Source organism: Ischnura elegans, chromosome 8, assembly GCF_921293095.1.
Source record: "Ischnura elegans chromosome 8, ioIscEleg1.1, whole genome shotgun sequence".
Classification (NCBI taxonomy): domain Eukaryota; kingdom Metazoa; phylum Arthropoda; class Insecta; order Odonata; family Coenagrionidae; genus Ischnura; species Ischnura elegans.
This window is the reverse complement of record NC_060253.1, coordinates 17,869,470-17,993,863: the sequence shown is the minus strand read 5'-3', so window position 1 is coordinate 17,993,863 and position 124,394 is coordinate 17,869,470. Positions and strand designations below refer to the sequence as shown.

The following is a 124,394-nucleotide window of genomic DNA, read 5'->3' as shown; positions in this document are numbered from 1 at the left end:
TCTCTGCCACTGCCAGGATTTGAACCTGAGCCCACCAGGTTGGAAGCCAACACTATAGCCACCACACCAACACAATCCCCTTATGAAAAGTTTTCAAATTAGTATGAAACCCTCTACTTTGTCTCTTCTTCTTCATCCTAGCGTTTGTCCCACGCTATTGCAGGGTCCGCTTTTCTGCAAAGCCTTCTCCACTTGGCTCGATCCAGGGTGTCTACTGGCGTGGCATTGATGGTCTTCATGTCCGCCATAATTTTGTCGAGCCAGCGCATCTTTGGTCGTCCTCGTGGTCGGCGTCCTTCAGTACTCAGCCACATTGCTATTTTGGCCATGCAGTTCTCATCACTACGCACCACATGCCCATACCACCGCAGTCGAGCCTCCCGCATCTTGTCTGTGATCGATGCAACTTCCATTCTTTTCCGAATGTCTTCATTCCTGATGTGATCCAGGCGGGAGGTGCCTAGGATCCATCGCAGCATCCTCATTTCCATGGCATGCATGGCCTGTTCTTGATTTGCTGTGGCTGGCCAACATTCTGTTCCATATAGGGCCACTGGGCGGACTACGGTCTTGTATACTTTGGCCCTGAATCGTTCGGGCATTCGACGGTCGCACAATACGCCAGTCACTTGGCGCCATTTCAGCCATGTTGCATTGATTCGAGCTCGTGTGTTGGCCCTCTACTTTGTACCATGTTGTTAAAAATTTCCCCCCCCCCCTGATTTTGGACCCCCCGAACAAAATTCCTGGCCACCCCATTGCCATCAACTGAATTCAAATATTCCTCACACACGTTCCCCCTGAATGTTGTCACTTTCTCATCGCATACTGACTTGTGCTTCACCCGAAAATGCTTCAGTTGTGTTGAGGTGGATATAGCACTTCCTCGCGGTAGTTTCACACAAAAGTGCGTGCACATGGTATACATTGGTTCTCCTTATTTCAATTGAAATGTTGCTACACAATGAAAGGCATTTTTATCAGTATATCATTATATTAAATTTCAACTGCGCAATCTGCAACACAATTAATAGTGTTTAAAACAGCATTAACATCACGTGCAACGAGGTGCGGGAGCAACAACACCACAGCTGAGCTAAAGGAAGGGGTGGGCAGCAGAAGCATGTAAAGGAGAGTTGGAGGGAAAGGAGCGCGCTTGTCGTATTTTGCCTTTCTTATTTTCCACGTGCGTCTTTCAAGCAATGAGGCTACGAATGAGGAAGTCAAGGACGAACAAGTCAGATCTTGCTTTAGTGACGCCGTTGCCTTCAAAGCGAAGCCAGGCAAGCTACGTGATATATACAGTTGGCGTTTCCAATCCGTCTGTATTTGTTTGAGGGGTTAATGCTACGCTTGTTTCTTTGAAAATGGTGCTGTTTGGACAATGTTGCATAGTAGTATGTATAGTCTAATTGTAAATAGAAAACTTAGTGGCAATCAATTAGAGCTGAAAAATAAACAGAAATATCATCAGAAATGCATCGCGTTTGGTTTCATTATTTTTTAAATCTCGTGCATTTCTTCCAATTGCCAAAGTTATCGAGGCATCTTCAGGTCCATAAAGTTACTCACCTAACATTTGTCCTCCAGAAACGGAAAATTGAACCAGGTAGGCCAAAAAAGGTCAGTTGGTGAGACAGGGTAGGGATGAAACAAGCTTCAATTGTTCTTGTGTAACTTGACATTTTCCTTAGAAGACAATGGTCTGTGTGATTTCGGCAATGAAAAAAAATAACAGAGGTACGGGCTGATGGACGGCCGAGGGTGGTTTTCTGATATCTGCGACGTAGTTACTTTTGACGTGGCTATTATCTTATGACGCTGAGATCCCCTCGATGATTGTTCAATCTCTTAGGAAGAGTCACAACAGTCACACTATGTGCCTGTTGTATTTTGCCTTTTTTATTTTCCACGGCTGAAATTCTGCTACGTAACCCCTGCAAGAGCTTTCAAACAAAATGGTTCATGAGTAGGACAAGCATCACTGTGCAACGGCGCATTCGAAGAGAGAATCAGAATTCTATCCACCCTAACGAGGAGTTGCATTCACTGAAGCTATTATTTAAAATTTCGGATCCAGATCCAATGTCTTCCGCGACTTTGGATCCAATGTATCCGATGAATGACAATATCCGCAGACATTTGGATCTGAGGTATCCGATCCGACCATCCCTAATATTTAATAAAGTGTACTTATTTCCTAGAATGGATTGACAAAATGGAGAGCAGTTTTGCCCACCCTTTTTACCTCGTGAAAGCATATCGGATACATTGAGGACATACATTGATATATACAAGGACTAAGGAAGCCTTCCAAAGGAGATTAGACATCTGGTGACCATCCTAAGGAAAAACAGCTATAATGACGAGGAAATATACTCCGCCTAAAGAAGGACATTTTAGCACCAAGGCCACTCAAACGAAGAAGTGAGACCTAAACCCATCGCCAGGGCCAAACTTCCTTGTGTATCTACGGTGTCCTGCATAGGCGGATCTAGGGGGGGGGGGCCCAGACCATAAAAAATATGCAAGATTTTTAATACGATCCCATTATCATTGCATTCGTTTTGTATTACGAGGTATCCTTGTGCCCCCCTAGAACAAAATCCTGGATACTTCCTTGCTTGTGCCCCCCCCAGAAAGAAATCCTGGATCCGCCCCTGATGGTGTCCTGGAAAGTTTCCATGATCCTTCAGAAACACTGAATTTTCACCATCTTCAGACCCTCCTCCTCACTCAAGAGACCAATTGGTAAAAGCCAGGGATCCCTGTGTATTTGGAACTCAGTGGGTCCATCATGTGAATGCGGGAAGTTGGGGAAAGGGAAGAACCATCACAAAGAGAATTAAGGTACATAGGAGGCACTTCAGGCTTGGCCAATGAGACAAATGCACAGAGGCAGGACATGCCATCAAACCCAAACATAAAGTTAAGAGGGGCAGGTCAAGATTCTGTGCTGTGAGGTAAAAAATTCTTTGAAAGACTGACAAAAGAATCCACAGCTCGCAAGGAATACCCTCAACTGTGACGCAGGGTATTCACTTAGCAATGTGTGGACACTGGCCCTTAGGAGAATTTGGTTGGCTGACTCCTGACCAATCATGTGACACCTGACAAACAATGTTAAAGCTGACCTACTTCATCCAACCACTATCAGTCCTGACGATGAAACGCAACTTGGATTTCGAAACGTCAGCCGAATTTAGAAAGATAACCTGGCTATAAGTGTCAGTATTTCTTCTTAGTCACATTCCACGCACAAAGGGATCATCAACTTTGCATCGCGTGTGGAGAATGGATGATAAAAGGACAATGTATGAAAGATGATGCATTCAATGAGCCCTTCAATCTCATTCATGGGCGGACAATCATATCCATTATCTGTGGGTGTCATACAGGATATTTTTTGTCTTTATTTACAGAGGAATACAAAGTACAAGTTTCTTGGTATTGGTTTTCCTCAACAACTGACTCAAGCTTTACATCATTAGTTTGCCCACCAAAAATGCATCTCGTAGGGGTGAGTGATGCCATTTTAAGGACTGGATTCATTTTTTGACTCTGCATGTCATTTGCTTGGAATTTTTTAACTCTCTCATGAAAAGAGAATGTAATTAATCAGATAAAGGCTTAACTAAAACTGATAGATAGAATAAGTAGAGTATTATATTAATGATACATCATTAAGAGCTTAAATAAGTACAGGTTCCAGAATATATCATTCTCTCATGTAAAAACAGAAACAGCAAAATCACTACCAAGTGCAAACATTTAAATAATCATATTTCAGTTCATAAAAAATAAGGGAGAAATTTATCAAAAGGATATTTCCTGCAATAATATCATGGCCTACAAAATAATTCATGTGGGCCAGTGTCATGGCTACAACAATGTCAAGATCATAGGCAATACTGTCAGATTTCCCTCCATGGCACTCGTAATTTTTAAGATAACTGATGCTAGATGCTTTTGATGGATCAGGAAAGCAACACAGCCACAGATGTAGATAGAAGGGTAACAACGAGGTATATTATATGTCTGGCACCTAGAATGAAAATTTAAAAAATGGATATGTAATTTTTTTGTGAAAATTCTTGCTCTCATTCCCTTCATTTTATCCTTTTGGTAGTGATATAAGCTGGCCAAATAAAACATAAATCTTCAAGACAGAATTACAGTTTCCTTATAATATCTTTTTTTATTCCCAAGGGTGTCAAGAAGCATCATTACACAGATATCTGATTGCCATTATAGCATTTAGATATTCACCATCCTTTTCCTTATAATTAATGTACAGTAAACTCGTTATTATGAAGTTCACAGGACCGAAAAACCAGAGATTTGTAATAACAATCTTTGTAAGAACATTTATTTTAAGAACCACTGCAAAAAAACATACCTTGCCAAAATTCCTATTCTCTTCAATCTCACGAAGGTACTTAAAGTCGCACTGCGGAATAGTTTAAGAGTCATGTGAATAATATAAGTCATTAAATTATGAAAAAATGCAGTAAATCCTCAATAAAATGAACAAAATGCGTTCCGAGACCTAGCTTGTAAGTTGACAAACCTATGCTAGGCATCGAAAAGTGCTGTTATCCTGCAGAATGCAACACTGCATTACAATGTTGCATTAACTCATGACTGAGACGAAATGATCTCGCTGGCGTGTGACATGGTTGGAGCATTAAAAAATTTGCGGTCCATGGGAAGGAAGAATAGGCAAAACGCTGACCCGTTCCCAACTTCACAACAGATTAATTGATATGTACTTTGTTCAGACAGTGCCCAAAGTGCAAGTTCCTCAATGCCACACCCAATGCCTTCTTAAGGTAACGAGCCCTGATGCTGGAGATTCAACACAGGAGGTAGTACGACACGTTCCAGACCACGCTGTGTGCTGTTATGATTGTTTGTATGAGTTGCCAGCAGTTGTGAGACCTTCATTTTAGAGACATGTTGGTTATTTTCAATTTAAAGCAAAATATCTGACAATAGAGGCTCGGAAGCCCCCTTATTTTGTATTATTCATAATAATAACTAGCTGACCCGGCGAACTTCGTACCGCCTAACATTCAATGAACTTATAGTTTAGTAGCACCATTTATAAATAAAGAGCGGCTGGATCCTTTTAATCATATTTGATTTATTATAAATAAAATGAGAAAATATTGATGAAATAAAAATTATACGCATTCAGTTGTTGGCTATTTGTGTTAATAACCGTAAAAAAATGTTTTTAGGTCTAAGTCCGTAGCGTAAACTTGGCTCGTTCACGGGGTAGGTTAACGCAATGCTAGACCGACGCTTGACTGATGCTCAAAATAGTGTAAGAAAAGCCCCTATGAAGCAGCATTCGTATCAAATGACTTTAGGCGCGCCAGTTATAGTATCTCTGTTCGGAAAAAATGCACTGCGTAAACGTGCTGCATGCGGTGTGCCCTACACATTCGGGTTTAATGTCTTGCGTCAAGCGCCTTCTGATAAACAACAGTTTTTTTTTGTTATCAGGCGCAAGATAAAGCGAATGAAGCTAAATAAAAATAGCGAAGCGAAGCAGGGACGCAGCAAGGGGGGTTATGGGGGTTGAAACCCCCCCAAAAGCTCAGAGAATCTTTTTATAAAACATTTGGTTATTAATATTAGGGGGACGGATGAGTCACAAAATATTTAACTGTTCACACAGCCGCAAAACCTACCATTTTGAACCTTTTATCCTAAAAAGAGTCTGGGGAGGGCCCCCACACCTCTCGCTTACCTTGGCGAGTTTTCTATACCCTACAGACCCGCCAGCATTAGCTGCGCCTATCCTTAATTCCTAGCTGCGCCCTTGAAGCGAAGGAAGAAATACAGCATACAATATACCACATATTATTTACCATGAGAAAATCATGGGTTTTCACTGACACATGAGAACAAAAATCTCAAAAACTGAAAGACTGACCATGCGATTTGTTAAACGTTATCACGAATGCAACACGAATTGGAAATTGAATACGTTTAAGCTCAAAAGGGCATATAAGTTGGGATCATGGAATCTTCGGATTGAGAACTTCCTCATATTTGAATTTTCCTTTGAGTATAGTGGCGTGAATCACTTTCATTATCAGTTTTTTTAATAACCAAACACGTTCCGCTGGATAGTTTTGGTTGGTTTAGGTTTCGAAAGATCATGAACACAGAGCCTACCTTTAGCTGTAAATCGTGCCATGGTAAGCCAGGTGCGTCCAAGGACTTTAAATATTCAGATAGATAGTTGGTGACTTCGTCTTCGTTTATTACAAAGTTAAAAGATTTGAATTCATGCAGAGTACACGGACTTTACTGATAATCAACAATTGCTTGGAGATTTGTTTACACACACGGTAGTTATGTGTTTGTTGACAGCTCAATTCGAGCTGAGCTTGCCTCTAATTCAATTATTTTAATACTATTTTAAAATTACTTTAACGTTTTCAGCATGTTTGAACATTAAAATGTTTTTAATATTGTTTAAAAGATCAGTCAATACATTAGTAAAAATGAAAAAAAATCTTATTCTTTTGACCGTCTTAACAATCAACTCCTAAAAACATATCTCTAAGATAAAGTTGAATTTTTTTTGTGAACTTTTCCTATTTTTTAATGTCCTATACAGTGAAACCTCGATATAACGACACCCCATGGTGCACTAATAAACACTCGCTATAGCGAATTGTCGCTTTACCGGAGGTGGAGCAAACAATAGCCAATATACCTGCTGCGAACAGATATACAGGAACAGGAGTGGTGCGGCGACAGATAAACATCTATCCGATAAACGTAAGCATAAATCCAGACGAAAGGCGATGTTTTTTTGCATCACTAAATTTTCTTACTCAAATAATAACTATTCAAACAATTTATAAGCGCCGCACTGAATAAAAATCACGCAAAGCATTGTTTCGTCAATCATTATATTTATCGAACGACAGTTTACCACATAAATTTGAGACTGAGCACTCCATTAACTTCATTTCTAACAGATCGCTAGCAATTACAGAGGTTAAGGAGTCTTGATGAAAGTCTTCCGGCGGTAAAACCCTCGCTATGGCGAGAGCCAACACCGAAAGGGTCTCGTAAAAACGAATTTTTAACACGCTTATTATAGGGTCAATTGACGGTGCATCGGCTATCTCTCGTAATAGCGGGGGTGTCGCTATAGCCCGTACTCGCTTTAACGAGGTTCCACTGTATGTTATCCGGAGCTCAGACGAATCCAAAGAGCCTAATGTCACTAAAATCGGTGCAGCCGTTCTTGAGTTATAAGTGTTCTAACTAACACGATTTTCGACTTTCTTTTATATACATATATAGATACCTAAGTATGTGCATAAAATATAAAACTGGAGCAGTGAAACAAAAAATTTTATAATACCTAAATAACATCAATGTAGAAGTCTGAGCCTCGGCCGTTGTAGGTTGGATACATTGATTGTAAGTTAATTTTATCGACAACACCTCATTCATTTATGTAATTAGAGCAATTTTGATATTTTCTTATGTCCACTATGCTATAAATTACATATATACATTAACTTCATCCACTTCTTCGTAGTTACCAGAAAATTCATCGCTTAGTGTTGCCTGTGCTTGTATTATGAGGTGAATACCAGCAAATAAAACTTTTGCTCGCTGCTTGGAGATTTCTACGAACATATTTTGTGCCAAAATAGTGTCATTTTCAACGTGGCTGCTCCCGTTAATCTACTGCTGATAATCACAGTGCACATGGCACAGTGCCATCACAGTTGTAATGCACAAAGTTCGACAAGGTTGAAAAATATCGGCCAAGAGTTATAATTATCAGTGATCCAACGTGATTGAATTGTAAACAGTGCTATTTTGCTATCGATAAATGTCTGACAGTATTTGTCAGTGGCGTGTTCACCTCCATTGTTCACCATAGATATAACATATGTCACGATCAAGTTATCAAGATAAAAGCTGAGTGTCAAGTTTGTTTTTCTAGTACATATATCAACAGTATCAACGAGTAACAGTAATTAAAGCCACCTGTGCCACTTGCGTGGGCTAATTTAAGGCTTTAAATCAGTGAATAAATAGTAGTTTTCATCATAACAAGCTCTGTGATTGTAAGTTATATGTGATGAATATAAGAATGGTAGTGACTTCCACTTTTTGATATTTGCATTTGCCTTTTTCCCACTATATTTTTATGGTGTGTGCTAGTATATCGTTTGTGGATTTACCTATATCATTGAAATTCATTGTAGCTTGTTTGTGTGTTGGAAGCGGAACCAATTCGCAATCTCACATGTGAATTGTGTGCAGACTGTTTTGCTGTGAATTCGAATTCGTGAAACCAAAGAAATGGTGAAACTCTGTCACATTATCATGAAATAAAAGTTTCTTTCAACGATTAGTGCATGTCTTATGTTTCTTTAACTGCCTGTTGCTTTTCATAGATAACTGCCTAAAAGTTATTTTTCATTATTTTAGGAAGTACTTTTTTGGTGCTCTCTGATTTGGCATTAGCTTTCCAAACACCGCTACTTACATGAAAGGGATGAAGCGCAACAGATATTTTGATATTTCACAGGACTTAAGTGTTTTTGTCTCTGGTTAAGGCTCTTCAGCAAAGTATTCGTGATGGATTTGCAACATTTTCTGCAGGAAGAGAATCGGACCACCCTAGGATGGATAGGGCTACCTTTTCCGCTAATGCGGTGTTGCCAAATTCAACAGCTCAGTTCGTAATCTTAAAAAGGCATTGCCACATCATGTCGCATTGGCCAACTCCATAGGCGCCAAATTTGAAATTTTGGGCACGCTTGAATCTTTCAAAGTTGTTCGTATGGCTTAAAGTCGAACATTCGTTGGAAGAGGACTTATAACACGGCCAATTTACCATTGGTAATAAGTGGGTCACCATGATTTCACAGTATTGAAGCTTACTATACGATGTTGCACCGATACTGAAGATAGAACCATAATTGACACTGTTGGGCACAGTCCATAGGGAGAACTTAAACGTAGCGCAATGATTATGACGCCAGGAATAGAAATGTGTCAGAACCTGATGATGATGTAATGCTTCTTATGAATTACCGCATTTCTCCGAATATAGTCCCCCTCTGAATGTAGTCCCCCACCCCTCATTTTGAGGCTTAGGTTTGGGGAAAAGTAAAAAAAATGCGTTTGAATATTGTCCCCCCTTTTACTTTTACCATGGGCATTTTTGGAAAAAAAGGGGGGACTATATTCAGACATATAAGGTAATGCATGTCAAAAAACAATTTTTTTTAAATTAATTTTTAATTTATTTCTAAATCAGCATTAGAAAATAACTTGTATATTTCCATAACTCTACTCATATTACTACTCCAAAAGATGCTAACAAAATCAATGTATCAGTAACTGCAAGACAATCGAAATATGTACATGTAGTAGAGATGTGATATAAATTTAAGGGGGCAGTGCGATATCTTTTGTTTATCATTTGATATGCTGTTCCACAATATCTCCTCAGAAAAAGTTGGCTTTAATCATGGTCAAGTCTTACCTCCAGAACACGATTGCTCCATAGGGTTGTAAGTGGTATTCTCCTTGCATAGGCAAATGGTAGAGTACTCAGCTAGCGTGCACTCTGCCAAGGGTACAATGCAGCCATCAGTCGGTGTGCATACACTCTTCAATGCTATTGAAAGAGCAAAGAGGTCAAAATCTATAAATAAAATTACCTAAGTAAAGTACTAAAAAAATGAAACAGCCCAGTAATAGTTACTTCCAAATTTTTCTAAACAGTTACAGTGGAACCCCGATCTATCGTTCCCGCATTGATCGTTTTCCCGCATTCATCGTTCGCCGCTCCTGGTCCCAAATTAGGTAAGTTCCATAAAGACATTGTAATTTTTTTCTGCATCCATCTTTCCCAGAAGTATCGTTTTCCCGCGTTGATCGTTTGACGAAAATGAGACGAAGTGTTTACAACGCGTTATTTGTGGCTAATTATGACAGGCACAGTTTGAATCTTCCCCAGGAGATTGAAATACTAGATGGAGAAGCTCAGAGCCGTGGGATAGTTACATTAGCGCATTTCCCAAGATCCTATCCCCCTCCATTCAGCACTCGCCTCCCCCCCTATGTTTTACCCTCTGCAGTAAGCTCTGCTTACGCCCTACGCTATAGCATTGGTGCCGAACTTCATCTCATACGAGTGGTTCAGTACTTTCCAGGGTGAGTTGAGTTAAAACCGGCGAGTGTTTTCCGTGTGGGTTCAATAAAGTCCAGTTTCATTTTTATTAGTTTTATTTTTATTCGTCTTCGGACCATGGCCCTTCCGAAGAAACAAGTGAGAACTTTAAAATATGGACTTAAAATAATTGAAGACAAAGAAAAGAATCCGGGCTAGAAGCACGTGAATATTGCAGAGAGCCTCGGGTTGTCCGTTAGCAGAGGATGGCAGGGGTGGGGGTAGAGCAAGATACCTGGTGAAAATAAAAGTGGGATGAAGGGCGTGCCGCTGATGATTAACGCAACATTGTTAACGCTTTGCACATTACCTCAAACATATTAAATTTAATTGCTAGAAAGGAACATTTCAAATAATAAAATATTTTTGGCCTTTTTGATCCATCTCACAACCAATCACTGCATCGGCGAAAGCGGCTGTTTTAGGCATAACATGCATATTGCTCTCGTAAATACATGTACTTTAAATGGCGTTTGATAGTGAAGAATTTTTAAATCAGACAGAAATCCATAATAGCAGTGAAAATGCCGAGTGGGTGGAAACATTTTTTAGCAAGGTGGCGTGTTCCTTTAGGATATTTGAAAGAGATATAAGTCAAATCAATAATATGGCCAAAGTGGTTTGATAAAGTATTAATAATCCTTTAATCAGCTAAAATATTGTTTGAATTCATTAACCCTTCAGCAGGCGCACCATATTCTCTGACACTAGCGGGCGCGCGTGGCACTCAGTGCAACACTTAGTTTTCCACTGATATTAATAAGAAAAACTTGAATTAAGAAGCGTACATTCATGACCTTGTTGGAATAATTGGTGCGTTTGTTTCACTGACCAACTACTATTAATAACATGAGGCCGAAGCGGCACAATGTTGCACTTCGTGCCACAGCGCGCCCGCTGGAGAGTTAATAAAATCCATAATTCGCAAAAAAAAATCCAGCGTTTCCTGGCACATAGGCAACCTGGTCAAACATTCCCACATTGGTTTTTTTTTCATCCATCCCCCTGAAAAACGATAGATCAAGGTTCCACTGTACAAGAACCAGTTACAATTTTAAAAAGTACACAACTACAAGTGTAAGCTACAAGATGCATTGGTGTTACTTTTTGGATTTTTTTTAAGGAGACACAAGGTTTACGCAGCACAATTGAATGAGTTTTATTCCACTGAAATTAAAAACTATGTGCATATTTACTTAGTACTGAAAAATAATGTATTTCACTAACAATCCACAATTTAATGGGGAGTAGAGAAAAATATCATCAGGGGTCTTTTGTAGGAGCGAAGAGAAGGAATGGGGTAAGTAAGATATCTAGCATATTCCTACATGGTTGGAGGGAGGAGTCAAGAATGGTATACCACATCATTTTTCATTATATGTACTCGAATGGCATCTATGATAACAATTCCAGTTTCTCATTTCCTTCAACCATTTGGACTGTGACTGCAGCCCTCATTATTGACACTTGGTGAAGTTGTGCACGTGGGGACACTTGCTCACACTGTGCCTTTTGACTATATATGCACTTTAGGTAGGTTTGAGCCAAACAACAATGATTACTTTCAGAAAGTGAAGAGTAGATGACAAGCAAAGTGAAAGCTTGGTAAGATGAGTGCTCATAATTCCCAGAAAATTGCTTATTAGGCACACATTATATCAGAAAGTGAAGGATGAAGGTCATCAATTTCCATCTTTGCATTCATTACCTATCATTAGTCTTTTGTATCTGAGCTATTTCACAGAGAAATAAGATTGCATTGGCAAGAGTGAGTGATGCATTAAGATTTCTGAGTCACTGATGCAATCTACACCAAAAAAATAGAAAACCTGAATCTGAAAATGCTTCTTGTGAATTAATGCCATCATGTAAAAACGCAATTTTAAATTTATTTCTGACTCAAGAGTTAGAAAATGACCTGTATATCTCAATAACTCTACACATATTACTACTCGATAAGATGCTAAATCCAGATCCCACTAGTGGCATAAACTAAGAAAGCAACCTTCATCTTCAATGAGTATGTATTGACAAAATTCATATATGTATACCACAAGGAAACTGCCCAACATGCTGCACCACAGAAGCACCATTGAGTGAATGAAATTCTACTTAAAGAAAATAATCTACCCTGTTTACACACCTACATTGCAAGCTCAGTTTCTCTACTTACGGGCTTTGCAAGTCCAGTCATCTTTGTCCAGCACGTAACCTTCTCTACAATGGCATAGCGAGTCATTACCACACTCAGCAAGTCTGTTGATGCACTGTCCAAGTTTTGTACACATTTTATTCAATGCTGTGGAAAAGAATAATACATACAGAGGACATACAGAATTGACTAAATAAAACGTTCTCATACATCATGTTTACCCGTACGTACATCCCTAGCAAACGTTATACTCTCCAGCATTCAAGTGTGAATACACATTAGTTTTGGCTGGTTGCTACATAACCCCTTTACCTCTATTTCTCAAAGGTACTTTTTAGCAATAGATATGGAGGTCAATTTTAGAAAATATATAAGGCCTCAGAAATCTTATCTCTTAAACTTGTGTCTTTGTAAAATGTAGTTTTAATAGCACTTTCTTTATTAACAATTATTTTCTTTATCATTCTTATTTCACAGAAAAATGACTAACTACTTCCATGAAATGCAGTTAATTCTCAAGTTTTAGGCAGCCAACATATGTAAATATTACATTCCCACATTTACTTCATGACATAACGATTAATTTCACACAAGTTAATGGTAAACTGCATTTAATAATACAGTAAATAGTTCCTCCACTACCTATCCTAATAGAGCAGAGCCAATTGGCTCTTTTAAAAGAGATAATTAAAAGAGACAGAATCCATTCATGACACGTAGACCTCCTAGATTGTAGTCAATAAAATCTTCACAAAGCCGTAAAAAAGGGCTGAAATCATATAAAAAGTCTGTATAAATTTCCAGTCAATAAATAAAATAATCAAATAAATCCTTTTCCACAAGTGAACTGAAAATTTTGATGATCCAAATACACAAGGTAGAGGCAAAATCTGAAGAAGTAGAGGTAAATGTGTGAGTCATTAGAGTGGTCCTTATTTTAAAGTTTTCAAATTTCTTTTGGGATGCCCCCCACTTTTGTTCCATTTGGTGAGAAAATAAATCTTGTAAACTATCCATTGGATAATGGGAAAATGTGCCGCATCGCACTTTGAAGTTTTGACATTTGGGTATTTTTGGGTGTTTTTCGGACATAACTGAAGATGATGTCAGTCTTGGATTATTCTATCACTCTTTTGTTTTTAACAACCCACTTGTTAGACATTTGTAGCATGTCACCTCAAATATCTTTCATTTCTGCCCTTCGGTTTCTGGGATACTACACCAAGAGTGAGCATGTGCCACCCCAGGCAGACATATTGGGTGGCACGTGGGTTGCATATGCTCAATATTTGTTGGTCATCCTCACCCATCAGAAAACAATAAAATTACTTACAATTAGATAAAATTTTAACTTCTTCAATACAACCTTAATAGATATATTTATCACTGTTTATTGTGAAAACGGTCTTGGTAGCAGTGATTTATTCTCCTCAGCTGTGTCTCTATGTAAATTCAACCTGAATGTTTGCAAAATCTTTAACTTTGGGATCTGGCTGGTGGGATGTACTTACAGGGTAGACCTGATTGTGGAGGACCATACTTCAAAAACACATAGGCAGGTCAAAACAATTAAAAATCATGTCTTCAAGGACATTTATTTCATGTTTTTCATAGACATAATAATTTTTTAGTACCAAGAACCTCAATTCTGAGCCCTTATTTTGCAGTGCTGTTTCAGTTCCCTAACCAAATTTTAGCTTGTGAATGAAGTAGATCTTATTTAGTATGTTTCTGAAGAAACCACAAAAAATGAATGAGCTAACTAGGGTAGTAAATATGTAATAGAAATTGGAGTAATTGTGATCCATGGAAAAGTTGTCATATTCACAATTACTTTCAGAAGTCCTCGTAGGATTGCCTTCCTGAACTTTTTCCACATTTCAAATCAAGGAAATGAGCACTACATTGCCACAATACCATACAAATGAAAATCACAATGGCTAATAGATTTCCATCAAACAACTGCATAAAAGCAGCGTCATTCTCCCGCGATTTGTCATAAGTATATAAAAAGGAAAATTTAAGCTAAGTCATTTCTTCTTTCACACAGCTTACTCGTTGAATATGAGAATAACCCCGTGTATGCCAATTGGTAGTTTTAAATCATCATAAAAATTGGGCAATGTTTTACCATAGATACCAACAACAGCTGTACACATTCATTCTTGGAAAGAAACTATATCCATTGTTATATCGACTAATACTCTGAGAGCAAACATCCCACGTCCACTTGCGTCCACGTAACGTGGCACGTGTTGAATCTAAAGTTCTGCACTTGAGGTGCAACATTTGAAAAAATTGAAACTGCATACAGAGCAGTTAAATTATGATATAAAAGAAGCCCTTATTGGAACCACTTGAAAAATAAAAGCTATGAAGCCTTATTATATATGTATTCATGATCTCAAATATTTTTCAAATCTTAAATGATAAATGATCTCAAACATTTCTCATGTAGTTCTCAAATATTCATGATCTATTCAAGGTCAGCTATTATTTTGCAGATTAGGGAAAAGTTGTAGACATAAAAGGTACATTTGCAGCCATTTTGGGTGAGTTCTCATTCAATTTACTTCCTCTAGTAAATTGACCGATCTGCAGAAGTACCTACATTTTCTGCCCACAGTTGGGGTAATTAGAAAAAGGATTTGATGCAGAAGAATACCAGCCTGAAATTTGTTTCATATTCTTTGTGAAATGAGATTTCGAGACAGAAAAATAAATATTTCTGCGGATAACAAAATAAATTTTTCATTACACAAATTTCGTAGCAACAGCAGTGGAATTAATTCACCAAAGTGGAAAAGAAAATTTTCTTCCCACCACTTTGTGCCTTTGAAAATTTATTCCCTGACACAGATTCAAAGCACCAGTCACATTACTGCAGTGGTAAATTTACTGCTTTAACTCTGTGCCAACCCACTCCCTGATTCCATTGGCGTCTTGTGACAAGTTTTCTTAAGTCAGGCACGGCAACAAACCAGCCAGTTCTAGTGTCACTAAATCAAAATTAATTTTAGCATGTAGTGGCATTATTTGCAGTGATATTGAGGCAGATCTTTCATATAATTTATGTTCCTTATCTCTCATCAAAAGGCTATTGCGTTAATCGTAAGAAATTATACTTCAGCGGATTGGTCTATTTGTGGGAGAAAGTAAATTTAAATTCTGGAGGTGAATTTATTATCTAGCATGAGCTGCACAATTCATGTGGAATGAAACACTGAAAAAAATATCCCCCATACATTTACCTTCAATGATGAAATAACAACAATATTTCGAGAAATGGAAATGTGATTCAAATTTTCAACCTACAGGTATTATAGAAAATACCGAAACTCCATTTCCAAACTGTGGCAAAAGTGGCATCGCTCCAATTATTGCCATACTTTTGAATCCGACTGTATATATATGCTTTCTTATGTATTAAATAAAACGTACGTGCTTTGCAATACTGGCCCTCAACTTGGTAGCCATTGGGGCAGTGGCATCTCATATCTTCTGGGCTGCAGACTGCCACTTCATCAGTACAACCAGCACTAATAGAGCAATCCGATCCCAGAGCTGCAGAAAATCAATCGGACACAGTTAATTCCAAATGATGAATGAAAAATGATAAAGTGTGTCAGAATTAATAATTCTCATTGTTTTCGTCAATATTTGAACTATGCACCTATATTCATTTGAGTATGAGAAATCCTTTTGTTGTGTAAGTTAATTTTTATAATTTAAATTAAATGTGAGTTATATTTTTTGTTTCTTCTTTATTTTTTCAATAATGTTCACGATCGATAAAATTCAGTCAAAGAGCTTTTACTTTGGACTTTAGTGAGCTGCATCTTGATGTACTGAGATAGTATTTGAGTTGAGATGAAAACAATCCAAAATCATAAGCGATTATTTTAAGTCTTCCCAATGGACATATATGACCACAAAAATGTTTCCACAAGATATGTACATATTAGGTAAATCAAAATGATAGAAGTTACTACTAACGTGCTTGACAGTCATTTTTCTTGGTATTCACATAATCTTCTTTGCACGTGCATACGAATCCACTGCCTCCAGCTCTCATTGTGCACCTTGCTAGTCTGTAGAGACACCCTTCTTCTGGTGAGCATTCCACTCCCATTTCTGAAACAACATGAATGATAGAAACACATTATGAGAAACTCTGATAAACGAGAAAAGGTGAAAGGCACATATAATCCCAGTCAACACAGATTTCTTAAAGAGGTCTCAAATGAACTCATTGATAAGACTCCTTTAAGACTCCACATTAATAGATATAAGAGATGTCTTTAAACCTCAGCCTTCATGAGTTCACATGATTGAGGTCTTAAAGACCTTGCTTTTCATGATGTCTTGAAGACCTCACACTGCATGAGGTCTTGAAGACCTCTACTCTAGGAGGTGTTTATGACTCCAAATTAGCTCACACACATCAGGCCTGATATATCGCACGCCATGTATATTTTAATGAATTATAATTTCCATCATAAATGTATATTTCTTCGTTTACAATATTCTTTCAATCTTCAGTTAACTTTTTAAATTTAGAGACAAGTTCGTAAAATTCTCCCGCTGATTCTATTTAAATAATCGGACAATTCCACTTTCTGCTGGTTCCACCATTGTGTTGTTCTTTGTTCCACTGCCTTGCGCTCAAACGTCTAGTTTATGATTAATACCATGTATTTCCAATGGCCTAATTCTTGCCTCGTGCTTTTCCTTGTGCCTGCAAACGTGAATCTTGTGCTGCTTGTGCCTGAATCCTAAGGATTCCATCTGATCTGAGATCTGCACGAACCTTGTAGACATCACAGAGACTTGAAAGGTAATGTTGGTGGTGGTTTTCGGGAATTGCTGCGTAGGTAACATTTTCACAATCTACGTTTCACTCCTCCTAATAGGAGCGTTTTCAAGAGAATGGGAGGGAAACCGTTCTCATCCCGAGCTTATATATGTTTCGTTCACCCATTCTTGACCCAATTTTGAATTTTTGCGGAAGGCGGTAGCCGTTGGTCATTATATCGGGCCAGGAACCCTCTCCATATGCGGCGGAGGTTATATCCATCCTTCCTATTAAAGTTGTTAGGCCTTTTCCCTATCTCGATGGATTCACATATAAGACGCGGATGATATTCTTCTGTCTTCACCAATACCCGTGTAGCATTAAACATTATTTTATGCCCAGGGCTGGAGGCATAATGTTCAGCGACAGCCGATGCGTCCCACTGATGTAGTTTTAACGTTCTTTCGTGCTCTTTAAGCCTTCGGGAGATAACACGCTTGCTCTGTCCCACGTAGCTTCTGCTGCAGCTGCAGGGAACCTCATACACTCCCATAGATTGAAGGGGAGGATGGCTATCCTTCAGTGACGGTAGGATATTTTGAATTTTCTTCACCGTGCAGAAGCGAGTCTTAATGTTGCCTTCTTGAAGGATTCTTGCGATTCTATCGGTGACCCCGGAGATGTATGGAAGTTTAGCGGCTTTAATGTTAATGTTTAATTAATGGCTTCTTCCCCTTGTGGGCGTCATCTTGAGACGGGTGTCTTTCTTTCATCGCTCTTTTTATAGAGAGACACTGTAACCATTACCTTTCAGTGCCCGGATAAGGTGTTGCATTTCACCACTGATATACTCCGCATCACACACGATTTTGGCTCGGTGGGTTAGCGTTTTAATGACGCAGGCCTTTTGTTGTGGGTGGTGATGCGATGTTGAATTCAAATACCTGTCGGTGTGGGTCTTCTATCTGTACACTGAATGGCCTAGGCTTTCATCCATTTTTCTTTTAACCAGGACATCTAGGAAAGGGAGACAACCTCCTTCTTCAAGTTCTTTTGTGAATTTTATGTCTGGATGTACTGTATTTAGATGTACATGGAATGCCTCAAGTTTTTCTTTCCCATGTGGGCAGATCACAAAAGTATCATCTACATATCTCAACCAGCATGATGGTTTCTCTTCACTCGTCTCAAGTGCCTTCTTCTCAAAAAACTCCATATATAAATTGGCTATCACGGGAGAAAGTGGGGAACCCATTGCCGTGCCACTTTTTTGTTCATATATTTCCCCGTTGTATAGGAAATAATTCTTTCAAAGGCAGAATTCAACCAATTTTGGGTAGTCCTCTGGTGGTCCATCACCTGTAAGAGTTTTTAAAATTGCCACTGAATCAGGGACAGGAACTTTAGTGAACAGCGACTTGACATCAAAGCTGACTAAAATGTCTCTTTCAGTCACTCAAAGGTCTTTCAGGATCTTTATAAAATGCGCCGAGTTTTTTATGAAGGAGTCTATTCTGCCGACGAAGTCCTGGTTGCCTCTTGAGAGATATCGAGCTAACTTATAGGTCAGCGAACCAATCGTATTTACAATAGGTCTCAAAGGTGTACCTTCCTCATGGACTTTTGGTAGACCATATAAGCGTGAAGCTCTGGATGCGGAGGGCATTAATTTCCAATGATTTTCCTTGGGAATTGAAGACCTCTTGATCAATTCTCTCACATTGCGCTCGATTCTGGCTGTCAGGTCTTTATTTAGTTTCTCGTAAGTATCGTCATCCAGAAGGGAGAGAACTTTCTTGCCATATTCTTCCTTATCGATGATGACCGTTGCATTGCCTTTGTCAGCTGGAAGTACGAGGATGTTGTTATCGCACTTTAATTCATTCAAGTAACGTAGTTCGGCAGCTGGTAAATTTAATTTAGGCATTTTTGAACGTTGAAGCACTCGCACAATTTCATGTCTCATGCTGTCAGCCTTGTCTGGAGGAAGTAGACGTATTGCAGCCTCTGCTCCCGTAATGATGTCTTCCGCTGGTAAGTATTTAGGCGCAATTGCGAAGTTCAACCCTTTTGAAAGAACTAAGTCTGTCTCTTGGGCCAAATTCTTCTTCGTTAGATTATAAACCGCACTTGGTAGTTCAGTCTGAGGCTTCTCCTGCCTCAATGCGAAATTTTCAAATTTGCGCTTCTGCTTGAGGGTAGTATCTTTGAGAGTATTAACGGATGAACTATTACTAATCCTATCTACGATGTCCCAGTACTCACGATTCAATATCCCAGAAAACTCCAAATGAAGCTGATATAATTCCTCCGCCACCACAAAAGGTGACATACGCGTAGCACGAACACGTTCACGTAGGAGAGCTAGACTGGTTCGCTTGAGAATATTCTTGGCCTTTGGAGTTTTCAGGTGGTATTTCACTCTCATACAAGTTGGAATTATTTCTTTATCGCGGCACCATTGCAGGAAGGCAAGGGATGAAAGAAGTTTACTCTTCTTATTTCGAATGGGTAAAGAAACATATATAAGCTCAATGGGTAAGTTTCAATGATTTTCTGTGCAAATTTATTTTTCCACTTGCTCAGGTGACAATTCATTAATTATACTATTGTGCAAGCTGCTTAAGTTCATGGTTATCATTGTGTATTGTATCGGCACAGTCTAAACACGTTTAGACTGTGGTATAGGTAAATATTCATGTAAAATATTTAGGTGGTACAAGTATTGTAACGCGCCTCGGTCATCCTTCATGTTTCATTTCATTCAATTCGTTCGCCATACCCTTACAAATTTCCTGTATCCACGTTTTAAATTACCTCCATTAAAATTATTATCTCGGTAATTTTTCGTTTGCGTTCAAGCACTTTTCTTATTACCTCGGTTTCCCTGAGATAATTGAAGTTGGTAAATTTCTCATAATCCTGACGTCAACAAACAAAAGAGCAAACCAATTTGTAATTTGCATGATTTAACTCCGTACAGTAACTAATGGAACAATGAAGCACAGAATACATATTCACAATATATCAAAGTTAGTTTCTAAGTGCGGTCTGATACAAAAGTAATGTACATAATTAAGTGTAAGAGTAAATCAAAAGTAGTTCACTATCTCGCTTACTCTTAAATTTAACCAAGACTATCTTCGGTGGTGAAACCAGCCCTAATAGTATTTAGGTTATGAGATAAATATTATGTATCTGATTTATTTGATGCTTTCAATTATTACTCATACCAAACTTAAGTTCAATGTTTTTTTTCAGCCTCTGTTATAGAATGGATCCCAACTTAAGCAAGTACATATTGTTGCCTTGGAGAGTGGGGAAGCAGTGACTGCAACATACAGGAGACCCCATAAAATATGCAGAGAGGAAAAATTCCAAAGAAAGGTAAGGTGTGATGTTTGTTTAAATTGACTTAATATTGTGAACTAAGCACTGCTGAAGAAAAAAGTGTTTCTCTCTAGAGTTCCACTGATAGTTATTTGAGTTCTACCCAGGTTTCACTTAATTCTAGATCTATCGAGATACTATGCGAGTCAATTTATATCAGTGCGCCACATAAGCAATGTTACTTTTCCTCACCCCAATTCATCCCACAGAGGTGAGGCACAAGCCACAGGTCAAGTTATGAGGGTGGGGAGTGGTAATTTGTGGAAAAATTGAAAAGATGCTTGTCTTCAAGGTGGTTTTTCAATTAAAGTTTTTCATTCACCAGCTCAAAAAATGTGTTACTTCTGATCATCTAACAATTGTCTGCGCATACCAATCCTCGCCAAGAGGTATTGCATACCACCAAGGCAGAGCATTAACCCTTCAGCTGAGCATCCCGCGATTTCCACGTGCATGCACCACCAGTAAATTTTGAGCATCCCGCGATTTTTGCATGCAGCCTGCTTTTTGAGCTTATGTCTATGCTCATCCTGCTATTTTACCGTGTAGTGTTTTCCTGTACATAGGAGGTAATCGTGAGCACATAGTTTTTTATTTCGGCACTAGGTGGCATATGTGATCACTTTTTCTCAATTTGATTTCATGGCAGTTTTCCATGCCGCCTACTCGCAATTGGACTCGCTGTGTTTTGATAACTTTTTCCTGAGTTTATCATATTTCACATAAATTTTTATTCGTTTTCTAACTTTACCAATCATCGTATTTTTCAGCAAGAGTATAATTTACATATTAGCTTATACTGACTCAAATGAAATTTTATTTGTTGAAAATTAAGCTTTCCACGTGTCCTTTAGACAGTACCTATTGTTATTTCTCTTTTGCCTAGTTTCTGTATTCCACTTTGAATAATGTCTTCGGAATCTGAAGATGAAGACTAATCTCCAGGAATGCAGATAGTGGATTCAGATGAGGAATCACTTGATCTGGAAAGCGTAAGTGAAGATGATTTTACTAGTTTGGACGAAGAGGATGAAGACAGTGATGACGAAGATGTTCCTTGCAGGGAATGGTGTAAATTGGATATGAAAAGGGTTCCGCCAGCACCTCAAAGGTTTCCCCTCTGTGAAAAATCAGGAATTATAGCAAATATTTCCCCTGATGCTAAGCCTTTGCAGTGCTTTGAGTTATTGTTTGATGATGTTTTACTAGAGATAGTTGTTAGGGAGAACAATTCATATGCTAATCAGTGCATCATGAATAGTAGAGCCAAGAAAAGGTCTCGACATAAGAAATGGACTTCAGTCACAGTGAAGGAGATGAGATTGTTCTTTGCCATTATGATGCTGCAAGGCATTATCAAAATGCCACGCCAGGAATGGTCTTGGTCCAAACAAAAAATATGTATTGCGTATTCCAGTTTTTTTCTGAGTTGATGACTGTGGATAGATATATCTTGCTTCAGAGGTATAATCATTTTACCAATAATGAAAGCTTCAACAAGGACCAGCATCCAAATCCAAAACTCTGGAAGTTTTACGAGGTCATGGAGTACATATTTGAGGAAACTTTTCCATAAATTATATATTCCAGATCAGACTCTCAGCATAGATGAGAGTTTAGTCCTATATAAGGGTCAGCTAGGTTGGAAAATGTTCAATGCAAAGAAGAGGGCGCATTTTCGACTGAAATTTTTTGTGCTGTGTGAGTCAGATTCAGGATACATATACAATTTTCTGCTCTATACTGGAAAAGATACAGTTTATAACGAAAAGTACGATTGGCTACCAGTGAGCAGCAAGAGTGTTCAACACCTAATGGACCGCTATTTAAACAAAGGATACTGCGTCACGGTGGACAATTGGTATATGTCTCCTGAACTTGCAGATATGTTAGTAAAACATAAAACTGAAATATTTGGCACCATGAACAGCAGCAGAAAGGGTCTCCCAATAGGGTTCAAAGAAATTAAATTGAAGAAGGGCGAAATTCAGGCTTTTCAGCAGGGAAAGGTTATGGCACTGAAATGGCAGGATAAGAAAACCGTACGTAAAAAAAAGAATACAATCCATGATGCTGGTACGAGTGTTGTTAGGTTGAAAAGAGGTGCAGATGTGCCAAAGCCTAGTGTGGTTTGTGATTATAACAATACGATGGGTGGAGTTGATCGTTGCGATCAAGGACTCTCTTATTATCCTACTACAAGAAAGCAACAAAAAAGATTACAAGAAGATATTTAGATATTTTTTGGACCAGTCAGTGTGGAATTCATTCATTTTATTTAAAAAAGCATCAAAAACAAAAAATATGGACTTTGTAGAGTACAGACTTTTACTAATTGAACAATCTACTGAGGAATATGCAGATCCCAATTTCAAGTCGCCAAAAGGGAGGCCCAGCAATACCCCATCACCTCTTTGGCTTACTGGCAGACATTTTGCCAGTCATATTCCTCCCAACCCCATCACAAAGGAACCCAGAAGGCAGTGCGCAGTGTGCTGCTCCAAAAGAAATGAAAATGGAATGAGAAAATGGAAAGAAACAAGAATCTGGTGCAAAGAGAGTGAAGTTGGGCTATGCCTGGAGCCATGTTTCAAAATATATCATACACAGAGAGAATATTGAATTTTTTTGTTTTTTTTTTAAATCATTGTAAATCTTGTTACCTATATAAAGCCAATTACTATACCCACAATCAGTATAAAACTATTTAAAAAATGTAAATGCCCTCAAGAAGTGTTGAAATATGTTGTAGTTGAGGTAATTGGTTGCTATTGAGTTGTATCAGGACAATTATAAAATTTTCATTGCTTCAAATTTTATGGTATAATCACTACATAAATAGTTTATATAGTAATATACTGAATTTCAATATTTTATCTAAACAATAGAAGATTTAAGAAAAGTTCATGTAATATGGATGCAACCCGCATTACAAACATACACAATTTTTTACCTTTCAAAAATTGTTTAAAACTAATTTCAGAATTAATTTTTTTATTTTTAAATAACTTATGAAATAATTTGACTTAAGTATATGCAAAGACAAAAAAATACATTTTTTTGATCAGAAATTAGAAAATAATTCCACAGCTGGAGGGTTAAGTAAAGCTCATAGTGGAGTGGTTAAGATTCAGTAACCTCCTCTCTAGTTTACGTCAATATCGACGGAAAAAAATACCTTCAAATGCAAAATACTACATAATTTTACGTTAAATTGGCTCCCAGATGGCACAGGAGTTTTACGTATCTGGATACATGGGTTGACCATCAAGATACTAGAAATCGCACTTAAGAAGTTAGTGAAAAGGTTTTGTTTATTTTTTTCTTTGATGATGCTATATAAATATACTTAAATGACACAAAGGGACTGGAAAATTCATATTTATTGACAAAATTGTATCGTATACGCCCTAAGTTCGTAAAAACTCATGAATTAACATATGACACACAGGTATCCAGTTCGTATTTGGATTCTAATATACCCTTCGTACAAGATTTGTACCCAGCCTGGGAATATATTCTTTCTTGGATGGTGTCATAGCCACCTACAAAGAAGGCCACATCGCAAGTGATGGCATTGGCTCTGATGTCAGCACAAGTAGTACTGCATTGTGCCGGTTAGCATTGGAGACCACATTGTTTACGAGTGAACTTATATTACATTTAACCACATTTTAGGGATTTCTGTAGTTATGTTGGTGAAAATTGGAGTTCATGAAGATAGTGATGTTTCCATTATTCATGAATTTCATTATAAATGGATGCAGCAAGCAGTGCGATCTACAGAGGCAGGGAAGGCTACTAGAATAGCTTGCTATGGAGTACAGAGAAAGGGGGCCCGCATCATCTCCAGATTTTGATTTTTAAATTAATTTTGTTGCTTACTATGTGAATAAATTCTCATGCATAGATCACAACCTCTTATTCTCCTCTTGCTTTTTAATTTCCGCCGCTATTCAGTCTCAGGAAATCAGATGCAGATGCTAATTGAAACTAGGCTGACATACCCTTCAAAGTTTGCCAAGTAAGTACCTACTTAAGAATGCTGCATGCTGGGGATACGTGAATTAACCTTGAGAATCTCATTTTTCGCAAAGTAATTTAAGTGGTCATGTAAGTTTGAGTTTTTCGTAGTAATTAGGATTCATGATAGGGTATTATTTTACTCTCAAAACTTCCAATTCCTAACGTCCTTTGCAGACATCATGGCGTAACTACTGGCGATAGCTATCAATTGCGTTTGATATATTTTTTCGATTGTGCAGGTTACAATATATATTGCATTTCAACCTAATGTATATCGATAGCAACCAATCTGAGCACTGTATTCTTGTGCACTTCGTATCCCTTTGCATGCACTTCATAGCAGACATTGACATGCTTCGTACGTACGTGCTTTGTCAACAGGTGGTGAGTGGAACATATTCGTTGACAAAATGCTACGCAGCAGGAAAGTACCCCCTTGGTCATTGGATACTATCTAGATACGAATTAGATACAGAGGGTGCTGTGCCATCTGGGTTATAGAGACACACTTTTCCTGTTTTGCAGACTTCGCAGCATGCAGTTTTCGTACTTAGAGAAAATCCTTAAGGGAGGTTTTGTGACAGGCATGTTAGGAGGGTGGGAGACTTCTAGATGGGGTGTGGTTTGCCTAAAATTTCTATGCATGGAAGTTTGTCATACAGAGGTCTTGTTAATAAAGATGAATTCAAATTCAGACACTTTTCCACATTCAAATCCACTGATCATGCACTCAACTGTTCAAGTTTTTATTAAAAAACAAAATGCTTTTGATCCTCCCGGGATAAAAACAAGTACATGTATGGGAGGAATGATTTCCCATTGAAGTTTGCTGATAAACCAGATAGAGGGTAAGAGCATGTTCTCTTAGTACCCGGAAATTATAATCACATACTGTCTTGGTTGGTGTGACATACAGTTGTTTTTATATTTAACTTTCTATATGTATTATTTAGTGTTTAATTTGTCTTGGTGCCACACAATAAATGGGATGCCATGCCTTAATGTCACTTGCACGGCAACCAATGAGGTGTTAAGTCATTATAGTTGGTTTTTTTGCCTCCAGAATCAAATGAAGGCTTTGATACCACAAAGAATTGGTGGAATTGAGAATTGGGAATCAGAATATCCCCTTCCAAAACTCTGGAAACAGCCTGGCTACCCCCCAGAGAATGCTGCAAAGGTCAGCTGAGAACATTTTTTTTAAATTTGATACATATCTATTTATTCCAATGGGGTAGTTTCTTTCATCAAAGAAAACGAAAGGCATTGATTGTGATTCGTTACTCACCATTAGTGTATTCATAATATACAAATTATTTGGTTTTTGAAATACCGGTTTTGACGAATGGCAAGGGTCAATTTTATCCTCATTTGAAAAAGACCAGATTGGTGCCCATGCGATTCCACTCCTCGTGACGTCACAGGGACCTAATTTCTATACGAGTAGATAGGAGTTTTACATCGTCTGAGATTACCAAAGCATACATGAGGCACAGAGCTCAGGGAAACATGTCTTAATAATCACCTATTAAAACTGGCTAAGGTCAGAAAGTTTTCTACATTTGATAGGGTATTAATAATCCTTATAAAGCCAAGTGCTACCAGCTAGCAGGGTACTCTGCTACCTGCTAGCATCCTGCGTCGTATCAGCACTCAAAGCCTTGCCCCAAGGTCACCTCACTTTCAGTAGCGGTTACCAGAAAGACATCACACAGAATTTTCCCAGCATTCATATTTAGCCGTAGTGTTTTCGTGCGCTTGAACATTTTTCACTTTTCATTTAATCGTAAAAAATAGATATCGTCATTTAAAAATCTAAATGCGTGAAATACATACTCCAGGAGTAATAATCTTTCGATTTAGGCAATAAAAAAATAAAAGGAAACCACCCTAATATCAATTAACTTGAGTATTAGACACCCATATGGTATAAAACACTGTGCTTTAGTTTTTGTGGATAAAATTATCTGTATAACTCTTCTTATTATTTTCATTTTATCCACATTATAATTTAATTTCATATTATTTTAATCAAAAAATTCCAACATCACATTATGAAAGCATGGTAACATCTTGTAGTGCCCAAGGTGATTGAAGAGGAATTGTGCAAATTAAAGAGTTTACCAATAAATCTAATAACATTCACCAAGGTGGAAATAGTGCACTCACCAGCTTTACACTTGAACCCTTCTCTTTGGTGCCCTGCTTTACATTGGCATGTATTGTTCACGCACTCGGCTGTTACTGAACTGTAGCAATCTCCATCAATATCACACCGCTGCCCCAGCTCTGATTAAATAACAATATTTTACATACATTTAATATTGAACATCAGATATCACCAAGTATTCATCTGCATATAATGTCCCAAAAGAATAAATTACTATGATTTCTATATATTGATTCATGATTGACATAACATTTTAGACATAATCTTAACCTAGAGTAAGCTCTGCCTTCACCAATCCAAACTAGGTCGAAAAATTGAGTGAGTGCAAGTTTTTTAAATTTAATACTTCATTCTGGAATTGCTCAAGATATAGCTTGAAGACTGCACCAATTAATGCCTTGCAGCTCACAAGTATTTGAATTCCAAGTGATGAAAATTCATGACCTGATATAATGAAAGTTGTAATGTGTGACTAAACGAAGTCAAACAAGCAATTGAAGTACATTAGACTCTGATCATTAATACAAACAACCTTATTACAAAGTTCTCGTTATTACAAAGCAAAGCAATGGTCCCAACGAAAAGGCTTATGAAATCTATAGTAAAAGAAACGTTATTTAATGTAATTACGAAATTACGAAGCTCAGTCCCAGTCCCGGCGGTTACAAAATGATCTTTACAACAAAGTTCCACAAATAAGCAATGGCAATTAGTTGGTTAAACACTACACTACATCATAATCATTGCGCTGCATTTAAGTTCTCCACGTGTACTGTGCCCAAGAGCATAGGCGGATCCAGGGGGGGGCACGGGGGCACGTGCCCCCCCCAGACCCTTAAAAATATGATAGATTTTTAATACGGTCCCAATATAATTTCATTCGTTTTGTATAACAAGGTATCTTTGTGCCCCCCCTGAACAAAATCCTGGATACGGTCTTGCTTGTGCCCCTCCCAGAAAGAAATCCTGGATCCGCCCCTGCCCAAGAGCATCAATTATGGTTCTTTCTCCAGTAGGAGATACTTCAGTACGCACCCAACATCACACAATAAGCTTCATTCCCATGGAATCATTGTAACCCACTCATTACCGCTCGTAAATTGGACATACAGTTAATCATCTTCCCACACACATTCGATTTATGAGCTTCTTTCAGGGATACAAACATTTAAAAAATTCAACTGTGCCAGAAATTTCAAATTTGGCACCTTTTGAGTTGGCCGATGCGACACGGTGCAGCATAAAGGAACTCGCACTTTGGGCATAATCAGAACAAAAGTATTATTGAATTTGGTGTGATGGCAGGAACTGTTAAGCGTTTCGCCCGTTCTTCCTTCCTGCAGACAGTGATTTTTTGGCTTCGGCCACGTCACACGCACTACATCAGTTCGTCGCAATCGTGAGTTAACGCAAAATTGTGATGTTGTTACAGAATAGCCGCACTCCTTTATGCCTTGCATAGGTTTTACAACTTATGAGCAAGGTCTCAAAATGTATCTTGTTCGTATATTGAGGAATTACTGTATTCAGGGAGATATCAACCCTCAATTGCGTCATGCCACTTTCTTCTATTGAGAAAATGAAACAAAAGTGCGTGTTGTTACATAATTGCACGTAATTTAATCACGTGTATTATACACTTGACACTGAAGTTATTTCCCAGAGCGCCTTCTACTCTGGGTGATTGAAGAGACAAGAAATGTTGACAAGCTATGTTTTTTCGATGATTCCTAAAAGAAATGTTCATACAAACTATGTCAGCATGAACCTCCGGTTTCTCTATTCCATGAACTTCGTATTTGCAAGAGTCTATTGTATCAGGGTCTCAGGCATGAAATTTTCTCAAAATAGTACAATAATAACTATCTGTGCCAGAGCTCTAAAGTTTAAAAATTTTTCAAATGTACATTTAGGAAACAAATGCCAATGGAGCCCAAGCCATTATAACTATGGCTGGTTTGGTGAAAATAACTGATGACTTCCAACGTCAGCATCATGCAAAAGAAACACATGGCTCATTTAATGAAATTTATGGTTTTCTGATGCGTGAGAATTGACAGTAAATAATCAGTATAGGCAATCGGCACACTACACACACCCTCCCCAATGCAACTTCTGACTACATGCCTGGTAGCGACACCAATTTGCTATATCCTGCTTTTCTGCCATGAAACGTGAATTACAGCAGACGATTCCGATTTTCCGGCTGCGGTTTATCAAGGTTGTGGATTATCCGTGCATGATTTTCACTCTCGCTCAATTTTTTTTGAGATTTCGTTAAAAAAATCGGACGGAAACTCATCGGAATTGCGACATTAATTCTAGGGTACACCAGGCTCATGGTAGCACTGTGTTCCTGTTTCCCAAGCCTCGCAGTCACGGCCGCAGTCCTTGATCACGGATACACGTCGTGCAGCAGTTGCAACCCAGCAACTTGAGCAAGACGGGACTACATGGCTTGGTGTCTGACAGTGTAGTTTCCGATGTCAAGCAGTGGTTTTGATGCATTCGTGCAAACTACTTTTCTATATCAGTGATCACACAGCCACGAATGTGTAGTTTTCAAGACTAGGCCTTACATGGAGCATTAATAATATGAGTAAAACCATGTTATTGCCGCTAAAAAGATTGCAAACTAGCAAAGAATGCTCTCAATGAGTCCAGGAGACTCTTAAATAACAGAATAATTGCATAAATAATAATATATTGTTTGATTTACGTAAATTATGAACATTACAAGACATTTAAGAGAAAGTTTGGGTTATCCGTGTTTTCCAATTAATTGTGCTGTATCTCCCCATCGTTACCCCGGGTAATCGGGAGTGTGCCGTACAAGGTGTTTCAGGAGGAATCTGCAGTACTTTAGGAGGTGAGGCAATTTTAAGAATTTACTTTTCCATACCCATCTTCTAAGGTGCACAAAATACCAGTTTTAGAGATGACTTTTCTAGTCAATGCAACATCCTTCTTCAATAGGTATATTGTGCGAAGGAAGACAGACTGCCATCAAATCAAGTTTCTTTAAAATGAGGGCATTTTAGACAGGAATTTCTTATTTTTACATAATTTCTTTCCCAAAAAATTGAAAAACTACCAAGGTACCTAACTCTCTCTAACCTGGGCCTATGCGAAAGAAAGCTGTGACACTTTTTCTACATTACCTATGTAGTTTCGGAAAATAACATCGGCATTCAGATCCCGAACATCACTCTTGCGATGTCTCCTCTTGCTGTGATTCAACCGGACTGTTGATTTGGATAGGTGAGGGTAGATCTCATACCAGATATGTAAAATTCTCACAATCATAGTAGAAGTTTCATCACCTGGACCACCTCACACTTCTATAAAATTTGTTTGCTGGTGTCCGAAGGCTAAATTGATTTGATGCCAGTATCCTGCAATCAACAGCCCAACACTTAACTCACTAGGCTTCCATGCTCCCCCACACATGCACTCTTAAAAATTATTAATCTCTATCTCACTCAGTTTCTTCATATGTCTCACTTTATTCTGTCATATGGCTAATCCGATAACAATCAAAACATCGTTATAAACAAATAAACACACAAGCAACAACCAATGCCCGGCACACACATTTTAAATTTAACTTCTAACATGTACTACTTACGTGAAACTGGAATACATTGATGTCCATCAGTCTGCTCATAGTTATCCAAACACTTGCAGGTGTTGTTTCCCTCGGAGTCTTTATGACAATAAGCGTTTTCAATGCATGTTTCATTGGAAGAGCAGTTGGATCCCACACCTGCAGTCAAATGAGATTGCCAAATAATCTTGGAATGACAAGAAAACTAACATGGGTGATACTAAGTTAATACATATATGTACACATATATGCTAATTTGAATGAATAACTTAAACTTGTTTTTCCACAGAATTTTTCATTAAATCACGACCATGGTTTCGATGGTTAAAATCAACCTCCGGTCAAGATTTATTTATTTATTTTCATTAAATCCAAAAAGAGTATATTAGACCTTATACACTGGATCTGTGAAAAAATGGTTAAATAATAAAAGGGTAAAAAGAAACAACAACAACAAAAAAAACATGAATTAAATACACTCCGATATCACATAATACTTCACTTGTATGAACGCCTCATCCGCTCATTTGTAATTTAGGAAGGGGGAAGAAAGAAAGAGGGATTTAAAGAGGAAGTTTCCTCATGGTGGATGTAAATGATGAAATACCAACAGAAGGAGTTTTGATGGGATTATAGGTAAGTGGTAGTCGGTAGGTAAGGGCATCTCTGAGTCACAGATAAAGAGATATCAGTGGAGAGGTAGATGGAAAAGATATGAGTTACGTGTTTTACAGGAAGGGACATGAAGAGAGAACATTGGGAGAATGTCATTAGACCTGAAGAGGCCATTCATGATTCGGTGGAAAAACCTGAGGTCACTGAGTGTGCGTCATTGTTGTACATTGGGAACTATGGCAAGTTGAGAGAGGAGACCATCAGAAGTGAGATAACGGAGGGAGGGGTTACGATTTTTCACGCCGTTAATGAAGAATTAATAGGCCTATTAAGAGTTTTGAGGGACAGGCTTAGGACCATATGGTTGAACAATAATCAATGAGTGGAAGAACACAACCGGAAAAGACAGATTTCAGAGCTAAATGACCCTGTATTTCTGCATATCTGTATAAATGTTCAACTAGAGTCGTTGCTTTGGTAGATATGTAGTTAATGTGATGGGTGAATGTAAGCTTGGAGTCAAAAAGGACTCCCAGATCACTGTGGCATGTAACTTTTGGAATTGGCTCACCAGAGAAACTTTAGGATGAATTTACAGGATTAGCAGGCAGAGAAAAGGTCATGCTTTTGGACTTCAGGGGATTTATCTGTAACTTCCAGGAAAGACATTTTGAAAAGGAATTGAGGGCATCCTGTAGGATTGAGCTGTCGGCGTAGCTGTTAACTCTTCTGAAAACATTGCAGTCATCAACGTACAGGAGAATTACACAGTCGCATGACGAAATGGATGGGGCTTTATCATCTATGTAAAGTGTGAATAAAAGGGGGCCAAGCACACTGCCCTGGGGGACACCTGAGGTTACTCTGTGCTTTCCATTCATGCAACTCACGTGTCGACTAGTGTCCACTCACGGAAACTGGTTATAACTCTCCAATTCTGGCATGCAATTGGTTTTTAATATATGTCACAACACTCGGCGACACACACAGAATGGAGCACAAAAACCGCGACACAAGTCGACTTGTGTCGACATGTGTTGATGAATGGAGAGCACCCTCTGAGGGATTCAGGAGACACTGTCAAGAATTACTCTCTGTGTTCTATTGGATAAGAAGTTGACGAGAAGATGAAGACAGGTGCCATAAACATTGAAGCGGTTTTTTAGCTTGTGTGGAAGGAGGTTATGGTCAACTGTATCCGATGTTTTTGAAAAATTAATACAGTAGAATCCTGATTTAAGGTTTTTCAGGGGGGGACAGAATTTAAAACACTAAATGCGGAAAAACACTAAATGAGGACCTGCCATTTTTTTCAGGTTTTAGGGTCTGTAATGATTTGAATGGCTTTTTATGAATAAATAATCGTATTTTAAGTAACTAAAAGGTGCTGAATGCAGCAAAAAATTCTTTAATGAAATCTTCTCTGCCCTATGAAGGTTGGATAATACTTTTCAGGAATCAGCTAAAAAGATGGGTAGTAAAAATAAGTAATGAGAGGATGACAATTGTTTTAATGAAATATTTTAAGAAAATTCTAATAAACATCAACTTAAAAGCATTCCCACACAGATTATTATTATGGACATTTGTGATTCCATTTTTATGCATATTTCAGTGGCCTCGATGAAATTTAGAATTTTTTCTGTAAAAGTGACATGTAGGTGATTATAGCATTTCTAATATAATAAGAAAAGATGTAAGTAGGTACTCGAAAAATCATGAGGAATGAGTGAAATAAAGGGACAGCAGAAGATCGCTAATCCCCAATTCTCAACTACGGAATATCTAGTAAAAGGGAGGTTTTCTGGAATTTTGCCAACCTAACGTTTTCTGTTGCCTCGGCGAAACAAGGGATTTATGAGCCTTTAAAAAGCCTCCTTTGCGCACATTTTGGATTTCGAGGTCATCCAAAAAAGTAAAATCTTATTTTAGTATGCGTACAAGTCGATGGTGATTCAACTCGATGATAACACCAGATTCGTTGTCATATATCCGCGGCCTAATGCAGGTCGAATGGAGCCGGGAGAAGTTGCTTACGCGGCGCGCTGATCACCTTGACTCCGACTCGCCTTGTTTCTCGGCAGCTTTTAATAAAATTTGGTTGGACCTTGAATAACGATTAGCTAAACTCTGTTACGTGAAAAGGTTTAATCTTCAACAGAACTGGATTTCATCCGAAAAATTGTCAGTGCCTCTGGAGTTTGGCAATTTCGTCAGGGTTATGATGTCGAAGTCAACCACCAAGGGATACCTGCCGGATTTTCGTATTTTTCCGCGCTCATCTATTCTACCGTAAGTATGCGGTAATTTTTTTCCAGCATGAGCGATTTATTTAGAGTCATGGACCGTGATAGTTCGTCAAAACTCCGATTGTCATTCTCTTTTGACATTAATTAGCACCAGATAAATATTTTTGAATCGACAGCGATATCAACCAGCCGCATGTCGATAAATTGGCTCCGGGATATCTAAATTACGATGTAAAATAATGTTGTTCCGTAGGGAAAGAATGCTCTCACTCACGGTCATGACAGGGGAAACACTTCCTCTGTTCTTTCGCTGTTCCTCCGTGGAAACTGACCTTGGAATGGATTATAGAAAGAATCTTCTAGTGAACTGCGCAATTTATATTGGGCCTCCTCTTTTGAAAAGAGAAAGTAGCCGACTGAAAAAATATTGGGCTAATAATCGACTGCCCGTAGGAAGTAGAGTAAAAGGGGCATAAGCCATCAATTGAAAACATAACGAGAAAACCATTATTGTAGCGGCCCTCGGAGGATAACTCGTGTCATCAGTCGTCACGTATCATCGAAGTCAAGTTCAAGAAGTGAAGGATAAGGTAGTTCGAGGTTATTAAGGGATGACTTTGCTCCATTAGATCGGATCTGATACAAAAAGTGCCTGGTGTTTGGATCAGAAGGGGAGCGAAACGTTACGAGAAGACAAATCACCCAACTTGCGAGTTGAAGGTCGCAGCGCTGCGCTCGCGGAAGAAAGCAGTTGAAGAAGCGTTCCCCGATAGATTCTATTGACTCTTGGTAAAATTTCATGAGACTGTTCTTGTTGATGAGCATAAATTCGAAGATTTGGATGAACCGTCATGAAAAAACGTTAAATCGGGCAAAAAAATCTTGAGCGGGACAAATTTTTACGACCATAAATGCGTAAAAACGCAAAATGCAGAAACACTAAATACGGATAATTTTTACATTGTCCTAATAGGGAATGAATCGGGACCCAAAAAAATAAACGCTAAATGCGGAAAAACGTTAAATGCGAAGACGTTAAATCCGGATCCGACTGTATTGCAGAGGTCAAGTAGGGAAGATTGCTCAAATGCTTCATTTATGTGGCTGCTGATGACTGTGAGATTGCTGAGGCATGATCCACCAGGAAGGAACCCATGCTGGGGGGGAGATAAATAGGGAAGAGTGAGTGAAAGGAGGCGGTTGTGGATGATTTTTTCGAAAAGAATAGATAGGAGAGGTAAGATGGAGATTGGTCGATAATTATCAATGGAAATTTTCATTTCGATTTTAATATCAGAGTGACATTGGCCATTTTCCGCTGAAGAAGGAAAACACCAGCTGGAAATTCTTTGTTGAATATCATAGAAATGGAAGCAAGTAAGGCGTTGTCAGTGTGCTTGAGAAAAAGGGAACCGATGCCATCATGGCCAGTATCTTTGTTTGCAGGTAAGGAGGAAAGAAGACTGAGGACTTCATTCCATGAGGTGGAAACGGCTGATGTTGAATGGGAACAAAGAGGAGAGGTGGTTGGAAAATTTTGGTTGAGAGACAGCAGAGTGAAGTTGTTGGCAAATGAGTTGTAGAGTTACGCGTTTAAATCTTGGAGTTTCATAACATAAGCCCAGACACAGGGAACACCATTTGTCTGTCACTAACTGGATGAGGGAAAGACTACACAAAGCAAGAATAATCCGCAGTCAGAGAAACAACTGTGAAAAAAATACCTTCAACTGATTGTCACCACATCTGGTGACAATCAGATAATTCTCACACTGGGGTATAGCCTCTAATATCACCGCAATGAGCACAGTGGCAAAAACATGAGCGCACACACTATCCGCCATTTTGGCAAAATGACAATAACCAACCACACCATGGTCATGATTTAATAAAAAATCCTGTGGAATAACAAAGTTTAAGATATTCACTCAAAATTTTCAGCAAATTCCACAAATTATCGCCGGATACAACCAGCATATGGCTATTTAATTTGTGATAATTCTACTCATAAACTTATTTTTTTGTCGGGCAAGTAGTTTGATGTTAAAAGGTCTACGTATTATTACCACAAAGTGACAATGATGATCAGTAAAAACCATAGCTGCATTTGAGGAAGGTTCAAAAAATATCTTGAGATAAAGACAAATATGCGAAGCGTGAAATAGAAGTACAACAATCTACTGCAAATGTAGCCACAAGAACTGACCTAAGGATACATGAAAAGAGACAGTTGCCCATTCAACAGTCTGCAAATATGAAATCAATAAGACCTACAATGCCAATTGAATAACTTATAAGGAACATTAATTAAGTGTAACACCTTGGTCCTTTTCACACTTCACAGACGCATGCTGTCAACATTGAAAAGATAAATTATACGAAAATTATAAACTAATTAACTAAGGATGGGTTGGGGTCCCACTCTCTTTTTACTGCTCTAAGTTTGCTTCCCAGCATTGGTTCTCATTTCTGGTTCTTGAATCCAGTTCTTAATTAAGTGTTTAATTTTCATTTCTTTATTGTCAAAAGCTATTTATGAAATTCTTCATGATATTATTGAAACTACCCAAAATAGTACATAAAGTAATTTCACGAGTGATTCACTTCATAAAATTATTCTATTTCAAGTAAGTAATGTAAATTATACTCGAGAAGAGTTTTCAAAGGTCTTGGTCAAATCATTTTGGTGCAGATACTTTCGGCTTTGGATTGGATTCTGGTTTCAAGCTGAGTACTGGGGGAACTGAGGATCCAGACTGAACCATCCCTATTGGTTACCTTACCTGACAACAAGAAGCATTGTCCTCCATCCACTGTAGATCGATATCCTTTGCGACACTGGCACTTGTCATCCCCAAAAAGAGTGAGACAAAATGCGTGATCAATGCAAGATTCATCATCAGTGCAATTTACTCCGATCTCTGAAATAAATTAAACAAAAAAGTTTTGATCAATCAGAACTAAGGGAAGTTAAAGAGAGATGTTTCAGGCTTTATGAGGTGGAATTATGTAATATTAGCGATAACTTAACCAGGTATTTTTCACAAATACTTTCATTTTCCTCCTACAACTGGTTTAATTACGTTTTGTATTACCAATGGTTACTCCTCCGCCAAATATTTTGTTAAAACACCCTAGGAAATCAAGTAGGAGAAGGGGGAGGTATAGAGGGAACAGACAACCAATGTGTCCACTGAAAAAAGAAGAAGTAGGTCTGGTGGAAACATCTGTCAAAACAAACATGGCATAAACGAACACCAGAAAATTTCGGCTACAAGGATGAGGTGTCATTGAGTGTCCCTGCAAAGTCAGACCAGACATGATATTTAATCCCCCCCCCCCAAGTTAAGAAGATTCCGTACGAGCGTCGTCTACAAACCCCAAAACTGAAGCCCCAAAATTGTCCCCCCCCCCCATTCAGTGCAGAAGAGCCGTTTCCCCCCCCCCCCCCCCCCGATCTTTATCTTGTTCTGATTCCCCCTATTCCCCCCCTACACCCCGGTTTGCAAGTGTGTATGTGTGTATTAGTTTGAAGGACAGGGTATGTTTTTCCTTTGATTATATTGTCAAATGCGATGGTGGTTGGCGTAACATGGTGAAACTCCTTCATGATGCACAAAGGTTAAGAAAAGACTTAGCTGTTTCACAAAATAAAATATATTTGCGACCGGTTTCGATACAGCGTATCATCATCTGGCCGCATGATGATACGCTGTATCGAAACCGGTCGCAAATATATTTTATTTTGTGGAACAGCAAAGTCTTTTCTTAACCTTTGTGATTATATTGTCATTTAACTTTGTGATCAGATGGTGCAAGATGAACTGATGAAATCAATCGGGCAAGAATTAGTTGTTTCACTTGTGTTTGCTCAGTTTTCTTTTGATATTACATTCAGTCAATTCTCGCATATGCCCGCAAGGAAGCGGCAATCTGATGTATGATTATGTACTTACGATTATTTGCTGTTTTCATGAAATTTGTGTTAAACGAAGGATTTGTAGAAGGCTCTCGTTCTTTCAAGTGCACCGATCACCAAGAGGTCACTCATACGTTCCCTTCCCTTCTCATGCACCCCGTCCCCTTTCTCTCCCAAAAAAATATCCCTTCCCCTTTTTTCCTCCACCCCCAATCCCTCCCACTCTCCCCTTGACCCGTGACTAGAGGTCACAATATAAAAGTCACCGTAAAGGAAATATCCTGAATTTGAAGAACTTTGATGAGGAAACTACTCTTGTACCTGTCCTCAGAATATAAGACCGCCTCAGACACACAAAAGGCTGGAACAAATAACAGGCTGAGGAAGTTTACCATGTCAAATGTAAAACTTGTATCCACAGTGCAATAGGAAAAACCATCAAAGCCCGAATTGGAGAACATATGTAGGTTATTAGACTTCATTATGTTGATTGCTCCATGATTGCTGAAAATGCTGCTTGAAACTCATCAGTTTGACATGGACACCACTAAAGTTTTAGCAATAGAAAAAAATCTATCTCGCCAGGGAGGCAAATTAAATTTGAAAACACTGACATAATTGAAACCAAGACCAGGAGTTGATGCTCAGCAAAACATGGAGAGCCTTGATTTCAAAATGTAAACCCCTAAAGAACCATCCCTGTATCCCAGGCCTGGAACTAGAGCGGGGCAGAGGGGGGTACGTGCCGTGGGCAGCAGATTTCAGGGGGCGGCAAAATTTGAAATGTTTACAATAAAAATTTATAAAATTTTCTAATTATATCAGTAAAAAGTAAATATTAATTTATATATTATTAAACAATATTATTAATAAATTCTTAATAGCAAACATACCATGTTTAATTTCAACTACTGCATCTGAAAAAATAGCCTACAAATGTGCTATATTTTAGTGGAGAAGAAGGGAGGGAGCGAGGAACAGAAAACTCCCAATAAAGAAGTTTAATCATAGAAAATAATTGTACAGATCAGCAGCATGCACATGTTTGAAGCCAGCTCCATGGCCATTTCTTGTAAATTCAACACTGTTCTAGAGCATTTCAATGAATTGAAAATCTAACCATGATTTGGAATCAAAATGGAATTAATGACTGCCAGATGCAATGACATAATTATCATCAAATTTGTAAAATTTATGCTTTGTTGAACAGGTTTTGTTGGGCAATGGTTGGCAGGCTTGGAAACAGCCAACACTACTGCGCTGGGGACTGGTTAGCTATTAGGGAAAAATTAGGCCCGATAACATTGCTCTATTTGTCCAACGTTGGTGAATCGCTATTTGGGCTTTTATTGGCAAGGTGACTAAATCACACCATGGACCAACCGCTTTGCCCCACCATCTGCAAACACTGAACCGACCAAAGATAATTGTTGGGCATAATGAAAAACATTTCATAAAGAGAGAGCTGTATGATTGGAAAAGGATGTGATAGCCTGTTTATATGCCACTAAATGAGGGATAAAACTCTATTTTCTTTTATTATGGTAGGTAGAAACTCACTTGAGAGGCACTTTCCTCCGTTCTTTGAAGGCTGGAATCCATCATTGCATTCACAGTTGAAGTTGTCTAAATCACAGTGGGCATTAGGCACACAGTTGCTATCATTAGAGCAGTTCATTCCAATACCTAGAAGGTAATAATAATACATAATAATATATTATTTGCCTAGAGATCAGATATACATGACAAGAAAAGTATATTCAATGATATGTATAAGGCTAGTCAATATGGAAAATATGGAACAAATACTGCCATGCTCAGGTGTAATGAGATACACATGAGCTATTTGGCTGATGAATCATCAATTATGATTCATGACAAGTCTTTCTGCCACCATACAAAATATACTTGATTCATTCAACCTCCTTTGACCTGTAGGCTACAGATGTAAACCCTTATGCACCAAATATTGGGCCTTGGCCAATGCAAGTTTTCCTTTACAAATGATCAAATGTCTGCCATAGCCAATGGAAGACATGGGAAGTGATCACTGCCCAAAGAATGGACTCTGGTATGCTTTTAACCCACGAGACGCAGTCTAAGTGGGGATTAGGCCCTCTCCCAGTAGCGGATACAGAAAAAACCTCAAAGGGGGGGGGGGGTGCAAAATATATGTTGAGCTACCTTAACTTTTATTGTAATGAAAAATAATCAACTTACATGCAAATTTTAAGAAAGTTATATTTAAACTGATTATACGTATATACAACATGCCATCTTATGATATAAAAGAGTTACAATTGTGGTTCCGTACTGTTAGGCTATGCGGGCGGCCCTGCAAGGGGGGGGGGCACACCCTCTGTGGCCCCCCTCTGTATCCGCCACTGCCCTGTCCTAGGGAATTGAAGTCAATACTCTGACTCACTCTCTACATTGCTAGCACAATACATACATAATTGTGACATGACGAGCAATTACATGACGAGCACCCGCGAAAGTTTTAACGAAGAATTGCATACATAATTAATTAACAGTAAAAGCAGTGTTTCTATGAACACATCTTTTATGCATTGTAGAAAAATTCAAACATGGAACACACAAGTTTGTTTGCTGCTGACTTCAAGTAATTTATATCTAACCAAAATTCTTGAGTGTTAACTAACTGAATTATTACAACTACATTCTTAAAGAAATTCCAAGCAATTCAAATTTTAGTTCAGTGTTATTTCTCACTTTCTCATTTGCCATTAGTTATCATTAGAGGTGCACGAATAGTATCCATGAATATTTGAATACCTTGAATACTTTGAATTTCGCACCATACACTGTCGCATGCATGTCGTCTTGTTGGTAGTTGACTTGGAAACAACACAGAGAACTCTAGTCACTTGCATGCATGCAGTGCCGTTTTAGGCAAGTTGACGAACTACATCATATTTGCGGATTAAAGTGGTGAAAAGATATTGTTCGACATGGCGAACCGAAAATGATAGGGGGAAAAAATCCAAAAATCCCAGATTTCCCCCACGAAATCCCTCAAAAAAATTTAAAATGGCGGAAAAAATATCAACTTTTGGGGTAGCTTCCGTTACGCATTGAGCTACTGCTCCCGAACCGTTCCTCTCATCGGAAAGATCATCATGAATGCAAAGACTGCAAGGATGCGGACTTCCCCTGACGTCAGTTTTGTTTCTCTATACCAAACGACGGCTCTGCAATGACGTGTCAAAGTTGATAAAAGATCAAAATTTTCATAAAAATAATAGTAAAAAATGGCAGATGCGTGGGTCCTAGGCTGAATGCATCAATACACCACCATTCAAAAAATTATTTTCACCACTTCTCATTCTATGCTCATCCAGGATAAAACCACAAGATGGAACTTTCTTTTTCAAATGATAATTTCAAAATCTTCCAGAACAGAAGCAAGCCATAAAATTTGCTGCCTCTATTCTAAATTTTAATGCAGACATGACTCCACCACAGTGCAATGCTATCAAGCAATTGATTGATGTGCTGGATGTTTTTGAAGGAGCAACATTTCTTGCCAGTGGAAGTGCAATCACAGTTTCTTAAGTTATCCCCCTTAGTGAATAACATTATGTATTAATTTCTTAGAAACTAAGAAGTTTTTGCATAGTCATCTACGAGGTTTCGTTAATGATTTTCTGTTTTCTAGTAAAAGTTGGTATGAATTTTTGGAAAAAGAACAGTTATTCACTTTTGCCACAATTCTTAATGTACAATTAAAAATCAGTGATTTCCAAGATTCAAATAAAGTTGAGATGATAAAAATTCAGTAGGCTTGGAGATGACAAGTCTGTCTATACTAAGTCATCCAATAAAAACAGATACCTTAGGAAAAGTGCAACTGAAAATAGCTGATGTAAAGCATCAACAATCAATGTGGGGACTTTATTCAACATAAAAAAGTTGATTTTAAAAATGTATTTGATATATACCTTTTTATTTATACATTCATCAAGTGAAATAGAAGAAAAAAACGTACGTTTGATATGCTTTGCGCAATTCTAGTATTCGAAGTATTTGAATATTCAAGCAATGATTAAAAATTCGAATTCAATATTCGAGTTCGAGAAATCTGCTATTTGACCCATCTCTAGCGATCATGTTTACTAATTTTTCTCCAACCTTGATGGTAATACTTGTTAGCACACGCAGGAAAAACCTTTTATTTATAAGAGGTTATAACGTACACATCCACTGCGAACAAGAGAAACAGTTACATCCAAACATAAACATAACCTTAGCAACGCCTTTTCAAATTCCACCCAGGCGCTGCTTATTTTGTTAATAACGTACTCCAACACCTCCCCTCGGGATTGACAAAATAAGAATTTGAAATATAAATCTCTAAGCACTCCTCAAGATTTAACATCTTACAAAATTCTTTTGTCTTAGTTCCTGACAGTGGACATTATCATTTTATCTGACATACTGGAATGAAACCTCCCCTGTTTTTACCATCTCCCTGATATAATGATACTTGATAACCACTTCTCCGCATCTGGTCCACTCAGTGCCTCCACTGCATCCTCCAGGATGTTGCTATCTGGACCTTCTGCAGCAGGTACAGGTCTTGGGATTCCTCTGTCTCTCAGACCTATGTGGTAGACCACCTTCCGCTACTCCTTCATAGGCAGGCTCATTTTTCACAGGCGATGATTACCTCCCCTGGCCCCTGGATGGGTGTCACCTCCTCTGGCTCTCCACCTCTCGCCTCGAGCTCCTCCCAAGTCATCGTCTTCTCCTGCTTTCGTTTTTCCATCTCCAGTTGTTTCAAGGCATGGTCTGTCTGTGATTGCTCTTCCTTCAGTCGTTTATTCAATACAGCCACCAATTCCATTAATCTGAGCTTTTCAGCCTCAGCAGCCTGCATCATGGCTCTTAAAGCATACTCCGAGGACTTGAAATTTCCGGATCTCATTGCGGCAATTACCAGTGAGTTATCATTTGAGCCTGGAGAAACATTCATGCTATGGAGGGCTTCTTGTAACTTTTCTACCATCATATTTTTCTTCTCCAGTGTATCTTCCAAATGATTGACTTTTGCCTGCTCTTTCATCAGCTGCATCGTTAAATTTTTCTTTTCTTTCCTATGTTCTTCTGCCATTGCCTTCATTTCTAATTCTTTCTCCTTAATAGTACTATCTTTGTTCTTCAAGCACTCATTGAGGAATAGTATTAGCTGGTCACCATGCTTTCCCTTGGCCATTACTGTGGACAAACGACTTTTGAAGGCATCCATTTCAGCCTGGTTAGCCGCTGATATTGCCCTACTAACTTCTGCTTTCCTTTTCCAATCGCTGGCCTCTTTCTCTGCCACCTGAAGCGATGTCTCCAGCTTTTCTACTTCAGCCAACTTCTTCTCCCGGTCCATTGATTCAAGGTGTGCGTGCCTCTGTGCAAAAGAAACTCTGGAAGCCTTCTTCCCCATATTGTTAAATTCTTCACTAATCTCCAGTATACTGATGCCTCCCACTGTCGACACATAGTAAAGTCGAGCGACTCTTACTGCCCTGAGAATTAGTTTCTCCCTAAGATAGATATTTGCTACGCCGTTGAAGGTCTCTATCTAGCAACCTTTCTCCTCGATTTGCCCTAGCGAAATTAGGCTATCTTGTAGTGCTGGTATATAGAGAACTTCCTTAAGTTCCACATCTTTACCTCCGCATTCATCCGATATGTTCAGCATCACACTTCCCTTGCCTTCAATTCTTAAAGGGGCGCCGTCACCAACCTCTACTTCTCCTTCCATTGGTTCAAGGTGGTGAAAAAGTTCTCTTCGCGGGCACATGTGATCTGAAGCACCACAGTCCAATAACCACACTCCCTGGCCATCAGGTACTTTCCTTTTCGCGCAGAGCGACACGAATTCCCTGGACACGATGGCTGTTGACGCTTTTGTTGATGGGTGTGCTCAATAGTTTCTTAATGTCTGTCTGCTATGATCCTGTATCGATTGTTCGATACTATCGATTGTATTGGATGTTTGTCGATTGTGTGCGCGCGCACTTCCGGTGCACGCTAGTGGTCTCTCTGTGTGTGTTCGCGCCTAATGTACCATTGAGTTGTATCCGTTTATATCCGAATATATCTTGTTGAACTAACGCTGTGTGAATCTTATTACCACTGCCATAACTCCTTATAACAGGTTATGGGCCCAGGGATCGTGCTGTGTGGTGATAGACGTTAGTGATTCGGTAAATTGGACATAATAGAAAAGGCGAGACCATGGCGGATCAAGATGAGTTGCTGGATTCGGATAGGCAAATGAATCCAATCCTGAGCAAGGATAATTACGAATATTGGAGGACCATGTCGGAGGCGTCGATGATTTTTCTGAACTGCTGGGACGCAATCAACCCCGGGCTGAGTGCTGACGAGTTGAAGAGACCAGAAAATATGCGCAAGGACAACAAGGCTCGCGCATACATTTTCCGGCATGTGCGCCCGGAGTACCTCACAGACATCAGCCATTTGAGGTCAGCCAAGGAGTGTTGGGACACCTTAGAAGAGATTCATGGGAGGGCTACATCCATGGATATAGCTATGTGTCTCCGAGAGCTGGGTAGCATTGAGAAGACAGAGGCGATGGACATCTCAGCGTACACTGGGAGGATACAGGAGCTCTGCGGTAAATTAACCAAAAACGGCATCGTATTCCAAGACCACGTTGTGGCCTCCTTTATATTGGCGGGACTCGTGAAGGATCCACAGTATTCTACGTATGTGAGAATAACAAAGATCAATGAGAAACTGACGTCTAGGGCGGTGAAGGCAGACCTTCTGCTTGAGGAGAGAAGGATTAATGCTGCGGAGTCCTCTGAGCATGGCAGTGCGTTGGCAGCGCGGAAGTTCAGCAGGACGAGAGCAGCCAACAACGGAAAGCAGAGGAGCACTGCTGATCAGAAATGCTATAAGTGTGGTAAGTGGGGCCACATTTCTTACCAGTGTGGTGCGCCGAGGGGAGACAAGTCGGAGGAAAGAAAAGGAAAAGGCGAGGAGTCACGGGAGAGACACGAGAAAGGAGGGGACAAGCCGAAGTTTAAAGGACTCATATCGGCGTTTGCTTTGGCTTGCTCCCAAAGAAAGTGTGTTAGTTACCTAGACTCATGTGCTTCGAACCACATGACGCCAGACCGTCACCGATTTTTCGATTTCCAACCTGCCACCGGAGAAGTAAAGATTGGAAAGGGACGTCTGGCCGTGAAGGGGAAGGGAACTATTGTCATCAAGTTAGCAAACTCTTGTGGGGGCTGGACCTTGTCACTATCAAATGCTCTGTGGGTACCTGAGTTGGACGTGAATCTTGTGTCTGTCAGACAGCTGGCGAAGAAAGGTGTACAGACCGTGTTCAGATTAAATGAAGCTATTGGAGAGCATGATGACGGTGATGTGTTGTTCAATGCCTTAGTGGAAAATGGTGTATATTATTTAGAGACTGAGCCAGATGAGAGCTACGTCGCAAATGTTTCTGTCAACGATGAGTGCAATGGTGGTACAGAAATCGAAGTATTTCAGGCCAAAGCCTTCAAGAGTACGTTGTGGCACGAGAGATTAGGACATCTCCATGAAGGTGCTATGAACAGAATCCCAGGTCTTGATCTCAAGAAAGAGGATTCCAAAAGGGACGATGAATTATGTGAAGTCTGTGTGAAGGGTAAAATGACTAAGTTGCCATTTCCGAAAGTTGCTCATCACAATTGTGAACGCCCTTTAGAAATTGTCCACAGTGACGTAAGTGGCAGGGCACAGTGTCAATCGTTGGGGGGAGGTCATTATTTTGTGACTTTCATTGATGATTTCTCTCGATTCAAAAATGTCAGGATAATCAAGAAAAAAAGTGAAGTATTTAAATGCTTTAGAGAATACCAGAGAGAGGTTGAGGCTCAGCATCAGGTGAAAATAAGTGCTTTTCAATCAGACAATGGTGGCGAATACACAAGTGTTGAGTTTGAGAATTATTTGAAGGCTGAGGGTATTCTGCATCGGAAAAGTGTGCCTAGAAACCCCGAGCAAAATGGTGTGTCTGAACGTGCCAATAGAACACTAGTGGAAATGGCAAGGTGTTTGCTTATTCAAGCAGGGCTTCCTGTTTTCTTGTGGGCTGAAGCAATAAGTTCAGCATGTCATATCAGAAATTTGTGTCCATCGTCTGCAATTGAGAACAAAATTCCCTTGGAATTATGGAAAGGAGAGAAGGCTGACATCCAAGGGGAGCTTTCTAGATTGCGGGTGTTTGGTTGTAAGGTCTGGTATCTGGTGAGTCCAACTGGAAATAAGTTTGACTGTAGGGCAGATGAAGGTATTTTTGTGGGATATGATAGAGAAGTGAAGGGGTACAGAATCTATTTGCCAAAAAGTAGGAGTGTCATTATATCATGTCATGTACGTTTTGAGGAGAGGGTGTTCCCGTGTAAAGAGATGTGTGAAATCACTCACATTCCAAGGAGATGTAATGATTGGATATGGCATGTGGATGATGAAGGGACCTTTGACCCGGATGAGCCTGAAGTCCAGAGTGATGGTGAGTATGAGGAAGGAGATGATGATTTTTTCTTGGAGAACTTGATGAATGGAGATGAAAATCATGAGGGGGTACTTGACGATGGGGTTAACTTGGGAGTTGAAAATGTACTTGCTCCTAGGAGGTCTTCCAGACTTCGAAAAGAAAAGACTCATTCTTGTTGTGGGAACATTGCAATGATTTGTAGGGCTCAAGATCTGTGTGTGTCCATTTCTGTAAATGATGCCTTAAGGGGAAATGAATCTGGAAAATGGAGATTAGCTATGGAGGCTGAATTAGAGAACCTTTACAAAAAGGATGTCTGGGACATTGTCAAGAGACCGTTAAATACAAATGTGATTGATTGTAAGTGGGTTCTAAGTATTAAAAGGGACTCAAACAGACCTAAGGCTAGACTTGTAGCAAGGGGATTCTGGCAGAGACCTGGGGTGGACTTCACTGAAACCTTCAGTCCAATTGTAAAACGCAGAACATTGAGGATTTTACTTGCTCTCTGTGCTGAGAATGAATGGTGTTATGAACACATTGATGTTGAGTGCGCTTACCTGAACAGTGTCTTAGATGAGGACATATATATGGAGCAACCTGAATTTTTCGAAATTAAGGGAAAGAATAGGAACCAATATGTGTGCAAACTAAAGAAAAGTCTCTATGGGTTGAAGCAAGCAGGGAGAATGTGGTTCAAACACATAAACAATATTTTGAAGGGTATGGACTTGAAACCTTGTTTGAGTGATTCATGTGTATATGTAAATGAAACTAAGGATCTCATTGTGGCTGTGTATGTTGACGATTTTTTGATTGTTGGGAAAAGGTCTATGATTGAAGGTTTTAAGGGCAAGATTAAAGAAAAGTTGGATGTCAAAATGTTGGGCTCTGACACCCAATTTCTTTCTGTTCATCTACATATGCCTGACAGTGAGACAGTTGTGTTCGACCAATCTGCCCAAGTGAGTCCAATGTTAGAGTTATTTGATATTATGAATGAGACTGGGGTGTCAACACCTTTAGCTAAGGAGTGTGAAGCTGGTTTTGATATTGATTGTGATGAACCCTTTGATAAAAAATTGTATGAACAAGCTATTGGTCATATAATGTATGTTGCCACGGTAAGCCGTCCAGATGTTGCATGTGCCATAGGTAAACTAAGTCAAAAGTGTGTAAATCCTACTTTGTCTGATTGGAGAGCTGTGAAGCGTGTGTTTAAGTATTTGCTCAAAACGAAAGAGTTGAAACTTGTTTATTGAAAGAATTGGGGCTGCAACTATGAGCAAAGGGGAGTGTTGAAGGGTGTGCTCAATAGTTTCTTAATGTCTGTCTGCTATGATCCTGTATCGATTGTTCGATACTATCGATTGTATTGGATGTTTGTCGATTGTGTGCGCGCGCACTTCCGGTGCACGCTAGTGGTCTCTCTGTGTGTGTTCGCGCCTAATGTACCATTGAGTTGTATCCGTTTATATCCGAATATATCTTGTTGAACTAACGCTGTGTGAATCTTATTACCACTGCCATAACTCCTTATAACAGCTTTCTTCTGCTCGAATACGATTCTTTCCCCTTCATGTTCCTTCTTCCTAGGGCAATTCTTTGAAATATGTCCCTCCTTCCCTCAGGCAAAGCACCAAAACCTTTTATCGTTCGAGTAACTTCTGAATCTGTTTGTTTCATCTCCCTTTCTATTCTTCACCTTACTTCCCTCCTTCTTCTGAACAGTTCGGAATGCGTGATGATTATTTTCCCCGATTTCTCCCATTAACTGCAATTTCTTCTCCGCCGTAATAAGCTTTGATTTTAGTAAAGTTGTGGACAACTTACTTGAATCTATCTCCCAGGACTGAATAAAGCCTTGGTATTCATCCGGTAAATTTCCGAGAATAATTCCCGCGACTTGCTTATCGGACAATTCAAATCCACCTTTTGCTGCTCTCTTCTGCAAATTGTGCATTTTTGCGTAGTATTCCTGAATGGGCATCTCAGGTGTTTTGGTGCAGTGTGTAAGCTCCTTCAGTACCATTGCGCCATTAACTAGCCCTTCGCTATTGCACAAATCGTCTAAAATCCTCCATGCTTCTCTTGCGGTCGTACAGTCAGCAATATCTCCCAAAAATTCATCACCTACCATTTTATAAAGAATGGATAGTGCGATGGTATTGCTTTTGGCTCGCCTCCGAACTTCGCCTTGAGTGAGTGATGCGTCCAATGCGTCTTCGTAACCGACGATAGCCTCCCATGCATCACGTAAAAGTAACTCCGCCTTTACTCGTAATGACCATGCGAAATGATTATTTGAGTTCAGCACTGGAACCTTCGTAGTTGCTTCGTCCTGATTGTATAATGATGCCATTTCGCCCGACTGCACCTACGCACGTTTTATAAACTCCGTAACCTCTTTTATAGGCTCGTAATACGCCCTGGGCCCATAACCTGTTAGCACACGCAGGAAAAACCTCTTATAAATAAAAGGTTTTTCCTGCGTGTGCTAACAATACTGTGGCTTTTTTAGGTTAATAATCCACAATATATTGACTCAAGTTTATTGACAATTGTTCAGATGCTCCCATTGGAGAAACATATTTTGTATGACAAGAAGCTATATTAAGGATTATGTGCATATCCACCTTTCATAATTAAACAGACACCTAAAAAATTTAAGGTGTCAGAAAATAGGGTGGTTTTCTTTTTTGTTTATTGCCTAAATCGAAAGATTATTACTCCTGGAGTACGCATTTCACGCTTTTATATTTTTAAATGACGATATCTATTTTTTTGCGATTAAATGAAAAGTGAAAATTTTCAAGCGTGCGAAAACACAACAGCTAAGTATGAATGCCGGGAAAAGCCCGTTTGACATCATTCTGGTCCCCACCTCCGCCCTGTAGTGTGACCTTGGGGCGAGGATGTGTGCACCACTGCGATGCAGGCTGCTAGCAGGTAGCCCTTGGCTTAAATAAGGATTATTAATACCTTATCAAACGAAGGAAACTTTCCGACCACAGCCAGTTTTAATAGGTGATTATTAAGAGATGTTTCCCTGAGCTCTGTGCCTCATGCATGCACTGGTAATCTCAGACGATGTAAAATTCCTATCTACTCGTATAGAAACTAGGTCCCTGTGACGTCACGTGGAGTGGCATCGCATGGGCGCCAATCTGGCCTTTTTCAAATGAGGTTTAAAATTGACCATTGCCATTCGTCTAAACCGGTATTTCTAAAACCAAATAATTTGTTAATTATGAATACACTGATGGTGGGTAACGAATCGCAGTCAATGCCTTTCGTTTTCTTTGATGAAGGAAACCACCCTATTGAGAACCCTTGAAAAAATTTAAAATTCATAAAGCACAAAATATATAAGGCTTATAAATAAAAAATACACAATTTTAAGTATCAATGCATGTCCAAAGCCCAGATGAATACAAATCTTGGGAAATATGGTTTAATTGCTCAACCAAGGAAAATAATTAAATATCAATAAAATCACTCTATACAGTAATAAATTTTGAGAATAAATTTTGTTTAAAAAACTCCATTGCCTAACAAAACTCAAGGACCAAAGGCAAAAACCATTAGTGTTGGAAAATACAATAAGTTTCTGTTTAAAAAAAAGCTCTTACTTCATTACATTTATCATCTACTCATGCTGCAAAAAAACACTAATCTGTCAGACGATATAACGGACCAGTATCCCACTGACTTGGGTTCCATAATGGCCAATGAGCATACCTACATTCTTCTATGACGACGAAGATGAAGACATCCTTTCTCTATCAAAAAAATGGCCCAGTGAGTGATTAAATAAGGTACCCACATATAATGGTCTGTATGTTTATGATAAATCAATAGATATTTAAGCATTTCACTGTTGGGGAGGATTTTTAGATAGCGTACTGTAGATGGAATTTCCATATCCAATGGACTAACTGCAGGATATTCATGCAAGTAACCAGGAAAAGATTGTGGAGCAATACCAGCAGGCTAGTTACATTTTTTACAGGAAATTACAGGGCTTGCGTTGCCCTATTTTTGCAACGACCACTCAAAATCAATTTTCAAATCTACGAAAAATTTTAATAAAAAGAGTGTTATGAACAAGAATTAAGCCATTAAAAAATTGACACCAGTTTTCGAAAATTATGTAGGAATTGAAAAGAGATAGATAATGCTTCAATTTCAATTTGGGGAATTCTCTCCATTCGCCTAAAGGTAACTTAAAATTATCCCAGTTATAACTTGCTGGAAATAAAATTACCAGGAAGAAAGAAAAATAGCAAAGGTTGCAAAGCAGTAAACAACATCTTTTAGGCAATAGGATAATTAGATGTAACAGGCTCCATTCTGCTTTCTTTAATTACATCTCTAACAGGGAAAAACCATCAGAAACCTAATTGTTCTGCTTAGAAAACAATTTTGCATTACATTTCTTATTTTCCAATGTATTTACTTACTCCCCAAACATATTGCGCCATCATGTGCTGGTGCGAGGCCATCAATGCACTGACATGTGCCATTTTTTTTGTGCTTGGCAACCTGGCAGTACGCATTGTCAATACAAGTACTATTTTCTGAGCAATTGAGTCCAATTCCTGAAGAAGAAAAAGATTAAAATTTAATCATAAACTGCAAGAGATTGATACAGGAATAGGTAAGGGATGATCTGGGGTAAGTACATAATTGAAATTGTCAAGGGAGGTTTATTATTTTACCATGGTAAATTATGGTAATTACAAAAAATTTTTTTCAAAGGAATTAAGCTAAAATATCACACTGAAATCCCCAGGATTTTCAAGGCATTATTCTATAGAATATTTTTTAAATTCTCAATGCACATTGCAAACAAACTAGTACAGTAGAACCCCGATCTATCGTTCCCGCATTGATCGTTTTCCTGCATTCATCGTTCGCCGTTCCTGGTCCCTAATAAAGTTCCATAAAGACAATGTACTTTTTCGCCGCATCCATTGTTCCCTGAAGTAACGTTTTCCTGCATTGATTGCTTGAAGATCGCGGACCTGTTGTATAACTTTCCCGCATCCATCATTTGACGAAAATGAGACGAAGTGTTTACAACGAGTTACTTGTGTCTAATAACGACAGGAACCCTCGATTAACTATTATAGGGAGAAGCTGAGTGCCGTGGGATAGTTAAATTAGCGCATTTCCCAAGATCCACTATCCCCCTCCATTCAGCACTCGCCACCCCCTTGAAGCTTTCCTCTTCTCCAAAATAAAAAAAAGGTCCCAGCTCGCACAGGGATCGTATTACGAAGACCTTAGCTTCGAAAAAAATATCAAGTCACATGAGAACAATAGAAACGTGTTTTTGCCCTCCCCCCTTTTCTCACCCACTGACCGTTTTCAGCCTACCTGCTTCAAAGTTCCCAGTTTCTGGAGGTCAACTGCTGCATGAATCACCTATTAGCCCAACAGGTGTCTAACAATGAATTTCGTCAATTGGCATTATACTTTTATTAGATTGAAATATTTGTAAAGTGCACGTAATTCAAAAAAGAATGAGACCAAACACAACATATTTCTAACATTATTTAAGCATTTAAAGTAAGGAAATAATTGGAAAAATACAATGGTGATTTCTGGCAAAACTCGACATGCTCATAGCTGAGCTTTTCGACAGTTAATGTGGCATGTTTTTGAAAACAGGATATCACATTATTATCAGTTATAAATTTACGAGTTATACTATAGTTCTCACTTGTAAGAGTTACTGAGGAATGAGTATCTTCTCAGGATATTTTATTTCTCCCTACTAACAATCCGAATTCATCTACTCATCTGGCGCCATGCTAATTAGAAAAGAATGTGTAAGTTGCCTTCTCTTTAGGACAAAAGATTTCATGGTGCAGTCATATGTTTATGTTTCCCCCTCTGCAGTATGTTCTGCATAAGACGTACGCAATAGCATCAGTTCCGAACTTCACCTCGCATGAGTGGTTCCGTACTTTCAAGGGTGGGTTCACTTCAAACTAGCGAGTGTTTTCCGTGTGGGTTTAATAAAGTAAGGTTTCATTTTCATTGGTTTTACTTTTATCCGTATTCGGACCATCGCCCACCCGAAGAAACAAGTGAGTACTTTAAATGTTTGACTGAAAATAATAGAATATGAAGAAAAGCATCAGGGAGAGAAGTGCGTGAATATTCGAGAATGCCTCGGGCTGTCCACGAGCACATGACTGTAGGGGTGGGGTAGAGCAAGCTACGTGGTGAAAACAAGAAGTGGAATGAAGCCGAGGCTCAGGTGGGCGTGTAGCTGACGATTAACGCAACATTGTTCACGCTTTACGCATTGCCTAAGTTACATGAAAAATATATTTATTAGACAGTAGCATTACAAATAATTGACTATTTTTGCCTATATGATCCATCTCACAACCAATCACTGCATCGGTGAAAGCGGTTGTTTTATGCATAACATGCACATTGCTCTCGTAAATACGTGTACTTGAAATGGCATTTGATGGATAAGAAGTTTTATGTCAGAGAGAAATCGGTAATATGTAGTAGGGTAAATGCCAAGTGGAGAGCAAACATTTTTTAGCGAGGTGGCGTTTTCCTTTATGATATTTGAAAGAGATATTATTTGAATCAATAATATGACCTAAGTGGTTCGATAAAGTAATAATAATCCTGTAATCAGCTAAAATCTTGTTTGAATCCTTTAACGAATATCATAACTACGCGCCAAAATCCTGCGTTTCCTGGGACATAGGCAACCTAGCCAAACATTCCGTCATCGATCGTTTTCCTGCATTCATTGTTTTCTCGTCCATCCCCTTGAAAAACAATAGATTGAGGTTCCACTGTAATAACTAATTGTGAACTTGTTAAATTTGAAAAAGAATGAAAATACTGACTTAAGAGACACTTATCCATGTCCAAACTTGGCGCATACCCCTCTATGCACATGCATCTGTTGCTTTCTTTGGTGCAAAAGGCATTGTCGATGCAAGGTTGACTATCAGAGCAGTTATTGTAGACATCTGAAATATAGTAGAAAAATAACATCAGTTCAGTCATATCAAATGCGAAAAGTTTTCAGCATTAAAACTACTTTAGGTCATAAAAACACACACACATGAGAACAGACACAAAACAATTAGTTGCTGGAGGCTGTTGGTGAATGCATAGGTTGCACAGTATAGCTCGGTCTTAAAATGCAGAGGGACATCTAAGATTTACTTATGACCTGTTTTACTGATTCAGGCGTTTCACCAATGGAAATAATCGGATCATATACTACATATCAATGGCTAAGTTCTAACAACACGTATCTCAAAATTTGGCCGGTTTGAGACTGATATCTTGAACAAAATGTAATGAAATTTAAAAAAACAAAATTCAAGCACAAAGCAACTCTTTGTTTGCAAATGAATGCTTCTTTTTCAGTTTTATGAATTTTTGGTTTTTAATTTCAGTGAGCAAATAAAAATATAGATACATAGTTTCTTTTGCTCTCCTGAGAAGTTGCTATTTTTGAGATATGTGTTGTTAGATCTTAGCCATCATTATTGCTCAGTATTTCAACCACACATCCCCACTTTTGCACTCCTGACAAAATGGCCCACCCATGGATGAGCTGGCCATGGCATCAACTACATATGCAGGTAATTCTAAGAAATGAAATTCTATGCTTACTCCACAGTATTTGCAGTTTCGGATTGTTTTAAGAACTGCGGATCAATTTCATTCCACTTATTCACATCAATGTCAATGTGTCATTAATGTGGTTAAGTTTTGTTCTTTCTTAAAGATAATTTTCTGCGGGAACAATTTTTTATACCTTAACATGGCTGCCAGGTGCAAGTGCAAAGTTAGGTGAATGGATCTGTTGAAGCCATGTAAAAAGTCAAGTTGAATTTCATGGTTTTAAGCGTGATCCAGCAGTAAAGCTACAACACCTAATTGGAAGTTTAGTAATCTCACTTCTTATCACATTCATTATCAAACAAAGCAATTACTTTTATATTAAAGATTGTATACAATGACTTAACTACCAATTCTCAAGTCCATGGGTGTACCACTCGCCTTTTATTTGGGAGGGAGAAAGCACAAGGTTGAGCACCTCTCCACTGTAATGTATTTCGCTGAATAATTGTTATTATTATTATTATTATTATTATTATTATTATTATAAGTATTAGTATTCTACCGATTAAGGTAGGTTTCCGTGGAGTATTCAAGAAGCGATCTGGGAGCCTCCCTTCCCTTCCAGCACTGCCTTCTTTAATTCACTGTAAGGCCTACTCTCTTTCAATCTATCTAAAAATCCTATTCTTTTCCTTCCCCTCCCTCGTTTACCTAACATTCTACCCTCCAACACCATTTTCAGCATCCCCTCACCACTAAGCACTAACTCCATCCATACCTTCTGTCTCCTGCGTATCTCATCTAAAAGCTGCCTCTCCTCGCCAACCATATCCAGCACTTCGTCGTTCCTTTTCCTCTCCGTCCATTTCACCCTCTCCATTCTCCTCCATATCTACATCTCAAATGCCTCCAATCTTCTCTCGTCTTCTTTCCTCAGTGTCCACGTTTCCGCACCGTAGAGAGCTACACTCCAAATCAAACTCTTCACCAGCCTTTTCTTTAAACTCTTACACAACGATCCTCTCAGAAGCTCCTTCCTGTTCATGAACGCCTCCTTCGCTAATGCTATTCTCTTCCTGATGTCCTTACTACTGTATTCGTTTTCCTCTAACGTACTGCCTAAATAGTTGAATTGCTCAACCTGCTCAAGTTTTTCACCACCCACCTTTATCTTGAGTCTCACATTCCTCGCTTGTGATGCTTTACAAAACCGCGTAACCTTAGTTTTCTTGTGATTAATCCTCATCCCATACTCCTTGCAACGTTCGTATAACGCATCCACTAGAGCCTGAAGCCCCCTCGCTGACTGGCTGATCAACACTTGGTCATCCGCGAATCCTCGGCCAATGCTTGCCCACCCAGATTCTCCATCCGCTATCCTCACTTGCACAGTCTGGGCCATATACAGATTACGAATCAGTTGTCTATCCCTCCAATCTACACCCATTCTCTTGAGAATATCCATTAACTTCACCCAGTTCACCCTATCAAACGCTTTTTCAAAATCCACGAAACACGCATATACGTCCTGGTCATATTCTAGCCTCCTCTCCACGAGGGACCTCATTATTGCTATTGCATCACGAGTTGACTTCCCTTTTCTGAAACCAAACTGATCTTCGCCCAAATATTTGTTTGCCCTCGCCTCCATTCGTCTGTTCAATATCCTCAGTACCACTTTCGCCACATGCGATATTAGGCTGATGGTCCTATAATCTCCGCATTCCACAGCTTTCTTCTTTTTCGGAAGCGGAATTAAAACCGTCTTCACGAAATCTTCCGGCCAACATCCCTCCTCGTAGATCCTGCGCACTAGTTCGAAAAACCTTTTCTTACCTTCCTTCCCTAGATTCTTCAGAAGCTCACACGGGATATTGTCCACGCCTACTGCTTTCCTAGCCTTCATATCACGAAGTGCTCTCTCTATTTCCGAATCTAATATCTCCGGTCCAAGATTATCCTCCTCCACTGCACTTTCCTCCTCTAGAGTCAATCTCTCTGGTCTGTTCGTTCCGTCATACAGGTCCCCCACGTATTCCTTCCACCTACCCTGTACCTCTGCTCGCTCGGTTAGCATCCTCCCATCCTTAGCCTTAATTTTAGACATGGCTTGTCCTCTTTTGCCGCCCGATAGTGACTTAACTTTGGCGTACAACGTGCCTACTTCTCCATCCTTCTGGAACTTTTCCATTTCCTCACATTGTGTTTTCCACCAAGCCTCCCTTGCCCTCTTAGTTTCATGTCGTAATCGATTATTCAATTCCCTATACATTCTTTTGCCCTGTTCTGTGTCCACGTTCTTCCACTTCCTTCTCTCCTCCATTTCTTTTACCATTGCCTCCGTTATCCACGGCTTCTTTATCCTTCCACTGTCCACGTAGCCAATTGACTTCTCCGCCGCTTTGACTATTCCCGTTTTAATATTATCCCATCTTTCCTCAAGAGTCTTGGTGCTGTCAATGTCCCGCGTACTAATGTCCACAAGTTCCTGATATTCTCTCCTCATACTCCCTTTCAGGGCTTCTACGTTCCATTTCTTCGTCTTCCTAACTCTTATAAGTCTTTTGAATCTTACCTTGCATTTCATGAGCACTAGATTGTGTCCGAATCCGCTGCAGGGAAGCTGCGCGAGTTTTTCACACTATTCCTAAACCTCTGTCTTACCATAATGTAGTCTATTTGATATCTCCCCACATCCCCTGGACTTTTCCACGTGTACCTTCACCCTTTATGATGATTGAACCACGTGTTTGTGATGAATAATTTGTTTCTCCTACAAAATTCTGTTGCTTTCTCTCCCCTGTCGTTCCGTTTTCCTAGACCAAAATCTCCTATTTCGTTTCCATCCCTACCTTCCCCGACTGAGGCGTTCCAGTCCCCCATTACTACCAGATTTTTCTTACCCGGTGTGTCTCTAATTATTTCCTCGAGCTGTTCATACACCTCATCTACTTTTTCCTCCCTATGATTGCTAGTGGGCATGTAAACTTGGACCACCACAAGGTTGGTGGGCCGCGCCTTAATTTCTACCACCATAATCCTATCGCTATCCTGGTCTATACCTACCACACGCTTACCCATCTTCCCGTTTAGTACTAAAACTACCCCCCGCTGGCTTTCTTCCCCTCCACTATATATAACCCTATACCCATCACTCCAATAGTCCCCCCCATCCCTCCACCTCACCTCGCATAATCCTAAGATGTCTATCCTCCCTTTATCCATTTCCCTTTTGATATTTTCTAATTTCCCCGCCCTCATCATAGTCCTCACATTCCACGTCCCTACATTTACAGCCGACTTCTTCTTCTCCATCTTCTTGGTCTTCTTTTCTTCTTTCTTCATTGCTGCTGCTGCTGATGGTGATGATGATAAGTCTCTGCAAGGATTTCGCATGTTGGCGACCCAGAGGACCTTGCCGACCTTGCTGCCGTGCCCGACGCCCGCCCGATGAGATTCCGAGGCTCATTTGGTTGTACTCCATGTGTTCAGGGAAGAGATAGTTGGTAGGGTTTCCCACTTCCATTCCAACAGTGTTTTTTACGTGACACCATCACGTCGACTACCTTTTGTCTGGCTCCTACCCTTCGACCTATCTGGCATGGGTGGCCCTACCGGGAATAATTAGGAATTAATCCCGCCAGTGCAGCTCTAGGGGTCATAGGAACGCGCAAGCCTTTCCACCGCGACAAGGTTGTAGCCCAAGGGAAAGGAATTGTTATTTTCATTTCGCATTTCGTTTGTAGAATTGCATCGAGTGAGAGATTAAAAATACATATCCAACATGGTTTCCCTTGAACTGCACGTGTATTCATTTTTATGGTGTTCCTGACTACTTTAACCGACTAGCAAACATAACATCCACCTTTGGGTTTCTGTTAAGACAGCCCCTCTCCTTGGTGTGGTAACAGGACACCCTCTCCAAGTGTGCCAACCCAGTAACCCCATTACTTGGCCAACAACTCATTTTTTCTCCTACTGGAAAATAAATTTAAGGGATTACCAGAACAGTGTAAAGGTTTTTGCTGTTTTAGGCCTTGTTACAAGAAAATTTAGTGTTCACAAGTGGTAGGGATTTGTCACAGTCATGCAGTCATTCTCACTCTTAGAATCTTCACTTGAGGCTTTGAAGGCAATGATGCCTGCCAACTAGACCCACTTATAGTTACGTTAATCTCAAGTTTATCATCATTGAAAGTCAACAATCCTAAGATTTGTTCGATGCAGCTCTGCATTCTGCTCTCTTATGCAATAGCCTTTCCATAGTGATGCATCACTTCTCTCCTACATCCTTTTAAACCTGTCCTACATGACTCATGCAGGGCCGTCCCATGCCCTTCTTCCCGTCTCTTTGCCTCTCATCCTATGATTCTTCTTATCCGGCCTCATAATGTGGCCGACTAAGTTACGACTGAGCACTAAGACTAAGTCTTAGGCCTAAGGTCTTTAGAAAATTTCTCTTTCCTCCCGCTCTTCTTAGCACTCCCAAGGTACCAGTCTTTTTTGTCCCGAAGTGTAATAACTGTTGATTTAAATGATTAATTCAAGTTTCCAGTACACTACACAAATGAGTTACAAAATTAAGACAAGCGAGTTTAGCCTGCATATTGGTGTCATTAAAAATGCATTTATCTACCTTGGATGCAATCATCATTGTGATGCTTGTGAAACAACTTACAAATGATAACATGTCATTATTGATGCACTGGAAAACATACAAGGATTGGCTAGCGACATGAATATTAATTTAGGGCTTATTCTAACCTAACATGGCTTGGATACTTGCATATGCAATAACAACTGAGCGTTAAGGCTAGTATATAGAAAAAAAATAGACATAATTTATCGCTATGGAGCACAAGGTGTGAACTTTTAATACCCATACACCACTGTTCATAGAAATTAGCATGGAACCAATGGGAATTCACTATCGGTGCAAAAAAGGTATAACGCAGAAGTTTTAGCATTTGTATAAAATCCTGCCAAAGCTCTATAGCAGGAGTGTCAAACACGCAGCCCGCGGGCCGCATGTGGCCTGCTCCCTTACAATCTGCGGCCCGCGGTGCCATGACTTCTTCAATCGCAATCGACACTTCCTTTGCTCCTTTAAGATTTACAGCTCTTGCAGTTGGAAGAAAAAAACTTAGTGGCACTTCATCCATATTACCCACATGCATTCATTCATGCACTTGTACAGGCAAAGAGGTGTCAAGTATCTGGGAGTATTAGTACCAGGGATTAAAGTAAGTAAACTCTTTCTTCTCTTTCAGTTGCCTTTTTAAATAATAATAATTATAATATATTTGCGGTAGTATTTTAAATAATTCTCCTGTTATCGGTCCTGAAATACATATGCGGCCCTAGCACTGTATGAGTTGGCTAATGTGGCCCGCCGAGGTGAATGAGTTTGACACCCCTTCTCTATAGGGTTGTGTCAGATATCGTTATACTCATTGTTTATTTGACAACAATGAATCATCATCATCAATGAACCACAGCAATGCACTCTACCAAAATGACGATTTTTGTCTTTTAGGCCTATTTTGAGTAAGAGGAACAATGTCTATTTTTTTCATACAGCATAGGTAATTTCGATATTCATTTTCTTTTCTACACTTTGGAAATTGAAATCTACCTTTTGGCCATTTAAAAAATCATAGAATGGGAAAAATTTAATTTTAAAAAGCTATTTGTAATCCAAAGATGCTGTTTTCTTGATAAAGAATAGAATAAAACGCACCAATCAAATACTTTGCCGGTGATGAGATGAAGGAGACGATCATTTTGCCGTTCTCATTGTTTTTCACGTGTTCTTCTACACTCCTTCAACCACAGAAGCTAAACAATTACGTTTAACACTTTGCGTGCCATGGACGTAATATTATGTCTTTCTATTTAATTGGCTTTGTATGCGTGAATGCTGTAATATTTCGCCTGTGGTACTTTTCCAGTTTACTGCTTAGTGGTTCTGTTATTTCAAAAATCAACTGCTCGATGGAAAAAGAGTTCACTTTATGTCTTGAGGATGAAAAGTCCTCTGTAGCTACCGGCACCCTTATCTTAGGCCACTTTGTGTGAAAATTCTTTGGAGGAAAGAACCGTTCGTTGAGGGTGCAGTGACCATTTTAGTCACCAAGGATTTTGAATGATTTGCTTGGAACAATGCTTTTTTATGATTTCCATGCTTTAAATAGTTCAAATTGAGCGTAATAAAAAATTATTTTGCATGTTATGGTGGTACATCATATGCTGCAACTTTTTTTATTTTTCAAAAACAGTAGGTTTTCATTGTTAAATTATATATTTAAAAATTAGCAATAAATGTTATTCAACTCATTCATAAAGAAAAGTCCATTTTTACTGAAATACACATCGTTATAAATGTATTTTTGATGCTATTGTTTTAAAAAATGTACGAATTTAGTAAACATGGCTGGATTTTTCAGTAGGGCATAGAAATTAGCGGCCGGCACTCACAGTGTTAAAGAACGGTCAATGACTCATTGTTGTACACAAATAACCAATGAGTAAAACTATATACTATGTCAAAACCCTATGGAGCTTCAGCAGGATTCTTAACAAATGCTCCAAGTTCAGCGTTCCACCTTTTTTGTGCCGATATTAATGCAAAAATTAGCATGGGTTGGATCAATTTTTCTATTAACCAGAAAATTAACGTGAAATTCTGCAGCATGCAGTGTTGTAGTCATTATTTTCATGTGCTTTGCATCAGTGTTTTGTCAGTTCTGATCAGCATTAAGAATGGACTCAGCATTGTCTGAATTTCCACTCTCAATAATAAGGACAAAAGACAAACTTACTTGCCAGGCAATCTCCACCATCATATGAAGACGTGAATCCCTCGTCACACTGGCATGTGTCATTACCACCGCAGTTGGCTCTCTCGATGCAATTAACATCAAATTCACAAACCGTCCCTATTCCTAAGGAAAAATAAACAACAATTATTAGCTGTGTAAGAGTCACACGTCAAAATTTCCCATACACGCAATCAATGTAATCTCCAGTTGAGTATCTAATTCCACAGGAGATCATCATTTCATATGGCTTGATGCAGTGGCGTAGCCAGGAATTTCGTTCGGGGGGGGGGGGGGGGGGGGGGGTCCAAAACCAGAGGGGAAAGTTTTTGAAAAACAGTGTAATCAGTAATAGGTTTTAAACTAATTGTAACACTTTTCATAATCAAAAAACTTCATATGTGATAGAAACATTTTTTTAAATTCATTATTTTTCAATATTTTGTTTTCTTTTATGAAGGAAAATAATTGTTTTTATAATTGGGGGGGGGGGTTCGGACCCCCCTGACCTACCCCTGGCTACGCCACTGGCTTGATGAGGAATCAAGCTCATGTCCTCTGAATCTGTGGACGGTGCAACAACAACTTCAGCTTCTCCCCATGTTATCTGGTGGCTTTAGAGGATAAAAAAGGACCAAGAATACAAATACATAAAGACATTTCTTCATTTGTCACTCCTACCACTTAATATCTCAATGGAATGAAAAACTTATGTCCCAGGTGGGCAACTCACACAACTCAAAAGATTTTTGCCTGTACTCACTGATTTCACTGAGCTATGCAGGTGACACTATGCTTACCTAGACTGATAGATACCTGTTACAGTATCCAGTACCTACAGTAAAACCTCAACCTATTGAACATCTTTATTTCATAAACCTATTGACGGACAAATGACAGTCAAGCCCCAACAATACACAATGTATTGTAACAGGAGAAACCTCTTTACTTAGTTTGTGTGCATCTTTTTTTCCCTAATCCTTCATTTGTACATAACTTGGTTTTAAGGAATATGTGAAAATACACATTAAAATAAAAATAGGAATATGGAAAATATGAGCTTCAATATCTTGGCACACTCACTGGCCAGGCAAATGTCTCCATCCAACCGAGGCCGATAGCCTTCATCACATTGACAGGTGGTCCATTCCCCATCCTGGACACAGCTTGAATGTTCAATGCACTGGTCCTTATCCAAGCAGTCTGTGCCAATAACTGCAATGTTACAATACAAATTAATCAAAGTAAAACGTACATTCTATGCAGAGAGAACAAGCAAAATAAGGGCTATGGATAATTGAAAGAGCATCAAATCAAGAGTAAGAGAAGATGCCACCACAAACATGTTGTGTAGTTATTTACAATATCAATCAAACTAATCCATATTTGTTCAACTTGGTTCAATTGCTTTGAAATAAGGAGATTAAACACAAAGAATTTTTTTCTGCCGTTTCTGATAATGGAGTTCAAAATCCTATATCATGTCAGGTTTTCCCATATATGTATGCATTAACCCTCATATGGATTCACAAATTTAGTTACGTTTGAAAAATTACGGCGCCGCAGCGGCGCTGCATCATTTGTTGTTATTATCTTCCAAAGTTAGCCTGAATTTACAAGTTTTCTGTTTGATAATGGGAAATACATCTATTATCTTTATTTCTCATCATGTTTTGCTAGATTTAACCCAATATTATGGAAGTTATAACAAAAAACCTTGAACGCTGCATTCTTTTCTATTTTTTGACGTAATGCTCTCTATTTCTGTTCCATTTGTCAGTTACTTTCAAATGAAAGTTTTAATTTCGTATGTAATGGTTGTTTGAAATATTTTTCCTGATATGCAGTGCTGGAAAAGCTCTGCTTTTTAATGTTTATATTGTTTATATTTTTATCTATCTAAATACTAAAAATGAGGACCGAATAAAATTCTTTTATGCCCCATATGACATAATTTTGCTTCGCTGCGTTCACCCATATGTTATATCTTTGCTGTGTTTATAGAAGGATAAGTTATTGAACTTTAATAATCGAGCAGCTGTAGGTGAAGTGAGAGGAGACGAGTGGTACTTTCGTGATTTTTACAGGATTCTGGCGATCAAGACAAATCTTAGGAATATTCTGGGAGCTTATATCCTGTTATAAAAAAATCAAGTCTTATGGGTTTTGAAATATAAAGGATATGGGATAATAAGTGACGTGTCAAAGAACCCAACGCCGCTTTGGAGGTATAGCTAGAAGTATCAGTATTTTTTTCCTACCGCGGAGCCCCATTCCCTCGCTAAGGACGTTTCCTTTGAGATGGACGGTTAGATGTGATTTTTTTATAAAGTTTAGAAAATTAATTAATATTAGTATAAATAGATTATAGCATTTCATGTGAAACATAATTGCTTGACATTAGCGTTGAGATTGCAGTCCCCGACGTAGCGACAAGGAAATTCTCGGCCCAAGCTAAACTAAGTCGGAGACCATGGAAAAAAACAACTTTGGCTAGCCATGAGTGTCTATGAATAATTCTTGCAAAAAGATGAAGTTTTGTCAATGAACATTATATCGAGGGAAACATTATGATTCTTAGCTAAAAGAGAAAGCAAATTGGTATAGTAATATTTTCCTTTTGTTTAACCATTTCATTTTGTGTATAAAGTTTAAAATATTAAATAATATAATTATAAGTAGATTATAGCATTTAATACGAAACATAAATGCTTTGACATTAACATTGAGAGTGCAGTCACCGACGTAGCGATGAGGAAATAATGAGCGCCGCAGCGGTGCCGCAAATCCAACGACATAACTTTTTTCATTAGAGGCCAATAAAATGTAAACTATCAACACTATGTAAACAAAATTTTATATGTAGACGAAGAAAGCAGGAAAAATCGACTACTGAAAATTTCAAAATGATCCATTGGAATAGAACATTTTTACACCACTTTTAAAACCACGAGCGCCGCTAAGGCGCAGCAAATCCATATGAGGGTTAAGAAGACATATGTAATATTTTTTTAAGTTAATTTTCAATGAAATGTTTGCACGCAAGGCAATGTTTTCACCATAGGAAACTAAAATCCCAAGGACATGACTGAGTGTATAAAATACAGATATATGAACTTAAATATATATACATATGTGAGGTAGAGGTTTATTAACAGAGGTAGCAAGGATTATTACAGCACTCGAGTGGTACTCCCTTAACAAAACTCGCACCGTCTCCCTACACACATTCCGCGCGACTGACTGCGCGTCACCCTCCTTACTGGCTCGACCGTCCGAGTTCTTTGGCGTCCCCCAGAGGGGCAGCACCTGCCGGACCATTTCGAACAGCCAGTTGATGACAGTCGGCCTTTCCTGATTTCAGGGCCGTCCTCGGCCCGCTCTTGCGGTTGGCTGACCTCTTCTTCTACAGCATCGGATTCCTCTTGAATCGGCTCGTTGGCTCCCTGGTCTCCGAGGCTGCATGGGGGTGGGTTGTCATCTTCTTCTACAGCATCGGGGTCCTCTTGGATCTGCTCGTGGGCTCCCTGGTCTCCGGGGCTGCATGGGGGTGGGTTGTCATCTTCTTCTACAGCATCGGGGTCCTCTTGAATCTGCTCGTGGGCTCCCTGGTCTCCGGGGCTGCATGGGGGTGGGTTGTCATCTTCTTCTACAGCATCGGGGTCCTCTTGGATCTGCTCGTGGGCTCCCTGGTCTCCGGGGCTGCATGGGGGTGGGTTGTCATCTTCTTCTACAGCATCGGGGTTGTAGTCTGGTGGGGGTTGGCACCATGGTTTCATTCGATCTGCACAAAAGACCGAATGAAACCTCCTCTGGGTTCTGGCTGCTCCTGGGATGTCTGTCAGCAAATATCTATCCCTGGGGAATACCTTCTCCACCCTGTATGGTCCCTTAAATTTGGGTGTTAGCTTTCGAGACGTTCCCGTAGCCTGGGCTTCTCGCTCGACTAACACTAACTCTCCCCGCACGTATTTTCTTGGCTCCTTGTGAGCTTCGTCAAACCTTTTCTTCTGCCTCTCCTGACATGTTACCATCCTGCCTAAAGCTTCCTTCCTAACCTCCTCTATCACTTCTTTGCTCAATTCAGGTTCATCTTCCTGCAATGTCACTACAACTCGGTTCCTTAACGCATTCCGCGGGCGGTACGCGAACAACAGTTCATGTGGACTGGCTCCCACCGTCTTGTTCTTCATCGAGTTCATGGCAAATTGAATGTCTTTCAAGCGCCCATCCCAATCACTTCCCTCCTTCGTTGAATTCATCGTAGTGATAGCTCGAGTAATTATGGCGTTTGATCTCTCTACTTGTCCATTTGCCCTAGGCGTCGCAGTGGCGTTCTTGACGTGTTTTATCTGATGCCCCTCGCAAAATTCCTCAAATTCTCTCGACGTATATGCCGTTCCTCTATCCGAAATGATACGGTCCGGGCAACCAAACAAACTAACTATCTCACTCAATGCCTCACAGACTGGTTTTGACCTCGTGTTTTTCACAGCTCGTAGTACTATGAACTTCGTAAAATTGTCTTGGTACGCGAGGACGTATTCACTGCCTCTTTTGCTACGAGGGAATGGTCCTAGGTGATCTATGTTAACGGTATGAAAAGGCGTACCCTCGCGCTTAGTTGGGTACAGTATTCCTTCCCTTTTCCCGCCTGGTCTCTTGTGGTACGCGCATTCGATACAGGCTGCGATATATCTCTTTATCCTTTGTCTCATCCTCGGGAACCAGAAATATCTTCTCAGGTGTTCCAGAGTCTTTTCTTCTCCGTAATGTCCCATGTCATCATGGCTCCCCTTTATGATTCTCCAAATCGCATCTCTTGGGACCACCCAACGACTTCCCCCCTCCACTCTTCGACATATTCGATGGTCTCTTACTACATAATCAGTGTGCACTTGCTTATCCTCGTTTGTCTGTGCTGGCTTTTTCAATGTCGCATGTATTTCCTGGAGACTCGGATCTTGCAGCTGCATGGTCAACAGCCAATCCTCCTGCTGAATTCTGGTGGTGAATATTTTTGAGTCCACCATCTCAGGTTCTACCGCCTTTCCCACCGGGTTTCTGCTGAGGGCGTCTACGTGGCTCATGCTCCTGCCTGGTCGGTATTCGATTTCGAAGTCGTACTCCTGTAGTCTCAACCACCACCTGGCGATTCTTGGCAACAGCTCCCTCTTAGTCATCGCCGTCTTTAATGCATTACAGTCCGTTACTACCTTGAACATTCGATCCAACAAGTACATCCTGAATTTGTCAACTGACTCTACTACCGCTAAGGCTTCGAGTTCGTAGCTGTGATAGGATTTCTCTGCATCCGTTGTTTGTCGGCTGTAGTACGCCACAGGTCTCAATGGTCCCTTATTTTTCGATTGCATAAGAATGCCTGCTAATCCATGTTTGCTGGCGTCTGTGTGAACCTCATGCTTTGCACTCACATCAAAAAGCGTCAGCATAGGTCTTTCGACCAGTCTTGCCTTAAGTTCTTGGAATGCCACCTCTTGTTCCTCATTCCACTTGAACTCCACTCCATTCTTCGTCAATTTTGTCAACGGTTGGCTAATCGCAGCAAATCTTGGCACAAACCTTCTAAAGAACCCGGCCAATCCAATGAATTGCCTGATTTCGTGGACATTTTCCGGTCGCTTGAACTCTCTCACGGCTCGAATCTTTCGTTCGCCTGGTTTTATTCCATCTGCGTTTATCTCGAAACCCAAATAGTCTACGCGCTCCTTGAAGAATTCGCATTTTGCCAACTTCAATGTTAGTCCTGTCTCTTTGAGTGCTTCTAGAAATCTTTCCAGCTTCTCAAGTCCTTCCTTCACGGTTCTGCTCGGTATCAGAACATCATCCATATATATCAACACATCCCCTGGTTTTGTGTTCCTGATAACTTGTCTCATCGCCCGATTAAACACGGCTGGTGCGTTTACCAGACCAAAGGGCATACTGTTGAACTCAAACAACCCTCCCGGCGTCACAAACGCTGTAAGATGCCTTGACTGAGGCGCCACTGGTATCTGATGGTAACCCGACGCGAAGTCTAAAGTGGAAAAATAACGGTTTCCCGCGAGGCTATCCAACTGCTCATCAATCGCCGGCATGGGAAACTTCTCCTTCCGGGTCTTCTGGTTCAGCCCTCTGTAGTCGATGCATAATCTGTCCTCTCCATTTGCCTTTTTCACCAACAGAGCCGGGCTAGCATATTCTGATGTAGAAGCTTGGACTATTCCAATCCTCATCAGCTCCTCCACCGCTTTTTGCATGCTCTCTCTTTTTGCGTAAGGCAGACGATACGGACGTGACGTCACGGGTTTGTCGTCATTCAAGTCAATGCTGATGCTGGTGAAGTTCGCCTTGCCTAACTCGCTTAAGTTTTTAGCAAAACATCCCCTGAATTTATTTACGAGGTCGCATAGTGCCCCTTCGTCTTGCGTCGTCAGGTTCTCGTTCATGTGTATCTCGTCTTTCTGGATCCGTGACTCCTCTTCCACCTTCCGCACTTGAGAATTCTTTCTTTCACTAAGGTCGGCGTTTTCTCTGGAAATGGTGAGTCTCCCAAACTCCTTTTCGACCTGAATTCCTGGTTGGTCTAAGGCACTCCGCCCTACAATGATAGCATCCTCCTGAGAATTTTCTGGGACAATTAAAACCTCTACTTCCACATTCACATCGTCTACTTTCAAGATCATTCGTTTCGTGCCAATAGCTTCACAACCCCCTGATCCAAACCCAACTAAACGCTTTTGGCTCGCCTCATATTCGACTCCTAGTTCTTGTGCAACGTCTCTTCTCAGGGTGACAACATCGCTTCCTAAATCAACGAAGCCAACCACCCTGTCGTCGTTTATCTCTATCCACTTGTGGTACTCGTCCTTTATGATGCAATTGGGTCGTGTGATTTTCCTAACGTTCCACTTTTTCTCATTCTGGGTCGTTCTCGGTGTTGCCTGCAAACAATCCTTCTGCATATGTCCCGTCTGCTTGCACCGGTAACAAATTCTCTCACGGGCAGCTACTCGGCACTCCCTAGCGAGGTGCCCCTCTTTTCCACAATTGAAACAAACGCCCTGGGTAGGCGTCCTTTCGCCCCTCACTTCCTTGACCTCAGCCCTCTTGTCAATGGTCACAGGAGGTCGATTGTGAAAGTTTGCCCTATCTCCCAATTTGGCCCTATCAGTGACACTCTCGTATCGTCTTATCTTGCGTAATAGTCCTTCTACATCTTCAAAGTCGCACATAGTCAGCAGCTTCACCAGTTCCTTATCCCACATGCCATTTAGAATGTACTTGATAAGGGAGGCTTCATTTACTTCACCACGCCTAGCGATAGTCTTCATCGCGTAAACATATGACTCATGCGTCTCGCCACGCTGCATTCTTCTCTTTGTAAGACTCAAGTGCACGTCGGCTTGGTCCTCCACTGATGGGAAACAATATAATAGTCCTTTTTTGAACGCCTCCCAAGAGTGTACTTCCTCGGCTACGCTATTCAGCCATAGTTTCGCCGCTCCGCGTAACTTACTAACGGATTGGGCTAACAACATCGACTCGTCCCATCCGTAGGCTGATGCAATGCTCTCTACTCGCCTGACCCACTGTACCGCCGTGAACCCCAGGGTCAGCGAAGGTTCAAACTCCGGCAATAATTGCTCTGCTATTTCTCGATAACCCACCATACTTTTCTCAAGAACTAACGATTGCCCATTTAAAAGCTCTCGTTCACGTTCTAGAAGTTTCCTTTCTCTCTCTAGCAATTCTCTCTCGTGTTGCAAGAGCGCTTGTTCCCTCTCCGCTGCGCTTCTAAGGACGCTACTCTCTCCGACAGGATACCGCCAATTTCCCAACGACGGTTCTCTGCCCTTAGTAGGCCACACGACAGTAGCCTCGCGCGGTTGCTCACCGGGTCCTCTTGCCTGTATATCCTCCTTAGCCTTGTCTCTCGCGGCAAACGGCGTCGACGCAGGCAGAACCCACTTGGCGGTAGCCTCTCGGTGCATCTCACTACGCTCCCTGGCCACGCCAGCCTCGCTCTCCTGCTCTCGACATGTTCCCGCCAATTCAGTCGCGTCCCTTCCTTCCGCAGAATGGACCCCGTTGAAGCTACCTACGCGACACTCGCCATCCCACGACGCATTCGTCGGACTGGTCATTGCTACAACTAGAACCACACTCTCTCACCTTACTCAGTCCGCACTGGGGTTTTTGATGTTCTATCTATTGATGGCTGGATGTGCACGAACAACTCCACCGCAGCTCGCTGGTCAATCCCACTTCTGAACTGTGAGGTAGAGGTTTATTAACAGAGGTAGCAAGGATTATTACAGCACTCGAGTGGTACTCCCTTAACAAAACTCGCAACGTCTCCCTACACACATTCCGCGCGACTGACTGCGCGTCACCCTCCTTACTGGCTCGACCGTCCGAGTTCTTTGGCGTCCCCCAGAGGGGCAGCACCTGCCGGACCATTTCGAACAGCCAGTTGATGACACATATAAATCTTTAGTAAAATAAACATTATTGTTACTGATTAAATTTCAACGCTTCACTTACTTTGCAAACACTTGTCAAGGGTGACAGAAGGAACATATTTCTCTTCATCGCAGTGACATGTGTGATCCTTGTGATAACAGTAAGCGTGTTCAATGCAGGATTCATTCCTGGAGCAGGAGGTGTGGGCATCTGAAAGGAGGGTACAATTATTTAGATGATTTTAGTAACACACTCAGAGGTGGGTATATTACCACCATTTTTACTTGAGAAAAATTTTTACGGCAAATTGTGGTCACATATAAGAAACAAGCTGTAACCTTCAATTAACTATGCATTCATTACTTTTGACATAAACAATGAAGTAGGACTATACAAAAAAGTATGGAAATAGGAACAATAGACTCATTAATACGAAGAAACTTATTACGAAGTTCTCGTTTTTACGAAGCAAATCAATTGCTGGTCCCGAAGAAATGGCTAATCCAATCTATAGTAAAAGAAATGGTATTATGGAATTTTCATTATTACAAAATTATGAGCCTCAGTCCCGGTTACCACAAGAACTTTATTATTAAGGTCCACAGATAAGCTGTGGCATTTAGGAGGATGAACACTATGCTTAGTAATAATCATTGCGATACATTCAAGTTCTCCTCATGCACTGCAGCCAAGAGTATCAATTACAGTTCTTTCTTCAGTAGGCTATACCACAGTATCCATGTAACATTACTTACAGTAAACTCTCGATAATATAAAGTAGGATATTACGAAGTTTTTGATAATATGTGGTGATATTGTGGTCCCGGCAAAAAGCCTATGGTAAATACATGGTGGGATTCGATTATGCACCCATGCCTCGCTTAGAGCTAGGGATGCATTCCTTGGCATCTTTGCCCCACACGAATTTGAGTTATATAAGAGCAGTTTAATGCCCTACTAGTATTATTTTGAGATTATCTTTATGTCATATGCTCAATACCTATGCTGCAAATATTAGTATCTTCATGTGAAACCTTAAATGAATGTAGTTGATGTTAAATGAATGGAGTTGGATGATGTGATGCACTGGCATAAAGGAACTCGCACTTTGGCACTGTCTCAACAGAGAATCAATTAATCTGTTGTGAAGTCAGTGACTGTTCAGCCTTTGGCCCATTCTTCCTTCGCCCAGACAGTGAATTATTTTCGGTTCAAGCAGTTCATCACAATTGTGAGATACGTATGCCAATAATTGTAATGCAGAGTATCTAAACAATTAAATAAACTAAATACAGAGAATAACTAAAATAATAGAATTATCACATTAATGCACTAATTAAGTTCATAGAAAAATGGCTTCATCGGTTGTGGATTGGCATAGTGATTGACAAAGAAATGCTTTGCATGATTTTTACTCAGTTCAGCGCTCATAAATTGTTTGAGTAGTTGTTGTTAAAGTAAGGAAATTTAGTGAAATTTCGATGCCTTGTACAGATTCATCAACATTATTTAATTCAACTGCCAAAGTCTAGAAATGCATGTCATTCGTATGTCGAGGGCTTACTTTATTCGAGAAGATGTTAACCCTCTATTGCATCATGCAGCAAACAAGGAGTTTGTGTTTCACACACATGGATGTGCTTGACACAGTATGATCATGACATTGGGAGGACGACAAGGAACAGCCGAATTAATACAAAGAGCAAGAGCTAGGCATTCAAAATTATTTTTTCCCTTGGATCACTTTTCAAGCATGTGATTTCAGAGCCTAACGAGACCAGTTAAATTATTTTGTAAGAAATTTACGTATTTAGTCAAAAAAATTCTAGAGCGTGCCATTACATTTTGTTAAAATGATAAGAAGTTATTGTCATTTCATATCCATCTTTCGTCCATTGGATTTCCATTGAACCATCACTGGAAGAAGCAGTTGCTCTACAGCTTAATTACAGCTACATTTTATTTAGTTTTCCTAGGGACGGTCAGATCAGATACTTCGGATCCAAATATCCGCAGAAGACATCTGATCTGGATCCAAAATTTTAAATAATGGCTTCAGTGAATGCAATGCCCCATAAGGGTGGAAAGAATTCAGATTCTATCTTCGATTGCGCCGTCGCATGCGCTTCTTTTCCTACTCATGAACCGTTTTGTTTGAAAGCTCTTGCAGAGGTTATGTAAGAGAATTTCAGCCATGGAAAATAAAAATAGCAAAATACGACTGGCACATAGTGTGACTCTTCCCAAGAGATTGAACAATCATTGAGGGAATCTCAGAGTCAGGTATTTGAAAATGCATTTGGATCCGAAAATATCCAATCCGAAAGATCCGGCTCCGAAAATCAGGGATCCGATCTGAATCCAAATCCGAAAAAAATCCTGGATTCGTCCATCCCTAGTTTTTTCAAAATTATATATGTTTATGATTGAGGGCGTGCTGAGATTAATGAATTTCAGCTGCATTCTTCTGTTGATAAAATCAAATGAATGTTCTTGTTTTTTACCTATTCTGCAGACTGGCTATAAGTATGGGATATTGAAGAGACAAGAAATTTTTGCAAGGTATCTATTTTTGCAATGACTCCTAAAAAAACGTTCTTAAAAATTTCATTTTTACAAGCCTCCAGTTTTCCAGTCCCGTGAACTTTGTAATAACGAGAGTCTACCATATTACCATGAATTTATTTGAGGTAAAACACCATGGGATAATACAGTCCTTTTTGAAAATTATGGTAATCCTCAAGGAATTAGGTACATACAGTAAAAACTCTATGTAGTGAACTTCTTTTCATCATAAACCTCCATACTTCATACCACACCTACGGTCCCATCAGATTTACATGTAAATTTATAGGCAAACCTCTATGTAGTGAACCTCTTTACCTTGTAAAAACTCCATACTTCATACCAAGGATACACGCCCGAGACAGCCTAACTACCTCCGCAAATCGTACCGAGATAACTAGAGACCATTAATGCAGCCACGATTATGTATATGGACTGACATATTCAGCGATAAATTTTTCACCCTTTTTTTTCTTATACACCTTTATTATGTTGTAATTTTCACGTTAACCATTAGTTATGGCCATTTTGTTCCATATGAGAGCATACCTAACAGTAAATAAGAAAAAAGATATCTAACTATCCTAATCATTTTAAGTGACTGTTGAATTAAGAGAGATCACATCGTTTTCTCCTGAATCATGGTAAAAATCACGTGATGGCGCTCACTTTGTGTTATCATTAAATAATAAATATACGTTCACTTATGCATGCATGTTTATTTAAAAGCATAAATTTAATGGTTTAAAAGACAGTAGTGCCTTTCATTTCCAAAGGATATGAAAAAATGGTGCCTATCACAGAAACCTCTCCATAGGGAACCTCCATAAATCAAATTGCCTAAATTTTGTCCACTACTATGTAAAGAGGTTTTGCTGTATATGTTTTGAACTCTTAACCATCCAGATGGTTACATCAATAATGCCCAAGGTCCGGTTCACTGCCTTTGAAAAGCATTATGATCATATCCACGTGCATGAGTATTCTTTTGCTGCTGTCATTAAAAGAAAAACTGAATATTGTACAGATGACCCTAATTCAGCTATCTCTTCAACTGAAGATATTATTTTTATATGAAAGCAAGCTAGAATATCCACTTTTGTTTGTTTTGCTTTTCCACTAGTTGATTCTCTCACTCATTATCAGATGAGGCTGAATGGAATAGTACTTTCAAAAAAAATATAATACCACTCGTATCACTTAAACATGGGATACTTATCCAGTAAAAAATTTGGAGATGAGACTTATCCATTAATGTGGATAAGTAAAATTTAGCATTTCCATATAAGAAAAGTTTGAAAAACAATTTTGAATTTTTTCTTAAGAATACTTACGAGCCAGACAAAGATCATCCTCAGCAGATGGTGAATGATCAGGAGTACACTGGCATGTGTCTCCGTTCATAGGGGAGCAATATGCCTGCGCAATGCAGGAGCTGTTATCTGCACAGCCAACGCCAACCTCTGAAAATTAGAATGAGACAAGTTTTCAAAAATTCAAGAGGATATTAAAATGAAATGGCGCTGTTTGAGTGATCCCCACACTACAATGGAATGCAATAGACTTGGATAATACATTCATGGGAGTATCAGCATAAATCAACTTATAATTTGGGGTAGAATAATACCTGGCCATTACTGTTGGCTGCACCCATAGAGCTACCTCCGGGAAAAAAAACTTGGGGGTTAAGTCCGAAATGTAAAGCTAATGCCTGGTCGACAATGAGATGTAATAAATACACAGTCAGGGAGGCAAAATGCCATTCCACAATGAACATGGGGAGCAAGGCACCTTAGTGGATAGAGTGCAGGCCAGCTGATCAGAGGGTCCTGAGTTCAAAGCCTCGACGAACCCTTCAAACACACTCAAATAAAATCCTTGAAGTACAAGATGGCCCACAGAAAGAAAGTCCACCCTAGCCAGAATGTGTGACACAGTAGACTCTCATTAATAATAACAACCTTGTTACGAATCCCTGTTGCCAAACCTCGCAGTGCAACCCTGTTTTCCAAGCCTCGCAGTGCGCGACCACACTCCTTGATCACGGATACATGTCGCGCAGCAGCTGCAACCAGGGCAACTTGTGCAAGATACGACTATGTGGCAAGGTGACTGACAGTTTAGTTTACGATGTCGAGCAGTGGTTATGAAGCATTCGTTCAAAAAATCATGCACGGATAATCTGCAACCCAGATAAACCGCAGCCGGGCAACCGGGAGACTGCTGTATGTTGTAAATAATGCATCTAATAAAAACGTAGGATTTCAGCGTTGCAAAAAAACTTTGGTTCAAGTATTCTGAGTTTTTTTATTACACCTTTCCACGCGCTTCACGATAGACGCGAGCATTGTGGAGGGCCCCCTATATTCGCGGCCCTAAGTGATTGCTGACCTGGCCAGACTGCCTCTGGTTACAGTTTCACTGATTCTCAAGCTTAGAAAGCCAGAATCAGAACCGAAGCCTAAAAGCATTAGAACCAAAATACTTGGGAGTAAAACCCTGTTTTAAAACTTTACTCAAGCGTAACATCATAAAATAAAATTAGTAAAAGTGATATTTTGAAACCAATCACTAAAAAACTTGTATGCTTTTTTACATGCCAGAAAAATTGAATCTATTCTTGCTTTTGTTAGAACGTAGGTTTCCGTGGTCTGCTCTCTGCATTTCTTCAGGCAGGATAGCCAGCATAACTGTTGTCTATAAACAAGCTGACATGGAAGAAAACCCTGAAGAAATGCGGAGATCACTCTTGCTTTTGTTGGATGCTGGTGACATATTAATCAGTTGGTAGTCAGTGTCTAAGCATGCGTGGGTCAAGTAGCTACTTGTTGGCATTGCTCCCTTTTTCTCACCAACCTCATAATCTACACCAAATATCAACTATCAGCAGCAAGGAATTTCGCATGTCAAAATAATTTTTGAAAAAAATGATAAATCGTTAAACGCATAATAACATAATAAGCCTTATTGGCAATATTTAGATAACAAGCGTGCTGTGCTCGCTCCCAGCGGGCTTCCCCCGCTTTTTTCAATGCAGGTCCACAGAGGGATAGGTGCGTTTCTAATTTTGTAAATGTAGAAAAAAAAGGCAGGGTCTTATGTACAAATTTAATTGGAATGTTCATGTACAAATTGAGGTCAGAGGACCTCTTTAAACACAACATTGGAAGTAATTACACTATCCTCTGTTAAACGCACATGATGACTCATACTTACGTATCAACAGGAGACTTGAATGTGGAATCAGCCGCATTTTGATAAAAGTTATTTAAAGAATGCAAGATATTGTTGCAGATGAACAAATGTATCAGTTTGTGCGCTGTTTACGTCAGGAATATTTACAGTTTTTTTTTATTATTTAAAAACTGATTTTAGGAAACAATAGCAATATTTAGGAAGATATGCCGTCACACGTTCTGTGCATTTTGGTACCTCATTTGTAGAGTTTGGTTGCGTATAAGTTAAGAAAAAGGTATCTATACAGTAGAAATAATACAGAAGATATCTGACGATAAAGCAATACAAGGAGATGGTGCATGCTGTTGATAGTTTCATGCTCATTGTGCAAAGATAAATCATTCAGAGTACATTTAGTATCAGCTTGATAATTTGTGTAAAAGTGAATCCATCGGTGAAAGAATAGATAAATAAATAAAAAATGTAATCTTCTTTGAATTTCCTAATGTAAATTATGGAGTTTAGAAAGCCCACCTATAAGATGGATAAATAGTACAAGCCCTCAGCCAGCCATGCTGTTAGCTTATGACATACATTTTCTCTGATGCCATGTCAGTATTCTCTGACTTTTCCCTGATTTCACTTTCCCATTTCAAATTTCCTCAACTTTTATTGATTTCCCTGACTTGTGACAACCCTGTCTTAGGGTACCTCCTCCAAATGAATCCCCGCAAAATGCATTATCCTACCCCAAATAAGCATTCCAAAACAAATTTCTGGCATTAGCCCAGTTACAACCTTTCTGTGGCAGGCTTCATCAAATAAAACAAAAAATACTTACGTGCCAAGCATTTTTCTCTTCCACTTGATGCAGTGTAGTGATCCTTGCATTTGCAAATTTTTTCAAGGGTACAAAAGGCATTGTCTATGCATGAATCATCTCCTTTGCACGGTTCATCAATATCTGGAAAAAAAACAGATGGTTAAAAGAACATTAACTACTGCAGTGTGTAAAAATGTACATAGATAAAGCACAGAAACATTCCATATGGAAATTTTTGAGTCAGCTGACATTATTTGGCATCATGTAATTGCCTCTTTATGTAAAAAATAGAAGCATTCACTCAGAGCGAGTGAGTGGAAGAAAGCCCTTACTTATAAATAGTGACTAAAATTTCCTGTGATACATAGATTAAATTCCATTTCTATAAAGCTTTGACAATATCTAGTATAAACATTTTTAATCCTTTCAAGTCCATGAGACTATCCATCAAAATTAGGATACACAATATGATAAAAAATGTTTTCAAAGATGATAAAACAAAAATGAACATCTTACTATAAGTTGGCATAACCCCAGCAAAATCACACCAGGATTTTCACAAAGATAGTACCTACATCAAGTCTATTACATCATATGTATTAAAATTTGGTTAGAAAATTTCTTATAATGATAAAATATTCACATCAGTGAGTACAGTGAAACCTCAATCTATCGTTTTTCAGGGGGATTGACGAAAAAAACTATGGACGCAGGAAAATTATCAATGCGGGAATGTTTGGCTAGGTTGCCTATGTCCCAGGAAACACTGAATTTTTGCAAGTAATTATGATATTAATTAAGGGATCCAAACAAGATTTGAGCTGATTACAGGAATATTAGTGCTTTATTGAAACACTAAGGTCATATTGTTGAAAGCAGCAAGGAATATAAGCGACTTATATCCCTTTCAAATATCCTAAAGGAACACGCCACCTTGCTAAAAAACTGTTTTCACTCCACTCAGCATTTGCGCTGCTGTTGTGGATTTCTATCTGATATAAAACTTCTTATCCATGAAATGCCATTTGAAGTACACGTATTTACGAGAGCAATGTGCAAGTTATGCATAAAACAACCGCTTTCGCCGACGCAGTGATTGGTTGTGAGATGGATCACAAAGGTCAAAAATAGTTTATCATTTGAAATGTTCCTTTCTAATAAATATATTTTTCATATGATTTAGGCAATGTGTAAATCGTGAACAATGTTGCGTTAATTGTCAGCGGCATGCCTGCCTGATCCTCAGCTTCATCCCACTTCTTGTTGACACCAGGTATCTCGCTCTACCCCTACTCCTGCCGTCACGTGCTAGCGGACAAACCCGAGGTGTTGAATTACTCACAGGCACCCTACTAGCCCGGATTCTTTTCTTCATCTTCAATTATTTTCAGTCCATCTTTATAGTTCTCACTTGTTTCTTTGGAAGGGCCATGGTCCAAAGACAAATAAAAATAAAACTAATAAATATGAAACCAGACCTTATTGAACCCACATGGAAAACACTCGCTGGTTTGAAGTCAACCCACCCTGGGAAGTACAGAACCACTCGCAATGAAATTTTTTTCCTATGGAAAAGGCAGCTTAACCACTCATTTCTAACAATAAGTAGCGTAGCTCTATATGAGCAGATGAATTCAGATTGCTAGTAGGGAGAAACAAAATATTCTGAGAAGATATCGCTTCGTTAGCAACTCTGACAAGTGAACCTTGTAGCATAACTCGTAAATTGTAACCTGATGTCCCATTTTCGAAAAAAATGCCGCATCAACTGCAGAGAAGCTCAGCTGCTAGGATATTGATTGATATTCACCAGAAATCACCATCGTTATATTCCAACTATTTCCTTGCTTAAACTGCTTAAATGACGTTAGAAATATGTCATGTTTGGTATCATTCTAATTTGAATTACGTGCACATTACTAATATTTAAATCTAATAAAAGTATAATACCAATTGCCAAAAATCATGTTTAGACACCTTTTGGGCTAATTGGTGATTCATGCAGCAGTTGACCTCCAGAAAAGGGGAACTTTGAAGCGAGTCGGCTAACAAAAGTCAGCAGGCAAGAAAGGGGGAGGCACGAAGCATGTTTCTATTGTTCTCATGTAACTTAATATTTTCTTTTGAAGCTAAGGTCTTCGTAACACGATCCCGGCACGAGCTGGGACCTTTTGTTTGATTTTGGAAGAGAGGAAAGCTTCAGTGGGGGGGGGGGGGGGTGAGGGGGGGGAGTGCTGAATGGAGGGAGATAGCGGATCTTGGGAAATGCGCTAATGTTATTATCCCACGGCACTCAGCTTCTCCCTATGGTAGTTCAATCTCCTGGGGAAGATCCAAACTATGTGTCTGTCATTATTAGCCGCAAATAACATGTTGTAAACACTTTATGTCTTATTTTCGTCAAACGATGGATGCAGGAAAATTATACGACAGGAACGCGATCTTCAAACAATCAATGCGGGAAAACGATACTTAGGGGAGCGATAGATACGTGGAAAAAAATTACTATTTCTTCATGGAACTTTATTTGGGGCCAGGAACGATGGTTCCACTGTATAAATATCAGCCTTTTGACATGTACGCTCATTTGAAAATGATTTATCTATCACTCTGTGAAAGAATAAAGCTTTAATCAACAGAGCCAAATCAACCTTGATAGGTGGAGAGAAGTACGGTTGAATTAGCCTTGTTTCAAGCTTAGAGACTTAATATGGCAGGCTTTTTTCAAGCCTGCAGGTTCCAGCTTACTTTGCTATGTAGGAAGTGATTTGACTCTCCCCCATCCCACACATTTTATCCTCTAACTCAAGAGCAGGGAAGGGCTTCCTCATTTACTACACCAGCTATCCACTTCCTTTTCTAGCCAATGGTGGTGATTTTGCCATGTGTCGTAATGCAATAGAGGAGGAGTAAACAACCTTTCCTCATTAGCACTCAATTAGGAACTTTTCTCTGAGCAGAAGAGCATGTGAAGGTAAAAAGTAACTCATTTTCAGTACTCACACATCAATGTGCTTTAGAATAAACTGACCTCCCTCTGTCTCAAGTCAAATGGACAAAATGCACGGCAGTAGTACTTCACTGCCTGCCATAGTTTATTCTCAAGTAGGTGACAGATTCGCAGAGGTCTCTTTATTTTACAGTCTATCACAATCTAGTGGGAAGTGGGTCGTGGATCGAGCATGCAACCAGGTGGGTACAGCATTAGGCTACTGGTCATAGGGTCCTCGCTTGAAATCCTGGATGAAGTCTCCAGACATTCCCAAACAAAGTACTACAATTGCTAGGTGGCACAGGGAAAAAAACTGGCCCCTACACTGGTGGCTAAGTGATGATGGAGCTCAAGCCTCACCTATCCAAATCAATCATCATTAATAAAATACATATATTAAGCATTATCATAATATATATTATACAAAAATAATTCTTACGTGACAAACAACTCTCCCTATTTTCTGCCTCCGTGTATCCACTTTTACAATGACAGGTCTTTCTTCCATCTTCCAAGGTACAAACAGCATTCAAAACACACATATCATCTTCCGTGCACCTTCCTCCCACATCTTTAAGAATATAAAAACATAAAACATGTATGAGCAATCAAAGGTTCAATACAATGAGAATATTCCTGAACCACATCTGTAAGCCCAATAGAGATTTGAACACAAGATGAGGTAGTTCTATTTATTCAAATTTTTGATTAATATTTTTAGGATCGTAAGCCAAATAAAATTCTAATTGAGCTGTAACTTCATTTCCAATCATTTAAAATAATGGAGACAATTGATCAATCAAATAGAGTAGAGATTATCTGGAAATGAAATCTGCCCCCGATAGATGGATTGAAACAAGCCTGTTTTTTATTGCAAATGTTACGCCATATTTCATGCACAATAGGTTTCTGCTTCACCATTATGTGCATACCTGCATTTTATTAAAAGAAAGCACACCCACAGAACCACATAGATAAAAGCTGGAATATGTACCTACAGGGTATATTTATAGTTTTATCAGTGAGCTGTTAGATTTGGTTCTTAGATAAGTTTGTTTATTTTAAAACATGGGTTGCTTTGAATTTATAATAACATATGTAGTATAAATTTTAATGAGTGTATCTGTAAAGTCTCCATCCAAATCATGAAATTGAGATTATAACAAAATGGTAGTGTGCTTAATTCTATGATAATGAGTCATTAATACTGGCAATTAATTCATATTTATTACATTTTTCCAGTCAAAGTCATTACAGAATTACAAACATCATAGTAAAGCAGACATGGGTAAGAGGGGCACTTTTATAAATAGCTGCCAAATTGTTATTTTTTGCATTGACTAAGCATTTGAAGTGTTTTTATGCAGTTAAAATCTTGCAAAGAGAACTTGGGAGCTCAAGGGGAAAATATTTCAGAGAGCATTCAAAACTTTTCAATTTTCTGCAATTAGGGTACCTGGGTATGCACACAAGAGTTCAAAATCTACCACCATACTTACAGGTTGAACATCTTCCATTGTAGTCACTCGGAAATAGTCCACTGTTGCACACACAAGTTTCATTTCGTTCGTAGCAATATGCATATTTAAAACAAAGGCTATTATTTGGGCAGTGAGTTCCAATTCCTAGACACAAAAGAGATTAATTGAACAAAGAAATTAGGATTCTACACTAATCATTGACATTGCATTCTTTACTACTTTTTAGCATCATATTATGAGTTTGTGGCATTAGCCAAGAACACCATATTTTCAGAGAGGAAAATTGTGGCATAGAAAAAGCTATTACAAACACCAGAATTTGATTTCATAGACAAACCCCATTGGAAAATTCTTATAAGAAAATTTCCTATCAGAAATTGGGCATTTTTGGGCAAATTTCTGATAAGAATTTTTCTATAAGAAAATTTCTTGTCAGAAATAGGACGTTTTTCTTATAAGAATATTTGTTGTACGATTTTTCTTATAAGAAAATTTCTTATATCTATTACAAAATGTTATTTATAAGATATTTTCTCATGGAAATATTTATGATAAATGTCATATCATCATGCTTAAATCACTTTCGCAAACTTCTATAAAAAGCTACATGAGATTTACATCCCTCCTGAGAGTACAAAGTTACCATTATACCTAATTTTTTCCAATGGTGTAATGGTGTTTCCAATTTTTTCCAAAATGTAGGTGCCTATATCTGGTACACAGCAAACCTAATGATTTCCCATGTACCAAATGTAGATGTCTATCATTAGTGTGCATCAAGCAAGGACATTCAAGCTCTGTAAAGTTCACCTGACGGGCCAGACAATGCGAGATACCATAGAGGTCCTTCAGGTAATAGGTTCTGCAAAGGGTTAATGTCCCCACATGCTAAAAGAAACTTAAAGCAATGAAACCTACGATATCCTAGAATAATGGACTGATAATAGAATATATGACTTTGGCAATCACTACACTAATGAAATATAAAGGAATTACAATATGGAATATGATTTAACCTGGAAAATTGAAGAAGCAAATGAAATAAAATTCAAGTTTGACTTGGGATACTTCAAGAAATTATATGGGAAGGAAAAGGAAAAATTGATAAATCAAATACATACGAGCAATGTTTATTTAAGATACCGGAGAGAATGACCACATGAAGATTCTACATGAAGATTTGGATAGATAATGAAAGAAATAGACAAAGTAAAATGGAATTTGATGCCATTTGGAGGAAAGGACATGTAAAATATAGCTAAAAATAAGTGCAAGATTTAGGGAAATTAATAGGAATCCCAGAAACACCGATTGAGAATAATAGTTGATTTATTTTCCATAAAATAATAACAGTGCAGATGTTATTTAGGTTTACTCATACAAATTCATTCTCATTCTCTTCAGAGAGGACTAAATCACTCACATTTTCCATTGAAACACTGTTTTCATTAAAACTCCCACTTATATTAGATATGCCACAATCTGAAAAATATACGTGTATATCTAAATTAATGATGAAAAGTTTAAAATTCCACAAAACTGTCTGTTTAAGGTAACATGATTTTAGGAATGCCAGTTTTGTAAGACTTACCAAATGAGGTCAATGCCATATTTTTGTTAGGAGCACACGACTTATTTTATTAAACTGCTATCACAAAAACATGGTGAATGATTAACATATAAAAGCAATACCTAGCAACCTAACAACCAAACAAGGTTTCCATGGGAACCGTATCCTGCAACGTATACAATCGTAGTATACATTGTGCATATTTATGGCCCATATCGAACTTCCATCCGTTAAGTAATCTATAGACTCGAAACAGACAGATTTTATAAGTCTATAATTTTTTGTGTGCTCTCAGGGATATATATTAACAAGTCTCATAAGAAGAATCCTCCACTTCTTGGAACCATTTATGTCAAATACATACCATGCTGAAAACACCAGAAAATTAGCAGAACATTACTTAAAAAAGAGTTATACATAATTTCCAAAAATTATCTTATGTAGAATTCCTTAAATAATTATCAGTTGCCAGCATAAGTTATGATGACATGCCTGCTGGATAAAAACTTGAAAGGTATGCGACGCGTACAACATTCTTATAGAATTTTAAGAAATGCAGAGTTCTTATACGAATTTCTGTAAGACTTATAGAATCCTATAAGAATTTGTGTAAAACTTATAAGAATTTTCCAATAGGGCCTAGCCTTAATTCTTAGCTGCGCCCCTGCCGGCGGCTATATTCTTATTTTGAAATTTAATCCAAGTAGACTGGATATTCTAGTGAAAGAAAAAATGTATACGGCTCCCTTAGAAAGTCAATTATGGAAATTTTTTCATAAAAACTAGGGAAAAACTGCGACATGTCGTTATTGCAGTAAATTTATCATTACGTGTAGGAATACCACTAATTTACAAAGCCACGTGAATCGGACGCATTATGATATGATGAGAGATGAGGTAAAGCTTACCATTTGTTTGGCATTATCTTCATTTGATTGTATCAACTTGGAGTATAATTGGATACTTCAAAGGTAAAATAATTATTCTGCCTGCACATAGTCCGTAGCACTGACTGTCAAAGCAATCAATTATGCCATCCCTATTTTTTGATGAATAGATGCTACCAATCAGATAACCATTTGATACGATAAATCAATTACAATGGAATTTCGCCCATCTCTACGTTGAAGATCTTGTCGGAATTTTGTTTGCAGCGCTCATGGCGGAAATTGAGGTAATGGTATGATGTCCTAACGGTGGCCCAATGATATTCCATTTTGCAGGGCCATCGTTGGGGATTTCCGTTGGGCCAACAGCATAAACCGTTTCGTTGGGCCGACGAACAATATCTGCGTTGGGCCAACAGTGGAATTTGGTAGGCATATCTACCCACAATGAGCCAACCATGACAACGGTTCCCCAACCGAAGCCCAACAGTCAATGTTACTTGGGTATGGCTATGGGTCAAAACCATTATGGTGCCATAATGGCAATCCAAAATGGCCACAATGGCTAGCCACAATACGGCCACATGGTGGCCTTAATTGTTGTGTTGACTGGGAAGTGCTCGCATGGATGCCTCGACCTAGAACACCTGCTCACCCAGTATCCCGGCAAAATAAATTTGCCATGTGTGAAGCCAAACTGCTCATCTCTGATATTGCACAACAAACATGCTTCTGTGGACAGCAAATTTTCAAACACGCTAAAATAAGCTCTCCACTAGAATTTCATGAATTGGAGCTGTAAGAGGGCTCGTGATGGTGTGGTGGCTAGAATGTTGACTTGCCACACCATGGGCCTGGGTTCAAATACCAGTAATGCCAGAGAATTTTTTAGAGACTGCCTGATCCCTGCTTGATGCTTTGTGGAGGGCACTTCAAATACAGCACTCTGTCCATCTCATGAGAGGTTGAGCACGGTTGCTATAGCACCTTTCATTAAGAGCATGATAATGTCTATACGTCCAGTGGCGCCGACTCCATGGTGCTTGAGGGGGCCCAAGCCCCCTCAAAAATTCGTTATGGTTGTGAGGAAAAATGTGTAAGGCTTGTTGATTTTCCCCGGAGTGTCCAGATATCGAGATTCGAGTTATAAGGGTTCTAATTTTGATCATACGACTCTTCTAAAATGCTTCAAAAACTTAAAACTCACTACTTAAAAATTTTCCGGGGCAAGATCCCCGGTTTGGGCCCCCCCAAAATGTTTTGTAAGTCGGCGTCCCTGGTCTATACCAGGTTTCTCTGAGCCCTTCTCTCCCTATACCCTATTCTGCAGCGCAAATGACCTTAGCTGTTCGTTGCCTCTTCTAAATTCCATACCATACCATATGGAGTAGTAAATGACATGTCGCCATGCCATCTAGTAATAAGTATGCATTCTAATGTTAGCTCACCGCATTCGCTGAGCAGCCAGAACAAGTGCTCTAAACCAATTGGGCACACATAAGACGAGAGAACTCCACCATCTCGAAAGGGTTGATTAACAGAATGATTTAAGCCATTGTCGCATTCGCCAGAACTGCCCATGGTGGATACAATGTACATAATCAAATTGAAGTTTTCTCAAGAACTCCAGTAAGGCACCGCAGTGCTAGCTATACCACTGCTATGTATGGCTGACGATGAACTTGGCAATTTGGATACCAATGGCGGTACAGGCAATCAGTTTCAATGTTTTTATTTGCTTGCTTTCATACACATATGGCTTTGTTGATGAAGGAGATTATCTATGCTTGATATCAAAATAAGATCTTTTTCTTACATCAGGTCATTAATCAAACTGGCATTCCCAGTGCATGCGAAAATGGCCTAACAGTTTTATTCATCCTTTATGAAAAAGTGAATCTGGGTAGTAATGACGGAGTAATTGTCTGAGTGGCTTGAGTAATTTTATCGCAAGTATGTAGCTTTCTTTGAGGTACTCTGATGGCACATTAAAGCATAATGATTTGGCCTTCATTCCAAATGATCCAAATGTCCACTTTTATTCATTGCATCTGCTTGTTTACTTAATTTTAATGAAGAAAACCTGTATGCAAGGAAGAGTGACTCTGAATTTGTACCTGACGATACCCACTGTTGGTCAAAATTGATGGTCAATTAAAAATAAATAAACTGCAGTGTTACTTGGCAACACATCCCATACTCACTTGCAAGGCAGATATCACCATTAGGAGAGGATACGTACTTATCAGTACACTCACAGGTCTTATTCTTTCCTCTGCAATCTGCATTTTCAATGCATTCATTACTTTCATTGCAAGGCATACCAGAATCTGAAAAATTAAAACGTCAATGACCAATTATCCAGCCACTAATTACCCTGTTTGCAGATTATCCATTTTTTTTCTCCTTCCTTAACAGCTATAAAATTATTTCACAGTTTAAATTGTGCTGCTCAAAATGAAGAGGAAACAAAAAAATATGCTCAATATTTAGAGTAATTAGAATTCTACTAGTCTTTCTCAGGACAAGAAGAAGATAGTGTGATGTATAGTAGATACAAATATTAAAGTGAGGACCTATTTGTTCTAAGGCAAAAAAAATCTTCCTTTCGTTAGCTGATTATACCAATGATACAGGTCATTGTCACAACTGATGAAAATGAAAGAAATGGAGCATTTAAAAAAATTCAATGGAAGTTTGCGTCTGAAATATATTTCCTCACATCCATACCAGAATCCATACTTACATGCCTGGCATATGGTACTGTCTTCTGATGGGCGGTAATTTTCATCACATTCACAAAATCTATTTCCATTACAATGAGAATGGTCCAAGCAAACATCATCATCATCACATGGAGCACCAATTACTGGAAAAAATATGGCATAGTTTCATTCACAATATAGGTAACTCACAAGAGTTCAAAATGGCATCAATCAAAAAATGTTTCAGTGTAAAGCCTAATATGACAATCAGCTCAGCAATCAGCAACTCATTTTCTTAATTGCCTTCAAATCTGAGGTTCTCTACCTTGAAAATATAAGGGGCACAACCAGACTTTTCAAATATGTTCTGATAAAGATAGCTTATGCTAAGACAAACATCCCCATGAAACCTAAGAAAAATTTTGTTTTTCAATTCCAATATCGAGAACACACAGCACGTTAGGCCTAATTTTTCTAAATGTCAGTGAAGGAAATACAACCAGAAGAGCATACACAAACTATTTGCATTTCGGAAGTTTCACAAAAAATATCGTGAGTTTGCTTATGCTTCTCGTTGGGAACTCTTACATATATAGGCTAATCCTCCATGACGGCACAAGAGCTGGCAACTCACTTTTTCCAACAGAGCATCATCAGAGATAATTAGCCTTAATAAATACATTATGTAGATATACCTAATTCTTTCACATCAATACAAACGAAAGCTTGTGTTATAGAAAAGCATGAGATGTATGCTGCACATCTTAACAGTTAATTTTAAACAAGAAAAAGGTACTTCTTAATGGTAATTAGGGAAACATTAGAGATCATCCAATCAAGTAATTCAAAAAAAAGTAAGACAAGCACCAACTGGAAGGACCATTTAGGAGGATTGCCAAAAATTTGGACCAATTATGGCCCTCTAAAGAGATTAGACTTCTATAAAAAATGGTGAAATTTGTAATCCAGGTAATTTGAGCTGAAGATGCCAGAAGCAGGGCCGGATTTACCGTAAGGCAAAATAGACACATGCCTAGGGGCTTCGCAGTCCAAGTTGCAAGGTCCCAGTCAGTCAGTCGCAATCAGCAATGATCTGTACTGAAGGCACCTCAAAGGGCACCGCCGTCATCAGGCTTATTATGTGGGTTGCGTCTGCCTGCAGGTGCCCTCTTTGCTAGGGCTTTAAATGTGCTAAGTTAGGATTATAGCAGAACTTGAACTTCAATTCCGTAATTAATGAATTTGCCGAAAAGAAACAAGAAGGAAACTTTAGAAGTAGTTCCTATTGTGCTTGAGGCAGGCCCTGTTATGTCTTCATTCATGTTTTTAATCTGCACTTTAATTTCTCTAGAAGATAATGCAGGCAGATATGCATTTGGCCACATTCGTATTGTAGAGGCTTTGTTCAATTGAAAATGTAGTTCGCACCAATGCTGTTCATGCGTTTTAAAATTAGTTAATTTATATTATATTTCGTGCTACCCCAGACGGCACAGAATCCTCCGTATCTTATTCGTATGCAGATAGTATCCATTGATAAAAAGCGACGGAGCGGTAGTCAATGGATACTATCTGCATACGAATTAGATACGGAGGATTCTGTGCCGTCTGGGACCGCAGTTCATTCAGTTACAGCAGTACATAATGTTTTTATTTTTGAAGGTACTCTTCTTTTTTGTTGCATAAATTAAGGCTAGACAATATTTTTGTGAAGGGTATTCTTAAAGTTTTTAGTTGCATAAAAGTTAAACTGTTTCACATAGTTTTACTCCAAGCTGTTTATTAAATTGAATGTTCTTATTTAATTGATTATTGAATTTAAGTTGAATTTTCTCTGTGTAAAATTTCTAGCATGAACTTATGCTGTCAGCCATGTAAATATCTGTGTATTCATTTTTTTCCGAACTTTACCTCATCCGAGTGGCTATGCCTTATCATAAAAATCGGGGAAGGGAGGCTCAAGTGAGGAGGGGCGCTCAATGGAGAGGTACCTATGGCTTAACTTTGGGTAAATCCAGCCCTGGCTAGGAGAACTGAGTTTCACTCAGGATCTTTATATACAACATGTTGCCATTATAGGGCATGAATGAAGTGGGAAGCCAAAAGATGGTCAACTTTCCACCCACACATTTACATTCAATAATTGCCATTATGTTTCCACATTATCTTACATCCTGAGCACCTGGTGTCATCTTCACTGGGCATAAAACCTTTATTGCAGTGACAGACGTACTTGTCATTCTCAGTCAAGCAATATGAGTTCTCTATACATTCGTCATTCACTTTGCAGTGGGTTCCAATCCCTGTAAAAAGAAAGAAGACTTCAACATCTGTGCCACAGTTGGATGAACAGTGGAAATGGAGTATGTATTTGTAATGGTCAAATTTGGGCGATGAGTGATTTATCAGCACAAGTTTTTATCTTGAGTGAGTCAATCCCAGCAAGAAACTATTTTTTATGCACATTGTACACAATGTCTGAAAATAAAGTAGCAATTTTTTTGAATGACCATTGAATAAGCCAAATTGTTTTCAGATGTCAGAGGCTGTGTTTGCGTTGGCTACTTTTAAGTCTGCTATCAACAGAATGACAATGGCAATAACAAAGCTGTGATGACAAACTGTTTTTGGCACTTACTCTATTTTTAATGATATTCCATACAATTGCACAATGCAGTTTTCCTTCAAGACCGTTTTAATTATTTTTATTCGGTATTGTAGGTGGCCATGGCTTTCCATATTGCATGTAAAAATATGATTGCTAAACTTTGCATTCATTACTCGAGGCGCCAAAGTCCTACGGATGGTCATTCTTAAAGGCCGTTTTATACGGGGCACGGAATTGCGCAGGTTAGGCCTACATTAATTTCTAAAATGGCTTGGAATTGTGCGAATGCATGAATGAAATTAGAACAGGGGCTATTTTGCCATCTCACGTCCATGCATTCTCGCATGTGTTCTAGCAATTCACCGCTTTACACGATGCAATTTTGACTGAGCCTTCGTACACACGTCAGATTATGCACGTACGAGCCCCGTGTATAACGGCCTTAACACTACCCCCTCACCAAGGCTTCAAGGTATGGATATGGCAATCTACACTTGCTGTGAGTACCAGAATGTATTCCCTCCCTTGTGCTCTGCGGTGATTGGGACTGATCACACTGTTTCTTTGATTACTAAAATATGTAATGGTGATTGCTCAGTAACATATGATGTCACTCTTCTCAATCCCAAGGCGTCAGAGCGCTCACTTGCTCAGTGAGCAATGTTGTGTGCTCAGTGAGGCCAAATGCACCCATTCTCACTAGCTACACATTATAGTTATCTTGAGTACAGTGAAACTGACCAGCAAGGCACTTGTCTCCATCTGGGGATGAAGTGTATCCCCTCCCACATTCACAAGTTTTGTTGCTGCCCTGACCTTCACAGTAAGCATGCTCCACACAGTCATCTCCCGATGTGCAATTTTCTCCTACATCTGAAAGAAGAGGGACAGTAAAGTATAAAATAACATTAGGACCATTGCATGTCACTACTTTTGGATACATAATCTCAATTTTAGATCTCAAAAAGTTCAATACCTCTCACGCAGGGGCACAGCGAGGAATTAAGGCTGGCGGGGTTTAGGTGCAACTAATACCGTGGTGTTTGGGGGTATGGAATACCCACCAGGATAAGCGGTAGGTGCGAGATTAATAAATTGCGGAATTTTAAGATAAACGGTTCAAAATGGTGAGTTTTACGGCTTTCTGAGGGATATTTTATTAATCCTTACACTATTCTATTAGTAATATCAATCCAATTAAGTAAAATGAGCGTGATGTGTCCGCTCCCAGCGGGCTTCCCCTGCTCTTTTCAATGCAGGTCCACAGAGGGATAGGCGCGTTTCTAATTTTAAAATGTAGAAAAAAAGGCAGTCTTATGTACAAATTTAATTGGAATGTTCATGCACAAATTGAGGTCAGAGGACCTCTTTAAACACAACATTGGAAGTAATTACACTATCCTCTGTTAAACGCACATGATGATTCATACTTACCTATCAACAGGAGACTTGAATGTGGAATCAGCCGAATTTTGATAAAAGTTATTTAAAGAATGTGAGATATTGTTGCAAATGAACAAATGTATCAGTTTGTGCGCAGTTAATGCCAGGAATATTTACCGTTTTTTTAAATTATTTAAAACCCAATTTTAGGAAACAATAGCAATATTTAGGAAGTAAGATATACCGTCGCATGTTCTCTGATAAATTCTGTGCATTTTGGTACCTCATTTGTAAAGTTTGGTTGCGTATAAGTAGAGAAAAAGGTATCTATACAGTAGAAATAATATAGAAGATGGATTAAACTTAAATTGCTATTTTTTATTAACTTTTATCGTAAAAACAAGATAAAAGTTAATAAAAAATAGCAATTTCGTAAGAAAAACTATGTACAATGAAAAGTGAGAATTACACAGCTTATATTGTTTAATGTATCATGGTTATATCACCCAGGGGCGCAGCTAGGAATTGAGGCTAGGGGGTTTTTTTAGGCAAAACTAATACTGGGGAGTTAAGGGGTACGGAATACCCACCAGGGGAAGCAGGAGTTGCGGGGGCCCTCCACCAGAAAAAATTAAGATAAATGGTTCAAAATGGTGAGTTTTACAGCTTTCTGAGGGATATTTTATTAATCCTCACACTATTCTATTAGTAATATCAATCCAATCAAGTAAAATGGATTAAAATTAAAAATTTCTCTGAGCTCTGGGGGGGGTTTTATCCCCCAAAAACCCCAAAACTCGCTGTGCCACTGCTCTCACGGAGCCTATGTGATATGCAAAACCTCTCAGTGTTCTTGCATAAGAGGTCTGATGTGGCTTTTAGAAATTTGTCAGTTATAAACATTGTTGAATGAGTTGGCGAAATAAAAACTTTCATGGGATAGCCACCTTAAATATATTTTTCAAGAAATTACGGGCCTGAACAAGGAATTTCGTCAGGGGGGGCAAAGACCAGATCGCGGCCCCCCGTCCCTCCCTCCCATCTTCCCCCACCCCCACCACTAAAATGTAATATGTATATCCGTGAGCTATTTTCTTTGAAATTACTCACCATATGTTAGCTATTAAGAAGTTTTATTCATATTATTTTTTTAATAGTTTATAAATTGTTAAGTATTGCTAAATAATTTTGATAGAAAATTAAATATCTTTTTAAATAAGCTTTTCAAATTTTGCCGCCCCCTGAGATCTGCCGCCTGGACTACCAGGCTGGAAATCCTGAATCATCTTGAGCATCGTAGTTAGCATGTGTAGCCAATATACTCAAGGGCGGATCCACAATTTTTTTCTGGCGGGGGGGGTGGTAAGTTTTACGGCCTTCTGAGGGATATTTTCATAATTCTTACATTATTCTATAAGTAATATTAGTCCAATTAAGTAAAATTGATTAAACTTTAAAAATTCTTTAGCTCTTGGGGAGGGGGGGGGGTTTATATGCCAAACCCCCCCCCCCTCGCTGCGCCACTGATATCAACTATTATTTAGTGAATTTGTTCCTTGAAACTGCACTGAAATCTAAAAAAAACCTCAAAAATAACCTTTTTCGAATAACCCTTTCAGAAAAGAATCAGGTTCTGTCTTATATTGTGACACCTTTATTTTATTTATCTTTTATATCATCTTTTTACACTTAGCATGTTGTGAATAAAGCAACTAATGAAAGCGTATTATTATTTAATTGTAAAAAAACTTTGGTTCAGGTAATTAATTTGAGTCTTTTTATATTACACCTTTAATATAAGCTTCACGATTGACGCAATTGTGATGGGGGCCGGGGTACTCCGAGATCGCCGACCAGTACACTTGGCCAGACCGTTCCTTCTAGGTAGGCAACAGTACACATCACCGCCAAGATATTCATTAGCGCATGGTGGACGTAATTATTTGCTATTCTGTCATTTTCGAAGATTAATTAAGATTTGATTATTGTTCATTGGAAACAGAGGCTATATCTGTTTTTTTCTCCAATTAATCCATCTAGTCAGAAAGAAGGCTTTCAACAATTCGAAGCGCGCGCATTGAGATCACGACTGTTATTTCGCTTCAGTAAATAAAAATTTATATACTAGCCAAGAACTTTTACAAATTTTCGAACCTCTGACACACACGAATTGTGAAATTCATTCTGACAGTGGTATTCAGAAAGTCATTTCCATTTAAGGTCTACTTTTAATCTGTCGTATTACCCAGCGCGAGTCACTGCAGTAGACGACATTTGAAATTCACGCAGTTAAAGTTTTTGTTTCCTTTCGCAATAGTAATTCCGAAACTTAGGGTGACTTCCTTCTTATCCTAAATTTTTATGGGGAAAAAATACTAAAATTTCTGGTTCGATCGCTTAGCTTAGAGGATCAACCCCTGTTTGTATTGACGTGCCTCGCATTACTGCACACACTGTTCTCATTATGTATTTCTGATCTCTAGGCGAATAAAAATATCATTATTATTTTTGCTTGACCGATTAGTTCACAATTCAATACGCAATGTCTGCTTTTTCTCGTGTCCTATTTTGTTTGGCAGCAGAATAAATAACTGTGGGTATAAACTCGCACTATTATTGATGCTAACTTGAAATGTATATAAAATAGCTTATTTTTTACGCAAGTTTCTAGCGTCATGCAGGCATGCCGACTCACAAAAAATATTGGGGGGGCCCAAACCGGGGATCTTGCCCCAGGAAATTTTATTAGTAGTGAGTTTTAAGTTTTTTAAGCATTTTAGAATAGTCATATGATCAACATTAAAACCCTAATAACTCAAATCTCGATATCTGGACACTCCGGGGAAAATCGACAAGCCGGACACAGTTTTTCCTCTCACCCATAACGAATTTTTGAGGGGCCTCGGGCCCCCTCAGGTCCCATGGAGTCGGCGCCGTTGGCGTCAAGATCACGGCGAGAAGATGACGCTGCGGCGGTCTGGCCAGGTCGGCTGGTCGCCGAGGGCCCCGTGATTAGGGTGCCCACACAACGCTCGCGTATATCTTGAAGCGTATAGGAAATGTGTAATAAAAAAAAGGACTCGGACTACTTGAACCAAAGTATTCATGCCTTTGTGAAATTCTACGCTTTCTTAGTTGGTTTACACTGCATGCATACTCAGTGTATAAGATAATATAAAAAATAAATCAAATAAAAGTGTCATCAGATTAAAGAGAGCCCGATGCTTTTTTGACAAGGTAATTCGAAAAGGTTATTTTAGAGCTAATTTGGTTTTCAGTGCAGTTTCAAGGAACAAATTCACTAAATAATTGATAATAGAACCATAATACATTATTAAATTTTATAAGCCGTGAAATTCTCCCTCTTCATTGTATTGTTTTTTATGTAATTTTTATTTTTTATCAACTTTTATCTAGTTCATAAGAGCCAGAATAGCCTCAAAATCCATTTCCGGGAATGCAATTTCCTAAAATTTTCCGGGAGAGGGCCCCGAAATCCCCGGTAAGGGAGGCCCCATTATGAGCCCCAGCCGAGGGCCCCTAATCGCCCTAGATTTTTGAACCATTTATTTTTAAAATTCCGTGATTCATTAATCTCGCACCTACCGCTTATCCTGGTGGGTATTTGGAACAGAATAGTGTAAGGATGAATGAAATATCCCTCAGAAAGCCGTAAAATCACCATTTTGAAACATTTATCTTTGAAATTCCGCAATTCATTAACCTCGCACCTACCGCTTATCCTGGTGGGTAGTCCACACACCCACACACCCCGGTATTATTCCATCCCATCAGACACACCGGTATTAGTTGCACCTAAACCCCCCCACCCCCCTTAATTCCTAGCTGCGCCCCTGACCAGACAGACTGGGAGTGAAAGCAAACCTGTGAAATATTTTAACTGCAAGAAGAAATAAGTGGGTTGGTCATTTACTGAGACATGATGGATTGGTAAAGACAATTTTGGAAGGCACCGTGGAAGGAAAGAACAGCGTTGGAAGACCGTGGTTGAATTACATTACCCAAGTAATGAAAGACAAAGGCTGCAACAATTACCTGGAGCTGAAAACGCTGGCGGAAGACAGACAACGATGGAAGACTACTGCAAACCAACCCAACGGTTGACTACTTAGAAAAATCTAGCCACATGAAGTAGCGCGGAGTAGTATTGAAAAGCGGGCTCTTTTCTAACCTTCGTCCACGATGGAGGATTTACGTCAATAAAATATGTTATTCCTTGAGAAAATCGCCATAAGTATGTTTTTTATGCCCCTCTATTTTCTTCCGATGTCTTGCTCACTATTTAAGAAAATATTAAGTGATAAAAATAAGAAAAAAATAAAGAAAATTAAGTGCCGATTAAGTGAAAAATCAATGGCGGCTCCTAGGAATTTACTACGGTGACTGTCGTAGTGTTATAAATATTTAGCTCATTCTTTACGTCGTCGCGGAGGTCTCCAGAGAAGAATTGAACTTAAATGAATGGGGTTGGGTTAAAACAGTGTTTCTTTCAAAAATTAGAAAGAAAAAAAATGACTTCACTGGGATTCGAACCTAGGATGCTCTTGGCAAAACTGGCAGGCCACGCCCCTCAAGACGCACTCGCTTTGCCAGATTGCAAAACACCCTTTCGCGCCAAATATTTCCCTGCATTTATCTCTCGAACCCGGGCTCAATGGCTGGGTTAGGTACTAAACCTACCATGATAACTCTGCGCGTTTACACGACGTTTTGAGACTACGAGGGTACGAATCGAGGTCGGTACGTGCGTATTGTGAGCGGGATATTAAATTAAGGCCCAAGAACATGGCGTTTAAGCGTTATATCTGCTGCCGTTTCGCTCGAATTTTATTCGACGGCGCCACTAGGCAGCTGTATCTCGTTCAGTGTGACTTTCGCCATTAACAATGATGGAAGCAGTAGCGAATACAGAAAAATCTCGAAGGGGGCGCAAGAGATATCTTGAGTTACCTTTTCTTTTATCCTAATAAAAAATAATCAAGTCACATGCAGAGTTTAAGAAAATTTTAGTTAAATTTATTACACACATATACAAGAAAATGCCATCTTATGAAATAAAAAAGTTATAATTCTGCTTCTGCAATGTTTGGCAAAACGGGCGGGCCCGCAATGGGGGGGGGGCTCCCCCTTCGCCCCCATCTGTATCCGCCACGGGATGGAAGTGGTGTTTTTTAAGTTTACAATCGTCTGACATGCGTTGAATGAGTGAGTTACATTATTTATTAGCTCGAATACGTATTAATGCCGTGTATACTGCCGGTATTTCTGAATGAAAAGTGGATATTAATGATAGGTAGCGACGCGAGTGGCGATTTCGAAATCTTATTATAATGCGCGGAGCGACAACAATCCTGGCGGCGGACTTGAGATTCCTCTAATGTAATATTCGAGCCCGAGAGTATGGGAAAAAAGGCCGTGTTAGTTTTCCTACATTTCCAGAATTTCCTTGTATAAAAAATAATATAATATATAATTTCCTTGTATAATTTCCTTGAAAAATAACATTGTCAATCAGATCCCTAACATCACTCTCGCGATGTCTCCTTGTCTAGGCCAAACCCGGGCAGCTCACGGATGGCATTGCACCGAGCAATTTAGAGGTGCTAGCCAGTGGCGTGGGTGGGAAATTCATTCGGGGGGGGGGGGGAGTGCAAAACTAGGGGAGGGAATAAAAAAAAACGGGGAAAAAAACTAAGGGGTTTTAAATTAATTTTAACACTCTTCACAATCGCAAAACTTCATTTTTTAAAGAAATATTTTGTACATTTGGGATATTTCAATATTTTGTTTTCTTTGATGAAGGAAAATAATTGTATTTTTATATTTCGTGGGGGGGGGGGGGGGAGAGGATCGGGTCCGGACCCATCGGTCCAACCCCCCCCCCCCCCCCCCCCCGTCCACACCACTGGCGCCAGCCGAATCTCTGCCAGCTGATAATGAATGGAAGATATTTTTTTTCATTTCATTCGCGAACGTAAAACTAAATAAACTGAATCATAATAAAGCTAATTTTGACGTCGACTTTCCGTTGTAAATGTGCTAGGCAAACTCAGACATTTAAATTTAGACTCTGCGACCCGAAACGGAAGTACCCATAATTGAAGCCGAGAATTTTGAATCCGATTGTAAGACAGTATATTTTCTGCAGATTTTTGGAGGAAAAAAAATACCTGTCTCATATTCATGCAAGTACGATATCTGTGGGAAACCCAATTTTCTTACCCTTTAGCATGACCAAGTATGTATATTAAATCTGAAATGTATGGAATATTTAATTTTATCGGTGAATTATTTGATTTTGTTCTTAGATGCTCAGTGATTTTTAACAAATCACTCCATTGCATTTTTACAATGTCAATATTGTTTAAAATTGCTATTACATGATTTTCATTGCATGATAATATTTATCCATTTTTCGATTGAGTTTTCGTTTCAAACATCCTTCCGTAAAGATTGAAATTAGGATAGTAATTCAAATAATTGTTTCATTTATTGCATCCTATGAAAATGAGAATAACCTAATGAAATATTTTACTGCTGGAAAACGTATTGAGTGATTCCCAGGACGAACTTTTTTTGATACTGGAATCATCAACCCTGATATCATTAAGTAGTCCGTAACACTTCAAAAAAGTTAGCTTTTAAAAATCATGGTGTTCCAATAAATTCATTACTTATTATTTTTTAGTGTTTAAATTCATATTATGTTATCATAATGAAAAAAATATATAGTAATTATTTTATCTGTGAATGTTCCATCCAGACTTATAACTTTCTGATGACGACTGACTAAACTGCAAATATTATTCTTTACTCTATGGCTTAGTACGTGCATAAATAAAAATATAAATAATACAAAAGATTAGCGACTTGAAGTGAAGCAAATCCTCTTGGTGTGGCTGGGTAAGACACTTTATAAAAAGTGAAAATTTTTAATTTTTTATCTTCACTATCAGCTCAAAGTGTTTTCATGCATACGTTTAGATCGTAAATAGATGGAATCCGGGAGCTTGAGGCGAAATATTTTTTAGTGGATTAAAATACTTCCATTTTCCGCAACTTGGGTACCCGCGGGTACACATGGCTTAAATACACTAAGGTGCTAGAGATTTTGGAAAGAAAGAGTATCATTGAGAGATGGCTGCATATATTAGCACAAACAATGTTTGCCACTAAATTTGAGTGAATTGCCAAAAATATAAAATAATAAATATTTATATAATAAGTCAAAATTGATTAGATAACTATGAAATGGATTTGCTTAGGCAAAATCCATAAATAAATCATATTAATTGCAAAAAAGGCATGTCAAAATTCTTGTGTCTTCTTTTTAACCCATTATAACTCAATGTTGCTTCTAAGCAACACCAAAAATGTATAAATTTTCTGCTATACTTCGGAAATACGTATACTGTGCTTTATCTTATGGTGTAAATTGTAATGACGAAATATTTAGCTGCCACATACATTACGATTGAGTGAAAAAATTTCAAGTTTTCAAATTTAAAAATCTTGAAATTTGATTTCTCCCAGGAACTGCTCTGGGTTTGAAAGGGTTAATTAACTTAAAATTGAAATATGTATTGAATTGAATACTGTGAAAACATTGCAATAATCTCTCATGCCTTTATGTAACAAATTTATGTAATCTTATTCATTCACACACATGAAGAAGGTACAAAAATATTCCGAAACTTTGGCCAAAAATTTTTAATTCAATTCTCGAAGACCAACACTCCAAGATACTAATCAAAGTTAAAAATTGATGCCACGAGGTAGGAAAAAAATCAATTCATCAAAACTATAAAGTAACTAATATACACGTCATAGCTCATGTTTCTTCCCACATAATACTCACAAGATAGGCACCTGCTTAAATCCTGGGAAGGAGAGAATAGATCATCACATTGACAAGTACCACGACGGCAATGGGCATTTACAATGCATCCAGACCCTGTATGGCAAGTTCCATTAATTACTGGAATAAATGAATTCAAATAAGCATGTAAATAACGTGAAAAAATTTAACTTAATCTAACATAGATTTTATTCCTATCAACATCTCAAGTTACAATCTCCTAAAAATGCTAAGTTCATTCACTGGAATCAGAATCAGTGTAAATTTATTATTTTGTAAGAAGCACACTTTGAAAAATCTAAGCCTATTGCTTAGAGAGCAAGACAATTAGTAATACCAGAAGCAACGTTGACAATTTTTTTTAGTATAAATAAGGCCATTTTTGAAACATAAGGAGAATAAAATGAAATACTTAAGCGTTACATACTTGCCAAGCACTTATCTGATGCTTCGGATGGAACATAGCCATCATTACACTGACATGTGTTGTTACTATTAGCCAAATAGCAATAAGCATTTTCCGTACAATTTTCATTTCCAATGCACCCCCAACCAATTTCTGGAAGTAGTAATAAAAAAATTAAAGATTCATGCACATATGGTTTCTGCCGCATTTGAAATATATTTCACAAACAATAAAATTAATTGATAAGTCATTTTCATCAAAAAATTTCAGTAAAACATGATTTAGAATATATAATCATTCATAGTATGCGTAAGCTTGGGATTTAATTGGAGGGCACAAAATCTCCTCTGTTTTAATGCGCTAGAAAATTATTTTCCAAACGCCCTTCGTATATATCGCGCCACTCTTCGCTACTTCTGCTATTGGGGTGAAATGGAAGCTCCACTATCGTGACTGCCGGAATTGAGATAGTACATAGAACACCATTCGTGCAGAATTGCTTATTGTTAGATTGGAATTAATCTTGATTTAGTATTAGTTTTTTGCCAACTTCGATATGATGCATTTGCTTAATGTAATAAAACGAAAAAAAAAAAAAAAAGTTTTCGATTACGTGAGCGACGGAAAGCTGCTTTAAAACCACCGTGTTTTCTGCATTTTGCGGGATTAAAAACAGAAGCGTTGCCAGTGGCGATAATATGAACTATTTAGGTAGTTGGAAATAGACGAAACAGGCAAAATGTTTGACTCGCAATTTTTTTACCTCGTAAAGTCTGTATTCAACATGAAAAAATCTTTTCTGCACTAAGTCCACCAATAATTCTTTACACTATGTGTCATCTTATCGAGCAGAAGAGCATTAAAAATGAGTCATTTGCGCGTGTTATTTTATTTGGATACACTGAATTTCCCTTGGCTCATTATGAATCCTTCAGACGAGCTTATGAGTTTCCATACGACACGAATTTGATTTATTTACCCTAACTTTAAAAAAATATAAGAGTTGTGTAAAAATTTTATGTCTTTAGCAACGACAGGACAAAGTTCATTCGGGAGCGACCGTTTTTTATTGTCAACGACTAGAAACCTTTCATCGATCACGGACGACCGATTTCGGTCACGAATGATTGTCGGCAGACCTACCCTACCCAAATCGATCGCATAGTGAACGACGACCGCCATATTTCGCGAATGATCGATGAACGAATTGATCGCGAACGGCCGCAAAGATTGTGTCGTTCGTTGAAAATAATCCCGTTCATCAATAGATTATACTATCCTCTATATTATTTCTACTGTATAGATACCTTTTTCTCAAATTATACGCAACCAAACTCTACAAATAAGGTACCAAAATGCACAGAATTTATCAGAGAACATGCGACGCCATATTTTACTTCCTAAATATTGCTATTGTTTCCTATAACTGGTTTTTAAAAATTAAAAAAATAATCGATTCCGGCAAGATTGTCCTCATCCCAAGAATACAGTTAACGCCGTCGGATCCCACCATGCCTTTTACTTTGACTCGCAGAGAATTTCCCATTAAGGTTTCCTATGCGATGACTATTAACAAGGCTCAGACTTTGCAAAGAGCTGGATTATTCCTGTCTGACCCTTTATTCTCTCGTGGCCAACTTTATGTAGCATTCTCTAGGGTAATATTTTTCAAAATATTTTTGTAAATATTAAGGAAATGGCTAAACAAGTATTAACAGAGGATAGTGTAATTACTTCCAATGTTGTGTTTAAAGAGGTCCTATGACCTCAATTTGTACATGAACATTCCAATTAAATTTGTACATAAGACCCTGCCTTTTTTTCTACATTTTAAAATTAGAAACGCGCCTATCCCTCCGTGGACCTGCATTGAAAAGAGCGGGGGAAGCCCGCTGGAAGCGGGCGCATCACGCTCGTATAAATAAATCGTACATGTCGGTCGTTAACGTCCGAACAATCACTACTGTCCGTATCACAAGTATAGATACTCGAGTTTGAACGCTTATAATAACCATACTATTTAAGCTATATTTGTGATTTTGGTACGATCACTTTTCTTGCTATTTGCGCGTTGATTAATAAAGCGATAGGCACGCGATTCACTGGAAAACAGCACGGCGCGCCGCGACGCCGACAGCCGCAGTTTTTACCGATCGGCGCATTTCGCTATAAAAATCGTTATAAAATCGACGCATGATTGTAAACAGTCGATAAGGCAAGTACAAAGATACAGAAGACTAGAAATTGATAGCAACGTCAAAATTCACTCCGTACGGGCAACGGTTAATTAGAAAATGTTGTTTCATAAAAAATACAATAGAAATTGTTCTAACAGTTGGAGAAGTATGAAACTTAAGATTAACGCCAAAAGAGTATTATTCTATAATGTATATAAATTTAGAAAAGGTAGTAATTTGTGTTTAACTTTGGTCAATGTTTAAAGTTAAGATTTACTTGGAAAGGCTTAAAAAACCTTTTAAGTTTATGCACTATTGTACAAGTGCACCAGTTTATGTATAATTATCTATCAGGTTAAAAATTTTCAACCTTGTTTATCAACTCGCATTATAAAAAGAAAAGTAATAGTGCCAAAATCATAAAATAATTTGAAGGGTACGGTTTGTATTAGCATTCAAACTCGAGTCTCTATACTTATGGTACGGACAGTAGTTGGAAGACCGAATAGCCGGACCGAATGGCCGGAAAGTTTCCTTCATCAAAGAAAACGAAAGGCATTGATTGCGATTCGTTACCCACCATTAGTGTATTCATAATATGTATGCAAATTATTTTGATTTAGAAATCCCAGTTTAGACGAATGCTAATGGTCAATTTTAACCTCATTTGAAACAGGCCAGATTGGCGCCCATGCGATGCCACTCCACGTGACGTCACAAGGACCTAGTTTCTATGCGAGTAGGTAGGAGTTTTACATCATATGAGATTACCAATGCATGCATGAGGCACAGATTTCAGGGAAACCACCCAATTATGTGTAAATGTATTGTTGTTTAAATTATAAATTAAGTCAGATGAAATGAGTTGTGAAGTCAGTCGACGACAGAGTTATGTGCCTCTGTCAAACGGATTTTCGCTATCAGGTCGCTCATCTTCAGTAATTGGCGTTTATCGATTATGCGTCAATTACAGGAAAATTTCGTTTGTGCCGAAGATAACACCGCTCATTGTTCATACCCCTCAAGACAAATATAATCGGATGAAGATAAGAAACAAAAAGCTGGGAACTTGGCAAAAAAGTAAAATATACCAATCTCAGCAGAATCGCTTTGTAATAATAACTCCAGGCCCTCATCAAAATGATAGTAGTTAATCCAGCGATACTGAAAATGGTGGTTTCCTATTATTTTTTTATTGCCTAAATCGAAAGTACTCGTAAGTACTGAAAGCGTGAAATACGTACTCCTGGAGTACGTATTTCACGCTTTTAGATGTTTAAATTACGATATCCATTTTTCGCAATTAAATGAAAAGTGAAAATTTTCAAGCGCGTGAACACGCGACGGCTAAGTATGAATGCTGGGAAAACCCCGTGTGACGTCATTCTGGTTCCCGCTACCTCAAATGAGGTGAACTTGGGGCGAGGCTTTAAGCGCTGATACGACGCAGGATGCTAGCAGGTAGCAGAGTACTCTGCTAGGAGGCTGCGCTTGGCTTAAATGAGGATTATTAATACCTTATCAAACGAAGGAAACTTTCCGACCACAGACAGTTTAATAGGTGATTATTAAGACATGTTTCCCTGAGCTCTTTGCCTCATGCATGCATTGGTAACCTCAGACGATGTAAAACTCCTATCTACTCATATAGAAACTAGGTCCCTGTGACGTCACGTGGAGCGGAATCGCATTGGCGCCAATCTGGCCTTTTTCAAATGCGGTTAAAACTGACCATTGCCATTCGTCTGAACTGGGATTTCTAAAACTAAATAATTTGTATATTATGAATACACTAATGGTGGGTAACGAATCGCAATCAATGCCTTTCATTTTTTTTGATGAAGGAAACTACCCTATTATGTTGAAGCACGCGCTCATCAAGCAGGAGTCGTATTAAATCTTATTAACGCCGCGGGGAGAAATGAATTACATAGCTGGCAGCAATTAGGATGTATTTATCACGGGACTCGAAAGAGACTTGTTACACTGTCAAGCGCCTGCCAACGGCCTAGAAATTAGGGACTTTGTGTGACGTTAAAGTTTTCATCACATGCATAAAATACTTTAGGTTACTCTTCCATGTGTCTTTCCTATGCCTTTCCATTTCTTCTAGTTTAAATAATGCCATTTGTTGAATACGCGAAAAATCCTCAGAGAAAAATATCATTCGAACCCGGAGACCCCGATTTCCGTTAGAGTTCTTTAGCCAGTTAAGACGCAAATGCGTCATTTTCCTCTGTGACTAAAGCACTCGACCGGAAATCGGGAGATCCGGGTTCGAATCTCGGTCAAGGCGATTGATTCTTTCTCTGTGAATATTTCTCCCTATTTGTGCATTCCGGTTGACTCCGTAAATTTATCACCGCTGCTAGTCCCGGTATACCATATTTTGTTGAATATAATTATTCTATTTGAAATACATAAAAAACGCTTTAATAATTGTGTAAAACTATAATTGCTAATTGGAAGCAAGCTATTGTGTAAAACTATAATTGTTAATTGCAAAAAAGCAAGGAGTAAGGAGAGATAAAATAATACTTTAAAAAATATCCCTCTTTTAAAAAACATTTATGCAATTTCCACAAAGATGTTTTCAATCATTATACTCTTTAATTTTTAATCTTCTGCTAAGACAAACAATACTCTACTCGCACAACGCTGACAAACGCTCATCAAAAGCTATTGTACTGTCAACTGGCTGGTTGGGATGAACATGGCTCACCGGACAGTTTCTTAACGCGCCTGCGAAGCGACAGATGTTGCGATGGAAAAATCGATTTAGATTAAAATCGATAATCGAGTTTCCAATGCCAAAGATCTAGAGAATCGAGATCGAGCCTCGATATTCGATCCTAAATCGATTTTTCAACCTCCATCTTGACCATTTCGTTTTTATCTCAGGAGCTACACTGCCAGCATATGATATCGTCATCCGTCCAATGCGAAAGAGTTTTAATTAGGGCCGGTTAAATTTGAAATCACGCCCTAGATTATCATCAAAGCATTTCATTTCATCATCAAATTATCATCAAAGCATCTCGTGCGTTATTTGTAAATTATTGCTACTAATAATTCAAGCAGATTTTTTTGGATATTTATCCCAAATCTTAAATGTGCATTTTGATTTTTTTCGAATATATAAAGAACATGTTTTGGTACCGTATATTTTTGAAGAACTATCGATTTTTTCGATCAATCGATCCTTCGGTTCAAATTTCGATTATTGAAAAGCCTACCTTTCCATGTCGATTGAAAATCGATTCATAGAAAAATAGAGACTTGACAGATAGTGAGAAAGAAGCTACAGTATTAAGGAGACAAACAATGGAGGATATGGTATGCGAAGGATTTATGGAGATGAAGAGGCTGGCAGAAGATTGAGACGCAAGGCTGTCGTCAACCTATTCTGAGGGATAGAAAACGGCGGAAGAAGAGCTTAGTGGCTTCAACAAACCCATCAGGGAATTATGATGCAATAATATCAAGTCCACTTACTTGAAACGCAAGTTCCCTCCCGAGTCGACGGCGTGTAGTGATCCTGGCACTGACAGGTGAAAGGCACACTCTGATAATCACAGTAACCATGCTCGGGACAATCTTTATTCTCCGAGCAATTTCCTCCAACCTCTGCAATGAGAAAATCATTTTAAGCTAAAATAACGCTGCTCAAATAATTGATCTTGGGGGTTTTCAGCGAGAAAAACTATAGATTGGCAAAAGCAGTGGCGCAACGAGGGGGGGGGGTGGGGGGTTTTAGGGATAAAATAATGGATGAGAGCTCAGAGAAATATTTAAGTTTAATCCATTTTATATAATTGGATTGATATTCCTAATAGAATATTGTAAGGATTAATAAAGTATCCCTCACAAAGTATATCTCTGTAAATAAAGTATCCCTCTGCAATGAGAAAATCATTTTAAGCTAAAATAACGCTGCTCAAATAATTGATCTTGGGGGTTTTCAGCGAGAAAAACTATAGATTGGCAAAAGCAGTGGCGCAACGAGGGGGGGGGGTGGGGGGTTTTAGGGATAAAATAATGGATGAGAGCTCAGAGAAATATTTAAGTTTAATCCATTTTATATAATTGGATTGATATTCCTAATAGAATATTGTAAGGATTAATAAAGTATCCCTCACAAAGTCGTAAAACTCGCCCTTTTGAACCATTTATCTTTAAAATTCCGCAATTTATTTATCTCGCACCTACCGCTTATCCTGGTGGGTATTCCGTATCCCCACACACCCCGGTATTAGTTACACCTAAACCCACCCCCCAGCCTTAATTCCTAGCTGCGCCCCTGGGCTAAAGCAAATGGTTTGCATGATTTTATTTTTGAAGTGCATCAACATCAAAGATCACACAGAACCAAGGAAAATTAACTACAGGTGCACGGAAAAAAAAAGATTTGATTAAAACTATCGAACTGGTGTGATAGGGAGTATTTTTGTTAAATATACTTAAACTTAGATGCAAATTATTAAGCACTTGATTTATTTTACCAAACGCTAGCGTGAGCTCTTGATATATTTCATCAAACATTTTGGTATTGCATAATTTGGTCAATTGTACGGAAGAGTTTCGTAAAAATAACCGAATTAATTCAATACGATTCTGAGTTTGGTAACTTTTATCGAAGTTATGATTAATTTTACGAAGGTGATTGCTTGTTTGGTAAAAATTATCAAACTCTACATTGCTATGCAAATTTGGTTTGATAGAATTTACCAAGTGTTTCGTAATCTATCGAACGGTCGATCGTTCCTCTTATGTTTATACCAACCCTACAAACACAAAAAGGATCAAATCTGTATTTTAGGGAGATTTCATAATACATCAAATCTAGATTTCCAAATCCTTTTTAAATACGGATTAAATCTGTTTCCGAAGTTTCTGCGCCACTAGCGGCGCTAGCGTCGGTGACGTAATTTTTCAAAATGGCCGAAACATTAGTGATGAAGTGTGAAAGTGTGTTTTGTTATTGTTACTAAACGACTAGATTTGACCGATACGAGCTGCATATATATGGTTTATTTGCTCCATTATCTGTTATATTTTTCCTTTATATCCATCGATTGTATAAGTATCGTATTTGCACCTCACAGTAACCCGGATCTTCCCTATGTAGTGAACTTTATCATTCAATATACATGCATAGTTTTTTTTTTAAACCATATTCCATTACGTTGGTGCACATTTATGTATTACGTTGGTTCATTATGAGCTTCATTTTATGAATGTATCGTAATGTTTCAATTTGTAAAGTGCCTCTGAAAATAGTAACGAGGGATGGTCTTGGCAACAAAAACGACGACGAGGAGAAATTTTTCGTTGCTCAATGTTATTCGGTGGGCTTATTGAACTCTGAACTCCGTTTCCATAATTCCCTTCAGATTCCTTCTTTTGTACCTGGTTTCTCCATTAACTTTTTTCTTACTAAGCCCATGGTTGAACTGTGCTTTTAGTGTCCTCAGGTATGTCAACTTCAATGGCTTTGTTATTATGAACCTGTTTTCTAACTGAGCCTTGCAATATAAAAATGTTATCATTTCTCTCCCTAAAAATTCACTAGAGTGACCGTTATTGGGCCCATGGTTGAACTGTGACTTCAATGGGCTCACTTATATTGACTTAAATGGCTTTGTTTTTATGAATCTGCTTTCTATCTTAACCTTGTATTATAAGCATTTAACTCTGCCGTGAGTGTCGTCATGTTTGTTGATTTCAATGCCTTTGTTTTTATTGATCTGATTTCTCCCTGAACTAGTACTTTAAAAATTTATTTTATATTGACTGCAAAGCCTTTCACTTTATCCACCTGCCACTTTTCTATGTAGTATATTGTGTTTATCTTTCCTCCCTTTCTGGCTGCGGCAGGCCAGTGCAAGGGGCAGGAGGAGGCAAATGATGCACAACATCAATTAGATTCATATTAATTTGGAATTCTATATAATGATAATAAAAAATACTTGTGATTTTTTAATAAAGCATCAATTACTCTATCTCATGTTTTTTAATCCATGTTATTAACCTTTTTCCTCAAGTCAGTGTATTATTGTGAAGTGGCTACTTAATGCATTTTTCCACCTAAAAATCTATGACATTGATAAGGGCACATTAAAAGCTAGTTGAATTAATAAATTATTAATTTCATTGTAATTTGAAATGCTTGGAATTTGTATGTGATATAAATAGATGTTTGTACCTTTTTAATAAAATATCAATTATTATGAGTCATGTTTTCTCAATCCAAATAAACAATCTTTTTCCTTCAAGTCAGTTTATTATTGCATAGTGGTTAGTTATAATTTTTAAAGATTTTGCTTATTGGGTGCTTGATAATATAATTCTTGTTGGAGCTTAGGGGTGAATAGGTAGAGATCTTATTGTGGTGGTCAGAGGGTTTTCCCTTCAGGGAAGCTTCCTCAATATATATCATTAATTGTAACGCAAAGGTTCCTTGATAAAAGTTCAAATGAAAAGCAGTACTACAATGTATCCCAGGAAAATCTATATACTGAAATCTGTATTTAATCCCTGAAAAATCTGTATCGTGGGGCGAGATATTACATGTATTAAATCTAGATATAATATGAGAAAAAGAGGACATAGCAACACCTTTGCAACAGATTAAATCTAGATATTATTGAGATTTCGCGGATTTCAAAATACGTGTTTAATCCAGATTTAATCCTTTCTGCGTTTGTAGGGAATACACATTTGCAGTTGAAAGATTCTTAAGCAGGCCTTACATAAAAGATAGTTTGGTAGAAATGGTTTTGTGTTCATTATTTGTGATGGCGATAACGTTTTAATTTTGTTTACGTTCATTTTTCTGTTTTTTCCTGCTTTAAATTGCAATACTACCCGTTAGCTGGTGCATCAAAGACATTGATTGAATAGCATATTATCATAGATATTTAAGCTGTAAGGAGATGTTTGTGTGTTTCGACACATTAAAACTTTAATTAGAGGTATGCCTGAGGTATAATTACTCGCGATCATGTTTAATAACATGTGATAAAAGCCGTGATACTAGACCCAATCCATGCTAAGGATATCACCCAGCACGTTAAAGCTATCTCTATATCAATGTATAAAGCCTGCAAATAAAGTTTTCTTGCGCATCTGCACTAGATATTCATAAGGAGTAACTACGTAATGCAATTGTGTGCATCAAGTATTCCTCTTAAGCATACAAAAGGAAACTGTAGTCACACCTTATTCACATTTCAAAACAAAGGTTAAATACTTACAATGATAATATATTATAGCGTTCAAATAAATATTTATTATGGCAACCGATTTAGTCTAGTTGTTAGAGTACGTTCCTATCACGCGGGGGGCCCACGTTCAATGCTTCATGCAGGCTTGTTATTTTTCCACTTTTTTTTGTATTTCTTTTACAGAAACTTACGTCAAACTCCTAATTTTATGATTTTCAATCAGAATAGTGTTTTCTGGGTTGAAAATCTTTCACATGTGCACGCTACGTCGGTTTTATTACCCTTTCGATTTTGATAGTATTTATCGAACTGCTGTAGCCATTTCGGTAACAATTACCAAATCAGTTTGATAGAATTTATCAAACTGGTTTGGTAATAATTACTGAATTTTTCAATGTGCCATATGAACCCAAAAGTTTGATAAATTTTATCAGAATTTGATAGTTCTAACTAAACTTTTTTTTCCGTGTGGGATAAAGCTGTTAAGGAACAGATTTAACAAAACATTAGGCGAATTTATGACCAACGAGTGAGCATTTAGTGAATCTTAAGCATACTGGTCATTCGTTACCTAATGTTAAACACCCCAGTGTTAACACAACAAACTACCTAAGGTAAAGTCTTAACGGGATTTCCATCGATTTAATTTGTCGCATATTACCAACGTACCAAGGGACGACTCGCCTATTGTCATCAGGGGGAATGAATAATTTTGGTCGAACGATAAACTTTGAGAAATAATCAGCTAAATATATCTGCCGTTGTAGCAAATCGTGCGGCAAATAGGCCATTGAGATCAGGCTAGATAAAAACACTTGCTAAATTAAAATTTAAACAAATTCGGAATGTAAACTCAGCAATGCGGGGAATCCCATTTTAAATAAATAAAAAAATGTTAGAACTACTCCTTATTATACGAATTACATAGATGTTTCCGGAGGAACAGGAGTCATATTATTGTTGTAATTGTTTGTAGTTACATCTATATTCATTGCATAGAAATATTTTTGTCCAGTCAAACTTATTCGTTCACCCTGATGGCGATGGGCGAGTCTTCCGTTGAAACGTCGGCGATGTGCTTACAAGGAAAGGCCGCTGGTGGAGATCCCGGGACAAATTCACGCCAATAATTCGCCGGGAAAGAATTACAACATGCCCTAGGGTACATCGCAGAGCATTGTGTAGACGTAGAAAGCTATTCTAGAAATTTCGTTGTTTCGGGCGTGAGTGCTCTGGGGAACAGGGGCGCAGCTAGGAATTAAGCCTTAGGTTGGTGTAACCGGTGTACCGGGGTGTGTGGGTGTGTGGACTACCCACCAGGATAAGCGGTAAGTACGAGATTAATAAATTGCGGAATTTTAAGATAAACGGTTCAAAATGGTGAGTTTTTCGGCTTTCTGAGGGATATTTCATTAATCCTTACACTATTCTATTAGTGATAACTATCTAATTAAGTAGAATGGATTAAATTTAAAAATTTCTCTGAGCTCTGGGGGTTTTAACCCCCTCTCCCCTCGCTGCGCCACTGTTGGGGAATTCCACTGATAATGGATGATTATGCAATAAAAAATATCATTTGTGCTGAAAATTAAAGTGAAAGCAGTTCTTCTCTAACCTGCGTAGAAATTTTTCGTAAAATTCCACTTTGAAAATTGTTTAGTAATCTTGCGCTCCAAATGACCCATCGCCATGTTGGCTGACCATGACGTCAGAGTCCAGTAAACAATATCTTTACGAGGTGCCAGTAGACTATTTGTCTCAGTTTTAGAAAAACCTATGTATCTCTCGGAACAATTTATTTATTTCATATCATTATATGTTAATTTCATCATCAATCATGTGAAATATATATCCTGAATAATTGATAGATTTAAAGAATGTTTACATGCTGGAAGATACATCACAGTTTTGACAAATAGCGCCTATTACTTTTTCATCCTCCTCATCCACAGCGATTTCCACGTTATGAGATTATTGTTCTCACTTAATTTTCTGGTGTCACCTTAGCCCCAACAGTTCAGATTAAGCAGATGCAGTTATTATTTGTCAAAACTAGACAATATCTTTGAATATTTTTTTTATTTCTCTGAGGCTGTGGGCGGGGGGTTCTACCCCCTTCTCCCCCCCCCCCATAGTTACGCTGCTACACCAGGCGATAGCCTACTTGTAGTAATATGCATAAACGAATAAAATTTCCAAAAATCTTGCCAACTTCATCGCACATCAGGTCAATCCAGATGTTACAGCAATTGCTGAAAGGTATGGCTTCATTTGAGTAATTATGTAAACAAAAAGGCATCCCATACTTACTGAGAGCGCAGACTTGACCCTTGACAATGTATCCATGTTTGCAGCCGCACTTATTATCCACGCATGCCACGTGTGGCGTGAAGGTGCAGTTGGAACTCGTTTGGCAAGGCTCTCCCATGGAAGCTGAAATGAACATGAAATTTTCAGCACGTGATTTCCTTAGTCACGGTATCCAGTCAATTCGAGAATGGATTGCATGACGGGCCCTTATTAGACGAGGTAGCCAGGCGACGTCGACAGCACCAGCAGCTGGCGACGCACTGACTACCGAACCTAGTAGCCAGTTCAGTAGCCAGAATTTTTCAGAAGCAGCAACAACACCAGCAAAAACATCTACACAGCTCAGGGACAAGTTCTGCGATTACTTCGTCAGTGAAGCACGAGCTGTATCATGGCAAATGGGGAATATTTAAACAAAGGCACTAGCGCGTAACAGTTGGTAAATAGTAACAGTACCTACGTGAATGTTGAGAAATGGTTTGATTTTCTTGATTTTGTATTTTTTTCATTTGAATATACGTGTACTACTTCTAAAAATTTCAATGATATTTTGTCACACTAACATTTGGGGAAATTTTTAAAGTGACATGATTAGTATCACTGGATAAATATTTAGCTTAGTGCGATATCAAAAATAAAAATTAAAATCAAATCATTTCAAGGTTGTACATTTATAACTGTAAATTATTTAGGCAATAACCAAACCTATTTAATCCTTACTTTTCAATTGTCGTTTTGCAAAATAAGTTTATTACCCAGAAAATAATACTTTTTAAAGTATTTATCCACATTTTCAGCTGCTGACCAATTTTTAATGTGTGCCTTGAAATATATTTTTTCCGTCAACATTCTGTGGTGCTTCTTATTTATACTGTTTAAGAACTGTCTTAAATTCACCATATTTGAAACTGAGCTATTTAATATTACCAAAAATGCCATATTTTCATTTAAAATTAAATTGCTTTCAGTGGACATATACAATGATCAGATATTTTTATAAGTTAGGCCTACAAGTTGTAACCTCACAATACCTACAGAGGGTATTTTTTTCAGCCAGCTCCCGTTCTTCAAAATCATGTATGAAGGTGCACAAAATTTCATTCCACGCACTCAATTTAACGTGTTTGTTATTGTACTCCTCTACACCACAGTTCCAAATACCTACAAGGGTGTTTTTCGATTTCATTAATCAATTCTTCAGTGTTTAATTTTGTGTCGGCCAACTTCTGGCACTTTTTCATGAGTTCTTCATGCTTTTTCTTTTGATTGTCTTTCGGCGGCTCTTCTTTTTCCTTCTTCTCTCCGCGTATCCCTTCGACTGAATCAGAAGATGTAGAAATTTTCTCAACTGGCGTGGACATACTGAACAACTCACCCACTCACAACAGAACACAACACAACAGTGAGCAGTACCAAGCAAGGTGTACTGACCGAGTGGCCTGGCGACCTAGTGTAATAAGTTACGTCTACAACGCAGCGTCGCCAGTATGGGTAGTCGGTGGCCACCGGAGTAGCGACGGGGCTCGGTAGCCAGTCAGTCCGTGGTTCGATTCACGGCCCAGGGGAAATTTTCTCTCGTTACAATAGAGTATGTGCACATTTTTGGGAAGTGATCTTAAAAAAGAATATACACCTCAATTAGGCTAAATTCCGAGTCTGAGAATAGAGAGGTACTTTTTAAGCGAGATATTAATTATTAAAATTTGCAAAATTAATGATGCGCTGAAACACTAGTCGGCCATATTCTCAAGGCTGTGACGTCATTTTGTTCGACGTGTTCTCAGACATTCCTTGTTCTTTAGGGTGAGCCCCTCTACAGCGTATACTGAGTTTGGAAAGAAGCCATGGAATGCCTTATGAACTAGATTTAAAGTGTGTACATGCCATCATCTACATCTTTTAATTAATTTGTTTCTCGGTTACGCTGACGACGAGACTCTATCAACTTTTCTACCTCGAACTACCTAATCGTATTTCTTACTCCTCGGTTCTCGCATTTGCGTTCGTTTGCAGATTTATAGTGACATTAAAATTAAGAGACACTTAAACAGTGATGATCCTTGAAAATAGTACGACTTAATTCGTGAAAACTAAGTCACTAATTAGTAACTAACTTAGTAACTGTACCCGTACTACTAACTAAAAAACGGAAAATTAATTTTCGATAAAAAGTGATAGTTTGGGTATTCAAAATGTTTGTAATTTAATTCCAAACACAGTGATGCTAATATTTTCCAAATCGGATGTGAAATAAGCTCATTATTACGTATCACAAGTCGGGACTACTTTTTGGAAATGCACCGCGCGCAGGGATTCCTCGCTTAATGGATAGTCATAACAAGACACTTGTACCTTGATAACCAATAAACTTATGCTGTGAAGAAATATAAAATGAACCAATTAATAAATTGTGCTAACAAATGCTTCGAGAAGCATATTGAAACCGAATGAATGAAAAGTAATCGTCTGATCTAACTATCAAACATTTGATTTCCAGCCCGAGAGATTTCCGTCATTCATCCGGACCAAGTTTTCAATAACCAATTTTTAGATATACCTCTTAAATGCTATTCATAAACCTCAACCAAGCAACTGTACATCTGACTGACATATCTATGTTAGCGAACTGAAAATAACTTGTAGAAACATTGAGATAATCAGAACTCTGCTTTTGAATACATTAATTCTACGAAAGAACAAATACGTCGACTAAAAGTGCGTTTTTTTTAAGAAATTAAGATCAGATTACTGCTTAAACTGGACCAAAATGTAACTTCAGTTATTTGTGCTTACGTTTAAAACCTTAAATAGCCCAGAAGAAGAACCCAGCTCAGTAACGGCAATTTAATAATTAACTATCGATATTCATCCAGTCACCACGGGCCATAACTGAATATGAAAAATTATTTTTCGCGAGTCAGTAGGTTAAATAATAATAGAATAGAAAATAGTTAAATAGATAAATTAAATTATGATCGGTAATTGAAATGACAATAATACAAATATCGATATTTATCTACCTACCGGCACTTTTACTTCCGTAAACCTTCGAATCGTGCTAACAAACTTTTGGCCAATTACCTACTGTAAACAATCTTACTTAATTCACTTATGTTAGACCTAATTTCCGATGAGGTTTCCCGTCCATTTCTCTTTATTATGAATGAGACAAGACAACAAAAAAGCTCCACTTCAACATTAAAACTTCGTGCCGAGGCATGTAGGTATAGTCCAACATAATCAGCACGGTCAATCATTGAAGCATCCACCTTCGGGATATTATTTGAAGAAACCCTCACGAAACCTGATTCCATGATAAGCACTTAAACGTATTTCCCTTTACACAGATCAGATCCACCAACTTTTTCCAATGCACACGTAGTTTATTGAATCATAAACACGATAATAACACGATACACACCTTGCACGCTGATGAGATAGACCAGAATGACGTCACATACCGAGGAGCCAATAGATGAGCGTTTTCGTCTGCCTAATATCGTTGCGAAAACAATGCATATTAAATAGTAATTATTAAACAAACTAAGCAACAATTAATGCTGTTAATCGAAAGTAATTATATTTACGATACACTTTATCGAATAAACTGCATTTCATTCGTATTCCTCCCGAGTGCACATACTCTATTCATGTATAATTCACCGCCGCTCACGCGGCAGGTTTAAAATATAACTAGAAAAGCCTTAGTTTGAGTCCCTTACGCCCTCACAAAGGATCTTGTTTCAGTTGCTTGTATACTGTGCATGTTTGTAGATGAGTTTTGCTCTTACAATGGAGAGGTCCCACTTTGGTCCCTGCGGTGAAACTCTCTCCTTACCGCACACCAACAAAGCGATTCAGTTTTGCAAGGTGGACGGCAGTTGGAAGATATTACATAGCCATTTATAATATCATCGGTTCATCATCATCATCACTGGTCAACAATCCTAGGATTGGTTTGACGCAGCTCTCCACTCAGTTCTCCTATCAGCTAATTTTTCCACACCTACATATTTCTTCTCTTTCACATCCTTCTTTACTTGCTCCATATATTTTGCTCGACGTCTTCCTTTTCCGTTCTTGCCTTCCACTTGTCCCTCGACGATTGTCTCCATCAGGCCATCATGTCTCAAGATGTGGCCTATAAGGTTGTTCCTTCTTCTTGTTAAGGTTTTCATGAGGCTTCTCTTCTCTCCTACCCTTCTTAGGACATCTTCGTTACTAACTCGGTCGATCCATTTGATTTTCATCATTCTTCTGTAGCACCACATTTCGAAGGCCTCTATCCTTGCTTTCTCCACTGCGGTCATTGTCCATGCCTCACTTCCGTATAGGAGCATACTCCAGATGTAGGTTCTTATAAATTGTTTCTTTACTTCCATATTTAAGGTTCCCGCTGTAAGCAGGTCTCTCTTTTGGTGGAATGCTCTCTTCGCCTGGGCTATTCTGCTGATAATTTCTTTCTTGCTTCTCCCGTATATATGCTATGCTATATCTATCAATTGAAAACATGGTAATGCAAAATATTAGCGGTGGGTCGCAATGCGATCATCGCGACTCCGCGGACATTTTTGAAAACCGATTAAAATGCGACCGTAGCGGCAACAGAAATCAGCCTTCCATGGGATGGAATTAGGCCTCTTTTGCATTCACCTTGGTATTTACACGAAAAATTCGCACATAACCGATCATCATGGAGAAGAAGGGAGGAAGACAAGTGATAGTCGCTGCGTACCGTTGCATTCGGTGCAATCTCGCCGAATGTTCATGAAGTGATCTGTGAATCGAGTGATCTCTGGGCCAAGGTTAGCTGAATCGGGACCGGAACTAGGAGTATTATTGGGGGGGGGGTGTCAAAGATCCGTTTACCGAACTCCCCCCTGATCCCTTGCTCCCCCTTCTCCCTTAATAACATGAAATATCTTCGTAAAGGCCGCTATACACGGTGAATGATCATACGAATGATCATGCTGAATGATCACGTGATCATTCACAGGATCATGCGAGCAAAACAGAACATGTTCTAATTTTCACTGAATGATCATGAGCATGAAGGTTCATTCGCGAATAGTTCCGTCATACACGGTGAATGATCATGCGAATGAAATCATTCGCCGTGTGTAGCGGCCTTAAGCTATTTTTTTAGACGCACTAGATGAAATTACACACAGTTTATTTGCTATTAACAAGTTTTGTAGGCATTAATGTTTTAAAATTTACAATTTAATAATGATTGTTAAATAATTGAATTTGAAAATTTAATTACCTTTTCTATAATAAACTTTTCAAAATTTTCTGCCCCCCTGGGCACGTGCGACCCTCGCCCCGCCTTAGTTCCGTGCTTGAGCTGAATGCAGCGCTTATTTTTACTTCATTAAAATATATATTTACCCAAGGGCGTACTCAGCATAAAAACTAGGGGGGGGGGCAAGACGTTGTTGTTCAAGTTGTGACATTTTAGCACCGAAAAGGGTAGTGAAACCAAAATTTAAAAATAACGAGACAGCGGTCTGTTAGTTTTTAAAAGTATTTGCTTAAAAAAGTTGTGATTATTATTTTAATTTCATATCGTATACGAATATGCTTATTCTTCAAGAGAAATTTTGTTTAAAACTTTCGTTTTGAATTAAATTTATCTATGCTTCTATGAGAAGGGGGGGGGGGTGGCAGCTGCTCCCTCCTGCCGACCACCCCCCCCCCGTGGAGTACGCCCATACCTGAACCAAATTGATATCCATCCAATGCAGACGTGTATTCTTCCATCAGATCGTCATAGTCGACTTCGTCTTGTCCGAGGATCGGCAATGCTAGAGCCAACGACACAATCAGAACAGGGATGAGAGCGCCTTCGTGCCTCCACTTCATCATCGCGTCTTCTTCAGAGAAAACCTTGCCTGGCGAAGAAGTAATAGGGTAGTTTCCTTAACACTTTGCGTGCCATGGACGTAATATTACGACCTGTTAATCTTTCTGAAGATTGCCATGGACGTAATATTACGTCTTTCTATTAAATTGGCTTTTTATGCGAGAAGATCTAATATTTCGCTCGTGGTACTTTTCCAGTTTACTGCTTTGTGGTTCTGTTCTTCAAAAATCAACTGCTCGATTGAAAAAGAGTTCACTTTATATCTTGAGGAAGAAAAGTCCTCTGTAGCACCGGCATCCTTATCTAAGGCCACTTTGTGTGAAAATTCTTTTGCGGAAAGAACCGTTTGTTAAGGGTACAGTGACCCTTTTGTCATCCAGGATTTATGACGCTTTGCTTCGAACAATACTTTCTTATGATTTCCATGCTTTACAGAGTTCAAATTGAGCGTAATAAAAATTATTATGCATGTTATGGCGGTACATCATATGTTGCAACTTTTTTATTTTTCAGAAACTGTAGGTTTTCATTGTTAAATTATGTATTTAAAACTAGCAATACATGTTATGAAACTCATTCATAAAGAAGAGAAAAGTCCATTTTTACTGAAATACACATCGATATAAATATATTTTTGATGCTAATATTTTTTTAAAAAATTGCGAATTTAGTAAAAATGGCTGGATTTTTCAGTGGGGCTTTAAAGTTAGCGGCCGGCACTCAAAGTGTTAATCAAAGAAAACGAAAGGCATTGATTGCGATTCGTTACCCACCATCAGTGTATTCATTATATACATACAAATTATTTGGTTTTAGAAATACCGGTTCAGACGAATGGTAATGGTCGATTTTAACCGCATTTGAAAAAGGCCAAATTAGCCCCCATGCGATGCCACTCCACGTGACGTCACAGGGACCTAGTTCATATACGAGTAGATAGGAGTTTTACATCGTATGAGATTACCAATGCATGCATGAGGAACAGAGCTCAGGGGAACATCTCTTAAAAATCACCAATTAAAATTGCCTATGGTCGAAAAGTTTCCTTCGTTTGATAAGGTATTAATAATCCTTATTTAAGCCAAGCGCTACCTGCTAGAAGGGTACTCTGCTACCTGCTAGCAGCCTGCATCGCAGCGGAATACATATCCTCGCCCTAAGGTCGCCTCGCACGGCGACAGCGGGAATCAGAATGACGTCACACGGGCTTTTCCCAGCATTCATACTTAGCCGTCGCGTTTTCTCGCGTTTGAAAATTTTCACTGTTCATTTAATCGCGAAAAATAGATATCTTCACTTAAAAATCTAAAATCGTGAAATGCCTACTCCAGGAGTAATAATCTTTCGATTTAGGCAATAAAAAATAATAGGAAACCACCCTATTGTTGAGTTTCGTCGACGAATGTTACACAAAATTTAATTTAAAAGCCTACGTTTTTAATTCGAAATAGAAAATTTATATAAACCACCCTGCCTTTGATCAAGGTCCTTTGTTAAAATTTCACCGAAAAGAGACAACAAGTTCAAAATTAAAAACTTGGTGCGCATCTGCTATACACTTGACACTGAAGTTGGCATAAATTTACAATCGTTTATTTGAGATTCTCGCTATAACATAGTAATGAATAATTACAGTGAAAGAATTTGATTTAAGATGGCGAAATTGATACTCACCACGTTTTTGGGTTTGCAAATATAGTCTCTAAAATTTAAATATGGGATCATGGACCAAGATATAGTTCTTTGTTAAATTCTTTTTAGTCCTAATAAAAACGTGGGTTTCTATATTAACTTTTTAATTTCAATTATGTTTTCTTTATTTTAGTTTAAATGTAAATGTTGCTTTAGGTTAATTTATAATGCATTGTAAAGTTACTTCTTACTCAATTATTTACATTCGTGTATCGCCGAATAGTAGAAATGAATCTGAATCATCACAATCCGTTAAAATGTATGTTACAGCCGAGCGATATTAATAAAATATCAAGTTAATGCGCATGTTGACTGCCGAAAATATCAGCGCATGTTGCCTCTGAAGAACTAGAAATAGTGCTTTTGGATTAGCATCTCATTCCGATCCTTTATGAAATTTTTAAGTTGGCAGTCAATCAGGAAGTTGGTAAAACATTAGTCGCAAGATTGTACTCCTAAGGTAAAAAAAGAACAAACAAACATACAAGGGACTAAATAAGAACGTGGTAAAACAGGGCATCACTAAAGTCGAGTCGAATAGGGCCCATCTCCATTCTACCCAAGGAGGTTGCAAATATCTGGAGGGGGCACCACTGGTTTCGAGCGTGGAGCGAAGTGTGGCCGGAATGGGGGTGCTTGGGTAGGACGACAAGCCACGCCCACTTTGAATACCAAAACATTGACAATCCCATAAGGGTCCATGCGTACTATTTGGTGAAATTTTTTGCCATAACTCGTTAGAATGTAAACTCGCACAATGCAAACCTTTTTTTCTTACTTCATTGGCAAGCTTCGCTAAGTTATGACTCAAACATGTTTTCCCAGGGAAAAATTATTATCAATCACCACGGTTACGTTCTACAGCCAGATCAGATGAAAATAAAATTTTAAGAGGGTAAACTAGTCATTTATATCTGGAGTTATATTGTTATTTAATTTTACTATTGCTAACGGAAATCTAACAAAAGCAGTAATAAATCATATTTACAAGGATATCCTCTCCAGTACAGTGGCTAATAGTGATGGGCAAAGTCGATCATTTTAGTGATTCAATCATTTTGAATCGAGTCACATAAATGATTCAATCAATTGATTCAATCATTATGATCGAAAAGACTCAAATGAATCAAGATCGAAAAGACTTAAAGGAGTCATGATTGAAAAGACTCAAAGGAATCAAGATCGGAAAGACTCAAAGGAATCAAGATCGAAAAGACTCAATCAATGGATGTAATAAATCACTTTGAATAATCGAATAAATACTACCTCATCTGCGAAGAGCATTGGTGACGCTGATTGCTGTCCATATCATTTCCTATACTATTTTGATTGTGAATTCCTAGATGAGTAAATTAGATTGCAAAAATTAAGGAAGTAGTGTCATGAAAATATTTGGGAAGGCAAAACTGCTACAGTTTCTTAACACTAATAGAATAATTTCTAACTATATATCTCAAAATATAACACAAAATACACCACACACTATGCGTATATCTGATCTGCAGGATAATTTTATGAACGGTACAATAAAATGTTAACAGCTTTAACTTCTACTTCTTAACGTTCTCCTACAAGAGTCATCTTAATACTTTCCTTTACGTGCATTTGTGTTATTAATACTGATAACTGCTGGAAAACATATAAGAAAAAGATTGCACAAGTATTCAATTCTTTATAGCATAGTATTTAATTTTCTTACAACTATTCCTGCCTGTCGAAAAGAGATCAAGCATCGATCGTTCCAAATTTTGAAATAAATCGGAAACCGGGATGATTGACATGAAACCGGAAGTCGGAGTGATTGATGATTAATAGTCGACTTGTTTAACGACATGAATCATGAGTCATTTGATTCACCTGGTGATTCAATCTTTTTGATCGAATCGTTCATGATCGACCCATCACTAGTGGCTAACAGACACAGAGTTTGTACATCAATAGAAGTATCGCGAATTATGAGAAAAATCCGATGACAATCACCGGCGAAATACTAGTAGTTATGGTAGCATTTTTCACTTAATGTAGTTCATTTTCAGAACAAAACCTAGCCACCACAAAATATCAGTCGGTGACGTAAGCCCAAAAATTGTCAAACCAAGATGGCGGAACTTTTGACTACGCTAAAAACTCGGAAACAGCGCCTCCAGATATTTACAACCAAGGCCGGAACTTATAATTAAGGCTAGGGGGGGTTTTAGGCGCAACTAATACTTACAGTTGCGGGGGCCCTCCTCAAGAAAAATTTCAATAATGGTTCAAAATGGCGGCTTTTACGGCTTTATGAGGGATATTTGATTAATCCTAACACTATTCTATAAGTACTACTGATCCAAATATGCAAAATGGATGAAACAAAAAAATTCCTCTGGGCTCTGGGGGGGGGGGTTCTATTCCCCAAAATCCCCCTCACTGCGCTACAGTTTACAACCTCCTTGATTCTACCTCTGCCCCCGACGCGAACAACCACGGATTATTTGTTTTCGATGAGGACCACGAATATGTGGATTAAACTTTCCATTTTAGGCATTTCTGGAAGCTCTACCGAATATAATTTAGGGTGCCTTGACAGCTCGCCCCCCCCCCTAAGATCCGCCAATTTTCGTATCTAATCTTATATGTGCGAAGGACGCGAGTATTTCGGAAGAACTACGCGGAATTAACTTCATAAACAACCTTCGATGAGTCCGCATGGCGTACACGGAGAGAGAGGCCCTTCAGGCGGGGAGCTTCGCGGCGGGAGTTGCCCGCCTTACGATTGATTCGAGACTGTAATGCAGGGTGGCCTGCTTTCACTCCTCTCATTGAACTACTTATCTCAATGCTAGTTTTCAAACACTAAGAAGGGTTAAAAATGTTTTGAGAACGTCTACTTGTAAAATGGGAGAGCCGTATCCAATTCTAAAACCACTGCAAAGCTCCCTCGCTTGAAGAAACTAGCTATTACAGTCGTGGATTTTCCAAAAAAAAGACGAACTTCTGATCGGAAAAGACTGCTTTCACCACGGACCCTGATTGTATCTTTGACTCCATTCACATTTGCTTTTTCAAGACACTTTCGCGACCTGTCGGCAATGTCCGCAAATGTTTGCGCACACGTTTCCTCAAGTCATCCAGCTCAGTTTTTCGATTGCCTTCGGCAATCATGAAATGGGAGAAGAGTAGGTGTTAACACGCCGAGGGATAGAGTATGAGGTAATGATGGAATATTAATAATTTTAGTTACTAATTGGCTAAAGTGATAAGTCCGAAACTCTTAGTCTGGCCCTCGATTCATTAAAACATGTTCTCCTCCCTGTAGATGATTGTCTTAGACATTCGAAAAACCTGTTCCCGATAAGTATATTTTTCTACCAACTTCAGGCGGCATTTGGATTTTGGTCTTAATAAGAAAAATTGTGACTTGAGCCGTTTCGCTCGAACAATAATCGATTCCAATTCTAACGCTTCCTCTCCATATTGTAGCGCAACCTTCCCGACACAGGTTTCAACTGGCTCTCCAAGTTGTTCTATCCTGCGCACAGCCTCTGAAATCATATGGGCCGAACGGCATTATTTCTTTCTATGACCCTTCTACACTTTTTATCTACAATTCCATTAATAGCCTTTCTTGTAAACAATTCCTCCTCACCAAATGCCTTCGCCATATTTTCTTTCTTTAGCCATTTCCCTAAAAGGGTATTTTATTTCCCCGATTTCGATACAAAATTCTTCATTTCTTATCGATCACTTCATTTCAGCTGTTCCATTACCCTCCATAACAAATATTCAAAACTCAAACACTATCTTTCTTGTAATACATGATTTAGCCAATTACAAAACCACAATAAATACAATTTTTGGACTCTTCTACATTTAAAACAAAAAATTAGTTTGATTCTTTTGGGATTCAACGAGCTTCTAACCTTCCAAGGGACTTTTCCGATTGGACTATCAGCATTAAAAAAATTGGCGCGCAATAAAAAATCATTGAAAGACGATTTTATTACGCGTTCCATGAGATAGGGTCTGAAATATATTGTAAATGTACGTTCCTTATAGCAATACAGTATTTTAACATCGGGTGCGATGCTTCACTAAAGTATACTGCTATTATTGGGATTAAAATTTTGAAAGGTTCCCGAAAAAATGCAGTAGAACGATTTTAAAGGACCAAATACACATAATGAGTACATGGGAAAACATATTACTCACCAGAATACCGAGCTTATCCTACAGGCAACAAGAGACGCAACAAAGCCTTCGAATATATAAAAAGAGACTCGATTTTGAATCTCAGCAAATCCGCAACCAACTCGTATCACTGCATCGTAATTATCTACCAAAGTGGCGCATTTTTCTTTGCGATTTATCATCAAAGATAACGAGATGAAAGCCCTCATGGGCATTTAAAATCTCTTTCCTCCTACTTCAAGTGATAACGCCGTATACCGTCACAAGGACAAAATTTGAGGAAAAAAGGCGATCCACTTAAATATTTTTTTTATATCTCTCGCGCCTAAAATGATCTCTATACGCAAGTATATGATAGTACGTATAAAAACGAACTAGAAATAAAGGCAATAATACAAGCTGTCCATAAGGCACCCCATGCTCTTAACGGTTTTTTGGAATTCCAACTGAGGTAAGCCCAAAATTCTGTTCACTCAATCATTAACTCAACGTTCCCGATAAAATACATACCCGGACGCCCAAAATTCAAGATTGAAAAGTCAGACTGTAGGTGGTTCGAACATCTGCTTTCACTCAGTTCTGCCGAGCTTAGAAGAATTTTCCCTTGTGATTGGGGAGGAAGAAGAGGTCGTTAGACATCGCATCCAAAAAAAAGGGACAATCGGAAGTGGGATCGAATCAACGCGTGGAACGTTGCTGTTCACGGAGTGGAAATTAGGCTAACACCTCAATACTTAAAATGTGAAGGGGAAATAAGTTACATTTATGTGAATTGAAAGTATTCTTTACGTAAATCGGCCACAGCAATAGGGAAATTGCCTACTTTTTATAAACAGTATGCTGATATACTACAGGAAACACTTAGTGCCGCAAGATACTTTTTTCCACTTAAAATTCAGTTTATACACTAGAAAATGACTCCCAAAAGTCTCCCGAGTTTCGCGGGCTAAAAAAATACCGCCCCCACTAATCTTTCGCCGTGACGTCATAATTCAGTAGGAGTCCAAGATCCAAGCCCAGTAACGTCGTAGCTGCAGGTTTGGAAGAGCCACGTTGCGTTTAAAGGAGAATAAGGCTGAAATAAGGAAAAATTACAAGTGGTGCATTGTTCCTCTGTGCAATAACACCCCAGAAAAAATTTTCGTCTGCATTCCCACGGAGGAAATTAGAAGAAAACCCTCGATGCATGCCGTCTGTCGGGATGAGCGATACGGAAAAATAAGAGTATAATAAACGGAATGATAAACCCGTGTGCTATGTGAGCGAAGATAACTTTAATGTAATATTTACATATTTCATCGACTGAATAACTTGAAACAGAGATTTTTCTATAATTCGGCCGCCGTAGAATAAAAACCCAGCTTCTCAACAAAAATCGAGATACTTGTTTCTAGATGGGTACGATGGACTCGATTTATTTATGGGACTTGTTCAACTTCAGTGACGGAAGGACATAGAAAATTCCATGATGCTTAAAATCAAGGGAGGAAATATGAAAATAAAGAGCAACGTTGATCCTCATGCATTCGACTGCCAGCCAAGAAGACAGCGTTTTCTTCTACTGTCGGCGTCAAAATTATGTGCCGCTGTACTTTGCAAATTTATATCCTGGCTTCACAGCGTGCTATAATAATGAATTATATGTTATTTTAAAGAAAATTTTACCCTAAATTCTGATTTATTTAAAAATTCAAAAATGTAGACACACCAGTGCAATAAATGACTCCGCGCACCGAAAAATTAGCCGTTTTGTCAACTTCATGAACTTTGTACCTCAACCTAGGGAAAACTACTACGTCTACAGCATTCATCTTCTATTTTTCTTTTCATTCTTCGATTTTATTCTACGCCGTTGCTTGCTTTTCAGAAAAAGTTGAGTCACAAGAGGGATGTTCCGCGGCCCTTGATTTGGAAACTATGGAGATAAGAAGAAGACATGTGTGGATCAGCATTTTTTTATTTAGTTGGTTGTCAGGATAAACCAAGGATCCATTTAAAGGTTGTCAGGTCATCGTATAAAGTAGGACTGATGTGCACCACAGGGGAAATGGGGTGTTTGAGGGAAAGTCAAACCCAAAGTTGCCCAAAGAATGTGCAGTTCTCTCATATGTTGCTATTTCCCCAGTTAAAACCAAATAGAAATTGTATTGGGATGATATTTTCACCACGGGTTCCAGTGATAGTGCAGGTGATCACGGTCATCTTCGAAGGTCATCCCTCTAAGATTTCCGATACGGAATTTTTAAGTGACAACCGATCGCAATGACGATGAGCTCGTCTTTATAGTAGGTTTCAGATATATCGTGAGAAAGCTCCCAAAGGTATTTTTAAGTTGAAAACTTTGTTATGAACTATAAAACATTTCAGATGCACATCAGCTACCTTTCCATTTCTCGGCATCGACTTTCGACGCCGACGAAGTCTACAGTTTCACTCAAATACCCTGTTATCATGATGGAATCAGTAACAGGAAGCTTGCTACAATCAGCCTAAGAATAGCCATATTCCTTCATCTTTCCGCAATCTATCGCTTTCAATGAAGAAAAAATAGATCAAATAATATCCCTGAAGTCACAATGAACAACTGCGATACGTCTGCACCTCAAGAAATGAATCACAACCACGCCGTCGCTTGTATTCAAGTATGCAACCCAGTGGCGGATACAGATGGGGGCGCGCGCCCCCCCCCCCCCCCTTGCGGGTCCGCTTGTATTGCCGAACATTGCAAAACCACAATTGTAACTTTTTTATATCATAAGATGGCATTGTCTTTTACATGTTTATAATCACTGTAAATAAAATTTTCATATACTTTGCCTGTGACTTGATCATCTTTTATTAAGATAAAAGTAAAGACAACTCAAGATATGTTGCGCCCCCCCCCCCTTGAGTTTTTTCTGTATCCGCCACTGATGCAACCTCTACTATGGCCGTGCCACCGTGCCTCCTCGTACTGAATTGTGACGTCACTTTTCTACCAGCCAATCATCGGGCGTTTTCGATTTTCACTTGTATTTGAAAATTCTGGTGAACTTTGATGCATTAAATATCGCAAACCACGTCATAAAATAATAAAAAACTTTAACCGTGGCGTGAAAACACATATTTTTATATAATTTTGGGGTTCTTGATTATATCTGAAATATAAGCAAGTTCCCTATTCCCAGCAGTCAAGTCTGCAGCCCAAGAGTATCATTTCCCCCCTTCAATATTTACGGTAATGACAATAAATGTTAAATATGCTATGAATTTTTCACGGACTTCCTACCGGGTTAGACGTTAAATCGAAACGTCGACAGTGATGGGTCGTTCGTGATCGATTCGTTCATAATGATTAAATCACACATCGATTCAAATGACTCATAATTAGAGATGCGTGAAAATCGCAAATGCGATATAGATGCGATGTGCGCAATAAATGCGATGACTGGACTCATATAATATTTTTACGCAAATTTGCCTTTTCGACGGCAAAATTCGTACATTTTGTGCCGGGCGCAGTTTAAATGCTCCGCAGACACTCACCGCTTAAATCATGTGAGCGACTGGCCAACTGCTAGTTGGCTGGGACTCAACGTGGCCGCGGGCAAGCTATACCTCCGCCACTAAATGTCTTATTCCTTAATTTATTATTGCTCTACAGCATAATTATTTAAAATATTCTGTATTTTGTCATATAATGGTGTTTCACTACATTTCATCGTCATCTACTTCATTACGAAAATAAAAAAATAAACGCTACAAAATGCGATAAACTGTTATTGAAAGTTCGATTTTCACGTATCTCTCATTGCGCAAAATAATGTCGATCATCAATCAGTCCGACTTCCGGTTTGTTCGGTGTTTTGATCAATCATCAATCAGCTAGACTTTATCT

General features: G+C 38.7%; 1 protein-coding gene across 1 annotated transcript; it reads right to left on the bottom strand.

The window, feature by feature from the left end:
- Positions 1–3,388: 3,388 nt before the first annotated feature.
- LOC124163752 (neurogenic locus Notch protein-like) lies at positions 3,389–120,664 on the bottom strand. The gene is made up of 28 exons (XM_046540832.1): positions 120,539–120,664; positions 114,507–114,683; positions 108,790–108,912; positions 102,749–102,880; positions 97,098–97,229; positions 96,671–96,790; positions 88,150–88,281; positions 86,972–87,103; positions 84,842–84,964; positions 84,300–84,425; positions 79,657–79,782; positions 78,597–78,728; positions 75,184–75,306; positions 72,500–72,628; positions 68,682–68,810; positions 61,215–61,346; positions 60,135–60,257; positions 52,581–52,706; positions 50,157–50,294; positions 38,718–38,843; positions 36,022–36,159; positions 30,396–30,533; positions 26,767–26,886; positions 16,383–16,520; positions 15,828–15,950; positions 12,408–12,533; positions 9,545–9,679; positions 3,389–4,045 (listed from the first exon to the last, which is right to left on the bottom strand). Exons 2-28 carry the CDS (start codon positions 114,655–114,657, stop codon positions 3,978–3,980), a joined length of 3,441 nt encoding a protein of 1,146 aa, XP_046396788.1. The 5' UTR covers positions 114,658–114,683; positions 120,539–120,664; the 3' UTR covers positions 3,389–3,977.
- Positions 120,665–124,394: the final 3,730 nt, after the last annotated feature.

What these genes read in the sequence shown, in the direction of transcription:
- LOC124163752 (XM_046540832.1), bottom strand. Translation starts at nt 114,657, where the DNA reads ATGATGAAGTGGAGGCACGAAGGCGCTCTCATCCCTGTTCTGATTGTG. An exon ending in TGGTGATATCTGCCTTGCAA is followed by an intron (nt 79,783 to 84,299) that starts GTGAGTATGGGA and finishes TTTTGTGTCTAG; the next exon opens with GAATTGGAACTCACTGCCCA. An exon ending in ACAATGCTTCTTGTTGTCAG is followed by an intron (nt 30,534 to 36,021) that starts GTAAGGTAACCA and finishes ATTTGACTGCAG; the next exon opens with GTGTGGGATCCAACTGCTCT.